This window comes from Poeciliopsis prolifica, unplaced genomic scaffold (genome assembly GCF_027474105.1).
Source record: "Poeciliopsis prolifica strain line A6 unplaced genomic scaffold, Auburn_PproV2 SCAFFOLD010, whole genome shotgun sequence".
Classification (NCBI taxonomy): domain Eukaryota; kingdom Metazoa; phylum Chordata; class Actinopteri; order Cyprinodontiformes; family Poeciliidae; genus Poeciliopsis; species Poeciliopsis prolifica.
This window is the reverse complement of record NW_026562385.1, coordinates 2,056,151-2,200,329: the sequence shown is the minus strand read 5'-3', so window position 1 is coordinate 2,200,329 and position 144,179 is coordinate 2,056,151. Positions and strand designations below refer to the sequence as shown.

The 144,179-nt window shown below is 38.7% G+C and overlaps 3 protein-coding genes across 7 annotated transcripts; all 3 read right to left on the bottom strand.

Moving 5' to 3' along the window:
* Positions 1-13,685: 13,685 nt before the first annotated feature.
* LOC129363219 (transmembrane protein 235) lies at positions 13,686-30,296 on the bottom strand. The gene is made up of 4 exons (XM_055035182.1): positions 28,283-30,296; positions 27,411-27,488; positions 25,816-25,953; positions 13,686-16,032 (listed from the first exon to the last, which is right to left on the bottom strand). The coding sequence occupies exons 1-4, from the start codon at positions 28,452-28,454 to the stop codon at positions 15,788-15,790; spliced, it is 633 nt and encodes a 210-aa protein (XP_054891157.1). The 5' UTR covers positions 28,455-30,296; the 3' UTR covers positions 13,686-15,787.
* Positions 30,297-40,512: 10,216 nt separating this feature from the next.
* fscn2a (fascin actin-bundling protein 2a, retinal) lies at positions 40,513-48,653 on the bottom strand. The gene is made up of 5 exons (XM_055036246.1): positions 47,607-48,653; positions 44,292-44,448; positions 43,944-44,065; positions 43,666-43,833; positions 40,513-42,427 (listed from the first exon to the last, which is right to left on the bottom strand). The coding sequence occupies exons 1-5, from the start codon at positions 48,427-48,429 to the stop codon at positions 42,222-42,224; spliced, it is 1,476 nt and encodes a 491-aa protein (XP_054892221.1). The 5' UTR covers positions 48,430-48,653; the 3' UTR covers positions 40,513-42,221.
* Positions 48,654-67,738: 19,085 nt separating this feature from the next.
* LOC129363332 (BAH and coiled-coil domain-containing protein 1) lies at positions 67,739-139,925 on the bottom strand. Of its 5 annotated transcripts, none has more exons than XM_055035366.1 (29): positions 139,701-139,925; positions 136,478-136,805; positions 102,883-103,065; positions 95,841-95,963; positions 93,472-95,751; positions 92,973-93,084; positions 92,676-92,875; positions 92,290-92,451; positions 90,449-90,702; positions 90,018-90,363; positions 87,795-88,727; positions 86,040-86,209; positions 85,559-85,695; positions 85,262-85,375; positions 81,709-81,826; positions 81,169-81,403; positions 80,869-81,060; positions 79,808-79,981; positions 79,365-79,645; positions 79,057-79,137; positions 77,813-77,939; positions 77,349-77,463; positions 76,850-76,925; positions 74,418-74,526; positions 74,229-74,342; positions 72,926-73,087; positions 70,971-72,211; positions 70,626-70,862; positions 67,739-70,516 (listed from the first exon to the last, which is right to left on the bottom strand). In XM_055035366.1, the coding sequence occupies exons 2-29, from the start codon at positions 136,647-136,649 to the stop codon at positions 70,307-70,309; spliced, it is 8,658 nt and encodes a 2,885-aa protein (XP_054891341.1). In that variant the 5' UTR covers positions 136,650-136,805; positions 139,701-139,925; the 3' UTR covers positions 67,739-70,306. The 5 variants fall into 5 exon arrangements, with proteins under 5 accessions (XP_054891341.1, XP_054891343.1, XP_054891344.1 ...); XM_055035368.1 differs by having other exon boundaries at positions 81,169-81,400; XM_055035369.1 differs by having other exon boundaries at positions 92,290-92,448.
* Positions 139,926-144,179: the final 4,254 nt, after the last annotated feature.

Below are 144,179 nucleotides of genomic sequence, written 5' to 3'. Positions count from 1 at the left end.
TTGAATGTTATTCAACTGGTAGCGCCTTCTCAATGGCACATCTCTTCAAATTGAGACCAACTTGCCCATTACAGATCTTCCTGTGCTTTTCATAACCTGTTGGTAGTTTCTTGTGAATCATCCATGTTCGTTGTGGTGAAATTTAACCTGGAATTTCTTCTGTAACACAACAAGAATGATTGGCTTAACTGTTTCCTCTTTCTTAGTAAAAAGCTTTTCTGGTGTTTCACAGCAATGTGCGTGTCCGCACTCGACAAGACCAACAGATGGTGAAGTTGCTAATCATAAACTTTATCTGATACGGCCTCTGTGGTAATGTGTGCTTTGTGTAATTAGTGAGAAAAATGAAATATGAGTCAGAAGAGGATGGATCTGCAATGTGTGAAAATCCTGTGGCCATTTAAAACTTTTTGATGATAATCTCAAATTTTTTTTCCCTGTAAATTTGAAGTGTGGCTGGACTGATTTTGTCCCAATTAGAGCTTTTTCTCCCAGTAACCTCTTGTGTAACTGACAAAGAAAATGTTAATGGAGGTGAGACTGTGTTAAAGTGCAGGAGTGGACTGGATTGTAGAAGAAAAAGAATAAGAAAAGCTGAGAGGAAATGTTGGCTTCATGAATGGAAAAAGGCAATGGAAAAAAAGGATAAATATGTATTTTCAAGGCACCTGGCTTTAACATGAAGGCATGACGTTCAGCGGAATTAAATTTGTGGCTACCTCATCAAACCCACTCCAAGCTGCAGGATGTTTTCATTGAAATATTACAAAAAGAGTGAGATAGAAGAGAGAAAGCGACTGTAACAGAACGGTCTGGTGTGTAGCGACAGGAGAGTTGGCAGAGCTCCATCACTGACCTAATGTTGGTTCTTCCCATCTTGGCTTGGCTTTGGCGTCATCTCTGTAGCGGAAGCAGTTTGCTTAGATTTATAATCTTGTTGAACCGTGCAGAGATGACCTTACTCACTTCGCTTGACGCCACAAGTAAACCAGATTAGAATGCTAAATGAAGCATAGAAGTGCCAGTGAATACCTTCTGCACATGGCCTTTGAGCCAAAGTGATAGTGGTAGATCTGATTTGGTACTCAACAAAGACAGTAGTGAATAGTTAATGTCAGAGTAGATAGGAATAATGCAGCTGCCTTTGTTTGCTTACTCTGGCTGAATCACAGCAGCTTTATAAAGGAGAAATCTGTCCAGCCTGTCCATAACAAAGGCACCACTGGGTTCCTTTTTACTCTGCCATGAAATGATGAGATACAAATCTAATCCAAATTTCTAAGCATTTTGTTGTCTCACCGATTTCAGACACTTTTAACCCTGGTTAAAAGTGTGATATAGAAACCTGGGATTAGTTTGTATTCTTATACTGAAGTTGCGATTTTTACTGATATTAGCTTTAAAACTGAGCCAGTCCTTTTTATGTTAGCATTTACTTTGCACCAGTCATGTGTCACCTATGCATAGACATAGTTAAATTGAGTAGAATTGAGTAGAAAGGTGTGGTTAAGCAGTTAACACATCCCCAAATCCTTTGTGAGATTTGCATTGTGAATTGTGACTCATTAAGTGTATGAAAAGGCTCTAGTTGGCCCACATCCATTACAAGTAAGCCTTGATATTCTGATCCTCCTCTGCGCAAAGACTGAGGACAGTTTAGAGAACATTTTCCTTACACCAACGTTTTGGTGCAAGCTGCAATGTGTGAAAGCCTAAAAGTGTGCAAAAGTACAACAATTTCAGATCTAATACATAAATGGCAATTTTTTTTCTTGACTTGCTCCCAAATGAAAGGGGGAAATACTTACAGCTATTTGCACAAGGATTTCTGGTCAAGCAGCAAGAAGTGTTTACATAACTTTAAAAGAAAGAGACTTTCTCCCCAGCTGTGGCATGTGACCTGACTGTAAGGGAACATAATAGCAGGAAACTATTCCAAAACACATGCCCTGCTTGGCCTTACTGGAAGGGCTGTGCTGTTTGAGTATCCTCACGACATGACAGTCGACATTTTATACCAGTCCGACTAGAGCAATAATACATTCCTTTCCAACACTGTGCAGCGCGTATGATTGTATCCAAATATTTTGATGATTGCTTGTTTCTGTTGTTTTTTTTTTTTTTCAAAATCTTCAACTCTTCAATGGAATCTAATTGTTTTAATCAGTTGAGTTTTAAAAATGCAAAACTGTTTAGTTTATGTTTTAGATATTTACCATAATGGGGTCACCTTTTGCAAAGTAATGCAAAGTGTGTGCGTTTTTTTTTTGTTTTTTTTTTTAACATCTGCAGCCAGAAATAAAATGGACCTAGATTGTAAATGGTAAAATGCTGACACCTAGTGGCCATTGAGATTGAGCAATTAAGAAATTCTGAGGTGGGACGGGAAAGGTCTGCTTGGAGACACTCTGACCTGGTGTATGATTAATGCTCTCCTAGTTACAAGAATCATTGAATCTGTGGTGAAGAAAAAGCTGTCCCTCATTCATAACAAGGGAGTCACGCAGGAAACATTCAAGGTACTTGTTTTAATATTTCAAATGAGACTACTACATTCACTTGGCGAGTCTAAAAGCGAAAGCTTTTTTAAAATCATGTTAAGTTTTTTGGAGTCTTTTATGTTTTATTATGTCATTATTTTATATGGGATTCATTGTGGATTAAATATAATGCATGGTGTCACAATAAAAACATTCAGTAAGATTAATCCAATTGTGATAGGAAGCTTAGCAAAGACTAACAATGAAATCAGTCTAAAGCTTCCATAAAAAACTGGGGAAATGAATGTGTTCAAGCTGTCACATCATCAAAAATGTGTCGTTCAAGTTGGCATGTCGCTTGAACTCTGTAATAATTTAGCCTGTCTCAGCGCATTGTTGCTGTGGTGGTAACACCTGTGAGTTTATTGTTCCAATTCACACTTTCCACTAGTCCTCACTTTTCTACAAACACCTCTTTTTTGAAAGGGTTTTTGTCTGTTTGAAAAAAACAAAACAGAAAAGACAGAAAAAATCCTGTTGTTTGAGCAAGTAAATAAGCTAATGGTACTATGCTAGAAAATGTATGAACCAAAATATCTTATTCATTCCTCTGGAGCAGGAAAACAAGTGAGCAGCTGCCGGACAGAATGTCTTTGGGTGTGAGAGAAACTGCAAAATCAATGACTGTGTAGCTTGTTTTGAATGGACATGTTCTCAGTCAATTGCCTGCCACAAGCATTTACTCTCGCAGGTCACTTCATTAGGTACATATTTCAATTGCTTGTTAATACAAGCAGCCAATCACTTGGCAGCTCTGTGCATGTAAACATTGAGACTTGGTGAAGACAACATGCTGAAATTCAGACACGGCATCAGAATACGACAGGGAGATTTGTGTGACTTTGAACTAGACACGGTTGTTGCTGGAAGATAGGCTGCTCTGAGAATTTTACAAACTGCTGACCTTACACAACCATCTCAGTCTCACAGATAATGGCCTGACAGAGAGAAACTATCTCGTGAGCTGCAGTTGTGTGGAGGGAAATAAATTGCTGATGTCGGAGGAGAGCGGGCAGACTGGTGTGAGACTGTACTCAAAAAACCACTTGTTTCAACCAATATATGCAGAATTTTATTTCTATAGAACTTCCAAGGGTTTTATTTTATTTCACTATCGAGTTCAAAGAGGGATTCTTCTACGTTTGGAAAGAATAAATATAGAAGATGAAGAGAGTGGATTTACAAACATAAATATTCATCTTAAAAATATACACAATCACTTGCAGTGTTTCAATCTCTTGTTGCAATGCGATGCACAAATATTCTCTTATCTACAAAAATATGAAATAATTACAGTCATGTTCAAAACGTATTTTCGTCAGCTGATAAGAGAAATGTAATTAACAAAAATAGTTTTTTCTGTTGGCTTTGTTTGAACAAGAATGTAATATGTGTGGGCAGAAAATGTTTAGTGAACAAAGACATCTTAAAGGAGAATAACAATAAACTAAAAATGGATTTTTTTTTTAACTTTGCAATAACATTTATTTATCTGAGAACAAAAGCGGAAAAAAAACCCTGAAAAAAATACTTACCTTTCAAACAAAAAGTTTCTAACATTTTAATCAACATACTGCTAATTGACATCTGAATTGACTTTTACTGGTTGTTGTTGCTTTTATCAAAGAAAACTTTTACACTTGAAAGAAATGTGCATATTATAAAATTCACAACTCTCTTCACTCACATTTAAAGCAGTACAAAAGCCTTAGATCATGTTTTTGTTACAGAAACTTGGTCATCCAATGATAGCATTTTTTTAACCACTATTCTCCAGTAATATGATGACAAGTTTTTGTCTTGTCGCCTTCCTCACAACTCTCCTCACTGCCTTTTTGTCATAAGCCACTTGTTTTTAAATTTTGCTCTGACTGTAGTATGGACAATTTTCTTCTACAGTGTCCTGAATTCATGCATTGGGAAGAACTTGTTCAGACTCCCACAAGGGAAAGATGCACACCATGACTTTTTACATTTTGCCAGTTACAGCTACAGAAAGTGCCCTCTGTTAGCAATTCTGGACGGGGGTGCATTCAATGTCACGTTAATTGTCTGTGGTCTGAGCAGCATAATAGTCTTTGAGAAAAACAGTAAACAATAATTAATTTTAAATATACTTAAAATGTTTACGTAGCTGTGATGAACAGCGGCATTAATTGCTTTGACAGCATTTATTCTTGGAGTTGCTGTGAATAATTCCACCCACCGCAGGCTGTCCAGAATGAAATGATCTTGCCTCGATATCTTTATGTACATTATGGCAGAAAATTGCAAGAAAAACAAAAAGATTCAGGTGATATTAAATTCGATTAGATGTTATGCATGTCATGGTTTATTAGGTTAGCCTGTGCCTGGAACGAATAACTGCAACCACATCTGTTGCAGCTGCACTGCATGATATTTCAAGCAATCACTGAAAAAAGGCTCTTTTTTCTCACACATAATTTACCTCATGCCCTCTACATAATTTGTTGCCTTCGTTTACCCTTATTAACCTCATGGAGATTGTGTTCACCAGCTATTCAATCATATGACGGAAGGACTGCACTGATGAGATAAGAATATGTTTTACTTCCATAGGAACAATACATCTTTGTAGGCCTGAAGCAAAACAAATAAATAAATAAGTCAGCGAGGCAAGATTTATTACAGCAAGTAAAGGATGGGAGAGCTGTGAAGAAAAGAAAAAAAAAATTCTCTGTTCATCCGTGTCCTTTTTCTTATCTTTTTCTTAAGGCCAGAATGTGCAGGACTGCTTTCCTCCTTTGTGATGAACAGATATTGCATGTTTTATCGATGAGAGTTGGACAAATTATGTGAGAGATATGGGTGTTGTTATTTATACGGTTTTATAATAATTGTCTGAATGCTAGGAACAACTGCCTGAATATGGAGATGTAGTCTTCCATATATTCACACTTCCATGGATCTGCGTATGTTAACAGATATGCTGACAATCTTGTCCAGCAAATTAGAAAATGTGTTTGATGATGCTTGCTAATTTGAATAAAAGTACCTTTTAAAATGACAGTAAAACAACTATTAAATATATTTTTACAACATCGACAGTATTTAAAATGCTTGTTAATAGTCTGATGTAATATTCCAATCTTAAATGTCATGCTTCCATAAGCTGTAAGAAGAAAATCATAAATAACAAAAGTAAAAGCTTAAAGACATCATTCTGAGTGAAGTGAATCTATGTACTGTTTCAATTTACTGATTGGGAGTGTCTGTATTGCATGCTGACAAAGCGACTCATGTATTCAGGTTTGCTCTTTTTAGATTTATTATTCTATATTTATATATCATACAGCATGACATACATGATTTGAACTCAAATAGAGTGAGGCTCATCAAATCCTGACGTTGAGAGCCAATGTCCTGCAACTTTTATATCTGTCCCTGGTCCAACACACCTGAATGAAATGACTGAATTACTTCTTCAGTGCGCAGTCTAGTTCACCAGAGTCCTTTGTTTGATTCATTATCTGATTCAGGTGTGTTGAATCACAGACACATCTAAAAGTTTGAGGCCCTCAAAAGGACTGGATTGGACAACCCCTAGTCTGCAAAAACAATAGTTTTCCATAGAGCTGCAAAAACAGCAATCAATATTGAAAACATTTACAGCATAATCATAATACATTTATTACTAGTTTTAATGTATATCCACTGATGGTACAGACCATGCTACCTTTTTGTCAATCTGTTGTTTACATACTAGCACATGTGCAAAATTATGATGTGAGCTGGGTAATTAATCAGGCTACCAGCTTAGGTAGCCTTCCCGGACTTGAGCACTTAACAGATATTGTGCCTTGTCAGGTGAAGGTTTAAGATAAAAATGTCCACAATTAAAGTGAAGAATGGTATTTTTTAGGTTTCCCTACTATAATTTTGAGCTATCACTGAACTTCTCTTCCTTGAAAGCCTTGGAATACTTGCAAATATTTCACTATGCTGATCTTCTTTCAGCCAGCTGACCAGAGGACACAGCAACAAGTGGGGAGCTGGCATTACTCAGCTACACAATGCTCCATACAGGCAAAAGGAATTTGAGTCACCTCCAGCATTGTCTCAAGCATTTCATTTATATCAGAGAAAATGTGACTTACAATTTAAGGGTTGAAAGATCACTCAATTAAAGATTCAGTGTCACATTTTCATTTCAGACCTAATAAAAATGAATATATTACTACTCCTTATTCACAGAATTAAAAGAAACAAGATTACTTCTGGCAGTACAAAAGAACAGGAGTGACAAAAGAACAGACTGCTAGAGAAAACAATCATCCACAACATCATAAGTTCATTAATATTACAACAAAGAAGAACATTTTTTTCCCAACCCAATCACAAATAACTCCACTGATCGACAGCACAAAACATTCACAAAACTCAAACATGCTGCAATGTAAAGCTTGTTCACATTGTGAACAGGAAACTCGTTTTTGGCTGCTTGTGTACAATAATGTCAATGTTCAATTTCTTTTATCTCAGCCGTCCATTTACTGTACAAAAGAAAATTAAGAGGCCAAAAAACAGAATGTAAAAGGCAAGAATAAAGAAATGTTTTATACGAAAGGATTTAAAGGAATACGTGAATCGAAGTCTAACAAAATCTCAGTTGGAAATGAAAAAGTATTACTTTAGAAGACAAATGTTTATTTCGTGTTCTTTCAGCTTGATGAATATCCTTGGACAGAAATCACTCTGTTCTCGTTCATTTATTTCAGAGTGATGTATTGAAAGATATTGAGGGTGTTGGGAACTCATTCAAACCGTACACCACCGTACAAAAGTATTCGCTGGCTTTTGATGACTGCTGTTCAATACCTTTGGTCTAAAGCACTGTCTGGGTGTATTTTCTGTATTTCTGTACTTATAGACGTGCCAGTTATTTTTTACTTAAAGGGTTATTTTTAGGATTGGCCTGGATGTAACTCAATCCATCTTGACTTCAACTCTGACTGGTATGGATGTCCCTCATGAGGAGGAATACACCCAGCACAAATTGGGATCTGGGTGATCTAGCATATTAATTTAATATATCCATTGACTACAAACTACACATAGGTCTCTTATCTTTTTTACAAGAACATCTTTGTTCTTGTCCATCTTCTATAAAATCCAGACATATGGAGGACATAAATATTACTTTCCCCCATAATTTCTCAACTTCTCTGTAGATCTCAGTGGCTCCTCCAGAGCAACAATGCCCCTCTGCACTGCTTTTCCATTTGCTACACTTCTTGTATAGTTTGTTTGATGGCCATGCCATGGCTGGTCTGCAGATGAGTCATACTTAATCTATTTCGGATGATGGATTGAACAGTCCACAGTAATGTCTGTGAATGTGATATGGATCATGACCTAACATGCTTTGAGCATCTCTTTTTTTCCTTTCTTGGTCACCAGTTCATAAACTCATTAAGAAAAAAACACAGACTTACAGAGAAACGTCTACTCTTCCAGTAAATTAAACAGGTGTTGACTCTCTTTACCAGCTCTGTGACTTCTAAATTTATTTATCGCAGATTTCATTTTAGGTTGTGAGATTAATGTAGACTCAATAGACACGTCACTGTTTTAATTGTAAAAAAAAAAAAAAAAGTAAAACCACTTTGAATCATTTCCATTTTGTTTCACAGTTAAGCACCATACTGTTTGGATTATGTACATAATATCCCAGCAAAATACATTGAAATGTGTTGTAAGATGGAAACTTTTTGGGTAGGAACACTTTTGCAAGGTACTGAGGTACTGAGGAATAATATGAACAAATACTTTACAAATTCATCACAAGATTAACTGCTAATGTACACATTGAGGAACTAGATTATGCCAGACATGATTGCAGGCAATAGACCTTTTTCACGCTTCCGGGTTTGAAAGCGGATGTGGGGTTGGACAACTTTCGGTGGCTATAGCGTTAGCATTGAAAGGCTAGGAAAATGGCTCAGTCTCGGCGCAGTTGTTTTTGTTCAGTCCCTTGTTGTTCATGTGGGGCAAGAAAACAGCCTTATCTGTCATAGCATGCGTTCCCGACGGACCCGAACCAACGGAGGCAGTGGATCCAGGCGATCCGAAGAGATGAAGGTCCGGACTTTTGCATAAAGACGGGGAGCACTTTCGTATGTAGCCGCCACTTCACACCGGAGGATTTTGTGAGCGGATCCACCACCAGCAGCCTTAAAAAGTGGAGCTGTTCCTTCCCTGTTTGCCTGGAATAACTTCACTGCACCGGCAATGAGAGAGTCTGCTTTCGAGAGGGCTAAGAAACGGCAGTTTGTCCTCTCTGAGAAAGCTAGCCAGGCTGAAGATGCTACTGTGGACCATGACTACACGGCACATCCACCCGCAGGTAAAAGATAGTATATTGTATATATTTTCCATGTAAGAGAATCTCAGTGAAATATAACTGTTGCTATAATAATAATAATAATAATATTATGATCACATCACATAATGAAATTATGAGGTTATGTATATTGTGGAGAGATTAAGACAATGACTGTATATATACGTGCTCCGACTCACAACATGTATTGATCTTCACAGAAGTAACGTTTCAAATATATATTTAAAATTTATTGCTGACCGTATGTTTTGATAATTTATTTTGTGGTTTTACAGGTGCACTTGATGAAGCTCTGGATTATATTAAGGAGTTGGAGGCCAGACTTCTGGGAGTTCATTGCACCCTCTGCATCACGCCTGGTGTACTGGACCAGAGCACAGAAACTTGGAGAGGAAGCATGTGCTGAAGCCAGCCCTGCCCGCTGCATGCCTCTGATTGATGAGTTCCTGATGTACTCATTCAGGTAGCAGTGGGCATGAAGGAGCAGCTCATTGCTGACATGTTTCAAGTCAGCATAGCTACTGTCAGCCGAGTGACCATCACCTGGGCCAACTACCTCTTCATTGTGTTCTCTTCCATCAACCTGTGGATTAGTCGTGAGAAGGTAAAAGCCAGTATGCCTCAGAAATTTCTGAAGTTCTCTCCAAATGTCCGTGTCATCTTGGACTGCACAGAAGTTGCTCTGGAAACACCATCATCCCTCATCTTACCGTCTGAAACGTTCTCTGCCTACAAGAACCACACCACTCTGAAAGGGCTGATTGGAGTTGCTCCCTGAAACATTTATTTCAGCGTTGTACACCGACTGCATCTCCAACAAAGATCACTTGTATCTTTTCACACGTTTGTTGGTGGATGAATTAGCCGCTGCGATTTCCTCCGCATCAGCGAAAGAAAGGACTGGCAAATTAAGTAAGGGCGATGAAAAGGACCGGAGGAGGAGAGCCATTTTCAGAGTACTTGAATTACAGTCACCAAAACAGGAAGTGCCGCAGCCCTATCAGATACAGCTTCCGGTTGCTGTGACAAAGGTCTATTGGGTCCTAATTATAAGGAAAATAAATAGTAGTTTTGTTAATTCAAGCTTCTAAGTGCATTTAATAAAACATGTGAATATTAACTGAAGAGTTCTGTTTAAAAAGACTGTTATTTTTACCTCAGCCTCAAGTTTTAGATGGGGAAAAAATGCATTTTTGTAAAGTCCCTAGATCATGTCCAGTGTTAACATGTTGGTAATTTTCCTCCTGTTTTGTAATTTACCAATAGAAAGTGCATTTGTCATGCGGGGGAAATAATGAAAATGAGATTTGTGGCATCTTAGTTTTCTGAGTGATGCAATTACCATTAGTGCTCAAGGATCGAGGCACAAGTCTAATTAACTTTTCAAGTGATTCCTGGGAAAGAGAAACACAACTCATTCACTTCCCCCAGGGGCCATGTCCCTCCTTGGTTTATGAGACCACTCAATCCTGAGGTCTTCCAGCTCTGCACACTCCTCACTGGCAGCACCGGAACGAAGCACTGTAATGTGGAGCAGGTGTCAATTTTTCTTTAAGTCAACCTAGAAGAAGGTTGTTCGAAGTAAACGAGGAGACAAACTTATGTGACAACATGATTTAAAAAAGAGCAGAATATGTAAGTGAAATACGTTTTAGGTATTCAGCCCATTTTCCAATAAAAATGCAATTTAATTTGAGGTTTGAACTATTTAGGGGTATGTCAATATACTGCCGCAGCTCATAATATAATATAATAGAAAAGTTAAATTATTTCTGTCATTAAGTCCATGATGTGAAACTCATATTCTATTCACTAGACTTCTTGCACAAAGGGGAATACATTTCAAGTGGTTTGCTCTGTTCCTTTTAAAGAATATGGCCTACAGCTGAATTCAGTTTGACCGGAAATGATAAATTACGAAAGCACCATTGTTAATTCAGAAATCTGTAGTAAAATATAATATGATATGACTATAATTGTAAAAGATGTTACAGCCACCCTACAGAGAGATGGGGAAAACTGTCTGTTTGATGGTTGTCAATGGCAGTGAGTGTAGGTCACAAAAAAACATTTTTAAAGACGTGACTCTGAACAGAATACCGCATGTTTTTAGGAAAGGTTTGTGGAATTAAAAAAAGCATGGATAAAAAGGGCAAACAGGCAGCAGGGACAACTGCAGCCTACAGAAGATTGTAAAGCAAAGCTCATTTCTGACCACGAGTTGCCAATTTTGCACTTCAGTGTTACAGTACTTATTGATAAATTAGACCTGATAAGGTATTAAGTGCATATACTTTCAAACATGTTGATACAAATTCAAAAAGGCTGGCATTTAAGAATAAAAAAAAACAATTTTTATTGTTTATTCAGATAATTCTAATTATCTGAAAAACTGATTTTTATGTTTTTATCACTTGAGAAATATAATTAACAACATTAATATAAAGTGCTTGATTTATATCACTCTGTTTATGATGAATGTGGATGTTCTATTAGTTTCACTCTTTTGAGTTGAATTATTTAAATAAATTAAGGTTTTGATAATTAAGCATAAAAACTCAACTTTCTCTGCAGGAAGGTTTCTGTAGCCCATCTCACAGCAGCCTCTTTATAGTGTTTCTTTCCTAATCTTAGTCTAGTTTGAGAGTTTTGCTCTTTCTACTCGTAACATCTGTCTCAACGTTGCATTAATCTATTTTACATTAAGCGGGAGAGACTGTTGTCCTTTAGGGCAGTGCTGGGCTCACTTTCGAAAACCCCGGTGCCTTGTTCATTAAGATGATCAACAACAGAGAAAAAGCAACATCTGGTGGCTATGACTTGAGGTGCAGCACGTTCATTTTCTAGAGTACAGGAAATCTATTACATCTATTTGATTCATGTTTAATGGCTCCTACGAGCGTTTGAAGAACTTTTTTCATGTCAAATTGAGGGTTCTTTGAGATACAGACTCCAAGAGTTCAATTAACTTTATGAGCTCTCTTACTGAGTGTAAGAATAAAGAATTAGAGCATTTTGGGGTATTGAACACAACAGCCACTTTACTTTCTTTTTGTTGATTACAAGGACAGCTGGAGGGCATTGAACATCACAAGTGACTGATTTATAAATGCTCTTATAGACGTTATATTTGAGTTTTGTGGATTCTGATCAGGGAAATTGGTTTTCGAGGAACCAAAATAAATTCTTAAAATGAGGCTAGAGGTTGTCTGAGTCAAATTTATTGCGCTCCTTCAAAGAGAGAGGCATACACTGCAGACTGATGGTTCAGAGCCAACTTGTACCCGGGCAGATTGAATTACTATGTTTCATAAAAGTTTAATGGGATTTCAGCAGGTCTAATTTATAAAGGTGGTCTGTGAGAGTAAGCCGCTATGCTGAGGTCCATTTTTATCACCCTCTTCTCTTGGCACAATTTGAGAAGTGATTACCAACTCAGAAGCTGGGTGACACAAATAGCTGAGTGGACACAATGTCTCGCAGTTTGGGCTTTGCTTAACTCACAGAACTTCATTAATTTGTGCTGCACATCAGATTGAAGCAAACAAATATTTTGATTGTATCACTTTTCTTTCTACCATGCTTATTCAACATATTTGGATTTTGAAAGTATTGTTTCATTACATATCTGACATACAACAGATCTTTTCACTAATTCAGTCATCTATGATGGCAATTCAACATTTTGTTTTTACGCTCAGCTTTCCATTTGCTCTCCTTCCCAGGTGTAACTCATCTCCTCATTTGCCATATCTGCTTCCTTCCAGAGCTGCATTCGTTTACCAATTACGTGTTTTGTAATTCCCACTTCCTCCCGTGTATGTTAACCTCCCCAGTGTCAGTATTCTCTACTGGCTCCTCCATTGAACCTTTTGTTTCCATGTCCTCATCAATGCTGAGATAGTCCTTCCTCCTGACCCTGGTTGGTTGTTTCTAACCGGGAGCAGGGTATTTCTGCAGTTAGCAGTAGAACCACAGGGAGGAGGTAGAGAAAATAATTTTTTTCCAGTTACTATCTGTCTTATTCTACACTGTCAGAACATAGTGACAGCTTTAGCAAATATATACAGAAAATATCTGTTGTATATTTTAATAAAAGTTAGAAACTACAGCTTTACTTAACCTCTTTTTGCATAGAAGAGCTCCAGTTCAATTATAAATCTGTCAACACAGTGTAGAGGTTAGGAGTATTATTGTCATCTTGATAAAAATGTATATCTGCCATAATTTATGTGCCTCAGTAAATCAACATATCTGCTCTTCTTTCTAAACTGTTGAAAACTTATAAAAACATGGTTTTATTCTTCAGATGAAATAAACTTTTTTTGGTGAAGGATTGACTCATTTGGTTTTGATAATCAGTGACACTGGATAGGACAAAATGTTAAAAGGTTAACAGGGTTGGAAAGCGTTTTCAGGACACCGTGTTACTGAGCCTAAAAATTTAACAAATCCATCTCAGGACATATTTTTAAAAAATAATTGTGAATGTATATTCACAATTATTTGTGGATTGCTTTGCTTCTGTTTTTGTTTACTCCATTTCCCTCTGTTAATTTCAAGCATTTTTAGAGAAAAGCTATATTTCCTCATGTGACAGCTCTGTATGCTTATTAAAAGCATGAGTGTTGTTCCACATTGCATTATAAAATTTTAATGATCTCAAAATAAAGGGTGGAGAAAATTGTCCCAGTGCTATCATCCAGCTGATGCACATTTTTAGCTTTAACAGCAAATGACCAACATAAGTCAAAAATATTCAACTTTTGCATCATCCAATACTATTTTAAATGGGTTTTATTGATAGAGCTTACAGGCAACAGTGCTGAAAGATACTAATAAGACATCACCAAATTCTCCCTGGGCTGGCAGCAGCAATTCTTCGCACACAGCAATATCTTTGCTTTTAGACTCCCAGTGTGCTTCATTGACATTCACAGGCTAACATTCAGACGTTGAATCTATCCAAAACAAAACAGACACGTGAGTGTAATCATTGTTGCCTAAGAACAACTCATTGTAACCAGAATGCAGAGCAAGGATAAAGTGCAAAAATCAGACAATGCCAGGGCGCTTCAGATCATCTTAAAGAGTCACATGTGATGCCAATCTTTTGTAATAAACAGATGGAATGATATTTCAAATTATTTATTTACTGAAACTCACAAAAAGGGTTGAGATTTATGCACAAGCACTAATATTACACAGTTCGTGCTGAGTACTGTACAGTTAGCAGCACTCTTTTTTTACTTGCTAATTTTTATTGCTAGGAGAAATAACATTAGCCTACTGGACAACTGACAGACATATAGCACATGCATAAGTTTTGTTCCACTAAAAAAAAGCATCTTCATCAGAATACTTGTTGCATCCTCTACTTTGTTTTCAAATTTATTTGATCTACTGGAAGCCAAGCCGTATAGGTTTATAACGGCAAGGAGTAACTATGCTTATTGGCTTCAACAGTGAATCATTTTAGCATTTTAGAAGACGTTTCAAATGTGATCTCCAGGCTTCTGATAGTACATGTAAAAGCAATGTCGCAGTTGTTCTGTTAGCAAACATCTGAGACGATATAACTTCACACCCAGTAAGGGTCTCATATTCGAGGTGATGGCTTACTCCAGCAGAGTCAGCAATGTTTTCACTCCAATAAAATACACTACAGCACCACTGCAGTCCATATATAAGCAGAAAAACATGGTAGAGGAAACAACCCCTCTGCATACATCAAAATAGAAAAAAAAAAGCAATTCAGCCAAACTGCTCAGCCTGCTTTCATATTACAGGGCTCAAACTTAAAGAAAGACAGCAGCAATTCATAAAGAGAAAACACCACAGGCAAACAAATGTAATTCCCTTACATACTTCTTCTCTTTCTGCTTTTTGCACTTAAGATGCTGCAGATTGTACATTTGACAAAAATGACCTGAAGAAATACAAAATGCTGTCTTCAAATGATGTTTTCATTAATTGGCGGGGGGAGGGTTAACTACTCATGTCATTCTTGCCCAATGTGAGAAAATAGTTGTTACATTTGTTAAGTTATTAATTCATTGCTATTTTCCAGACTGGCTTAGTTTATTTTTAGTTGTTTTTATACTTTTTTAAATTTTATTTTCTATGTTTCCCTAGTGTCAGATTTTCAGAATCAAAATTTGACAAGGTGAAATGGGCAAACAGTTATCGTAAAACTCAAAGCAATTTAAAGGGTTACGAAGCCGTTTCTAAGGCTTTGGGGCTTTTAAACTACAGTGAAGCTGATTATCCACAATTGGGAGAAAAAATGAAACAGCAACAAATCTTCCAAGGAGTGGTAGATTTGAACAAATGGGAAAAATAATGCTACTCTGCAATAATTAGGTGGATAGGTTGTCTTTTCTATTTTACACTGCGATTTATAACATTACTTTAGTCAAAGTCAGTTGACAGAAGGAAAATACAAGTGGCCAAGAAAAGTAATTTAATGCCAACTTATTTGTGCATCTGCTAGAGCCAGCTTGTGCTACATCTTCTGGTTGACCTCCTGAAACTTATATAACGCTTTAGAAAAAAACAACACTTAGTGGCAGCAAGCTTGAAAGCTACAGCATAGATACATTCAAGAACCAATATCCATCAATTCACTTGAACTTCTTCTTGTTTTTATAAACACAACAATGTTAAGCAGAGTCAGTATAGACACAATTTAGTTTTGAAAAGATGAAAGGAGTTCAATAATGTGATTTAATGTCAGCTTCTGTGTGTCTAAGAAAGTTACCTTCAGTTTATTCTGTGGTTTTTGGCTCTTGGTGTTTTGGTCTCTTACAAGCTGGCAAGCTATTAAGAAACAAAACAACTACAGCCAAAAAACTGCCCTAAAAAATATGAGTATATAGTTTCACTACAACATAGCTATAGCAACACCAGAATCATAATGCCCTTTTATTTGAGTTATTCTGGCAGCCAGCAACAGCAGCAGACCTGTTGCTACTTCCAGGCTGTAGGAGAGCCATGCCAGGGCTAACGACCAGCCAAAGGAGATGTGCACAAAGACGAGATTTTCAGGGGGAACAATCCGTCGGAACTCCTCCATGGCCTGGTTAGAGTATTTGATGTAGATACTGACCCCTGATAGCGTGAAAATACCTGTTAACATGCAAGACACAAAAGAAAAAAAAAAAAGCTACATTAAAAAAAAAAAATCACATCCATTTTTTAACACATTGCTTTGTTCCAGGAACAAAGAACTGCATGCGCCCTACTGATGTGGACAAAATTGTCTGGACAGACCATTCTTATGCTTCATCACTGGACACCGTAATCACAGTGATTTATTATATAAAACTGTCCATGCATCAATTTTCAATAGCCAATTTAGATGGAGTGCAGGCGATTTTAGCAGATAGGAGGTGAGAGCACACCGGTCCATCAAACAGCACAACACAGAGACAGAAGCTCACGTTCATGCCTGCGGGCCAATTAATCCCTCTGTAGATGTAGAAAAATGATTTTTGTCTTTACTCAAAGAAAAAATATAGAACAAATTGTTCTTTCATCACAGCTGTCAAGCAATTATAACAAAACAAAAATAACTATTTTTGTATTTCTGTACATGTTAACATTGTGTCCTGTGTTACCATAATACATTTTCTGACAAGGTTTCAAAGATAACAACCTTTATGTAGGCATTAAACCTACCTCTCACTAAACCTGCATTTCTAAATTAAAACAGTTTTTTTATTGATCCAATATTCTCATCTTAAATGGCATGTTTTCATTATCATAGTTAGCATTAATAAAAACGTTGAACAGGCAACATCTCATAGAATTAAGCTTCTGAGACAAAAAAAATTATATTTATAATGTTTTTTTAGTTTACTTTTTGGATATGGCTGTTACTTTTGGGAAAGATCCAAAATGACTGGGGTAATGTGCCAAACAAAAAGAAAGAGGTAGAGGAATGGATTCAAATGTGTTCCTGTCAACTGACCCTTTCTCAAGACCAGCAGGTGGCTTAATTTCCTTATCTTCTAAATATGTTTCAAACTGTGCTAAGACTCTGCACAGATGCTAAAAATGCAGTTAAAATAAAATAAGTAAATAATATATATATATAAAAAAAAAAAAAAAAAAAAAAATTCCCTTCTCACCCACCGCGGGTGGTTCTTATCCTCTGAGCTCGGGTCCTCTACCAGAGGCCTGGGAGCTTGAGGGTCCTGCGCAGTATCTTGGCTGTGCCAAGGACTGCACATTTCTGGACTGAGATGTCTGATGTTGTTCCTGGGATCTGTTGTAGCCACTGCTCCAGTTTGGGGGTTACTGCCCCGAGGGCCCCGATGACCACAGGCACCACTGTGGTCTTCACCTTCCAGGCCCTCTCCAGTTCTTCCCTGAGGCCCTGGTATTTCTCTAGTTTCTCGTGCTCCTTTTTCCTGATGTTGCAATCACTTGGTATTGCTACATCTACCACAACGGCTTTCCTCTGATGTTTATCCACTACGACAATGTCTGGTTGGTTCGCCATTACCATTTTGTCTGTCTGGATCTGGAAGTCCCACAGGATCTTAGCTCTGGTGTTCTCCACCACCTTTGGGGGTGTTTCCCACTTTGATCTTGGGGTTTCCAGTCCATATTCTGCACAGATGTTTTCTGTACACTATGCCTGCCACTTGGTTTGTCGCTCCATGTACGCTTTCCCTGCCAGTATCTTGCACCCTGCTGTGATGTGCTGGACTGTCTCAGGGGCCTCCTTGCACAACCTACACCTTGGGTCTTGTCTGGTGTGGTAGATCTGGGCCTCTATTGCTCTGGTGTTTAGGGCCTGTTCCTGGGCTGCCAGGATGAGGGCCTCTGTGCTGTCCTTGAGTCCAGCTTTTTCCAGCCATTGGTAGGATTTACTGATATCAGCCACTTGGGTTATTTGCTGGTGGTACATCCCATGTAGGGGTTTGTCCTCCCATGATGGTATCTCTGGCACCTCAACCTCCGTTCCCTGTTGTCTGAGACATTCACTGAGCACATTGTCTGTTGAGGCTTTGTCCCTGATGTATTTATGGATCTTAGTTGTTTCGTCCTGGACAGTGGTTCTCACACTCACTAGTCCTCTGCCTCCTTCCTTGCGGCTCGTGTACAGTCTCAGGGTGCTGGATTTGGGATGGAACCCTCCATGCATTATTAGTAGCTTTCTGGTCTTAATATCTGTGGCTTTTATCTCCTCCTTTGGCCAGCTAATTATTCCAGCAGGGTATCTGATTACTGGCAAGGCATAGCTGTTTATCGCACGGATTTTGTTCTTGCCATTGAGCTGGCTTCTCAGGACTTGCCTTATTCGTTGGAGGTATTTAGCTGTGGCTCCTTTCCTTGTGACCTCATCGAGGTTGCCATTTGCTTGTGGTATACCTAGGTACTTGTAACTGTCCTCTATGTCTGCTATTGTTCCTTGTGGGAGTGAGACTCCTTCTGTGTGGATGACCTTCCCCCTCTTTGTGACCAGCCGACCACATTTCTCTAGTCCGAATGACATCCCAATGTCAGTGCTGTAGATCCTGGTGGTGTGGATCAGTGAGTCGATGTCTCGCTCACACTTGGCGTACAGCTTGATGTCATCCATGTAGAGTAGGTGACTGATATTGGCCCCATTTTTGAGTCTGTATCCGTAGCCAGTCTTGTTGATAACTTGGCTGAGGGGGTTCAGGCCTATGCAGAACAGTAGCGGGGACAGAGCATCTCCTTGGTATATGCCACATTTGATGGACACTTGTGCAAGTGGTTTGCAGTTGGCTTCAAGGGTGGTTTTCCACAGCTTCATCGAGTTTGCAATGAAGGCTCAGAGTCCTGTTGATGTTATACATCTCTAAGCATTCAATGATCCAAGTATGCGGCATTGAGTCATAGGCTTTCTTGTAATCAATCCAAGCCATGCACAGGTTGGTGTGTCGGGTTTTGCAGTCTCGGGCAACTGTGCGGTCTACGAGGAGTTGGTGTTTGGCTCCTCTGCTATTTACACCGATACCCTTCTGTGCCGTGCTCATGTGTTTATCCATGTGTTTGCTTATCTTGGCCGCTATGATGCCTGACATGAGCTTCCAGGTTGTGGAGAGGCAGGTTATTGGTCGGTAGTTTGGGTGGGATTGGACCCTTTGATGGATCCTTCTGGATTAGGATTGTCCGCCCTTCAGTTAACCATTCAGGGTGAGTCCCACTTTGTAGCAGCTGGTTCATTTGGGCTGCCATTCGCTCATGGAGAGCAGTGAGTTTCTTTAGCCAGTAGGCATGGATCATGTTAGGCCCTGGTGCTGTCCAGTTTTTCATATCTGAGACTCTTTCTTGAACATCTGTCACAGTGATGGTTACTGGGGCTTGCTCAGGGAGGTTGCTGTGGTCCTCTCGTAGAGAGATCAGCCACTGTGCATTGCTGTTGTGGGACGCCTCCCTTTCCCATATGCCTTTCCAGTATTGTTCAGTCTCCAGCGTTGGTGGGTCTGCTCTGTTGTTATTACCCTGCCATTGAGAGTACACCTTAGCTGGTTGAGTGGAGAACAGCCGGTTAATCCTTCTGGATTCATTCTCCCTTGTGTATCTCTTTAGGCGGCTGGACAAGGCTTGGAGCCTCTGTTTGGCAGTCTCGAGTGCTTCAGGTATGGCATCTGCCTGTACTTTCTGGGTACTGGTCTTTTCATTGCACCCTTGTGGAGCTCTGACAGTTGGCTCACTTCCCTCCTTGTTACCTTGATTTTAGCCCTAACCGTCTTTTCCATGGTGGGTATTGGGTCTCATGGTTGCTCTTATAGCCAAGTATCTCAAGGATCACTGATGCTGAGTTGTAGATCAGCTCATTGGTTTCTGTTATGGTGTTGGTAGGGATCGTTCTCAATGCTGCATTCACATTCTCAATGAGACTTTCAGATGGTACTTCACTCAGCCGTTGTAATTGGCGCCGGGGAGGCCTGGTTGTCATTTGGGTCATGATTCTCTCTCTCAGGTCAGCAGCTGTCTCGTTCAGCTCTGTTTCGCTCATTGGGGCCGTGTATCCCCTCACTGGGTGGGGACTTGTAGTTAAGTCCCCACAGTCCTGACATCCGGGTTCCTCCCTTTTGCCGTAGCATTTGTGTTGTATCTCGTCAATCTCAAGTTGTGATAGCAGTTGCCGTTTGCGGATGTTGGAACACTGAGCTACTAGTTGTTTAGCGCTTAGTGTTGACTGGGGATGTCGAAGTAACCATTCCTTCCCCAGTCTTTGCATGTAACCTCTCTCACTAGGGTTACTTGAGTAGTAGCATTCCAACAGATCCACATTTTCATCTCTCGCCCATTTCCGTCTTGTTCCAGTAGCCCATTTGTCATCAAGGTGCTCTGGTTCCCCAACACCTGACGCAGACCTTGTTTGGCCGGGCGACGTCTGAGCCGGCATGTTATGCAACTTAGTATCTCTCATGGTATGAGGTAGGCAGTAGCTTGAAGGGTCTTGCCTAAGGACCCAGACTGGATTCGAACCCTGCCCTCTCGGGTGATATACTGATGCCTTATGTATTGAGCTATCCAGTCAGATATATATATATATATATATATATATATATATATATATATATATATATATATATATATATATATATTATAATATATATATATATATATATATATATATATATATATATATATATATATATAGAAGCCTAGGTGCTATGCAGGTATTCACCAAGTAAGACATTTCAAATTGAGTGGATCATAAAAATACATTAACATTGAAGTACTTTCCTGAAAGAGCGAGCTACCTTCTCACACAATTTTTAGAGAATATTGTTTTTTGTGTGTGAAAAAATCTGTCTGCTTTTGAAATGTCATTCAAAAGCAAAGAAAGACATATTGTCATTTCAAAATACTAAGACGTCTCAGTCTCACATAGTAGAAATGAAAAATAAAAGAAACAAGCACGGAGTTCTCTGCCCCTTTCCAACTTGAACATGCTGTCTATGTGTTTGCAGGTGTGCATTTCTGGAGATTTGAAGCATGTTCAACAGAGCACAACCCTCTGCATCTAAAAGTAGTTTTGAGACCTCTGACAGGTGCTAATAGATCTGTTTTTTTATGGGTCGATGAGGTCAGCAAGCGGGAAAAATTCACAACCACACAGAATAGGCATTGTGTTTCAGCATTGGTCAGGTCCAACTATCAATGACTTGCAAAAATATTCACTTAAGCTTAATACCATTTAAGCTTTTTCACATTTTTGTCACATTTCATAATATAAAATCTTAGAATATACTAAGATTTCTTTGCATGGCCATTTTCCAGGCATGCCAAAGAAAACTCTTTTCACAGCATGATGAGAAGGACTCATGGTTTTGTAATGAAATACCACAATGTTAAATTATAAAGGTGTTTTTTTTTGTACAGAAAGTAAAACAAAAAACATTTAGTTTGTGCCCAATGGGGCTTGTGACAAGATGTAAACAAGGCTTCTGATGGCTTTCTTTTAATGCTTGGCTTCTTGACTTCCTACTATAAACACCACTTTTGACAAGACAACAAATGTGACAAAAACTAGTCCTTTAACACTAACTCCCACCTGAGCTGCTGATCTCTGCAGCTCCCCCGAAGTGATTAATGATCCCCTTCTCAGCCTGTTTAGGTGGAGATTTATGTCGAGTTTGCATTTATAGAAAAGAATAGAAATATTTTATTGTCCCAGAGTCTGGAAGAATTTGTTAAGGACTTGTGATATTATTTTATAAACTAAGCCTGCTTTAAATGTTTAAAGCAATGTTACCCTTGCTGTGGCATCTTCCCTGGACAGCTGTATTTTTATTGCATTTTCTGATTATTTAAGAATATGCAGTGCACAAAAAGCAAAAACTTTTTGTTTTTAAATCTTTTTTAAAATTTAAATTTGTGTGATAATAAAAAAATAGTACATCTCTTTAGAAATGCCTATTTATGACTTTAATTTTGTTTGAAGAGGCTGAATGAACAGTTTACCATGCTTAGTAATTACCTAGTGGCTCTGGGTACAAAACTAATTAGCTACTAACTGTAAAACAAGAGCAAACCTGTTGGAAAATTAACACCTTAAGAGAGGTTCTGCTAGATATAAAGTAAAATTGTAAGACAATGCAGGCTTTCAATTTTTTTGAAAATCAGAAATCACTTCCTAATTATTCTCAAGTAAAATTTTACTTCAGCTTTGTAAAAATTACCTAGCTTTGTCAAAAACAATAAATGTCAGTGGAAATTTAAACTATACTGAAGTTGTGCTGTTTTTTTAAACCAATTATAGATTTTTTTTTTATTTTGTCACAAAAACCCAAGATGCTCATCTTCTGAAAAATTAGAACTAGCAAAGAAAAAAATGTGAATGGTATGTATACATAATGCTTATGTTGCTTAGAACAGGTAATTTCAGATAAGATGTTTTGACAAAGAGTAAACAACACAACACACACACACACACACACACACACACGCAAATCTTCACGGTGTGATGGAACATTGGCCACTGCAATTACAGAACAGCAGAGCAGATTTTGTGAATTTATTCCCCAGTCATATGCAAATTATCCCAGTATGCTGCTTCCAAAAATATAATCTGATCATTGACTCCACAGAAGGGAGCAGTGCTGTAAAGCTGCCCATTGAATCGCATGTGGATGTTCAATAATGTATCACGAATCATTTGTTTTTTTTCTTTTCTTTCCTTTCTCTCTTTGTCTGGGCTTCTTTGCCTTGTGTTTTGCAATGGATGGAGGAATTGTCTCGGTTGACAGTTACCCCAGAGGTGAGCTGGACAGAAAACCATTCTTAAATGTCCAGAGCAAAACATCTAAAGTATTCAGCCATTAAATGAGCAATTCCATCTAACCTTTCGGAGGGCATGTTGGGAGAAAACACTCTGCTTCCACCATCTTGAGCTGTATTTACTCTTGGCAATTCATATTAATATTCAAATTCACAACTGCTTGTTTTTTTGTTTTTTTTTCGCTCACAGTGTAGTAAAATCTACATGCAGTGACACAACAGTGAGATCAAATGAAGAGGGGAAGAAACATTTATAATTGAAGTTAAAACAACAAATGTGTAAAAGGGCACAATCCAAAGATATTACAGCACTACTCTGCACTAATTAAACAATTTATTATACCAGTTTGCACTGTGCGTAGATTGCACTATACAGCACAGGAAAAAATAAATAAATAAAAGTCTGTTCTTTCACATCTCATGGTCACTGATGCCTCTCTAAAATCTAGATATTTTCCAGTGTATGATGGCATTGCTAAAAGAGGGATCACACATGACACAAACCCCCCAAGTATCAGATGCCAAAATATCAAAACACAATAATGCATTTAAAAAGGACTGATGAGAGAGATGGAAAGCCCAAAAACCCATTACCTCACTCTTTACTTTTGTGTGTGTTTACTCTGGTTTTGAAGGTGGAAGAGCACAGCATTAGCAGATCTTTTAATGTGGACAGAACATGACTAAGACTCTGAATTTTAGCAGCGTGTGCAGTCATAATAAAACCTAATAATGTTTTATACACAATGGGGGTAAAGAATCCTGAGAAATACGTACTGGTTTGCTCAAGGTCCTTCGATGCGTTCATCTCTTTCCTTTTCTTTTCAGACAGTGGCTGCTTTTTCACACGCCTGTACTTCACGATTTGGACATGTCTCTGCAGTTTGGACACAATTCGCACATCTCTCTGTGCAGTGTCCTGGGTGGACACTTGGAACTTAGACTCAATCTGTTTGTACCCTAATATCATATTTATTCCAATTGTTATAGGCTGTTGTATATTATGGTAGATATATTATTGTAGATAGAATCTAATCAGAAAGGTTAATGGAGAGATGTCATGCTGCACTCTCAAAAACTGGTAGAATAAGTGTCCTAACTGTCTAAAAATACATTTCTTTTCAGAGAAATGTTTTAAAGATGCTTCTGTTATGTTTGGCTTGTGTTGAGAAGGACCCAAAGTGAACACACACAGACCAGGATTGTGTCAAAAGAAGGATCCAGCAGTGAGAAAAAGAAACCAAGGAGCTCAAATACTGTGGAGATGTGATTTTTTTTCATATAAACTAGGTAAGTGAAATCAGCAGAATGAATGGCAGCTGAGTGGGGAGCAAGTGTAAGGAGCTGAGAGATTGGACTAATAAGATCACTGAAACTGGAAATACTACTAGCAGACTAATAAATACTATAGAAGCAGAGATTAATATTGAAAATACAGAAATAACTCAAAATGCAAGATCCAAGTTATAAAACTTAAACAAAAGCAAATCAAAAAGTCCACATGATCGTGATAGCTTTAATTTGTCATTTAAGTGATACCATAACAAAAAAAGGCATTAACGAACTCTACATTTCAATTTGAACATAATTACTATAAAGGGGATAATAATGTGATGCCTAATATTAAATAGACATTTTCGGCCAGGGGAGGAGAGTGTGTGGATGGATGTAGGCTCTTTTACTCCACAACAATCTTTTCTGAGATTTCACACAGCTTCATTGTGAACTATTACTCTGAAAGTGCTGTCATCAACACAGTCAATTAAGTTGTTATCCATGCTGAGGTGGTTTGGTGGTAGTGGGTGTTTAAGGAAATGGTCAACATCAAGAAGGAACATCTTACTGTCCTCTTCGGTTATACCCACCTATTTCCAAAAATAAGACAAAATTGATTCTTATTCAACTTTTGCATTAATTTTAGGAGCAGGCAAGTAATTTTATGACACATTTTCACACACATAAAGAGGCTTTGAATCAGGTCCACTTGGTCAGGAAGACACATCCACATTTGTAAGACAAGTTCTGAGGAACCACACTTTCTAGAAATTACTCACAATAATCTCAGTAGTTCTCTCAACAAGAAAAAGACAATTGAACAATAATATGTTATGAATGAAATAGAAAAAAAAATGGAGTGAGTACTTGTAACAGGTAGCATAAATTAATTGTTGGTGAGTTCTGAGGTATAAACACCCGTTACTAAATATAATAATAAAATATAATAAAATGCTTATGGGACACAGTATTTGAAATAAAAATAAAAAATAGGAAATACAAAGCTATAGCCAATAGGTTAATGCACTGTGTGCATACATTTCTCTAAGTTATAGAGGTTTTTGAGCTTCAAAGTAATTGGAAACAAAGCAGTTCATGAATTTTCATTGCAATTTTGGCATCTGTACTTCCACATTTACATTGTGGTTTCCAGTTAAGACAGACACACCGCTGACATATTCTTTCCACTTCAGAAATGTAATTGTCAGCTAAACTCAATGTGCAAATGCACCAAGAAATGTCTCAGTTTTGCAAAACTACCCATGTTTTACACTTCTCATGACACTACATCATCTTAACTTGAAAGTTTAGAGAAAATTGCATACTCGCAAAATCTGTCGCTGGACTCAAACCAGAGTTTTGTTTTGCTCATTAAATTCTTATTTTCCTTTTAATAATTCTTCATCATCACCCACTGAAATAACACTTTGGACAAAAACAAACACGTCACAATGAGATACGATTTCTTTTTTGTGCAAATTGTCCATGTTTTTTATAGAAACACTTGCCCTCAAACTACTTTAACACGTACCACCCAACCACAATAAAATATTTTTTTTTATTTTTATGGCAGTTATTCCATTCCACTCTACTTTTGTGGGATGGGAAGTATACTTCCCATCCCACAAAATCTGAAAGTAGTGGTTTTACTCAGAGATGAATCAGATCCAAGAGCAGCTGAAACTGAATTTTTGAGGTTTCCTCTCACACGTCTTTGTGTTGTGTTGTACATACATCACAACACTGCACATTTGTTGTTCAGGAGCAGGCAAGTAATTGTTTTGTTTTGATTATAACCTTCATGCAAAGCACAGATTCTGATTTCAAGCACAGAAATACATCAAAACATGCAAATGAACTTACTGCAGAGGAGAACATAGGAAGCCGATGCAGCCAGCAGCCTGGGACTGCAGGCCAATGAGCTGACCAGTCCGAAGATCCATCCAAACACGAGCAGTACCAGGCTGAGAGGTAGCAAGATGACCACTACTTTGTGCAAGCCTGCAAAAACGCACATTTTGTGATTTTGTAGAGGGTCTGAACTACAGCTGTGTATTTCACTCTAATGCTGTGTGCAATCATGTGGAAAAGCTTCCAAGATTTCCAAATTGATTTTAGCTATCTGGGGAGCCTTTGGGTCTTTTATTTCTACTGTCAGTAGAGGATAATCAACTTGCAGACATGACGAAGGTACCCCCTTTCTCAGCAAGTGATTTAACTCTATTTCTTGCGAGGTTGTAAGCAAGGGCTCTTTGAAACCCCCATGGACGCTGATCTAATCTGAGGCCTCTGTGAAGCATTGTTCCTCCACAGAATGTCCAAGTAGGCTTATTGTTAGTTTGGCGAACATACGGTTCCAGGGTCATCTCAGCAAGAAAATAATTAAAGTAGTATTAATCTAAACTAAAGAGGAATCATTAAACAGAAAGTAATGCAGTTCTGAGATAAACTTTTAAAAATGGATTATAGCTAACTAAAACCAAAAATTCTGCTTATTATAAGGTTGGACTATTACTAGACTAAGAAACACAAATGTTATGTGTCCTCACAAGCATTGGGCAGAATGCCGAATATTTTTGATCAGAAAACAGTGACTGATCAGTGCCAAAAGGTTGCTGCTTTGGAAGCTGCAGGGACATGGAAGGCCATTAACTAATGGAAAATTAATTGAAAAAAAAAGTATAAAGAGAAACAAGACTACAAGCAACAGAGATAACCACATCATGACCTACAACCATGTTTTTATTGCCCCAAGTTTTGAACCATGAAGCATCCTAGGTAGACTAAAGAGAAAAAGTACTGGACTGTGACAATATGGTCCATTTCATGTGGAAATGAAGCTCGCTTAGTCTGCAGGCAGAAAATAGAGGCACATAATCCATATTACTTGAGATATGTGACAACTGCACACTGGGAAGCTAATTAATCTGCAGGTGCTGTTCCAATGTGCTTTAGTGAGTCCAAGGTCAGCATGGTCATCTATCTAGATATTTTAGACCCCTTCATGTTTCCTGCTGCTGACAAGCTTTATGGAGAGGTTGAGTTCATTTTCCAGCAAGACTTAGCGCCTACTCAAGCTGTCAAGTGCACTAATAATTACTTTACTACACATGGAATCACTGTGCTCACCTGAAACAAACCTCTTAGAGAATCTACCACATACAGTTACCACATGTAGTTATTCATGCACAAAGAAGCACTGAGTGGATATGTTTTACATACTTTCAGTATGTCAATATTTTTGCATTAAAACTAATTTTTTCTCGCTCTTACATAAAATTACAATTTGCTGAAAAAACCTCCATTTGTGAGCCACAAGCATCAAAATTAACATGGATATTTGACTGAATAACGTTAGCAGAAATTAATTAGCTTTTTGATTATATTGCACCCAGGTGTGACAGCCACTTGAATTCTATTAAACTCTTTTGTCAGTTGTTTAAAAAAAGGACACTCACCGAGAAGGTGCCTTTCAGTCTCTGACAGGCTGGACATATTTGCTGTAAAAGAGGGGATGACTGAACTCCTATTTGCACCTGAAAATGTCAGGGGAAAGGTTACAAATGACAGACTTTGCAGACGTCACAAAATAAATAAAGAAATAAATAAAACATTTTCAAAAGCAAAGAATCTGCCTTCCATCTCCTTTTTAAAATGCTCCAGTGTGCATGTTGTGCACTGAGAATTCCTCTCACTGGATGTTCAGTTATTGATCGGATGAAGGCTGCATGTTGTTGCATTACTTCACAATTATTGTGGATGCAACCAACAACCAAATAAACACACGAAGGATCTCAAGCTGTGCAGACTAAGAACACAACACTTAACAGCAATCACAATATAACCTTAACAAGCTCTTTTGTGCACACATATATTTGCGCATGAGATGTTCATTAGTACTCACATTATTTAAAAAAAAAATTCATTTAAATTCAGTCAGTATGAAGATTTACTTCGGCCAGATAAAAAAAAACTCACTATGGTGATCTGAGATTCATGTCAGGTTGCTTCAGCACCTGGGTTCTACACAACCAGCGGATGAGGGTTTAATCGGGAGCTGATGATGATTAGAGCAATAATGCAGCATCAGCACTCAAATAAGCAAATTGCATATAAAGAGTATTCAATGCATTCATGCATTGGCATTGTTTTAGAAAAATTATTTTCTTGAATAGAAAGGCTGAATCTCAAATAATTAACTACCCGAGTTTGCGCCTGAAATTTCAAATTGTAGAACTAAGTTGCAATAACTTAGTAGATTTAACATATGAATGATACAGAAGCAGATGCATTTACGATTTATTAGTAAGTGAATATGAAATCCCCAAACCTTCAATGATTCTCCACAATCCAGAGTGTGAACTCAGGTCATTTGGCCCCGTGTGGTTGGATTTATTTACATCGATAATGTACCAGTAATCAGTTCCGATGGCCACAGCAAGGAATGCGAAGCTGAGTAAACCAGTAAAGCCAGCCGAGAGCACAACCAGTCCGTACTTCATTGTCTCTCAGAACAGAGACCGCTTAATTTTTATGCATCTGAGGAGACGCTCCGAGAAATGCGCAGCGTAAAAGCTCTCCAGCTGGATCCATCCTGCAAGGTGATGTGTCCGCTCTAAGATCCAGTTGCGAATGAAAAGGAAATTTAAAAGAAAAGAAAGGAAGAAAAGTAAAAAGAAAGAAACAACAAAATATTCCACCGGTTATATCCACCTTATGAATGTTAAAGAAAAAGGAAAAAGCATTTATGTCATCTAAATGAGAGCAGCCTTGTTTTTTCTGTCATCCCTCATCACTGCGAGGCGGCGACTGCTGTTTGATTTCTGTGGCGCTCCTGGATTAATCCATATTATCAAGTTAAGTGAGTACAAAGCTAAGCTTCTGGTCCGTAATTTCAAAGTAAAACGCCTCTCAGGAAACAGTTGTGATTGTTCTTTTAAGAAAATAAAACACACACACCTGTCACTGACCGCAGTAGAGTAGTTCCTGTCCAAATTTACCAGCTTGGAGCTTTGAGGTCAGTGTTTGTTTGTGTTTTTGTTTTGTTTTTCACATGGCGGCATAAGAGAATGAAACAAAAAGGAAGGGGAATATTTAAATCTTTTAATAATAAGTGAGCCAAGGAGTCAAAGAGTCGATTGCGGCTCTGTGGTGTAGCAGTTGTAAACTGTGATTCTATCTCAATATGGCTGACGCTGAAAGTGTGAAACCTTTATTTTTAATTAATTGTTAAAAGAAAAGCATGGGTGTAAAAAGAGAAACTAATCCAACGGCGAGTTAGTTATGATCTGTAGCAGTAAATATCACAATAGGAAAAATTCAGACGATAAGCCTCCACTTTTTTCCCACGCTTTGAACCATGCGGTTTGTAGCCCGGTGCTGCTTTTCTGTGGGATTTTTCTTCAACCACCAGGAGCCTCTTTAGCAGGAAGCGAATCACAGGACGTCAAAATTGGAAAGTAAAGAAGAAAGTACTGAGTTTTATTTAGCACAAGCACATGCAGGCGGCAGGCACATAGGAGAAATTTCTTCACACTCATACCCCTTCACTATGGAAACCACACAAAGAAGTTCATATGATGCCACTTTTAAGTTGATGGCTATCAATCTGGCAGCACAGGAGGGAAATAGAGCCACTGCACTGAAAGCTCGGCGTGAACAAATCCATGGTTTGATTTTGGAGACGGAGGGAAAACCGAGAGTGGAGGAGAGACCAGCGGCTTATAGCTCGGTGCGACTTACATAAAATAGTTGACTAAAAAAATATTTTGGTTTGGTTGACATATTCTAGATGCATTCCAAAGACAGATAAAAACAAATATCAAGCAGCATCATAAGCATTCATCGTAAAGAACTTAAAAAGAAAACCAATATGTAATCTGCAACAATGTATTCACTTTTTCTTTCTGCAACCGATCCCACATCAATTTTGTCTGATAGTCCCGCAGCGTGTTTTCTTACACAGCTCTGTGAATTTGTTTTCCAGTGAACGACCCACAATTTGGGAGCAGCAGATGTTGAGGAGCCTCAGTTTCCTGCTCTCCAGCTGTGTTGAGAGGACGGTTGAACCACACTAAGCTGTCAGACAGCAACACTCTGAATGGTAGCTAAGTAGAAATGGTCCACAATGAGCACACTGGTTCCAAAGGATCAAAGTCTCCCTGAGTAGAGCCTACGTTGTCGTTTGCGCAGATAAAATACGCTCCTAGATATTTAAGTATCTTCAGTACAGGGATCACAACAGCGGCCAGGACCAGTTCTACAGAGATATTAGCACCTGTAGGCACATATCTAGAATTGACCATGGACTACTGTACAACATCTCAACATCGGGTTGATGTAATCCCCAACATATTTTATTAAAATGGGTTGAATTTTTTAATAATCAATAATTAATAAAAGACTGCACCATACCATTAAGCATTTACTTTGAAATAATTGAATAGTTAATGGGGTGTTGTAATTTCTTCAGTGCACAGTAGATTAAACTTAACACACAGAAGAGAGTAAATGATTGGGAAAAAATGTGGGATAATGTACGTGTTCAAAAAACTTGACACTTATTCCAAAAATTATGTTAAACCAAGACAGAAACTGTTCAGAGATGCTTTCATCTCTGAATAGCAGCAACAGTGGTTGTTGCTGCTGTGTCACACAGCAACACTGTGTCAGGGGTATTGCAAGCAATGACCAATTTGCAGAATTGTGTCACATACAATTCTCCCGTTGATGACATCACTGACGGCATCGGCTGTGACATCACAGAATCTCCCTTTGCTGGTGGAGTGACATCATTCCACCACCAATTATCCTACTCTTTATTCTTGTTTACATTCAAAACAAGAATAATTCATGATTCATTGTTTTTATCCCGTATATCAGGAACATCCGACTCATTTCCATTAAGGGGCCAGATAGAAAACGAGAGTGGGAAAGAAAATGTATCATAAATAGACGTAAACAACGGTTGTAATGTTCTGGTATTGTTGTGGCTTGTTTATTGTTGTCATAGCAACCGCCTACCAAGATGGCTGCCAGGTAAAACAAAGAATGCTGTAATCTATATTTCCAGTGTGTTTTCTGGTTTGGTCACATGATCTGCAGACTGACAGACAGACTTTTAAGAAAACTTTCAATGGCGGCTAAAGCAGCAGGTCAATAGTGGTGGAACCAAAACCAGCTCTGTCTCAACTGTTTGCTGAAAGAACATGGAAGATGGTGAGGAATGTTTTAATAGAGAGCCTCCATCCTCATGTTTCATCAGTTTGAACCTGTGGGCTGATTAAGGCCTTATTGTTCCTCTGGTCACTAAGAACATCAATTAGACGTCATTTATTGACAGTACAATTATTATTCTTAACCAGATTAAAAGCATTTATCTGTGGAATGCTAAGTGTATGTATTGCTTGGTGCACATATTGTTGATATAGTTCAGGGATTCAAGGGTTTTTATTGTCATACCACCACTGGCCACCAGGGGCTCCCCAACGTGCCCCAGCCCCAGGCCAGGGTGGCTCCAGGGTGGGACCTCATGTACGGAGAGAACAACCCCTGTTTCCAACGGTCGTATCATCATAAGGGATCTTTGGGCTGCACTTGGTCTGGTCCCTCACCTAGAACCCGTCTGCACTGGGCAGCAGAACTCCTGGGATCACTGGGACACGCAAACCCCCCACCACGATAAGGTGGCAGCCCATGGAGGGGGTGTGTGTGTGTGCGTGTGTGTGTGTTTGGGTGTTAAGTAAGTTTCTTTTTGGGGGCGATTTGCAGCGACCAACTGACCTGACCTGCATGTTTTAGGAGATGTAGGGGGAACCGGAGCGCCCGGGGAAAACCCACGCAAACACGGGGAGACCATGCAAACTCCACACAGAGGGTCTCTGTGAAGACACAGCGCTAACCGCTGCGCCACCGTGCTGCCCACGTTTTTTCAATTGGGTGGGAAGGCTTGGTTATGCTTGTAAGGGTGTGTGTGCGTGTTAAGTAATCTGTTAATTTTGTGGGAGAGAGAGAAAAAAAGTTGATTTTTTTTTTGGGTCCATTTGTGAGATAAAGTCAATGTTTCAGTTTTTTAGGGTCTAATTAAGTTTTTTAGGCTCAAATTAAGTTTTTTAGGCTCCTCCCAAATATTTGGAAATTGGGAGGAGAGAGAAGGAAAAGACATGCAGCAGATTCCCCAGGACTGGGAATCAAACGCAGGTTGACAAACAAAACCTTTCAGTCACGTCCTAAATGAAACCTAAATTTGACAAGATTAGCAATAAAACACAGTAAAATGTGTTGGGAGTTTCTTTTTGGGGGCGATTTGCAGCGACCAACTGACCTGACCTGCATGTTTTAGGAGATGGGGGGAACCGGAGCGCCCGGGGAAAACCCACGCAAACACGGGGAGACCATGCAAACTCCACACAGAGGGTCTCTGTGAAGACGCAGTGCTAACCGCTGCGCCACCGTGCTGCCCACGTTTTTTCAATTTGGTGGGGAAGGGATCGAATTTGGGGAAAAAACGTAACTGCTGTAAACGTCCTGTTGTCGGAGCATCGCATGGCGCCCCTAACGCAGACGCTACAACCTTCCTGCGTCTGATTCCAGTCCTCAGTCTCTCTTGCATGTCTTGCTCCTTCTCTAATTGCCTTCACTCTTTTTTTTGTTTTACTTTTTCAGTCGCAGAGTGTTACGAATTTTTTTCCAAATTGAAAATTTTGACTTTTTCTTCTCACCCTCCTGCATGGTGTCAGTGTGTGGATGGTCCAACTCTTCCATGCCAGATTCGCCAGGGATCTCCTCCGTGGATTCTTGGTCGGTGGAACAAGGTCCTCCAGAAAGCGCCTCCTCCGAAGAATCCTCTTGGCTGGAAACTTGGACCAGGTCGAGTTGAATTAGAGAACTTACCTCCTTCTCTTGGGGACCATCCTTCTGTTGTCTGAGCAGGTCAGAAATGACTTGGAAAGAGCCAGACAAATCCAGGCTGGCTCTCTCCAAGTCATTTTGCAGACAAGTCACCTGCTGTTGGTACTGCTCCGTTAGTTGTATCAAATCAGTGATGTCTGTCTTGTATCTACAGTGGAGCTCTTTGTACCTACCGTCAGCCGTCTGCAACTCATCCTGGGAGCTGCTGACCTTCTCCTGCAGGATCTTAACCTCTTGCCTGGTCTTTTCAAGGAGGACGGCGTTCTCGGCTTCGATGGCGTGGAGCATCGCCTCGTCCTCCTCGGATTTCTGTTGATGACTTTCTCTCTCCTGATTGATCTGCTGCTGCAGTTTTCTAACTTGCTGTTTTAGGGCACAAAACGTTCTTTCCTGGAGTAGCTGCTCTCTGTTAGAAAGGGCTATTGTCTGTTGCTTTATCCTCTGCCGGTACGACTCATTCTGCTGCTGCAGATGGATGATGTCCGTCTCGTACCGGCAGAGGAGCTCTTTGTACCTACTGTCAGCCTTCTGCAAGTCATCCTGGGAGCTGCTGACCTTCTCCTGCAGGATGTTCATCTCTTGCCTGGTCTCTTCCAGGAGGACGGCATTCTCGGCTCTGATGTTATGGAGAATGGCCAGGTCCTCCTCTGACTTCTCTTGATGACTTTTCCTCTCCGCTGTGATTTGCTGCTGCAGTTTTGCAACTTGCTGTTGCAGGGAAGAAAAGTTTTTTTCCCGCAGAAGTTTTCCTTTCTTCTCTCTGTTAGAAAGAGTGGTTTCCTTTTGCTCCGTCCTCTGACGGAACGACTCAATCTGCTGCTGAAAATAGATGATGTCCGTCTCATATCTGCGTTTCAGCTCCTCAAATGAATAGAAAACCTGGTCAAGTTCATTTAGGATCTGTTTCTCCCTCTTTCGCATGATGTTGATGTTTCTTGACAGGTTTTCGATGATCTCTTCCTTCTCTGCTTTCAGGTTTTTGATTCCCTCTTCATAATCCTTCTGTGTTTGGGCCTCCAGCCTCACCAGAGCTACTTCAGCTTCGTACTTGGAGCTCAGCTCCTCGTACGAAGTCTGAAGTGCCTCCATTTCTTCCTGGAGGCCCTTACTCTTCTCTCTCTCTCGCTCCAGCTCTGCCTCCAGGTGGGCCACTCGCTGGTGGTCTTCGTACCTTCCAGCTCTCTCCATCTCCTGGAGGGAGCTCAGCCTTCCGATCTCCCCGTGGGAGGCATTGGGCTGCACAGGAGGGAACCCGCCTTGCTGGTTCTGCTGGGCTTCCCTTCTCCCGTGGGGTCCAATCAGTTCAAAGTTGAATCTTGGTGAACGATGAGACATTTTTTCTCCTAATGCTTTCGCTAAAATCGTCGTTTGGAAAACTTCCTTAAAGAGCTTTGCGAGCGTCTGAACAAGTCAGGGGTATTGCAAGCAATGACCAATTTGCAGAATTGTGTCACATACAATTCTCCCGTTGATGACATCACTGACGGCATCGGCTGTGACATCACAGAATCTCCCTTTGCTGGTGGAGTGACATCATTCCACCACCAATTATCCTACTCTTTATTCTTGTTTACATTCAAAACAAGAATAATTCATGATTCATTGTTTTTATCCCGTATATCAGGAACATCCGACTCATTTCCATTAAGGGGCCAGATAGAAAACGAGAGTGGGAAAGAAAATGTATCATAAATAGACGTAAACAACGGTTGTAATGTTCTGGTATTGTTGTGGCTTGTTTATTGTTGTCATAGCAACCGCCTACCAAGATGGCTGCCAGGTAAAACAAAGAATGCTGTAATCTATATTTCCAGTGTGTTTTCTGGTTTGGTCACATGATCTGCAGACTGACAGACAGACTTTTAAGAAAACTTTCAATGGCGGCTAAAGCAGCAGGCCAATAGTGGTGGAACCAAAACCAGCTCTGTCTCAACTGTTTGCTGAAAGAACATGGAAGATGGTGAGGAATGTTTTAATAGAGAGCCTCCATCCTCATGTTTCATCAGTTTGAACCTGTGGGCTGATTAAGGCCTTACTGTTCCTCTGGTCACTAAGAACATCAATTAGACGTCATTTATTGACAGTACAATTATTATTCTTAACCAGATTAAAAGCATTTATCTGTGGAATGCTAAGTGTATGTATTGCTTGGTGCACATATTGTTGATATAGTTCAGGGATTCAAGGGTTTTTATTGCCATACCACCACTGGCCACCAGGGGCTCCCCAACGTGCCCCAGTTTCCTATTTTTCTAAGGAATAGAGTTGCAAGACACGGGCCTGTTCTTCCTAGGAATCATCCAACCCTGTCTAATATCTCTCCAAAACTTGTAGGAGGTTCAGCTATGGTATGAAACAGAAAATTCCTCTTTGGTTTCAGAACAAAATCCTCCACAATGAAGCATGCGGGTGGCAGCGTCATCTTCAGGGATGACCTCAGATCCAACTGGGTTTATGTCAAGGTTGACTAATTTTCAAACAGATCCAATTGTTTGAAAATTGGATTTCTCTGTTTTCACCTAAAGCCTTCAGTTGTCATCTAGAAATTTGGAAAAGAAGGGAATTCATTTTGAGCTTCACAACATACTTTCAAATCAACAAGAGAATTGGTTAATAGAAGTAAAATTCAAATTCTTAAATGGACTAGCCTGAACTCATACCTAAATGTGAGCGTCCAATTGATGTAAAACAGAAAAGAAAAGCCTTGAAAAGTGGAGTGGAAATATATTACCAAGCCAACAACATGTATTCCATAAACACAAATTAAATCATAGATGAGTATTAATTAGCCAAAGGGTGTGGATATGAGCCACTAGGTCATTGCTCCTTAACCTTGTAGCTCAATAGCTACCATTTTTCCATTGCAGTTAAGTCTTCCTACTAAACAACAGGATGAACAAAACAGATCTACAAAAACATAACCTGGTGTTCATGTCAACAATACTCTCCATGTTTTCACACATCAAAGATAACATCAATATCTTGAAGTTGTCTTCAGGTCACCAAAGGTCAGTCAGTCCGGCTCATGTGGAGACATTTACAAGTTTCTCTTGTTTAAAATGGTCTGCTTTGTTGCACAGGGATGGTGAGTGAAAGGCAATTTTCAACCCTGTTACAAATTTTGATTTAGTCTGAGCTTTGGCGAACACTCTCCAGAACATTTTGAGTTCATTCTTTTGTAGCCTTGTGGCCTTATAGCTGTGGATGTTGCCTTAGTCTCGCAGGAAATAAATCTTTAACTAAGTTCTCCTGCATTCTGCAGAAAACTGTTCTCTCTTTTGTTTCTTTTATGCATTCGCTAGAAAAATAAACATATATCTTACAAGGTTCTTTTTTGTACACGTCATCCTGGAACCAGAGTGTCCTCATACATGCACGTTTTGTAGACAAAAGGTCACTAATAAATGAAGTAAATGTTTTAGGAAATAGATGTGAATAATTATGGAACACATAGGAAACAACAAGAGTCTTCATTACAAAGCATGCTGCTATCATTCCCAGATTTGGATTAGTATTGCTCCACTTACAAAGCTGAGTTTTTCCTCCTCAAGAAGATATGGTCAAATCCAGCTGTCAAAATAAATTATTTAGTAAAGTCCTAGGGAAGGATTTTTAGTTAGACTGTCTATAATGATAAGTTTGCAAAGAAAATGTCTTTGACTTTAAAAGAAAATGTTCTTTGACAGAGGAAAGAATATTGATGTAATCCCCAACTGTTTTACTGGCATTTCTCATTATTGTTCCCTTGACTCTCTTGACTCTTGGCTGCTTAGAAATTTTTCATCCATTCACACCTTCTTTTGCAAGTTTTATTTAGTGCTTTGACTTAGCCATACTGCTAGGTTTCTTCTCTCTGACAAGTTGTTTTCTGTACTTGTTGTCATTCTTAGTGTGTTTTAACCTGTTAAAATAACATAAAACAATGCTCAGTTTCACCCAGCCTCATGATTGCCTCATATTATTCTGCAACACATTTGTATGATGCAGGCTTTAGAGTTGAATCAATAACCTTTAATCAGATAGAAAAAAAAATATCAGAATTTTGAAAACAAGAGTCTTGGATAGTTCAGTTCAGTTTTAAATGGAGTAATTTTACATTCTTGTTTGCTGTCATAGTGATTAAAACAACATGACAGCATATTATTGCAATTGGATAAAACTAACATTATGCAGGGATATGTTGTTTTCTTGCAACATGTTCAATGTAGGGTTTGTCCATTGGCTTTTTTAAATAAAAGTAATTACAAGACTTAGCAAATCCTATAATTAAATATTGGCAAAATTGCCACTCTGTTCTGAATTTGTAGACGGAACTGCCAACAGATGATTTTTTTTGTAGCTCAGTAATTTATCCTTAACAGGTGTCTTTTCATATCTTTAAATATCCTGTATTTGATAAGGGATTCTTTGCATACCTTAAAGGATGAAAAGAATGCTCAGCCTTCTGAATCCCTCAGAAAGCTTTTTGATTTTCTTTTAACAATGTTGTTCAATAGGAAAGAGAACAAGAGAGTTTTTTTTTAAACATTTGCTTCAATCATTTCCATCAGATTTGGACTCTCTGATTCTAATTAGATTGATTTGAGAGATTGAGAAATTATGATGTTATCATGCTATGTCAGATAATCAGAGGGAGGTACAAAACAGTTTAGTGTTGCATTAAAACAAAATCAACTTGATTTTGTGAAATCATGTGTGAAAGTGAATGCTGCTATTTATTTATTTATTTATTGTTACTGACCATGACATGTTATTTCTATATTTAAAAGGCTTTGTGCTCATCAAAACTGTTGAACGTGGAGTCTTGTAATAGGGATCTATTTTTTGATGCTATTAAAGAATGAATTTAAAATAATAATGATAATAACAATCCCAATTGTGGCTATCTCACTAGACAACACAGTAAATTGAAATAGTGCTCTTTAATACAAGCAGGGATCCCGATTATGAAACATTTTTTGTTACAAAACCTTTAAAGAAACACACACATCATTTTCTTCTCATATGCATTTAATTTAATGTACTGCACATTATCTGCAACTGTAATATGGGATGTTTTTTGACAGAGGCAGATTTTGCAGAAATGATTAACGCTCAGTTCATTTGTTAAAAATCAGGCATGTTTCCAAGCTTTGTGATTTTACTGCACATGTAACCGAAACATGCAGGGGTTTTAGGTTTATTTTATTTTGAACCTGTAAATATTATCTGAGTTTGAAAACTGTGATTTGTTTGAAACACTTTGAAGCATAAGAAATGTTTGCAGTACACGTAAAGATTTTTCTTGTGGCATCAAAACAAATCTCCAGTGTTCCTTCAATGTGCATAAAAGTTGATATCTGTGTATAAGAGTTTATATTGACATAATAGCACTTTGTAGCCAAAACACTTTACTTTTGTCTCATTTGTCTAAAGAACATTTTATAGTCCATTGTTCCAGATTTAACCAAGTCTTGAGGTTTAATCAGATGCAGTTTTGGAATCAGACATCTGGGTAATCCTTCCCAACAAGCTATACTTATCAAATGTTGTTTTCTCTTTTATTTTTTGACATTGTTTGACAAAATTGGAAACTAAACATTGGCTGGAAAACTTTCAAAATGGTTGAGCTGATTGAATTAATTTGTTAAACACCAATCATATTTTAGATACCATTTAAGCACGTGTTAAATAAATTATATGTGAGTTTGTTAAAAATCTCTTCCAATCACAGAACATATTGTTGGAAACTGTGCAGGATTTGGATCCTTATTAATGCAAGTAAGACATGATATTCATGTTTCTTTTTATGAGACTAATACAAACACCAACTTAATGTGAAAGCAATGATTGAAATTGTTGGCCTCACATTTAAATCAAGAGTAACTTAGTAGAAAGAGACTTTAATGATTGATTTAATGACTGTGAGGTCAAAAGAGAAGCACGAATCATCAGCCTTCCACCATCTCGCTTGACTTTTGATATGAGGATTTTGCAAAATGTTAGGCATTTGTTTTCATAAAACATTGATCTGGCTATTATGACAAAACATTCTTTCTGAAAAATGCAATATCCTCGAAGCAACTCTTATAAAAAAGTTATTTACATTCAAAATGTTTTGTTTTATTTATTTATTTTTTTTGTGATTGCAATAAGCTGATATTTTTTATGTCAAAAATAGACATAAGTCTTTTGAAATAGCAGATCTTATCACTTCCAATCAAATAACATACAATTGAAATCACTCGCCTTCTCATAACTCAACACACAAATAAAAGCCTTAAGATTTTTTTTGGTCAAATAACATAAATATCACCTTGGCTTTAAAGCAGTGATGAAATGAAGCTGGGTTTTTTTCCCAGCCAAACAAAGCATCATATTCAGGGTGTTGTCTGTCAACTCTTTGGAGATTTACATTGTTTACTTTTCACAATTAAGCTTAAAGGTTCACTAACCTTTAATTAGAATCTATTGTCAACACATTTTAATTTCTGGTTGTAATTTACCAGCAATATCATTTAATTTTCAGCTTATTGTTATCATTTCCAAAAGATTTTATCTTTCTATTCAGTCTTAATCATGCATCAGCACATACACAATAATATACTCAGAAGAAGTAAAGAAATCTTTCTGTTTGTTTTCCACAGTTCACAAGTTTTGCTGAAGAAGCTTTGCAAATAGACATCAAAACAACGCTGAACAGAATATATCAACTTTGTAATCAATTGATTTTCAGTCATTTCGGATTAATTTAATGTCTAGTAATCTATATGTATTCAGAGTAAGGAAGTTTTTGAAAAGATGGAAGAGCCCCGTGGTTCACCAAGAGACTCATGCAAAAGCAGATAACAAAAATGACCTGTTATTTGTTCCTGATAACAGAAGTACATTTTTCTCCGTCTGCTGTGTTTTTGCTACACTGGAAATCAATATGCCTGCCTATTTTCTTTCACTGGCTCTGTCTCAGATTGTCTGGCTGCGAGAGAAGAGATTTTGTTTACCACTCAAAATTCCCAGCTTAGAATTAGAACTTGCTTTCTTATTCATTGAATCCCAGTGATGTTAAACTTTGCTTTTGCTCTCTTGAGCTAAAACACTGATTGTGACTTGAATGTTTATTCTTTTTTTATGTTCTGGGTCCATTGAAAGTGAGGTTATGCTATAAATACCCTTTGCTATTCACTTAAGATTTCTTGTTTTGGTCTTTTTAGTTAATTTGTGTGTATCTTATGGTCATTTTGAACTGACAAAAGGAGGAAAGAAGAATAATTATTATATTCGCATTGATTTTTTTGCATAGCACACAAATAACAAACACAAATGTTTGTGTTTGCAATGTAACAAAATTGAAATAATTTAGGAGCCATTAATGTCCCTAAATTGTTTCAGTCTTTCACAAGGCCCTGAATCCAGAATGCAACTTTTGTCTCTTGTTTGAGTATATTATTTTGGCAAAATAATACTTTTAATGTTACTTGTCCATGCCAACACTGCCTTCTTTGAGAAGTTCTTAAACTTCTCAAAGAGCTCTGGCATATCCATCATTTGAAATCATCTTATTTTTTCAGCATGAAAGGAGATTAATGTTTTATCATAAAGTGAATCTTACCAAGCTAGTGGTCCAACCTTGTTGATCAACCTTTTCTCTGATTAAGTTTAACAAGTCTCACATTTATTTTCCAAGTTTTATTGTCAACAACATTTTGAAAAGTATATCATAAAACAAAGACAGTAAACAGCAAGTACCCATGGACATATTGAATGCTTTCTAATATAAGACAAGAAGTTTCCTGCAGAGCTAATACAAGTTGTATGATTAACCAACCAATCCAGAGTTTACTACCATAAATTGTTTATTAATTGCAAATTACACACATATAAAACACTGTGAACTCATTATTACTCAGGAGAAAACTGTCAAACATTTTTGCACAGCTTCAGGTTGTCCTGTTGTTTCACATTGAATTCTAGTTTGTAACTCTTGCAATGTGTTTAGCACTCAGTATAATGAGCTCAGTTCTTTCTAAGTTGGAACACAAGGCCTTTTCTGACATGGGTCAACAGGAAGCTATTTATCATGTATTCAAAGGGAGTGTTTGTTTGAAGAGCTGCTGAGAAGATAAGAATGATTGATATTATTTGGATGCTCTTGACTTGGACACCCCTAAACTCCATCAACATGGTTTTCAACCATCTTTAAAGATACATGAAGCAGAGTTTTGAAACTCATTGTGCTTCTGGGCAAACAGAGTGATATGCTTTCAAACTGGCATCTAAAATGTCAAATTAAAAAATTTTCCTTTCCTTTAAAATTTCCTTTTGTGATGCTTTTCTAAGTGTTTTTGCAGTGTTTTCTAAAAATAAAAAGAATCTGCCATCACAGACCATTATTTGTAACTACACTACATAAGACGAGTGTATTGTGGATTAAGGCCGAACACCAGAGAAGCACTTTCTGAGTTCTCAAAAGGGCAAAAAAATGCTCCTCTTTGTGGTTTCTTATTTGTTCCTGCTGTGTCTATGTGATATTTCTTGACCTTTATGTTGTTTCCTCAAACATGCGGTACATTATTCTTGAAACATATTAATGTGTAGATTTATTACACTCAGCACTGTCAGAGTCCTCTGAGAAATATCTTTCATCTCTGCTTCATCCACTTTTTATTAGTCTTTTATGTAAGCTATAAATGAGCCATTAAGACAAATCACAGTACCATTGATGCATCCCTTTGCTGCTTCTTAGAACAAATATGCTACCTAAAAGTCTAGCTCTTTACATAAATAAAAAAAGTTACATCAGTTTTGGTTAACACTAATCAAAATTGTTCCCTCTCTGCTTTGGATTTGGTCTTTACTTTCTGATACCCTTTAAAATAACCATTGTTTCTAGATAGTGGAAGGACTTTTGCTTAGTTTTTACATTCATTTGTCTGCATTCGGAACAGTTTGATGAGAAATGTTAAATTTTCAACTTCTGGATGGGTTTTTATGCCTGAAAAATCATTCAACATAAAATGCTCGTACTTTTATCTGTATATGAAATAAATGTGCACAGAAATAAGAATTGGGACATTTACTCATCTAAACTTTGGTTATCAAATTATACATGTCAACAAAGCATGTTTCATTTGATGTTGGCATTTGTAGTCCTCTCAAGATTAAAGCATTTAAAATTCTCAAGAAAAAAAAGACCCACAGAGCTTTTCTAATGCATTCACCTCTTTCCAATTACAAAAAACAAAAAGAAAAACATCAAAACATGGGATTGTACCTAGTATGAAAATAGGCAAGTTATGATGTCAGTCCACGTCATTTGACTTGGTAAAAGTGGGTCTTGCACCTGAAACACGGGTCCTGTGTGAGGACCTGTTGTGAATAGATCAGTATTCCCAGAGAGAAGATGCATCAACAGATGCACCGTCACACATGAGCGTGCCTCCCTGGTCCCCACGAAGGTACTTGCCATTGGAGCCCTTGATGGCAACTCGTCCGTGTTCTGGAAACTCAAGAAAAAAGTCCTCTGCCTTTTCTCCATCTGAACAGACCAGGCCACTGCTTGAGACATACCAGAACTTTCCATTCACGCCTATATGAAGAATAACAAAAAAATTTGTCAGGTTATAAAAAATAAAATATAAAAAAACTGCAGAAAACTGATGGAGAAGAGTTCAGTCTCAGAGTCATCTGACCAAGTTTCAGTTAACTTATTAGCTGCTTCACATTAGGTGGTGGCAAAATGTGTCTTTTATTGCACATGACCACAAGGAGAGATTGCTAATTAAGAGCTCCTAAATGCTTTGATAATATTTTAAATTACATTACAATGGGGGGAAAATCATCAGTTGCATTTATTTTGTAGGATTTTCTTAAGGGCACCAATAAATAATTTGATTGATTCATAGTCACATTATGTCATTTACTGTCTTGGCATCTTAAGCATAACACATGGCAGAAGTCCTCATATTCAGGCCATGAGGTCTTGTGTAGAAGTAGAAAAAGAAAGAGAAGAGGAAGAAGAAGAATGACGTCTAAGTCTGTAAGGCAACTATGTTAAAAGTTTTGGAAAGTACAGTCAAGAATATTCACAGTTATGAGTTATTTGAATGGATTGTCAGAATGTTTTTTGATTGACTAACGGACATAATTTTCTTCACAAAGTGTGCTGCTGAACAAGGTGTAGGACTTTTGGATTGATCTTCATTTGGACACAGCAAATGGGCCTAAACATATGTATTCAAACATTGTGGGAGAAGAGTTATCATTTGATATTGTTTTATTCCTACAGAATCTGGGCACCTTAGTATATTAACAATTCCCCAACAAAAGGTAACCAAGACTTAAGTGTGAGAGAATATCACAGACAGCTGAAACTTTGCTTAAGCTGGGTCAAATAGCAGAAAAATTATGCAAAGCACAGCAACAAATCTATAACAGATGGATCGAAAATGCAAGGGAATTAATGACCCAATCAAAATCCAGACCTCAGCCCAAATGAAAGGCTGTGGTGGGACTTTCAAAATGTTGAACAGAAGAAAATACAAACAAACCCCTACAAAATAAAGACAAATAAAGAACAGTGGAAAAAATATATATTTTAATGATGTAAGCTTCTGATTAGCTCATAAGAAATATGATCATCAATCAATTGTCTAATAATATTAGTTATTCCATGCTATGCATTGGTGTATTGACTGTATTACTGGCAAAAATAATCACAAGATGTACAGTGAAGTTTTTTTTTTAAATCTTGAAGCTGTTGTTGCTTTGTACCAATGCTGTAAGAGTTTATTAAGAAGAAAATTTGTGTGATATGAAAACACTGACTTTTAATGTGATAGGCGCCATTGTCGAACAGCAACGAGAAGATGTCGTAGACCGATCGATTCGCATCAAAGGTGTTGGAGTTTTTGTGGTGACACACAAAGCCGTTCTCCCCGTGAAGGATCAGCATTGGGCGGTTGATGAGTTTCATCAGAAGTAATTCATCATCACCTGTAATGAACGATATATTTTGTTCATCTGGTGAGACTTCGCTGCTTGTTGGCGGGCATTTCAGACAAACACAATGTGAAAATTCAAATAAATAGCCTAAAAGCACTTACCCACTGTATCGCTGACTGCTGAGAGCTGCCCATTTTTCTTTGTGCACACGTACTTTCCATTACTCGCCTTGAGTGCTACCCTGTGTCCTCGCCACTCAATGTCAAACATTGTGTTGACCTCTCTGGAAGGAAAAAAGATGGATAAGTGAGATTGACAAAAAAAAAACCATCTAAGTTAAGGGTTAAATTAAATCGTGAAATAGATAACCTAAGGAAATATTTGCGTATACCAAGAACTTTGTACAAACTGAGTTAGTATGTACTTGAGCTACAGGTGTTTTTAACTATTCCCAAGTAGTTAAAAACTTATTAGAAAGCTTCCTTTTCAATGGTTTAATATCTACTCACATCTCTGTGGCAGTAGACTGGATCTCTCCATGAGTCACTAGAGTCCAGTAGGACCCTCCATTGGTCCTGAACATTGGCTTTTTGCTCTCCTTATCTATCTCCATCTGGAAAGTCTCCATGTCGGTTTCTACATCCTGATTGGCTGAAATACTCACTCCTGGCAACAAAGAAGAAGATACCCATGATAATTTAACATTTTTTCTAGGATAGGATTTTTAACTACAGCATCATCCTGGATGTCTTTTGCATCTCATCCGAAATTCCAGTAAAGGTAAGAGCACATAGAAACCACATTCAAAACGGCAAGATTGTTTCATCATTTCAGCTCATAAAGATATATTATTACGCTGACTCAGTAAATGTTTTGAGCAGATGGGGTTCACATTTTCTATATTCTTAAACATTTAAGTCATGGCAGCACAAATTAAATTATGATTACCCAAATATTAGAAAATCTTTTAATTGGCCTTGCAAGAACTAGCAAACTGTCATATGTACTCCATATATATGTTCTGTGCCCTAATAAAATTTTCAATCAAATTTAAATTAAATGGTTGAACTGTGAAACAAGAAAATGCATAAAGTATCTCAGGTATACAAGACCATTCCCAAGTGCTTGGAAGGAAATATGAGCGACAGAATTGTGGCACAGTAGCCAAATGCTTTTACAAATTAGATTTTCTTGTGAGGTCAATTTTATTCAATTTGAGAACTAATCCAATAATATAAGAATTGTTGCATTCAAAGTTCCTAATATGGAGGTTAGGAACTTTGAATGCAAAGTTTCTAACTTTGCCATCAAAGTTAGGCCAAATGTAAAGTTAGGGCAAAAAGGATATTTGAACAGCATTTTAGTGGGATCCTTTTCATGAACAGGGACAGAAATTCAGGTCAAATATAATGTGAAGATATTTTGTTTTGTTATATTTGAATTTTAAGATATTTTGTCTTGTTATATTCAGATTTTATCCCTTTTTAGGATGTTTGTGAATAACTTTTAGTGAAATTGTCAAATAATTTACAGTGTGGAATGTGGATATGGATATATCCATTTGTAGAGTGCTTGCATCCTCCACTTTTTACCATCCATGTTTTTTTTTCCATCAACAACTGGGACATCCAGGTTTTTCTAGTTTACATGGAAAGTATCCCTGAATTTCAGTAAAATGTCAATCCCCCTTTTTTTGTATGTTGACTTTCCGTAGACGTCTGCATTTTCAGTAATCTATAATTTTTTTGTGGAGTTTGGTGACATCTAGTGGCTCAAATGACTAAATTTGAGCCACTGAGTTCAAATTGCCAAATTTGAATTTCATCTTAAATATTTGGACATTACAGGCTCATTCTAGTATGAGGTAACTAGCATAATTGTATACTGTGTGACATAGTGCTTAACATTATACAAAAGCATAAAGTGTTGCACACTATAAGTATGAAGTGCTCGTGTCTGTGTGATGGAAGAGCTCATAAGTAATAATCTTGTTTGTGTTATAATAGAAAAGATAGATGATGTTAATTTTGGAAAGAGGATTTTTTTGTGGCCTTGTTTTGATCTTTGGATGTTTTTACCTTTTATACACAACCATAAAAACAAAAAATTATAAATATTTGTTTTAATTTCAAATTGTAAATTCATTAGGAACAAATGACTTGTAACCAATTGCACGCCACCTTTGTCATAATTTCTGAAGTGTGGCACATCAGCAAATTTTATGTCAAATAAATCAAATTCACACCTATCTTTCCACTCAGTTAGTCCCCAATTTTTTTCACACACCAGTGCTTCCCTTGCAGTCAGCCTAGTGTTGCCTACCTAATCGACATGTACAAACTCTGGCTGCTGGGGTGTGTCAGGTCTTGTGAATGCACAGACACATAGCCTGTAATTGAACTGTGTTGGCTGTAGTATAAATTAGGTGCCACAAAAATATCCTTCAACCTTTCTCTTAATCCCGTTAGAACACTAATCCCCTTCAGTCAGCCCTCCACCCCTTCCTGTTCAGTTGCATGCTGTAATTCCCTGAGTGGCAAAATGCAAATCTGCACTGGAGAGCCCAGTAAGCAGCTTTCAGTGCCTAGTTCCTTACAAAACACGACACTACCAAAAGACCAAACACTTCAGTTCAAAACTGAGTTTTTTTTTTTACTTTGTTTAATAAAGTTGGCTAAATTGTTTCCTTGTTAGTTTTTTTTCCTCTTTATTATTCATAAGCATAATAATGTCTGCACAAGAAGGTTAGTGTAGTCTATTCCATTCGGAGCACATGCATTGTTGGGCACCTTTACAAATCCAAACGTGAAGCTGTTTTTTATAATATTCATAGAGGCTGATGCTTTCAAAGGCTCCAATTAAAGAAAATACAGTTGTTGCTTTTTAAAAAACTTAAAATAATGAATAAATAAGATGATGTAGGCTTGAAACCCAAGCAATTGACATAGCATGTATATCTAGTGTGTCTGTAACCACCTTTTTAATGCATTTGCAATCTTTTGATTAATTCTTTCAAGAAATTTACATTCAGTGACTTCAGACGACATGTGCGAACTGAACTGAACTGATAGCAAAGAACCAAGTGACTACAAGGCTCAGAACCCATTGCTAGTAACTGACACCCCTGTTGCTTAGATCAGTCTTGGAGTCATTTGCACACCAGTTAATCTTCCTGGGACACGCAGTGAAAATGACAAAGCCCATTACCACAGTGACCTCAACAATATGGCTACCAACACTCTGGATCCAACATGTACAAAATGCCATGTTAGCTTTTGTTAGCAAGCAAATTAACCCGTTTTGATGTTTTGATTGCTGCAACTACAAATATCAACTAACCATAAAACTATACTGACTTGAACTTGTTTAGTACATGGGTCAACAAACTCTTTAAAATCTAATGTTCAACTAACAGAAAATCAGAAAACCCAGAGCATAACACACTGAGAACAGTTGATATCATTTCTCTTTTAGCATAACTTTTATTTAAAATTTAAGGACTTCAAAACACAGTTAATAGATTTTTTTAATTGCACAACGGCTGCTGGTATTAGACCAACAGTAGTATGCCATTTTGAAAAAAATCACCATGATGATAATTATGATTACTATTAATTAAATTAGCTGCTAACTTTTATTCCAATTTTTTTAAGTCGACCTATTCATTGTCAGGGTTGTTCTTTCAATACTTTCTAAATACTTGAACAGTTGAAAAAAAAATTAATTAAGCAGAATTCAAATTCTTGTGCTGCTGTTTTTATATTAAACTTAGTTATGATTGAAAAAAAGCAACTGCTTTCATTCAATCAAAAGAAGTTGATTACCTTGCTTGACTGAAACAAATCTTTTATTGGCAGCTTGGAAGACTACTTGTGGATGACTTTCCTCCAAATCGAAGAGCTCATCTTTTCCGGGTTTGGAGCATCTGCCAGAGCGCAGGGTTCCTGTGGGGCCCACTGGGGCAAGATATTTCCCGTCGCAGTCCTTAAAGGCCAACTTCCCGGACTTCAGCTCCAGCGTGAAGCTGGTTGTGTTGGAGTTTTCCTTCACTAGTTTCCCATCATTGCTGAGAAAGCGACTGTCGCAGGTCTTCAGACTGTACTTTCCATCCAGGTATACCAAGGTGACCAGAGAGTCCACTCCCCAGGGAATGTTGCTGTCTACTGAGATTTCTCCATCGGAAGAAGACAGGTGGGCATAACGCTTTCGTGCCACACTGAGAAGGCTCGCCTGTGGGTGTAAAGCTAGATGAACAGCCCATAGCTCTTGTTCCCCAATGGCTTGGGCAAAGCAGGACAGATAGTCTGCCGATCCTCCAAAGTAACGCTGATAAGGTTCTGATTGCAGTGCCCAACGACCATCAGACTGGGGCACTATAACGAAACGACACTCAGGGTCTGGCTTCTCTGCCCCACATATGATCTTTCCAGCTTTATCAGAAGCAAGGTAGCGTCCTAAGTGGCTTCGGAGGAACACAACTTGCCCATCTTGCTCATCCTGTTCTAAAGTCCATATTTGTTTCTTCTTCAGGCTGATGCCTGAGGCATTCACCTTGAAACCGAAGGCCTCAGCGGTCAGGTAGCGGTTCTCGTAGTTAATCAGACCAAACTGCAGCTTTAGAGCCTTGTTAATCCCGTTGGTGGGCATGCTTGAACAGGCCACACGTTAAAACTGCAAGCACGGAGGTTTAAAACAAACAAGGGAACTGTCGACAAATGAAAGTAGACATGAGATTGAAAATCAAAATGTTTGATTTCTTCCTTCTTTGGTTTCTCAGGGTGTGCAGTAATTCCACTTATCTCCTTTTGCCAACTTCTTTCTTCTCAAATCACTTTCTCTGTTTTTCCCTGAGCGTGTGCCCAGGTACTTGCTCTCAGTTCCTTAATGAGTTAGGATTAAAATCAACAGGACACGGCACCTCAATCCAACAAGCTGCTGACGTCACATTCCAGTGCACCAACCAAAGCCCTCCTGTCTCACTCTCCTTCGCTAGATGTCTCTTCGCTATGGAAACAGTACAGCTTCCTCAATCCCAACTTGTACATCTTTCTCCTTTTGTCACCTCTTTTGTTTTTCCTTCTACTCCTCCCCCTTCTTTTCGATGTCTGACATTCATTGTTCAGCTGGTATTCAGTTAGGTCTCACGCATAGTGAGGTCATCATCCTAGCGGCCAGGCTATCCAGGATAATCCTCTCTTTGATCTGGTAGTGCACCGCAGTCTTAATGGAGAACATCTCCGAAATAAAGGTGCTTTTTCTTGGACCCTACATGCGTTTCATCTTTCAAGAGATCTTAACATACATTTAACTTTCTATGAGGAAAATGCTAATGTTATAAACACTTTTAGTTCTGCATCACTATGCTTTGATCTGTGTCTAAGGGCTGTTTCTGGGATAAAACTTGTATCCCTAATGTAGCTCTTTTATATAGAACTGACATTATTTGTAAATGGATGACTGATCAAGATACATCTAAAAGCTATATTAAAGTTCTTATACCAGGATTTTCCAGTTTACCAGTCCACAGAAACTCTCGGAAGGAGCGTGACATTTGCTTCACGTTCTTGGACATATTTAAATCAAAGGTGAAGTCTGTGAGCTTAGCCAAAGATTTGAATAGAACAAATTTGAATGTGCATTAATTTGCATTTTCTTCACTTTCATTTTCTTTTATTCTTACAATTCTTCTTTCTAATCTGTCTAAACCATAGCATTTTATTCCTATAGTTGGGTAATAAAGGAAGATGCAACTCTAAGGCCCCACTATGACCTTTGTCACACCACACGCCATGATCAAGCCTCGTAAGAGCATTACTGTCTTCTTTTACAGCTTCCTAAAGATGGTGAAGCTAAAGCCCAGGAGAAGTGTATACTGCAAATACAAGTTAGATAAATGAGGCAGGATTCACCCTGCAAGAATTCTGGATTATTTAAACATTTGTTTCAGGTCCATTGCTGACACTTCAGAAATAGAATGTAGAAAATTATATTATTGTTCAATAATTTAAGGAATTTATATTGAAAGAGTCAGATAATTGTAGATAATTTAGGCCTATACTCTTAGTGATTGTGCATTTGGAAGATATATTTTTGCATCAGCTTTAGCTTTCTGGCTGATGTCCGAATGTTGCTTTAATAGTCTGATGTAGCAGGGTTTCCTCATGACATCATATTTTTTGAAGCTTTACTAGTCCCATCTACAACAAGATGTCTCTTAAATAAAGGTGCATTTTACATTTTATAGTGGGACAGGTGCTCCTAGGCTTGCAAGCTTCCCCTTTTGCTCATCTAAAAGTGAAAATCAATATACTAAACACTTTGATATTAATCCCATAGGACATCTCTCATAAAGTCAAGGTCTTTATCTTCAAGTGCAATTGCAAGCTGTGTCCTGCTGTTTTATGTTGTTTTTGGAGTAATAAAGATATAACGTCTTGCACACTGGAGAAGAAGCTTTCATCTCTTTGCAGACCTTGTTTTCCTGTGGATAAGAGCGCTCTCTTAGTTCCAGCCAGAATCTTTACAAGGTCATTTGTTTTGTTAATGGTAGTTGAAACGTTCATTCTTCTCTCACAACAGGTTCAGTATTTGATGCAGATGTTCACGACCCTTGTTAAAGTTTACTCATTTTAAAACAAGAAAAATGGTCTGATTATTCTGAAAAAAGTATTAAATTAACAGGTAAAATCACTGAATAAAAACGCAGCACAAAAATAAAATAAATCAAATAAGCAATGTGATGTAAAATAGCTTGCAACTGCAGAACCTCTGTTGTGTCAAAACACTTTTCATTGCAGCTCTACAGAAAGCTGCCAGTTGGGAATGATTTTTGCATGGACAATTCATCCTAGTTCAGCTGAAGAGACCACAGCTCTTTTCCGTGATAGAAACATAAATGAGATTTTACATTTTAGTCAGAACCCAGAGAATATTACAAAAAGACTTCAAATGCCGATTTTAGGAGCTTAAAAACAGTAAGTACCAGATTGATTTTTGTCTGTAGTTCAGGAGGATCTATATTCATATATATATTAAAACAAGTTACAGTATGTAGAAAGTCAATCACTAATCTGAAGAAGACTACAATCAATGGTCTATTCTGCTGATAATGCATGGAAACCATGTACAGCTAAATATTATCGGCATAAAAGTGACAAGAAATGTTATTTAGAGATTGAATAATGTATTGAAGTGAGCACGTAAATAGCAAATAATAATGGACAGAGAACTGACCACTGTGGAACCCCACAAGATACAGAGGCAAGTATTACAGCCAGGGCGGATATAGGCTATCATCCTCCATGCTGTGGTCTGTTAAACTAGCATATATTTATGATGGCCAAAAAGAATAGCTGTCAGAAAGCCTCACCGAAATGTATTGTTACAGCAATAATTGTGGGAGACAGTGAATTGACAGGAGACGTTAAGAATATCAACCTTTGAACACAAGACTTGTTAAGACTCTTCCCTAGGAAGACCAATGTAACTATTGAAAATATATTTATACGTACTTTGAGTTGTTTTTAAAATTAAATAAAGTATGATAGGTGAATACAGTTTTTCAGCGATGTGTTTAAAACACCAAAAACCAACAGACCTTGACGCAGAAATCAAAATCCTACCTTACACAGTTCTGATTGTTGGTGTGTCAGGTTTGGGAAGTTACAAAAACTGCTCGACACAGCTGAGTGATTCCACAGCTTTCCAGCTTTCGGAGTACACCGTCTCAGTTGCTACTCAAGCATCAACTGAGCACCTCACTTGAAGTTTACTGACAGCTTTCCTCGGGAGACTTAAAATCCCTCTGTAATTGCTAGGCTCTTCCACCTTGACCAAGAGGCTTTAAAGCATCAAAAAATGGATTAGAAAAACACAACAACAACAGAACTAAGCTAACAACAATAACAAAACAGTCAACATTGCAGCAACTTTGGACTTCCTATGTAACCTTGTCATAATGTTTTCAGTGTGAAAAAACTCATACCGTTATTCTGAGGTTGTTTTCTTTAGTTTCCCTAACCCTGACCCTACCCTATGGTTAAAAAATTGTAGTTTTCAGAAATAATCTGTTGTTTACAGTCTGTCCCCAATCATACATTCTCCTTAAATTAGATTTTTTTTTCCTCAGAGGGATAATTCGAGGCTATTTCAGTTAAATATTTTAACAAAAAATACTTCATCATCTGAACACACAGCATTCTTTCAGGAAACACATTTATTTTGATTTGTATTATCTTTACTTCTGTCCTTACAGTTACCTATCAACTGTATAAACACATACTTAGACTTCTATGCTGCCTTTCAGCAAGAAAAAAATAAATAAAATGTCTGAGCTGAAAATTGTTATTTAAAATAAGTGTGTTCTGTTAGCCTGATTCTGCTAAACTAAAACACATTGTCGAAATTCTCCAGTAAATTAAAAAAAGATAAAAACAATAAATTCATAATTACAGCACACATAGAAGTGGTTCTGTGTTTTCATCCTCTGCTCACAGGGTGGCAGCATTGTTTTTTCCAAAGTATTTCAAGTAAATTGAAAAAATTCAGAAGCAAAATTCAGAAATGACAGCTGTTCTCTCAATGATGTTTGTTTTCAGAATATAAAGAAAAAAAAACCTGCACAGACTCCATCTGTCTACTGAAATGGTCCTTTGTTTAATCACTAACAGGAACATGTATTGAAAGTCATAAACAAAATCTAAATAAATGACACAAAAACTAAACTCACTAAAATTGGTACTTTTTTACTTTTGATTTAAATGTATTCATTTTGAAGCAAACATAAAAGAATATTTTTTGTCAATTTGCAAGTTATACACATCGAATGGATGTTGTTTAAATGTATTCTTGGCCAGCAGAGGACAGCATTGTCTGTAAATTTCAAATAGCCTTTTCGTAAACGTTGTGTGTTTAGTTTTGGGTTTGTTGCGCAGAAAAAAGGGATCAAACAAAAAAAAAATAGAATTTGTTACATTTAATTCATCTCACCTTCATTGTGCCAAGTTATAGTAGAGGTTTTGTAAATCCACTTTTTTATTTTTTGTTATCCTTTTTCCAAATACACTTAATGATTTATATCCAATTTCAGTTCAGAATCACTTAGATGGTGACAGTACAGCATAGTTACATTGAGATTCGGATTAAATACAGTGCAATTCAACTCTTAATGCAATTGTAATAATACAGTAGCATAAACACATAAACATTAAATAAATAAAAAATAAAAAATTAAATAATAAAAATGAAATAAAGAAACATATATATATATATATATAATATATATATATATATATATATATATATATATATGCCATTTAAATATAATTGTAAATGTAATTGTAATAACAATTACATCGTTATTTTTCAAATGCTTGCATTACTTTCTTCCTTTAGTTACATTCTTTGGTAAATAGTGATTGGCATGCAAATTGGCTTACACAAACACATGTGGAGCTCGTTACACACAGGTACACACTAGCTCCTTGAAACAGATCAAACTGTAAACTCAGATCCACTCATACATGACTTAAACATAGATTAATGTTTCTGGCATGTTTATCTAATTTATTACTGTCTCAGACCTTTTTAGATAAGACCATTTTTCAGATTGGTATCCATTAGCACCTATAAGCTCCATCTCCCTGCCTCTGCTATAGCTAAAGGACCAGCACTTACTCTGTTTAGGTTTCATCAAAAAGCCCTTTCATCAAGTAGTCAAGGATTGTGTTGTGGCACATTGCGTATAGCCATCTTAAAAAATCTGAGATGACATTTTTCTGTTTCACATTTTGTAGTTTTTTTTTTTCTCCAAATATTTTTAGCATAAACCACTCACTTCTGTCCTTGAAGCAGATGTGTGTTCATAAAACCAGAATAGCAGTCAGTTCAAGTCCGACCTACACAAGGTACAGGAACCCAAAAATGTCCTTTCTGTGCTCTCCTCTCCTCCCAGCGGACCTTTCAGCTGCCCCCTCTAAAACCAGCAGAGGAAAACGAACAAACTATGAGACAACCAGTAAAAAGTAGAATATAAAATGACTTGCTTGGCTGTGATTCTCCTTCCTCAGCAGCTTGCTGCTCACTGACCCCATCAAACCAGCTGTTCATTCATCTACAGTACGAACACCCCCAAAGGCAGCTAAAGACAAACCCTGGTGAATTTTCTTGGAGGCAGCCTAGTCTCTACCCAGAAGTGTTTGGTTTATAGTGCCTGCAAAATTATTAATTCCCCTATTTCCTTTTTTTTCTTCCTTTTTTTTAGGTTTTACTTGAACAACCAGACCAAAGAACACCGATGAGCTTGACAAAGAGATCATAAAGTTGTGGAGAAGTTTAAAGCAGGATTAAATTGCAAAAGAGTAACCCATGCTTTGAACAAAGCATTGATCAGTCCATTATCTGAAAAAGGACAGATTAAAACAGTACTGCAAACCTCCAAAATGAATTGTCATCTACATAATTGCACGAGATTATAACTCAGAAAAACACTCAAGAGGCCGAAGCCAACCCAGGAGCTGTATGGATCTACTTGTCAAGTGAGAGAATCATTTTGACAGAACAACTAGAAGAAGCAGATGGCACGAAGCTGGATCTGACGTTTCAAAAATAAACTTCTGGTTAAAATGAAACCATCTGAAGTTTGCAGTTTCCCACAAGTCATGTAGGGATGCATAGCAAACAAGTGGAAGAAGGCACTCGAGTTAGATGAAATAAAAACCCCACATCATGTGATGTGGGGTTCATTTTATTTCTTATTCATATATATATTTTAAATTGTTTAGAAACAATGTGTTTTATACTCTTCCACAGACTGAATTACCTCCTCTACGTGTCATCAAGTTTTATAGGCCTTATAATGAAGCATTCATTTGCTTCAGGTGTTTTGGAATAGGCATGCATCTTAAAGTTACCAGACAGAAGCCTAAAGGACTGGAGCTGCAAGTCCCTTGATTATATAATAACAAAAAAAAAAAAAAAAAACACAATGAAATGCATTGATGTCGCTATAATTTGTAAAATGTGAAAAAAAGGGTGTGAGCACTTCTGTAAGGGCCCATACAGCATCATAATTGGGATTTTCAATAAGTCCGATTTGAGAATTCACATATTAGTGCATCACCTCTAAATTTCCAGCTTTTTAAGCGTTGGTTGTATTTCCACGTTTGTTTTAAAGAGTGACCTAAACTTGCCTCGGAGGAGCAGACACAGAAGGCTGCTCATGCGGCAGGAGACAGTGGTGTAACTCAACTCGAGGTTATTGCTGTCAGTGCAATACATTATCGACAAAGAGATGCTGTCTTTCAGGTGAAGCATCCTGTAAATAGGCAAGCAGTAAAAACGGCTGAGTTTCTTATTGATGAAGCTGCAGACTAGAGAATGGAGCTCAGCTGCACAAGCTGGCCTCTTGCTATGAGGTAGACATGGTAAGCTTTGAGGGACAGGAGTTCTCACATCAATGTCATTCTTGGTTCACCGACCCTGACATCAGGTTTAATATGTGGCCTCAGCTGCTGCCATCCTGACAATTCAATGTGTCTTTCATTTAAAGAGAACGATCATGTGATTTAAAGTGGCATGTAAGAAATGCACTTGCTCTGTGAGGGAGCTGCATTCAAAACTCCCATGTTCTTTGTTTATTCCTCGGAGTACACGCACATGCATGCATGGTCATTTTTGTGCAAGCCCTTGTCTTTTACCGACATATAGATCTGCTCTGTCAGAGGTTCATATGCAAAGCATTGTCTTTCCAAAGAGCCAGACTTACATCAAGCTCCTAATTTCTCCCCTCTGAATTTGTTCTGCATTCCCACACACAAAGACAGTAAAACATGGCACTCTGAAAATAAGGGAGAAAATACTTTTAGCTGGAAAAAAATGAATCTATGGTACACAGTGCTGACTCAAAGGCTTTAGATAGCCCAAGGTTCTTTTAGAGGGTCAAACGAGCATGTTTGTTTAGTGTCCCAGCCTTTTCTAAAAGGGGACTGTTTGTGTGCTGTAGCCAAAGGCAGAAGAGAAGACAATGCCAAAACAGTTCAGACACAGAATTACAGTGATTCTAACTATTTTGTGGACTTAAACCTAGTTTCTAATATGATATTTCTGAATGTCAAATGAAAAACATGGTAAAGGTCAAAGGTACCTGTTAAAGAAGACAACTTTGGAAGTGTTTAGCATGCTGAATTTATTAAGATTGAAGTTGTGTTATATTTTGTGACATCACAACCACAAAAATGATTACATTTTATTACCTTATATAATGGATATTTGTTTTCTTTCTTGAAGGGAATCTTTAGTATTATTACTGCCTCTTACATTTGTTTTCTTTCTGTTTGCTTGCCCCATTTTGAGCTAATTTCTCTGCCCATCGCCTTCTCCCGACTGAAAAAGAACATCATGCTGCCGCCAATATGCTTTTGACTAAGGTTAAAAAGTTCAGTTTTGCTCTGCTCCACATCTTCTTCTGCATGTATGTGATGTCATGTATGGGTTGTGGCAAACTGTAGACATGACTTCTGCTGAGTTTTATATTTTTATATAACACTATATATCTATATTTATATATATAACTATTATATCTATGTATATAAATCAAAAGTTGATATTTTATATATATATATATATATACATCTGTATATATAATCATATATACAGAAATGAAATTACAACTTCATTTCTGTTTTTCATTTTTCAGATTTTTTATCACTGAAAAATGTTAAAACCATCTATTTTTCTGAATGGAACACAATAATGTTTGAGGCTGTAAAGTAACAAAATGTGAAGAATCTCAAATGGGGGAATTATTTTGGGAATCCACTGTATATTCAGCTCTTGTTTTTTTTTATTTTTCTCAAGCTCTAAGCGCTGGCTTTGAGTTCACTTTCAGTACACGGAGATTTGCCATTTGTCCTGACACACACACTTACACACAAACACCATTTCCTCAAACAGACTTTTGTAGCTTGTCTGACAAATTGAGCACATTTGTTCACGAGAGAAATTTTCATTGAGCAACTGGGTCTTTTCTGTGTCTCCGGTTGTTTCTCATTGAGAGGTTCCCTCCCCTCCTTCTCGGTCTGTGGGTAGATTGTTTACAGCAGGAAGTGTCTGGCATCCTCTCACTTGGCATTGGGAGACACTGACTTGGCTGGCTCTGGTAGCCCAACATCATTCACAGTTCCCAGCGCCCGCTTCAGTGTGTAATTCATGTGCTTTTGGGAGACATCCTTACCGGAACAGAAAGCGCTTCTGCTGATTATTCCGTCTGTTTTTGATTACATCCTGGACGGCCTCTGAGAACTAGTGGACAATTTAGCCATCATTCCTAGATGGGTTAATGGGGCCCAGGTTGTAAGGTTTGTGCTGGGGTTCAAAACTGTTGATTGGCACAGATTTTCAGTTGTGGCAGCAATGATTACTGCTCAGGAACATTTGTTGCTTTTCTCCCATGTGTGAACATGATACTATGGTGACAATGCATATTTAAAGGTTTGGTACTGAGTCAGCATTGGGAAAGGAAAAATTAATTAGCTTTGATCCAAGCTAGATTGCAAATATTTATTAAATCTTTTGATTTCACCCTCCCACCGTGATAAAAATGTGGGAAATTTGAAGTGATGAACTACAATAAAAAAGAGTAAATTCATTAGAATAAATCATGATGACAATGACATCAACATCCATCAAGAACATTTCATCATAGCAACTATATGATAGAATTGGACAACATTTTGCACAAATATTTGACTTCAGTTGAGGGGCTACAGCAATCAAGACTGATTTCAGACTTTTCTTTAAGCACTACCACATCGATACATTTGTATCGATGTGGTAGTGCTAAATGAAAACAATCAAAATGTGGGTTTATTTGTTTTGGTTTCAATGATCCCTTTAACTGTAGCACCATAATAAGACCTAAATATCAACAAACTGAGCAGTTTCATTTAAAAACCTTATTTATTAATAATTGAGGAGCTTAAGATGAGATACTGCCAACTCCAGCATAGTGATTTGTTTGCAATAGTATAGGATTTGAAAATATAATTAAGGAATACCTTGGTCTCCATCTTTTACGCATATGTGAAAAAGATATCAGGCTTTACTTAAAAGACAATTTGTTAGCAAGGGATTGAATAATTATTTCCACGCACTGCAGCTTAGAGTTGAATCTTGTCGATTCAAATTGACCTTTTGTTCTAACCCCAAACAACCCATAAATAACTTATGACAGCATTTTATCATATTTCTTAACAACAGATTACAAACCAAATATTTTCTGTATATACACTGTGTGTGTGTACTGTGTGCTATGTTTCTCTTCGATACTTTGAATTTTATTGCATATTAAAATTGACACATTTTATTTTGATTGCATACACCGATCCATTAGATGATACTGAAAGAGACATTTCAACAAAATGTGTTTCAGTTTGGTTTAAAATATAGTTAAGTAGCATATTACTGTAGCAACATCTAAACATATGCACCCAACAGTTGTATTTTCATCAAAGTATCATTATTCGAATAAAATAAATCTCTATGGATCCTGGTTCTTTTTTGGCAGATTCGTTGGATGTTTAATTCATCATCGCATGACTCTTTGGCCAGGAGACTGCCCATTGTTTGTAGACCTGCAATGTCAAACACTCTAGAAAAAGAGGATATCATCGTCTTCAATGTGCAAACAGAATTTGTACCATTTGACCTCTGAGATGGATGCTGTATTGTCTCAGTAGTGCAAGCTTGTGCATAAATACACCAACTGCTCCAAGCTGAAGTGCTAGGTCTGCTGGGGCTGTTTGTTTTAGGCAATCTTCTATTTCCTTGAGCATGCATCGCCTGCCAGCAATCAGCACAATTGTATCTGGATGTTTTATGTGTTTTTTTTTTTTTTTTAGATTTTATGTAGACTGTTGAGAAGTCATACCAGTATTGACAAAACTAACCCATTGTTTTATTTGAAGTCTGCAGCAGAAATAAGCTGCCATTGCTTTATCAAGAACCGCTTAGATGTCCTAGTTGTTATCTAAAAGAAATGTATTTTCTTATACTAGTACATTAGAGAGCATGTAACTTTCCCAGAGGGCAGCTACCTGATCCGGTTACATCATCTACTGCACATCAATGTCTGGCTTTGTAGTCATTAAGCTTTCTCTTCACCACAGTAAATCACACAGTGTCGACAACAGCTGCCCTGATCATCTATTAAAACTTCTATAATGTTCTGAGTGAAGAGAGTGGGGCCTGTAAGCTGACACTGTCTTAAAGACCCCGAGTTAAAACCAGTGAGTCTCTGATCTGGTTCATATGGAATCACACCATAAGTAGAGCTGATGAAGGGGAGAGTTGACAAAAAAGCTTTGTAATGAAAGAAACCTGCTTAAAAGCTCATAATAAAGGAGATGAGACTGATATTGGCCATACCATAATTGCATTTCTGTCTTAAGTCCACATCATATGTAAAGCCCTCAAGAGTGGAACTAATTTAGTTAGTCTTTAAACTTGAATCAACTCAAAGTATGAGAAATAGAAACAGATTATATGTTTTTATTATCATGCATGGTTTTGTTGCTTCTTCTTATTTTACCACTGTAATGTAATAATTTTCGTTTTTTTATTATGTTTTTGTTGTTTTTTAATCTTGTAAAGCACTTAACTGCCTTGTTGCTGAAATGCGCTATATGTTTGACTTGACTTGTGGTTTCAATTAATCTTGGTTAATCAAAACTCACAGAAAGATTTCTTTATAAACTAAGCACTTTCCTGCATTTATGAATGTCTAGAATCATATCAACATGCAGCACTGCACTCAGATTTCTGACTCTGGCTGCCATATGAACCTCAGCTGACTGCTCTCTAATAGCAGGGTGTTGACTGGTTTCAGACTGACTTGCTGTTTGGTCCAGATCAGATTCAGACTTCAGCCTTTGAAAATACCACCTTTAAACCATGGTCATGTTTGCAATTGCTTGCTGTTTATAAGGCCAATAACTATTTGACAGAAACAAGTAGGAGGAGGAACTAACCAAAAATAGGTTTTCTTTATCACTGTGTAGGGTAGATTTATAGAATGGATTAAATGATGAGTTTAAAAATTGACAAATATAAGCTATCTTAAAAAACAGTTTTCACAAGCAGCTTATTGGGAAATATGTTGCATAGAATGGGTGTCTCAAAGACCAAAAATGCTATAAAAAATGTATAATTAATTGCATATTTAAGAATAAGAAAATGAGATTTAAATGTCATACACTGTGGAAAAAATGTAAGCTCATCTGGTATTAAAAGATTTAAATGCTTGTATGATTTAAATTATAAGTGTGAGAGGGACAGGAAATCAGTAGTCGGTAGACATTGCATCTTCTACCTGCTCCTATTCCAACAGATACTGTAAAATTGCAAGTCAATTTTCTTTCTTGCTTTTACTTTTTGTTTGTTTGAAAAAATAAAATAAAATAAAAGAATTGAAATGAAATTTCTGGTCATTAAATTGTGCAAAGTCTTAAATCTATTGAAAAGCTATATGGGAGCATTGTTTTTTCCAATGTTATTGAAACAAAAGGAAGATTATGTAGATGAAGGGTATATGGGTTTAATAAACAGCAGGTAAAATATTAATTCTTTTTTTTTAAATCATAAACTATCCATTTAATTCTCTAGGCACAAAGGAGACAAATATATTTTAGCAGGGGTATTCACCACTCCTGCATTAATTTTGACTTTAAAACCATGGAAATCAATTGCAGTACTAACTCACTGAGCTACTGTCAGTCTGTGCAGTGGCACCCACTCAGGAGGCCTTTCTCCAAAGAGACACAAACTGGACACAAGGCTACCTTGAGGTGAATTCTCTGTGGGACTCTGCCAGTTGAATTGGTCCTTTTAGATTTTCATTTTTTCTACCGTCTACGTCCTTCTTTTTGTCTTGTTCTATCACTTTCTCCCCCACCGTTTGGCTGTTGGATGCTGTGCCCGACTTTTCTATCTCTTTCTTTGGTCTGCTCACTCTCTGCGTCTCCCCCACTGACAGGTTCCACAGTGAACATTCAACAGAAAATATAAGGTAAAATTGGGCCTCTATAACATCTGTCACAGTCAATTCAGGGGACAGACGGTGATTTGCCCCCACTAAGGCTGCAGAGATGTTTGTCAGCTGATCTCATAGTGTGATCCATGCATGCTGTTCTCCATCTTTTCTTTTCTTTCACATTGGAAATGCATTTTTTTCCCTGTATTTCACCTCTGTAAAATCACAGAAACTATAAATGGACTTGTCTCTCTTTCTCACATCACAAGGTACGTTTTGTACTTTGAGTTTGTCTTAAAATTAGCACATCAACCCCCACTGGATTTGTCTGCAGGAAAACGAGAGATGTCTCCAAAACATCTGATCAAAGCCTTGTTTAGTTGCCCAGGGCCTTCAACTCATGTTGATAAGATGTCCACGTGCCAGTCATGGAGCTTATGACTGCGTGGTATCTGAGCAGAGTGCATATTTTTAAAGCGTAAGATATAACTGAGGAGGAGAGAAAAGCAGAACTCCTGGGAGGGACTCAGATGTGTTTAAGGACTCTGCAAAGCGGCAAAGGGGCCTGGCAGCACGACAAAATATAAACTAGAATTACTAGCATTTACAGAGTATGGACAAATAAATGCATGCTCTGTTTCTAATCCATATCCGAAGCAAACTCTCTCCACTCATGCCAACATACATGCAGAAATTGTTTTTTTTCTTTTGTGTCTGGCTGTTTATATATTTAAAGCAGATGTTTTCTGCATGTGCTTGCAGCAGCTTAAAGTGTTGCACAAATGAGCCTTTGTGATGCAGAAAGGTCATGAGGAAGCAGTAGTGTATCATGTTCTCAGAGCATGTGCATCCCAGGTCAGAGACGGATTTCTTCTCTCTTTTTTCAGTCACTTTTTTTAATTTGTCAGCAGCAAAAAGATTGCAGTTTTTTCTGTTCGCTATCACATTTTTCCAAGAGAGGAAAACAAGTTCAAAGTTTTGATCATTGTTCATAATCATACGTTTAGATAGATCAACTGGACTGAATCACAGTCAATTGAAATGGGCTGTTTTAGAAAATAGTAAATAATAAAAACAAATTATTGAGATTTGGGCATCTTTGTGCTCATTTATGTCTATAAATCATGACCCAAGCTATATAAAATGGGAAGGAAGTAAATTATGTTATAACATAGAGTGAAAATTGGTTCAAACTGACCTAGACACTTATCAGTTGTTGTTTCTGTTAATTTAAACATATTTCACAATATTTTGAAATAATAAAGTTTGTTGAATTATTGAAAAAGATTATGGTGATAATTATGGTGATAAATATTGTGATTTTTATTTATTTATTTTTTTAGCTCAAACCCCAAAAGCAAACATGGAATGGAAATATTTCCAAGTCACATGAGGACATTAATAACTATAATATCAAATCGTATCATCATTATAATAATCAAATGCATTCAAAGTTATTACTGAGCACAGTTATATAGTGGGGTTTAGTACATTTTTCAAAGCAGGCAATTGTTTCTTGTTTGTTGTTGTGGCTTTGATACTGCAGCATGTAGTGACAGATTCACTTTCAAAAAGATATGTATTTTTAATACATCTTATTGTTAGTTTAATCATTATCACAGTGTCAAGATAAAACACTAATTCCATACTGCTTATCCCAACTTGATCATCAAAAACCACATAAATTAAAGGTCTTGGGAATTTATGTCTTTCTTCTGAAATAAAAATATATAAATAAATGAATATCTATATCTATATCTATATATATATATCTATATATATATATATATCTATATATATATATATATATCTATATATATAGATATATATAGATCTATCTATCTATCTATCTATCTATCTATCTATCTATCTATCTATCTATCTATCTATCTATCTATATCTATATCTATATCTATATCTATCTATCTATCTATCTATCTATCTATCTATCTATCTATATATCTATCTATCTATCTATCTATCTATATCTATCTATCTATCTATCTATCTATCTATCTATCTATCTATCTATCTATCTATCTATCTATCTATCTATCTATATATATATATACACAATCCAGCACACACACATTTTCTCACTTGCATTTTATTACTCATATACATGCATTTGAACATTGCTGCATTGACTGAGACAGGCTTGTTTTCCACAAGCTGGAGGCAGCAGCTATTGTGTTGTGATGAATGGACTGTCTCCTGTCCCTGTAGCCAGAGGGATCCACAGCTCTCCAAAGGGAGCCTGCAGATGCTTGGTGGCCTCTGTCCTAGGTTTCCTGTCTCCTGATTCAGCACCAGCTGTGCACACCAGCAGAAAAAAAAAAAAAAAAAAAACTTGTGAAAGGTAAAACAAAATGTATATAATTCACAAGAGGCTTCAGAGGTTAGTGTGACCTCAGATAGACAATAGTGTTCACTTTAACTGACAGCAATCAGGAAAAGTATTGAAGAGGAAGGAAAACCGCAAATTATATAATTCTGGAACAGGATAGCGTTCTCTTGATCATCTGGATATGATTTTTGCTTATTTAAGCTTGAATGAATCCCATGCAGAGCCAGCTGATCAAAAGCTGAGCTTGGCAAATTTGCTGTGTGGTTTGAGGACAATCTCTGACAATTTCTATGGCTGACTCTACCCAGGAGCCACTCTGGCAACTGAAAGAGGCTGGGCTTTATGGCAACAATGGCAGGCGTACCAGGGGAGCCACGGCAGCGACCGCGGTGGGCTGTCAGAGAGCTGTGTGGCAGCACTGCTCGGCTGAAGCTGTTGCTCCCTCCATAATGGAACAGCTGTTTGGGGCATGGTGCGCCAGGGTGCTGGAGCACAGAGTAAACAGAGGAGAAGAGCAGTGTAAACAGAGTGAGAAGGGGGAGGGAGGACTGGATCTCTGCTACCATGAGCGGGTTAAACACCCCAGAGAACTAAATGGAGGGGTTGTCAACATAGAAATGCACAAACACCACTACATAGCAGCTTTGGGAAGAAACGAGGGGTGGAGGGGTGCATTGTGAAACAACCATTACTCCAACCACGGTTCACATGCAAATAAATGTTTTTTTTTTCTTTCTGACTGGTTACTGAATTACAAGTTTATATCTCATGGAGCTGTAATTATCTTTTATGTAATTTTATTTTGTAATCTTAAATTACTTAGGATTGCAGCTCTTTTAATTATATTGAAGACCAAAATTTTTTTAATTATTCACTTTAATGCTGCTTACAAGATAAGGAATGCGCCAACTGTCCTGTTATTACAGATACTGACAGATGCAGGAGTGACTTTTACTACGCTTGGAAAAAATACTGTCTGGAAAAATACTGTCTGGAAATGTGGTTAACAACACAAAATATTTGAATTTAATATTGTTACATACATTCTACAGTCTTAAACAGGCTCCCCAAAATCTAAACTTGTATGTGCAAAAACTTGCATAGTTTTATTAAATTCTGCATATTTTTTTTCTTTCACAGAACTTTACAAAAGAAAAAAGAAAGACTGGAAAAGTTAAAATCTTTAAAATGTGAAAAACTGAAAACTACCTCAAACAAAGTTGAAACATACGTTTTATATTCTTGTTCTACCTTACGAGTTTGCTGATTCCCTTCTCCTGGTCCTAACTGTCTTGATTTATCCATGGAAATATCAGGTTCATCACTGACAGAAACATTCTCTAAAAAAATTTATTAATTAAAAAAAGCCCACTAACTTCAATCCTGAAAGAAATCGTGATCACATGAATATGAGTTGTTAATTATATTGTTGTTGTCATTTCAAGAAGCTGGCAACATCACAGAGTTTGTACATGACATATGTAATGAGGAGCAACCGTAATCCTGTGTATTACAGAGAAAAGCTTATTTAGCATAGCTGATTCAGAATCTGCACAAGCCTGTTACAACAGAGACATGAATCAAGCACGGCACATCTCGGCAGAAGCCACTGCATCAACAATGTGCTGCCTGTATAGCAGTGTGCAAAAGTTTGAATCCACACCTAATTTACAGACATTCAAAGTGCTTCTCATAATTAGTTCTTTAGGTTTCTGCAAATGTAACTACATTTTTGTGGTTTCTCTTTGCTTTCCTTGCATACATAGTACATAAAAATAGTGCCAGTGGGAAAAAAATACAATTCTGACTTTATTCTGAGAAATCTTTTTTTTTCCATAGAATTCGGATTTTGATGATAAATTCAGAAGTCAGATTTTTTTCTCAGAACCCATAACATTCTGAATCTGAATTTTTGTTGTGTTGTGTTTTTTTTTTCCAGTGACTAATCATTTTTTTGTGTATGTACACTCTATAATTATTTCCTTCTTTTTACTTTGAAAAGTGGGTCAAACTCAGTCAAATTGGATGGAAAACATTTGTGAACATAAACATTTAGATTTTGCCCCATATTTGATTCCACTGTGCTTTGGAGGTTGAACCTTCCCCACAGTCTTTGGTCTTTTGGAATGCTAACAAGTTTTCTTAAAGAAAAGTCCCATTAGCCTTATCCATCTAGAGTCTAGACCATCAGACCATCACTTTCTAACTAAAGAAAAACATTTCCACAACATGATGCTGCTGCCACCATTTCCGTCTAAAACATGAACATTTTAAGTTAATGTGCAGTGCCAATTTTCTTTCACACATTTTTTTTAAATTAGGGCACACATTTCAATTTTGCTCTCATCTGACCAGAACATCTTCACCTTCTTGCTTCTCTTTGACCGTGGCATGGCACAGAATTTCAATTTACAAAAGGACAGATTTGTAAAGTACTGAATTGTGGGCTTTTGCAGCTCCTGAGGAGTTACTCTGGGCAATTCTATAGAGTATGAATAATTTTTCAAGGAACTCTAGACCTGAAATGTTACTGGTGACAAACGGCAACTAAAATGATTATAGGAAGTCATCAGAAGATGGAGGTTTTGTACAATGGACTTGATAGTGTATTTCAATTAAATACACTTATCTTACAAATACGCAGCAGTGTTGCATAATTTATTTCCACTTAAAGATTTGTTCATTTGCGCATTCAAACTATTATCTTCTCTGGCATCAAAACGTCCACAAAAAGGCTTCACTTCACATCACACAAGAATAATTTGAATTACCTTCTTCGTTTAAAGATGCATTATAAGTGGACCTTTTCAACAGCAACACATGCTTAAAATAGATGATAAGAGCATAAGTGGCCTTTAAAAAGAGGCAGTGTGTGCCTTTGTTCTGCTCTCTTCTCTTAGCACCTTGTTAAGACCCAAGACCTCACCTCAACCCTTCTGCTCCTCACTCTCAGACTCACAGACCCCAACACACACAGGACTGCCAGTCCCTTTCTTAACCCACTCACATTCTGGGGCCAGACAGGGTCAAGCAAAGGGTGAGACATTTATGAGGTGTAGATATTTGTGCAGGAAAGCTTTTCTCCTGTTGACACCGAGGAACACAATCTGGATGCTGACCAAGCTGAACCAGACAGGCAGTGAAACGAGAAGCAAGGAGGCATGTCTGTCAAGTGATATGTAATATACCCTTCATTCCCTATTTCAAAAAGCACTCCAAATGAGTACAGTCTAAATGTAATCACTTGGTGACCTTATCCTCCTCACTGTTTGTATTATCAGAATTACCTGATTAGATTCCTGATGAATATTATGTTTACTGAGTAAAAGGTAATGAACCAGAACTATTTCAAAACACATTAACCTTAACACTCAGACACCTTAACCTTTTCCTCAACTCAAACACTGTGCAGAGTGCCTCTTACCCTCGTGCTGCTGATCCAGGAAAGGCCGCGCCTCGGACACGGGGCAGTGGCCACAGTCAACACAAAAGGTTGTGGTGGTAAACAGACCTGTTTGTGTTCACTGGGCCACTGCTGGAGATGAGTGATGTGCCCATTAGCCCCTGCATATGTGGGCATAGGGGGGCAAGGTGGTGGTGGTGCTCTGGCTGCATGCAGGACAAAGAAGACCCCTGGGTTTGGAGAGAAAGGTCAATGACCCGTATTGTCTCCATGCCTCCAGGCATAGCCAGTAGATATTTTACTGATTTAGGTTAGAGACATTGGCTTTGTCAAAGCTGATGAGCATGTATGCAAACGGACAGATGCTGCAGGTTATGGCTTGTGTGGGTGGCTAGAGGAATATACCTGCAGCTCCAGGCTGTGAAAGGAGAAGGTCACACGTTGCTGAAGGCAGCTTGTGCTCTAATAAAAAAAAGTAGGCCAAAAGAATAGTTTAATTTGAGGAAAAAAAGGTATTTTGAATAATGCAGTATGACTTACTTTCCACTAGAAACTATTTTAGCAATTTGAATTGACATAACAATTCCACACTGAAATTCCATGAAGCATTTGGTTTGATAAAAAAAAATTAAAAAATACTCTATTATTTATACATAATGAGAAAAATAAGTTTCTTGCATTTTCTATAAAAATGCTGCACATATTTATAAATGCCACATTTGCAAATGAAACAATGTTTCACCAATTAAATAATCTCCTTCAACTGTCAAATCAAGACTCCATATTTCTTTAGGCCTATTGTATGATATTCTTTCACCTCTACTGCTTTATTACTAAATGCATAACTTTTTTGAGATAATAGTTCTCGAGGTTGGATATGGTGCTGCAACAAAACTGTCTCCATTGACAGTGGACTACAGAACTCACATTGTGCCTTGCATTTTTTTATACCTCTTACACTTTCAGTTTGTCAGGTCACAAATGCAAACATCATTGTACTAACGTATTTGTAGGATTTTCTGTGAAAAGACAACACAAAATACTTAATGGAGGTCATGAAGAAGGGATGTGAGTGTATAAAAATGTTTTGCAAATTATTTGAAAAGTATCATGTACTTTTGCATGGCATTTTCACCAGTACTCCTAAATGAAATGAATCGTAGCAAAGACCACATAATTACCACTTGTATTTAATAAGAAATAATACTACAATCTTAATAATGCCCAAATATATATTACTCTGTGTAGGTCTACCAAATGTAATCCCAATAAAACAAACATTAAAGATTGAGAAAATGTGAAAACATTTCTAGGGTTGTGAATACTTTTGTAAGACACTAAATGATTTCATTGATTCTCAAAGGCTTAAATAAAACCATCAGAATCAATAAGAAAAACAATTTGGCAGTAAGTAGACCTTTTGTAAAATAAAAAAAAACTTGCCATTTACACAGGCTCTTTAAAATTGTTGTGTGAATTGTTTGATTATATTTTCTTACATATAAAGAAAATCATTATTGCAAAGTTTTACCCAGATAAACCCTAGCATCCAAATATTTCACTCCGTTTTAATTGCAATTTATGACCATTGCTTTCTGCTCGAATAACTTCAATGCACAACAAACAGTAAGATTACTGTTGCATTTTTTTTCCCAGATTCTTTTTGTTACTAGATCGCTTAATCAACAAAGTTTTAAAAACAGCAGGGGCAAATTTGACAGAACAAAACTGGTTTTAACCACAATGTGGTGAAGGAAAATGACAGCAGTGATAGCAAAACAGATTTACTACGAATAAAGCAAAATAAAAAGAAAGGGAAAAAAGGCATGTACAATTAATAGATTGTTTTGTGGATTAGACGAATCCAGTGTTGCTTTATTTGTTTTCACTAGATGGCCTCTATAGGACCAGAATGCAAATGCGACAGCACACAAAAACAAAGAAAAAAAAAACAACAACAAAAAAAAAACAAAGAAAAACAAATTACATTCTCATAAAGCTCTCTTGGCATGGACAAACAGCAAACTGACAATAAATAAAATGTTGGCAAACAAAATAAAACTTTCAACAACAACAACAAAAAATACTCAAGCTTGCATATCAGACAAGACAAAAATAGAAAAAAATGTACTTGGCACAAATTAAATAAACTTTTCAGATTGAGTGAACCTATTTCGTCCATTGCTTTGTGAATCTGATTGTCGTTCACAGTTAGCAGTGAGATTGTGTATGGACTGCACAAAATAGACATAGATGGCGATGAGAATAAAATAATTAATTTAAAATTGTCAACATCTATCTTTGCCAGTACATTGACCTTCATTGTCACATCCCTAGAAGAGGCCTTTTTATGCATATTTTTGCACTGAAAAAATCTGCAGGTACATGTGAAACAAACCATTGTCACAATGCAGATTCAATATTTATGCACACAGTGGAGGACAAGTGCTCTTAAAAATTACCAGTGATTTCTGATCTGAATTTTGCACAAGTGCTTCAGTAAAAGAATTTAAATAAAGGAAATAAAATTTCTAAAGACACTTTGGTATTTTTGTAGGCCATGATGTGCTAGTCTATGCTATGAGGAGTGCAACACTCAAACGCATTTTCATTGAAAGACCCAGTTTTTTTTCGTTTGTTTTGTTTATTTATTTGTGTGGACATGATTATAGTGATGCTAGGACACTTATCGCACACAAACATAGTCTCATAATGGTACACTCATTTTTGACCCGTGACAGCAGTCCGATGGGATCTGCCTTGTGATAATGATCCATGATACATAAATTAAAAAGAAAAAGACATTAAAAAAAAAGAAAAAAAAAATTTGTAAAAATGAAGTGACACTTGAAAGAAAACACTTTTTTTTAACAGGGCGATTACTTTCTTTGAGAAAGTGAGTCTTCTCCTGTTACAGATTAAATCCTTCTGCCTCCGTCTGTGCTCTCTTTTTCTTGGGTCTCTCTCAGCAGGGCATACGCAGTGCAACACTAATCTCTCCAATCTCGACTCCCCAAAGCAAAGGGAAAAAGAAATAACACAATACAATGTAGTCTACACCCATATAAAAATAAATCAATTGCAAACATGGAAAGATACATTTCATATATACAATAAACTCCTATATAAAATAGCTTTTATGTACATATAGACAAGAGACAACAATACATTAACTGATCTGTACAATGTATACCTGAACAGTTAAGACAGGCGAGAGGTACTGAAGTGTATGGCTTGATTGGGGAAGATTTCAAAATATTTACAGACATTTTTAACTTTACACTCTTTTGCCTTTACATGTTTTCATCTTCTCTGGAATGAAAAGGCATGAAGACGCTCCATGTGCCTTAAGATTTTCTTCCAATGACTCAGACAAGGCCAGCCTTTTGAAACGTAGTCAACAGTGACGATTTGGACCTTGTTTTAATTTGCACAATCCAGTGCAATCATAGCTCTCTTTCTAAAACAATGGATAAGAGCCAGAAGTAGAAGTCTTAAAACCAGTATTCAGTCAAGAAAGACCGCTTTTAAAAAAATAGATTCATTTTGGAATTGAAACACCACTTGTTCAAGTTTCTGATCCCCAGGAAGACCCAGAATTTTATAAACGCCAGAATGCTCCAGTGTGTAATCGCAGACAGCCCTGCTTTGGTGACTGATGTTCAGTTAGTGGACCTTTCAGACTCACCCATGGCATCGTTTTCTATTCACAAGCCTTACTCCTAAGAAGTCCTTCAGTAGTGTCAATTCAGCACATGATAGAAACCCCCTCTACAGTGACCAGCTGACCGGTGGTGGGGTCATATGTCCCAGCCAGGTAGTACAGGTCTGGATAGCTACTGTTTGGCTTCTGATTCCGAGTCAGACACTCGTAGTCCTCCCTGCTTACAACCCGGCACTTATGAGAGATTGTCTGGACATCGTTCTCGTCCTCGTGACACGACTGGTAAAGGGCGTACTACATAGGAAACACAGACACAGCATGGTGATGTTTATTAAGAATTTCAATTTCACTAGTATTTTTATTTTTGTTTGACAAAAGTAAGTCTTATAGAGTTGCAACATACCTTGCCATCACGATGTCTCTTGCCTAGTTTGGTCTCCTCAGGGTGGTAAAACCATTTGACTTTGACAACCATTCTTGAGGTCCAGGATTCCCAGAAATTCTCGATTTGACCCACATATGGGAGATTAGGACGTCCAGCCGAGAGGAAAACGGCACAATCACCAACTCTGACAGTATCTCTTCCTCTGACAATAGCCTTGTAGAAAAGCTTTCGGGCTTTGCCCTTTAATCCTCGTCTCTGTGGAAAATTAGGAAATGGTTTGATTGCATTATACGTCTTTCCCTCACGTATTTTCTACAAAGCAAGCTTGGTGAATGTCGTAAAAATGTGAACAACTGTTCTCACCTGTGTAGGGTTTCCGGCCCACCTCCACATCTGCCGGCCAGCCAGGAATGCAGATACCTTGGGTCTCGGAATAAATGAAGTGTCATCTGGTAGCATCCGTGGTTTTTTCATGCATTCCTTTGCCGGTTTAGAGACTGCAGCCATACATTCCTTCCTCTTTAAGGGCTTGCTGTTGGACAACTGCTCTGATGGGCCTCCTTTGGCACTGGAAACAGCAACAGCTTTGGCGACAAAGGAATGCTGCCGAGATCTTGAAGAAGTTGAGGGTTCCGCAGATGGGAGCAGTCCCTGGTGAGAGGACAGGCAACTTTGGAGCATCAGTGCCGAACTATCCTCATCATCTGAGCTGTAGGATGAATCGTTGTCTGATGAACACAAGCTAGAACTGGAAAGGGAGCCTGAAGAGGAAGAACTTGAAGAACCAGAAGAGGAGGAGGAGACAGAGAGGCGAGAAAGAAAACGACCAGGCATCCTGAGTCCTCCTGTGGCTGCAGCCAGTGCAGCCCGCCTCCTCTCTTCCTCTTCCTCTTCATCATCCAGGTCAGAATAGGAAGGGTGGCACTCTCTGTGAGAACTGAAGCCCATATCACCATATTTCTCCTGCCGCAGAGAAGGAGAGGGCTTTCTATGTGGAGTGATTCCTTTTAGGAGGAGTTCCACTCTAGAGGCACCACCTTTCTTGTTGTCTTTGACCAGCAGGACTGGGTGAGAGTATGCCTCAGTTTTAGGCATACTGCTCACACTGGAATATTCGCTTTGCAGCAGCAGTGCCTTGCTGTTCTTGGTCTTGGGAGATGTCACTCCTTCATGGTCCAATTTGATAAGAAATTCCTGTCCAGACTTTCTGCTCCTTGGTGCAACCATGTCATCTTGCCTACGCTTCTCATTGTACATGCCAGTCCTGGAAACCATAGATAAACCGGGTCCTGCCCCTGCAGACTGAGAACAGAAGGAGGAATAGCCGTTTGCAATGCTTCTGAAAGAGTCCACCTCAAAGGAGCTGCTGCTGAAAAGGCCTTTGGTTGGTTGGGAGATCAGAGACTGCGTTTGAGGAGAGGAAAACAAGGCATCCTCCTTTCCTCTCAAGGCCTTCCTAGGTGTCCCGTTAAACTGAAACAGACTGTCAGCAGGTCTCTTCCGGGTGTTACCCAGTGAACTCCAACCCAGGAAAGCTGGAGGATTTTTGTTGGCATTTTCTGCTTGTTGCTGTTTTTGTTTCTTCCCTGAGCCTTTTGGTCTCCCTAGAATAAACAACAAAATGTTACCTACATTGTGTTTAAGCAAAATATTGCAAATTACAACACTGCTGCATACACTTTTTTATAGTTTTTAGGGATAATAACTTAACTAATTCAGCAGAAACTTTACACAGGGTGGCTTGTATATGGATGACAATATGTAATAGATGTGTAATAGATGACAATTTTAATGGAAATGTTGCAAACTGTAAATTGTTCCAGAGAACTGAAATAATACAAAACATTTCACCTGGGATTGTTTATGATTTGCTTTTTTTTTTTAACTTGTAGCATCAATTTGGACAAATAATTCTGCTGGCGATTAACTGGACTTTATGTGAATACATATGTAGAAGAGGACAGCAATACCCCACTGCTATTGCTGTGTGATGTTCACAAGAAATTTTCAGATAGTTTTTAATTTTAAGAACAGTTGTGCAAAATTTGACAGCAGATCCACTGTGTTGACTTTCTGCACAGTTGATTACACACAACTTATTTTGCTTAATGCTGCTCAGTTTGCTTTGATTCCGTGTCACCTTTGGTTAATCATCACAAGTACTTCCAATCCCACATTTACAAGTGTGTTGCTAAAACCAGTCATTGAATAGAAGCTTAAAGCAACATGACTTATGAGTCTATCAGCAATAAAAAGGACTTTGGCTTCACTTTGCAGCAGTTGAATAACATCTTTTTCTATTCAGAATTAAATCTTACCAGGTCTTCTTTTGATAACAGTTAAATTTTGGGTGTTTGACAGAGAATTGGTGGAGCTTAGTCTCTCAGAAGGTCTGTCACTGATTGGGGCCTGCTCCAGACTGGAACTTCTCTTGGCTGACGTTCCACCTGGTGTCAGCAGAGCAGGAGAAGACTCCCCACCTTAATAAGGGATTGTAAAAAAAAAAAAAAAATGAAAAAAAGTAAGAATTTAATGAAAAAATATAGAAAATTACATGCATTGCAAATGTAATTATGGTGAAATTTTTTGTTTTAAAAATTGTGTACGTAATTCAAAATAAAGGGCGTGATTAAACTTTCACAACCTTTTCCATTTTGGTATTATTTTTAGTAAACAGTGACAGTGGAATCTGTGATATGTGATTTTATTTGAATTCAATAAAGAGACCTCATATACAAAAGGTGCGCAGTCACAACAAAACTCAACAAGAAGCATTTTCCATCCAAATCTTCTGATGTATCAATAGTGAAAAGAAACCTTATATTGTTTTTCTACAATAAACAATAAATCAACCACACACACATTGCTAAAAATACAATACAAAAGGGTAAATGTGTTAACGGCAGCAAAAAAGATATGTTATATAAGTAATTTAAGAAGTTATGTGTGATGGGCAAACGCAATTAAGCAACCGGTTGAGGTGACCATGCATGATTATTTATTCTTGCGTACACACAGTCACACATACATTAACACAGACGCATATTAACGTGCCAGGTGCATATCCAGCCTGTGACACATTCTTTTTTGCTGATTAAAATGCAGCTTTCTACACTACCTTTGTTTATATTAATAGACAGAGGCATAAAGTCTGACATACCTCAGCCTTGCCTTTTTGTTGGCACACTTCCACATTGATTTATAATAACAGTGTGTAAGTGTTGTAAAGAAGTGACAGATAAAGCACAAATTGTGTATGTAAGTATAACTACTTGTGAAGTCTTTCTATGCACCTCTCATTTATACACATTGAACTCGCATTATAAGGTCTTCTTCTCTCTATATGTAACAAGCTCTCATCACATGTATTGGGTATATCTGTGAGTCAAGTCAGATATTTATTTCCTAGCCTGAATGTTTTATTCCATACGTATTGAATTTATTTGTGTGTATGACCTTTCTGAAGTTAATCCTACACCATTATTCAGAGGGAAATCCAAACAGATTTTTATGCATGAAGCCCCACATAGTTTATTTATTTAAAAATAGCACTAGAAAGGGTGCTCTTTCTTTTTTTAATGATAACTGTAGGAGCATTAATTACAAAACAAGACTACCCACATTGGATCTGATATCCTGGAGGAAGAAGTCGGATGTTTGGGAGAGAAATCTTCCCCCGATCTCCATCATCAAACTCGACCATCACTCCTGGCTTCCCCTCATCAACTGAACCGCCTGCAAGAGACAAAAGTGCTATTTTGCTGCTAAATAACTATTCACATTTAGTTGAACATGTATTTATTGTCTCACCTCTGCAAACGTAACCCGGGTACAGACACCGTGAGCGTTCGCTCCAGTAAGCACACACCCTAGTTCCATCACTTAGCACAGCTTCAGACTCTGGTCGTATATCCAAGACCTTGAAAGCAGACCAAAAGCATAATTAAGATTCATTACAGATTGCAGACAACGTCCTCTAACAAAGATGTGAATGCATACACACACTCACACATACAAACAGTGTGAAAGCAATGGGGCATTGTGAATGGACAGCCACTGTGCCACATTTCCAAGCGGTCCTTATCTCATGCCAACGTGCCAGTCAGAGCTGAAAGGAGCGGAAGCCATGATGCAGTAAATCCTGACTTGCTGAGTAATACTAAAGAGGGTCTGAATAGAGGGGTTGTGATTGCAGGTTGCCAGATCCTCCCTCCAACAATGCAGCCAGTCTCAGCATCCGCCGCTCACTGGGGGCCCTTTCAGGTCGCTTTCATTTACTGTTGCCATGGTGAGGGACCTTTTGACTGATGAGGTGTGGATGTTAGAGTGTGTATAGGGGGCAGAGGGTGGTATGGGGATCAGTAAAAATTGCGGTATTGGTGTCAAAGTCAAATAAATGGCTTTTGGACACATTTAAAGTGGAAGTATGCCGTAATTAGAAGCAGCTGTTCTGTGGTGAGTGTTTAGATAAGAGAACGGATACCAGAGATGCTAAGTTCTAAAATCACAGGAGAGTTAAAAGTGTAAGAAAAAAAAAACACTTTGATCCACTAAGCTCCAGTAAGCACACTTACTGGAGTCCATTGTCCAGTTGAAGCCTGGAATTGTTTAACTAAAACTGGAAATTTTGATTTTGCACCCATTAAAAACAGTAATAAAAAATAAATAAATGTAATGCCAAAAAAGAAAAAAAGCCTTAACATGCAGGTATATTATAACTCATATGTTATAACTAGAATGCTACAATTTATACAAATATAATTTTAAGTACTATAAAAAAAACAGATACAGTGATGTGATGGTAGAAGACGTGTACATGCAGTTTTAGTCTGCATGTACTTAGCCTGCATGTGTACTACTGTGGTTACTGCTCTTTAAAAGGCTCTGAGCAAATAATCCAAAAAAAAAAAAAACATCGTAGAACTGATGAGAATCTGAGGAATTATTATCTAAGTCTCTGTGGAATTTCTAGCTACAGCAGACAAGAGTAAAATTATGTCTTAATGATTGCTTCAAACTACATTTTTAGAAAACCAGAGAGCCCAAACACACTTCTAATGAAATAATGAAAATAAGATCAAAGAAACATGAAAATTTTCCATAAGTTTAAGTTGAAGTAGAAACTTACTGGTGTCATTTATCAAAATTATATTTAAAGAAATAAAAATAATGGAAAACAGGTAGATAACACAAATGTCTGTCCTGGTAAAAACCAATAATAATGATGGTACTTTATTGCACATGTCTTGGACAACCTAAATAAATGGCTTTTGGACTGCAAATAAGCAGTTAGTTCTAATAAAGTCTTTACTTATTTTAGCTCTTCTACACATTATGCTTATAAGAAAATATGTAATACACAAAGATAAAAATACTCTTGATTACTCAAGGCAACTGAAAGCAAGTTTTATTTCCTAAAGAAAAACAATGAAAAAAAACAATGATGTTTTACTTTTTAAATAAAATATAAATATAATAATTTGAACATTCAGTAACATGAACACAATTGATTAAATAATGAAACAGAGGAAATGTTTTTCCTTCTTTTTTGACAGAAAAAGAAAAAAAAAATTGTTTCCCTGTAATTCGCTGTAAAAAAAAAAACAATTATGATCACTCCTGCACAGCTAATGTGACCTTTAAGCAGTTTCCTGTATTCTGATTACAAAAAAAAAAAAAAAGACACTAGGCAGTTTAAACCCTACCCTACATATTGACGTTCCTCCTGTTTGGATATTCTATTGCATAGCACCCCTTGACCCATTTGGAAATGCTGAAAATCTACCACCTGGAGATATGGTCATTGCTTGTTTTGACCAAATGCAAGAGACCACCATTGTCTCATTAAACATTAGTCCTTGCAATAATAAACACAAATTTGCACTGTAAACTCCATTTGCATTAAAACTGGTCCAAAAGGCAAGCTCGTGTATTTAAGAAGATTTAATGTTAACAATGTCTCGCATGTCAACTTGAAAACAAGGATATACCCAGGTGTTGTGGGGGATTATCCCACCCACAGCTTGGTTTAACGGACATTCACAGTCATTCACACATAAAACTACAAATCCTGTCCATCTGTCCGTGTCCAGTTTATACGGCTTCAGTGACTCACAGAGAGAGGAGGAGGAAAGCAAAGAGACTAGTACTGCTACAAAAAGGTTACCATTGTTCAAGAAAAATTAACACAAATGACAGGAGATTATTGTTTTTTGTGTTCTTGTGCAGTGAGGTAAACTTACAGCTTCCTTTAGCAACTGCTCCAGTGAATAGATTCTTGGTCGGTTTCCCCTTTCACCGTCGATAACAATGCTAAAGCTAAATGAAAAAGAGCACGGCAGAGAGAGAAAAATAGACATGGTTATTTTCAGAGGCTTGTATTATGTTTGCCTGGCTCCCATGTCATATGTTACTCCCACTCTGCTGTTGTTATAGCATTTCTTTGCTGCCTGAGCCAAAGGAGTGATATTGATATTTAGAGCTTAGTATGAGATACTTTTTTTTTTTTTTGCAAGGAAGAAAAACACACAGATGGGGATAAAAAAATAAACTAAAAATACTGCTTGTCCTCTCATGCAAAACTAGTGTTTTGTGCCTGGTCTTAAGAACATTTGTCTACATGAATGACATTTGAAATGATTTTTTTGTGTGAGTGTGTTTAACTGGAGCAATTTGTCAAAGTTATGAGAAAAATTGGCATTTTATTAACTTTTTGAAAGAGACACTTAATTTTCTACTTACATATCTGGAATCTCCAGAGTGTGAACCCTAGCAGCGTACAGAAGCTCATCCTCCTTGGAGATCAGCACCTTCAGTCCATCACATAAGTGTTCTTTGGTCAGGATGCAGTTAGGAACTGTACAGGAAAGAGCAAATTGAAAAACTTAATCTTTTAAATGTCAACAAAATATACAACTTCTAAAACTTTGATTCAAGATACAACTGAAACCAGATATTCGCCTGTGGTGTATAAAATGTCACGTTGACTCTTTTTCCCTCTCAATAACTGAAACTACGTCAAATAAGACCTTCCAAACGTACTTCAGTTTGGTAAAATACATCATTGGGAAATCAAAATATCATCGTAACTGACCTAAGACAGGAGACAAGTAGCCAGATAATGAGGGAAAGGAGTTATCTGTCTTTTTTTACAGTGTATGTAAATATCTGGTTTCATCTATATGTTTTTTTTTAAGTCTTCTAACTTTTCAGGTTTCTCTTGGTTGAAAGACCATGGTCCTCCTCCTCTTCTGAGAAGCTGCTGCCGTCTATCTGAAAGCCCTCGTCAGCCACGAAACTTTCCAGAAGTCGACTTACAGCTCGTCCCTTTGACTGAAAAGATACAACAAAAAATAATCAAAGAAAAAATAATATTCAATTTTATTATCATTATTATTATTACCTTTAATTCAAGATGAATCAATGGGAATTGTAATCTCTTTAAAAAATTATTTTGCAAAAGAATAGCAACCAAGATTGGCAGCAGTCCACACAGTTTGCAAAACACTCTCAAGAAAAGAGAAAAAATAACACCACCATAACTATGAGAATAAAAGGATTCCTCAATTTAAACATTTACAGGCAAATGATTCCTTCTCAAACTCTTTAAGAGGAGTCTTAAAAACATTAAGTGACAACAGCACTTTTACGTTAATGTTTCTCTGTACCTGGTCCAAGAAGATAGAGCATAAGACTGAAAAGATTTATTTTCAGGTTCAGTTCGGATTTTATACTTCAAAATTAAAAGTAAGTTCTCCCAATGAAGAGAACATCCTCCGGTGGCTTAATTTTTTAAAATAGCAGATCACCAACTAAGACAACAGAAATCCAAATATGCCCTTATAAATAAAAATATGCCAGGGATGAATTTCATGTGTAGCCAAGATCATCCATCCAACCCGGTCATGTAATGTGCAATGATGTCTAAAACCTTTTGAACCTGTCAGAAATCTGTAAGTTTCTTTATGAACAACATCCAGCAAATGAAAACATTTAATAGAAGCGTACATGTTTAAAATGTCACCGTAGTCTAGTACAGAAATGGAAGTAGAATCAATCATTTGTTTTCTAACTTCAAAAGATAAACCAGGTTTAATCCTGAAATTTTCCCTTTTACCACAACAGGTCATCCTCCTTCATCTATTCCCACATTTCCCCCTCTCCACATGTCTAATCCTCTTTTCTAACGGTATAGCCCAGTTATTCAACATATGCTCTACAAAGAATCATCAACAAAAAATCCTAAGAATTTATAGTGTGAAAATGTTTTAACCTTCAAACTTTCAGCTGTAGTAATTACTAGAAAATGGTTACTTTCTGGAAGGCACCTAAGATTCATCTGCATTAAAACAAGCTTCAAGCTCTAAGTCGTACAATAAACTATATCAAAATGTTGAAATGAAGTTTGCATTTTGATGCTTCTATTCAGTGGATTAAATATGAATGTTACCTGCTGGTCCATGCTTTTTTGTCCTCTGCTTCCATCATCATTCTGCATAGAAGATGCTCCGACTGACCAGCAGCTTCTCCGCTGATGAAATCAGTATGAAAACAGACATTAATATTTTGTTCAATGATTCCTGGCATATACTTCCCTAAATGAAGACTATCTTGCTGTTCTTTTAAGATATTAGATTTAAGTGCTTACTAAAACTCTTTGGTAGGGGGTAACTGCGTCAAGGTTGGCTAAATGTTGTGCATGGAAATGACTATTGCTCCTGAATCTCCATTTGATGAGAAAAAGTCTAGTTCTCATACCTTACTGATTGCTCCCCTCAACATTGTGCTCTTGCGTGTCGCCCTCTTCAGCCTCTCACTGGTTGATGGGAAGGTGGCCATTCCAAAGGTCTTCCTGTAGCGGTTGCCTCTCGTCCCGAGGCTCCCCCACCTGGATTCCTTTGACCTGGGTCCACATGTTCTCCTACCTCCTTCAGGCCGCTGGTGTTGGAGGTTTTTCACAGCGGGGCCAATCCCCAACCTATTCTTGGGTTTCTTCTTTATTTTGACCTCACTCTCCGCTACTGATAGAACCTGGGACCCTGCATTGTTCAATTAGAGAGACATTCAGTCCAAACTCACAACAAATTGTAAAGAGCACTCAAACACTCATTCCAGTAAGGATATTGAGAAATTGTGTTGACTAATAAAGTTGTGATTGATAAAGATCAAGGCATGTGATGCGGTATCACATGAAGACTCACCATACAGCTCTTGCCTCTGTTTTTTGTTCCTGGCCTTCTGATTGGCTTCCAGTTTCACAATAGATGAAGGACTGGGGCCCATCATGGATGAGCCTGAAGTGATGTCTCTTCTTGATTGACTTCTGAAATCTTGACCTTCATCTGTCTCATAACTTCCCTCCTCTTCTTCATCTTCTAATGGATAAAGCATAGATCGTGCCAGTTTATTTTAAATGTACGTCTTAATAAACTCATTCATTTCAATTATAACAACAAATATTTCTCCTTGCTGCACTTTGTTTCACAGTACTCCATTAGGTCTTTAATACAGAGTTTAATAAGTTACAGAGATGATATATGAAGTGCTTCAGTGGTATTTCCTGGTGTGAACCTACATGTGTGTGTGTCTGTGTGTGGGGGTGTGTGTGTGTGTGCGCGTGTGCGGGTGTGTGTGTGTGTGTGTGTTTTTATCCTGACAGCTCTTTGACCCAGTCTGCAAGTCTCCAGGCTGTCAAAATCTCTCACAGCCAAGTATCCACAGCTGTGGTGGCACATCTAACCCAGAGCAGGCAACAAGGCCAGTCATAGAGGTGTTAGATATCCACAAACACTCCAGGCTGTTGCAACATTCATCAGCACTTTTTTTTGCACGGTCCATGATTGGTTTTAAAGTAATTTACAAACAGAAAAAATGAGTTCTGGTCTTTGAGATTCATTGTGTGGAGTACACTAAACACTCCCACTGGTCGATACGCCAGTAGGATTTTTTGTTTTTGTGCTTTCACTATAAAAGCGTATCATGCACTTCGCGCACTGCAGAATTTATTTACTCTTTAATGATTTGCTTTTGTTGCATCATATAATAAAACTATCAACAAGAGGTACAACGGATGCAGCGTTAGAGTTAGTTAATCTCTAACTAAAACTTGCAAAACATTAAATTTATGGGTAGAAATAAATTAAGCAAGTGAAGTTAGCTTGTCTGAGGATAGGCTTCAGATTACAGGACTAAATAGAGAGAAGATGTGTTGTAGTGAACTCTAAAGAAAAAGTTTAAAAGAATATACCAAACAGGTTCTCACCTTGGTCAGAGGAGTCACTCTCAGCAGAGGAGCTTTCCTCCTCCTTTGCTGCTTCCTGCCTCTGACCACGTAGAACCTTTGATCTGGCCTGGTGAAAATAGGAGGAACCTTGTGCCTGCGTGGATCCTTTCTTGCTTCCATGCCGCGCCTGTCCTAACCAGCTTTCTTGGGTAGTACTGTCCACACTAGCTCCTGTGCAGTTCGCAAAAAACAACCCAAAGAAGAATATTGACATTGTCGGCAAACAACAATGTGCCAGCAGGTAAAAAGGCCACAGGTACAATTAACTAAAGTAGGTACCTGTATCACTTTGTCCTCCCGACTCTCGCCTGGATTCACCTTTGATTCCACCCTGACTCCTTTGTGCATGCTTGAGGTTTAAGCTGCAAGGTGAACCTTCCTTGTCCCTGGAGCCTGTTCCTGAGAGATTCCTTTTAACCGGGGCCTTCTGTTTAAGCTGAGCCACATCACCAGCCAGCTTGGAGCTGAGCACGCTGTGAACACTGCTTTTTCTGCAGCCCTGTGCTTTTATCTGCTACAACAGAGAGACATGAGAGAGACAGAGAAAGCCAGTTACACTCCCGCTTACAGCAGCCACAAAAAGCTTCTGAATGTCAGGGCCCTCATTTGCACATGCACTGAGAGGAAAACAGAACAGCAGAAGCCTCAATGAAATAGACATTAATATGGAGAGCAGCGGATTTGACTCCTGAGGGTAGTATCTAATTAGAAAAAGTGTGCAACAAAGGAATATATCAAATGCAAAGTAACAAAGAGAGTGGCCTTTTTCATTTCTAGCTGCACACAGGACAAAAGGGAGTAGGACAAGAGGACCCTGACCTGTACAGTGCTGATTCGCTCAAAGCCTTGACTGGACAGCCTCTTCTTCCGTCTCTGGGTCTCTCCTCCGCCCCCTCCCAGGTCCTCAGGCGACGAGCTGAGCCCCACCCCCGCTGACCTGCCAGTCAAAACATGAGAGAGACATTTATCAGAGGAGAATGGAGTTAGTTTGAAAGAAAAATAGGACGGTAGGACATTACAGATAAAAACACAGTTTCAGTCACATCTTTGTGGTATCTAATAACAGTGCTCTCTGTGTCTGGTTCACAGAATCACAAAAAAGGACAAGGAGGGCTCAGCGTCTCAGACACTCTTGAAAAACTGGTTCTAATAAGCATTGCTGGAGAGCAACATGGTATAGGAGGCGTTATAGCTTTTAGAGGAAAAGCCTTTAGGACTTTTAGAAACACCATCTCTTAAAAAGCTGATGAAAGTATTTTTTTCTTTTTAAGTAAAATGTATTCAGCAGTACAAGTAGGTTTTTCATAGCACTGAGAAACACAGAGAAGCATCACAACCAAACCTTTAACAATCAGCAATGGGCTGGTAACAGCATTCAAGTAAATTAGTGGTTTTAAAAAGCAATCACTTCAAAACCAATAAAATGTTTTCAGAACCACAAACAACTTTGAACACTTTTTTTTCTCCACAAAATTGCTTCTAATGAGAATAGTAATAAAGGACCAAAACAACAAGAGTTTTGTCTAGAAGCATAAAAGTACAAGCAACACTCCTCCTTCCATCTGTACACTTGTGTCCAGCTGGCTGAAAGAAGGCAACTTATCACTGTTCACTAAAAGAAAAACAATGCCTTTTATTGACCTAAAGTGGATGACTTCATGTCAACAGTCCTTTGGTGGAGCTTTTTTTTGCATTACCACCTATCAACAATTGTGAGCTAACCTCCGAGGAGGAAAGTGGTGTTGTAGGCTTTTCACATTGTTCTGTTGATCGAACAAGTCTGAATTTCCACCAAGTCCAAAAGTTTTTCACATTGCACAGTGATGCTGACTGTAAAGAGGAGATTCTATTGGCCACTGCAGCTCCTAGTTTGTCTGGGTCATGTCACCTACCCTACCCTGTCCTCAGATATCCGTAGGCAGTTGTTGCTGTGGGTAAAGGGTGAACAGAGACCACTTGCCAGGTTAACCTGGAATCGCTGCAAGGAGATTGTCTGCTACTTTTTCCCCTCTCTTAAGAGAGGCGCATTTGCCTGTTGTGAGTTATTCCAGTTGTTAAGCTCAAAACAGTCATAAGATTTAAACTAAAAGTGGACTTATCAATCCTCAGCTGGAAATCTTCAAGTAACATTTCTTAAGCTGCTGACTGCAATATCAGGCTGGTCTTTATTCTAAATTTTTGCTTAACTCTCTATATAAAAGTAGTTCTAAAATACATCATCACACAAGCGCAATATATGATTAGCTATAATAAAGTAAAGGTTTTGAAATGTACCATATATAGCAAATTTTATTTTGTCTTCATATGCATATTGTTTCACATAAAACATGCATTTAAATATGTGGGTGAGCATATTCTGCTGAAATAATGTAATTAGCAAATGCATACATGCACCTGTCCTGTATTGAAACAAAAAAGGAGAGAATTTATGTGTTTGTGTGAGTTGTTTTTTTTTGTGGAAGTGGGTAGTTTGGCAATTGGACTGTCTTCGTTTCCCACTGACGGACTGAGTGACAGAAGTACCAGTGATTTGTGAGCTGTCCCTGTGAGGCAAATCCTGCCATGCCTTGCTCTCTGCTGCTGACAAACACAACATGACACAGTGACTCCCATCTGTAGGGGGGCTTTAGGGATTGAGCATGCAGTGGCTAATAAAAAGAATTGATAGGTGGGGTTCACCAGCAAGCACTGATAATAATAATAATAATAATAATAATAATAATAATAATAATCCAGCCCTTTCCCTCTAAAAGCACTTAGAAATAAAGCAAAAAAAAAAAAAAAAAACATTGAAACTTTGCAGTAAAGCACTCCTACATATATAATTGCACAGATTCATATTCAGCAGAAGGATGCTTGAATTGAGCAAACAAAAGCAAATTAAAACTTCAGGGTTGCCTTGAAAAGAAAAAAGGTTTTGTACAAGTGAGGGATATTCAGAAGTTTACTATATTCTGACCTGTACAAACAGTATTCCTGTCCTCTCTATCTCCCCTGGCCTGTTACCTTTTCATCTTGGTGTCATTGCCACCCGTCATCAGTGTCCCCTATCTGATTACTGTTTGCATAGTGAGGGGGCAAAGGTGCACAGGCGGATCCAAAATGGAAGTGACATTGCAGAGGGTCAGCTGGGAACACTGTGGACTGATGCCCAGAAAGCACAGAGAAAAGGGGGGTAGAAGATGGAGAAAAGAAAATGCCATAAGGTGGCCTGTTGTGTCTTAATTCCATGTAAACCCTAAAGACAAGGCTCATTAAAGGCTGTTTAGAAACCATTCAGAATCGTGGTTTATCAGATCCATGGTGGCCACTATCAAAAACTTATACTGCGCTTACAGAAGAGAATGTGTTTTTTTTATTTTTCTGACATTTCCAATTTTATACGTTAAGCCGTTTGAGAGTTCAAACGGCTTAACATTTGAATTCTCAACGTTAAGCCGGGTCCAAAGGGTCCAAAGGGTCCAAAGGGTCCAAAGGGTCCAAAGGGTCCAAAGCAAAAGGGTTGCTTTGGACCCTTTTGTGCAAAGATGCAAATGCCATGTCATATTCCTGTTGCCACCCTCAAGTTCATACAAGTAAAAAAAAAAAAAGATCCCAAAAGTTGGATGGTGTTCAAAGACCCACAGTAATAAAGTGTTTTCAGTGTTATTATGTGTAGCCTGCCATATCTGACAGTGGCTTTCCTGCATATTCATTCTGTGTCACACCTTCACCTCCAGAGAGTTTGTCTTTATCATTTGACAAAAGCACTCAATTTCAGTAAAAGTCCCAAAAGTGTTCGTCAAACTCCACATATATGTTGGTGATGAGATAGAAAAGGGTTATGGCATCATTAAAGAACCAGTTAAGAAGAACATAGCATTTAATGGATGTTATACATATTTAACTCTTCGCTACTGGTCTCCAAAAATCAGTCTAATGTCCAAAGGCTGTCATGTACGTTTGTTTAGGAAATAGTAGACAGCAAAGAATCATCGATTAGTAGCTTTTAGAAACTCTCATCAACTTAAAAATAACACACAATCTGGTAACCATTAAGTTTGGCACCAGTAGTTCTGCTGACGTGTATCATTTCTTAACATTAGGTAAATATAGTTGAATTAAAGGTTGGATCTTAATTCTTTTTGTGTGTAAGCAAGACAATGTTTCTGCAACTGAAAAACATTTTAAGACACATCAGAGTCAGGCATACCAATAAAGGTAACTTATATGTTGGTGTTTATTCAATCAATAAGAGTTCAAATAAGAAAGGGGGGATTCCTAAATGCTCCCATGTCCTGTTTATGCCAGCGAGGGAGATCTCTGGTTGCTGGTGATTTCATTAAAGCTTTGATTACAGTCGGCAAGCGGAGATGGACTGATTTAAACTTACTTGACTTTCCTTTGGCCCTCATTTGAGGACACAGGACCCGTGGTTAGGGTGGGCTTCCTCTTCCTTGGACGTCCAGGCCCTCGCCTTGCAGGACTTCGAGGTGTTTCCTCCTTCCTGCGTACACAAGAGGATACAAACACATAAGAAGGGAGAGGCACTTGCATTCAAACCATAAGGTGCTATTTGTGAAACTCTAAATATAATCCTCTCTAAAACTGGAAGCATGCTACCTTAAGTTTTATCCAATTTGACTGAGTTTGCTTGAAAAGCTGTGAAGCTTTATGGAAAAAAACTCACTGATGATCATGCTTCCTCTGAAGTTTGGCCAACTCCTTTTGTTTCTCTTTGTAGCGGCGTTGTATATCTGCCAGTTTTACACGCATTTCAAGCTCAGGGCCATCCATTGTTTCCATGCTAACTTTCGCTGGGCATACCTGAAGTACACAGAGTAAAAAAGCAAATATAAGAGATAAAGCTTGGTATTTGTTTTATAACTAATTTTTTTTACAGAGTTAACAAAAAGAGTGTGACAATGCAACCGAATGAATTTCCTTAGATAGGAAACCTTTTAAACAATTTGAATAAATAACTTAATTTCACTGCATTGTTTGATATCTAGGAGAAATTTGGAATATATTTAAATCTGTCTTTTTGACAGATTTCTTCTGAAAAGTGCTTAAAGATGACAGTTGTAATGAATTGACTCTATATAAATAATGTCAATTAAAAACTGACAGAATTTAAATTAATGACCTCCTCTCATCAGATTCAGCCTTACCGGCTCATTACGAGGCGCCCAGCTGAACTTTCTTCGTAAATTGAAGATCCGACGAGCTGAGAAGCTTTGCTGTGGGCCAGTTTTACTGCTCTCCTCTGATTCTTCCTCCAAGGCGCGGGCTGTCGCCAAGGTGGCAAGACTTTGGAGATCAAACATGAGCAGGTCCTCCTCTGTAAGGAAACAAAGGGTGAATGTTTAAGCTTATTCCATTAATAGTCATATTTTTATCGAAATCCGTAATCATGGTGTATCTAGGCATGGTGCATGAAGGCTACCCCTTGCGGTCACTGAGAGAGAAGCAAAGTACACACTGGACAAACAGGTGGGCATAATAAAACTCACTGACAAATGTAACTAAATCCTATTTTTGAACCACAGGAGGAATAGCATAGAGAAAACCAAGGTATGGATGGAGAAAACATGGATGAACCAAGACTGGTACTCTTACTGCAATATTACAGTAGTAACAATACTGCCAAAAAAGCCAAAACAGACTATTTTTTCTTTTCTTTTCTTTATTTTGCGTTTGCATCTCTTTCCTTGAATGTGCCTCTAAACTGACTTAAACTGTCAATGTTCTACCCTGGAAATGATGTTCCTTATTCTGTAATCATGATTCTTTTTTTTTTTTTCTGAGCCCTCATAAGGGAGCAGTTAAACACATTTTATGTTGTGGTTAATACAAAACATTCTTTTGTATTGATTTAAAAAACACAGTGCTTTGAACAGTCATGAGAATGCTTTTAAAGTCTCTTTAAACAATAGGCTTTAATTAGCGAGGCAATGCTCAACGACTTGAAACCATGTACTGCCTTTGTGACTGAAAATAAGACTTTTGATAACACGTGTTTGAGAAGAATGGAAAATAAACTGATGTGCCTCCTTTTTGATTTAACTGTGTGCACGTGTGGAGCAAATGCAAAACCACCTTGCCGGATGGCGAGACAGTGAGATAGCTTCCTCGACTGGACATGAGAGAGGCAGCAAGAAAGGAGATGCACACTCTTTCCTGTGTGCACTGCAGTGCTTTTTCTGCTTACTCTCTTGACGCTTCTGCATCTTTAAAACCAGGTTTTAAGATATAAAAAGTGCTTTTAACATGCAATAGATGAGCAACACAAGGGAAGCATAAAGGGAGCCTCTCTGGAGTCATGTTAAAGAGAACAAAAAGAGAAAAAGGAGGAAGGGTAAGAAGTGTGTTGCTGTTTCTATGTCAATGCCTGTCAATACAACTTGAACTTTTTCACATTCTGTCATGTTTCAGCCACAAACTTCCATTTCTTCTGCTAGCGTTTTATGTACCAGAGCAACAAACAGTAGCAAACGGTGTTGACTAAAAGGAAAATGATGCATGATTTTTAAAGGCATTTATATTCCGTTTGTTTTGCAGCAGCTACAGCTGCAAGTATTTTGCAGTGTTTCTCAACAACCATTGCACATTTAAAGATTTCTTTTTATTTATTTTTTCCCCCCAGAAAGTTCAACCTCACTCAGATTGGATGATTGGATAACTTGGTGTTCAAGTCATGCCACAGACTTACAATTGAATTTAGGTCTGGGCTTTGCCTGGGCCAATCCAACACATGAATGTTTTGATCTAAATTCTTCAAATGTAGCAACAGAAATTAAAAATGTATAATTTTCTTTTGCGTAAAAGTTATAGGCCACACCTATAAAAATTCATTACCATGTGTGATTGTAACAAAATCAAAACAGAAGTACTGAGTGAGTCATGCAAGACCCACTGTCACTCACCAGGGCTTTTTCCACAGATGTGCTTCATCTGCTGCAGCTCCAGATCTGCCAGCTCACTTAGAAGCTCCATGCCCTTGTTGGGGGCGCACTGTGATAGCACAGTTGATGGCGTGCTATTGGCAAACAAGGGAAATGGGGGTACATCTGTGCAAAAAGCAGCAGCAATCAGCAGCTCCAGACTCCAGTAGCAGGGCACATAAGGTTTGCAGGGCACAGCAACAGCTTCTTCGGCATTGCTGCAGGCGGAAGTTGAGGCAGGCGAAGGACACAGAAATTCCACTGCGGCATCTTCTGGGGTCATCTCATTCTCTTGCTCGCTCTCCTTTGCTGCCTCTGGCTGGGGGCATGGCGACTCATAGACAGCAGGGGAAGCGGGGTCAAGCTCTATTATGGCAGGCAGCTCTGACTTCTGCTCTGCATGTAGGTTGACCTTTTGATCATGTAGCACCTGACTCTCCTCACCCACCGCCTCCTCATCGTCTTCCTCCTCTAAAGTAATGACAGTATGTGGCCCACTGGGTTGCTCTGTCACAAGGGGAACTGGGCAGGAAGCCGTCTCACAGACTGAGCTCACAACTGGGGGGCAAGAAAGCACATCTGCCTCAGGTGAACGCAGTTCGTTGCCCCCCTCCTCTTCAGGCACATAGTTGGCTGCTGTAACTGCGGTGACCTCCACCTCCTCCCTCAGTTGTAGGGCTCTCTCATTCATGCTTTCCTCCTCTCCTGGCTCCACTTCCTTGAGTGGGAGTGGCATGACTGGGACCTGGCAGTCTAACTCCTCCCCTAAACTAGCAAGAGACTGGGGAGCGTGCTCTGGAGGTTCTGCTTGGACCGCTTCCAGGTCGGCCGGTTGAGCCAGGCGAACATCTTGCGGGGATGGTCCATTTCTGTATCCCAGAGCAATGGCTGGGTATGTATATCCCGGAGGCAAATCTAAAATCAGACAGAATTATGAATAGAAGGTGCTGAGGACAATTATTGCAAGCTTTTCTTTTTGTGTGCAGAAGTGAGCAACAGCTTAATGAAGATGGTCTTCGCTTTATCTCCCAATGGCGGAAAGGGGCTCAAAGAAATCTGTGTTTAATTCAAAGTCTGCCAAGCCTTTGGTTTATCCACTACACTAAAAATTCCTCTGGCATGCAGTAAACATTAGCCAGACATTATAATGATGAAAAGAGAGTAATGGCTGAGCGAGGTGGGGGACATAGCTGAGGTATTTCTTGGTGATTACCAAGGGAACAATGTCCCAAATGGCTGCCGTCAGCCATTTTCCTGAGTTGTTGAGTCAGTTGGGGGCTTTCCAGAAGAGCCACCCACACATTTTAGCACAACACCAGCTGAAATAAGAGATCACTCAAGAATGCTAATTGCCATTCAGTGTATTTTCAGTGCTTACTCCTTGAAAACTTTTGCTTTGTTAGCAAATTGACTTATTTTATTTTAGATGCGTAGGTGAATCCAATTAAATTTGAATATTCTCTAAAAGTTAATTAATTTTGATATTTAAGTCAAAAGGGGAACTGGGCATATAGGAGAACTTGTAATGTCAAGTATTTATTTGTAGTAATTTTGATATCACCCATCAATCTTGACTACTATCTCAAAGATTCAGGGTAGGTGACTGGCCAATGATGATGTCATTGTCATTAAAGTAGATACTTTTGTCTTGGGTGTGTGTGTAAGTGCTAGACCAACACCAGCAAACAACATGGCTTTTCAAATCACCAACTTTAGAAACTTCACACTTCTCCATTAGCAACCTGGATTCTGCATCTCTGCTTTTCTACTTTAAATTCTGGGACACCAATTTCCAGATGAATATGTACTTGTTTTTTAAAGCAGGACTTTGGATCAATGTGCAACAGTCCAGTCCTTTCTCTCCTCAACTCGGGCAAGACTCTTCAGTAATTGTCTCTGGTTCAGTAGTGGCTTAACGTAAGCAAAGTGGCTCTTGAAGCACTGACTCATGCTTACATCTTGTGAAATAAAACTTCCCAGGCAGTCTTTTGTAATATTCATCTTTTCAAATAAACTGGCTTTTAGGCTTTCATTAGTCATTATCATCTGTATGGACAGAAGTGGATGAAATGACCGTGTTTAATGACCAGTGTAAGATTGAAATCATTTTGAAGGAATAAACTAATGTTCTCTTTTAGATTCACTTGAACCCAAACAGCACTTTGCAGTTGCAGACAATAAAGACTTTTTTTTTCTGTTGCTTACCAGGCTCCAGAGATTCTGGGTAATCTTGAGGGGCCTGTCCTTCGCCTCTCTTATCCTGGGATTCAGGACCCTTTAGCATTTGAGGTGGCACAGGACTGATTGCAGGAGAATGAGGGGTTGCCGCCATGGGGCTGGGTGCTGGGCAGGGTGTAGAAGGAGTGCTTCTGGGATGTTGGCGCAGTGAGGGGGATTGGTAACAAGGGGACAAGTGAGTGGCACAGGCTCCAGGGGGTGAGTTGCTTCTCTGTGGGGGGTTATACGAGTAGTTCTTAGCAGGTTTGGATGGTCTTGGCTCTGTAATCAGTTCTTCCAGTTCATCTGATGGCTCGTCTGGTCTCTTGTGTATCTGCCATATCAAAAAGTTTAGTTTTATACACATATCACGTGTGTCTTTAAAATACGATAAACACACACCAAGACTTAATACCCACCTGTTCATTGTGCGTGGATTGATGCTGCATGGTGAGTGCAGCCCTGTGTTGCTGTTGAGGCTGAGGAGGTAGCTGCAGCTGCTGCGACTGGTGATTCTGGTGCTGATGCTGGAGCTGTTGGTGCTGCTGGAAGGCGTACAGCTCCTGTTGCCGTAGAAACTGAGATCGGGAGTACACAGCAGGATGTTGCATGTGAGAGGGTGGGCCCCGCGCGCTATACACAGGGGGCCACAGCCCTTGCTGCTCGATCACGTCTAATGAGAAAAAGGAAGGAGGAATTCAATGAGGGGACTCTTCGCTACAACAAAAGCCCATGCATGCACACATTCTTTTTTTTCATATCACCATGTATAGCACTGTACAATACATTGCCATGCAGATAACATAATGTACCTGTCAGAAGACAATTAACAAACACCCAAAACCATTAGGGATCATTTAAAAACCATTGTATTCACATTTTATAGAAACATCGATCCTTTCAAAAACAATCTTTTGACTTCACTGCACAGCATCTCCCCAGGCAGCAAAAATCCCACACTCTCCCTCCTCTGTTTAAAACAAAAAGCACTTTCTTACAATCTGCTCTGAGAATTTTGGAATGTAGGAGGAAAGTTTTAACAATGGTAGAATGACACCAGATGATTATTGCTTTTAGGTTGATTAGAGGTCAAGCTCCAGGCTGAAAATAGAACTATGTCCCTTCAGAGAACTCCGAAATGTCCCACCTGCTCAATCAAACCTCAATGAAAAGGGAGATTTCATAAATCCTAATTCCCATGTCTCAAAGTGTACTTCCTCTCATAGAGCAGATGTTGCGCTCAAGAAACAACACAACCTTATTTTCCCTTTCCCTCTCTGTGTGACTTTATTATGCATTTTCTATTAACAGGTTCATCTATTTCTTCTTAATTCCTTCTTTTGTCATACCCCAACAATTAGAGTCAGACTTGAATATGCAAATGTTTCCCTGTAGGGTAGTTTGTGTTGATCCATTTCCTTCTCAGTTGTTAGTCTCGCAGAGCGACGACTGAACTGCAGATTCTAAGACTATGAGCAGGCAGATTAAAGTTGTCTGTCTATTGACTAAATATGTGTATATGGTGGCTTATAAAAGCAATCATCCTGTCACATTTGTTATTTTTCCTCCCCTGAGCATTCAAAATTTATTGTAGTCCACATGATGTGAAAAAAATGTTTCTACTACTTGAATTTTTTTATTTTTATCATATTACAGACAAAAACCTCAATATATCAAAATAGGATTTTATTGTGAAGTGGAAAATTTTGAAAATTTTATATTTAACAAATTAAAATCTAAAACGAGGAGCATTTGTACATCTTCTGAGTGTGTTTATAAATGTTTTCTGGGGTATATTTACCAGTTCACTCAGCAATATATTGAAATGCTTTACCATTCCTCTTTAGCTCTTGGGGCCATGATGGGGGCATTCTGAGACATAAATATAACATGATCCCAACATTCAGTTGCAGTTCTCTATGTTAAATGTTTTTGTCCGGAAGGATGTTGAGTTTCCTTCTAGTCTAAAGTCTTTTGTTGCTTCTAATACGTTTTATTACAAGATCACCACTAATTCACCTAATTTACCATGACCAAACAAACACTGAAAAATACTGGAGTTTATTTGAAAAGACTTTTGAATGTCTACTTCAACATCCAAACAAGTAAGCATTATTTATTCAAGTAAATAATGTTTAATTCAAACAAGTAAGTATTATTTATTCAAGTAAATAATGTTTAATTGAATTACTTTTATACACTTTTTTTTTTTTTTTTTTTTTTTTTTTTTTACATTTGATAGCGTAAAATCATGGCATACCCAAGTGATGTGGCGCTGGATGGGGTGCAGGCTCAGAGGGAAGGACCACTAACTGGGCTGAGGGGTCCTGTGGTAGAGGAAGGACTGGCTGCAGAGGGCCTGGCATGGCTGAAGAAAAACCTGGAGGCAGGTTCTGATGCAAGGGTGTATGGCCTATACCTGCTGTGCAGAAAATATTATAACAGAGATCATAAAACTGATTACCAGTTTCAAAACCCAGAAGAATAAAAAGGAAATTTGAAATAGCTTAATTTAAAAACAAAATGGTAACAAAAAACATGGAGGGAATTTGTTCTTTGCATTTTCAAAACTTGTATTTTAAATTGAAACCATTGCAAACAAGACATGTGTAACAGGAGATTGTTTTTGTGTGTGTGTGTTTTTACCATAAGAATGTCCTGTCATCCAAAGGGATGGACTTCCAGTTCTTGGCATCCAATGATGGTGTGCTGAATGTGCAGCAGGGTCTCCTAACTGACCAGACTGGAGAGATGTCCCACCAGGGACCATCAGATGGGAGGTGAGGTCTCCATGGCAGCTGGTGGAAGGGTGGATCCTTGCAAACTCCACACGTTCCTTATTATCCCTGTCATAAAATACAGGAGCAGAGGAATACAATACATGTTTTTTTGTTGTTTTTTTCTAAGTAAATCTGTGTAGCCTTGGGATTTACATTTGCATACCTGATGTATGCGTCTCTATCTCTATCCAGACAATTGAGACCCATTTGTTCTTCATTTATCCTTTTCCTTTCCTCCTCATTGGGATCCACAGGATACATGGAGCGGGGCAATCCTATGAGACGAACATTGCATATAAGGCACATACTCCCAATATTCTTCTAATTTATTCTACTGATGTAAATAAAAAAGAACTTTCTATTTGTTTGCAAAACCCAATATTTGAGAGTGGATATAGTATGAAAAAATAGGAATTAAATGAATGTTTAGAAAAAAAAAATCAACAGTAAGCAGCAACATTCATCAAAATCTGAGTTCAATTTGCATTTAAAAAGAATCGTGAAAGAGGTGATCAGACATTGCTAAATGACAAAACTAAATAAAAAAATATTTTGACTTCTATTGACCACAACAACTTTTTAAAATTTCGGCCTTCTGAATGTTTTATCCCTGTGTCAACAATTTATTACACTTCCATATGTTGTGCATTGCTCTGTCCTACCTTTCACAGAGTTATGTACTCGTCCCTGCCGGCTGTTGGGGTGACTGTCTCCTGAACGGCATGGCGGCTCCCTTTGTCTCGCGACTGCTACTGCAATTCCCACTGGTGGCTGCCGCACCTCGTTTTCCACATGACCTGCCTCCCCAGTTTCTCTGCTCCTTACACTGTAATCAGGGCGCTCACCATCAGCAGGGCCCTTCCTGGAAGGGAGAGTCTGCTTGTTGCCCTGGAGAGCACAGCTACCCCCTGATGGGCCCGATTTGAGACTCCCCAGCCCCCCAAATGGACTCTTCTGAGAAAGAAGCAATGGTTGTTGCTGGTTGCTGTACTTCAGTAGGCTCTTCATGGCGCTGCTCTCGCCCTGAGTTGGACCTTGGGCGTCCGGCTGCTGTGGCTGTTGCTGACTGAGACTGGGTGCGGGTGGGGGCTGTTGAGGAGGGAGCCCTAATCCTTGCTGTTGTTGTTGCTGTTGCCGTTGTGAGTGTTGTCCACCAGAGCCTCCTAACTCCATGTATGACCTCCTCTGCTCCTCCTCAGGTTGTGACATGTGATGTGGAGGCCTCATTCCCCACGAAGGTACAGGAGGTTGCTGGTGGTGATGTTGCCCACTGTTGTTGTTATAACCATAAGGAGACATGTCCATCTTTCTCTTAAGCTCCTGATTGTTACTCTGGTTCAGCTCAGCTGGAGAAGGAGCATCAGGGCCAGGTCTGCCATGCTGCTGGTGACGAATCCTAGCTACCTTTTGGCCTTCTCTCTGTAATGAACAGCTGCCTCCTGAAGTATGGGCTGCTCCAGCCCCTGCATGTTGTCCCATGTTTTTGTTTCCAAGTGGGGAAGAATTAGGTGGAGGTCCCTGATGGGAACAGTCTCTGTAAGGAGATGAGTTGACAGAATGAGGGACAGAATGCCCCGCCTTTGGTCCTTGAGAAAGCGAAGGTCTGAACACATCCATATCCACTGAACTATTAATACACTCTGCGCTACGTGATCGTACAACTTGGTGCTGTTGTTGAGAATGTGGTGTCTTTTGCTGTTGCTGTTGGGGTTGCGGAGGAAGCTGTGAGGGCTGAACATGTTGATGGTGAGACTGCATCCAGTCTAGAGACTTTTCTGTCTTTCTGTATGGATGCTGTTGCTGCTGTTTTCTCTGCCAGTTACTATGGTGCCCACTGCCACCTTTTTCAATTGCTTTGTCCTTGGTGGTGCTGCCTCCTCCGTTTCCCACACCCTGGCAATCGGGGTTACCAAGCTGAAATGGTCCATTTGATTTGTCCCCTAGATCTGCCACAGATGGTACAAATGTTGGCCCTGTTACTTTAGGCTCCCGTCCTACATTGATTGTCCCTCTGTCTTGTGAGCCAGGGTTGGCCAAAGGAGCAGGTGGGGGTGGACAGAAAAACTCTGGATGGTGGTGGGTATGGTGGGAATGATGTGGGTGGTGTGGATGGCTTGGGTGGAGCTGAAGGCAATGGAATCCCCCTGGATGAGGATGTGAATGGGGGTGAGCATGAGGATGGGGATGACTATGTGCCCCTCCAGCAGCAGAGCCCATGTGTAAGGGTGGAGGTACTGAGTAGGGCAGAGAGTGATGAAGTGGTGCCTGACCTCTTTCCAGACAATCAGAAGGCTGTTCACTGATCCTCATCTCACCACTTACCCCTTCTTTGGTGCAGCGACCATTGACATTGGACCCTATATGCCTGCCCTGGCTGCTCCCCCCATCTACCATAGATCGAAGGCCTGTGCCCTCCCCACCACAGCTTGGCAAGGAGACTTTCGACCCTGTTGTCGTTCCTGGATCTCCATTTGGCATCTTGCCATTATGTAAACAAGCACTAAGGGGCTTGCTCATAGTCTGATGGTGATCTTTAGTGTATTCCATAGTGAGAGATGCTTTATGTCTCTCCAGTGCTCGACTATTGACCTCCTCTAATGGCAGTGGGTGCTGTGGATAGTGAGACTGCTGCTGATGGGTGTGGGAATGGTGGTGATGTGTGGTCTGAGGTGTCTGGTGATTCTGGTGTTGTTGTTGCTGCTGCTGTCGCTCTTTAGCATCTTGTTTTCCACTGGATCTTTCCTTGTCCTTGACAGGTACCACTCCTCTCTCTATTGATCCCTCTTTAAGACCCTTATGTATACCTGCCCCCAAGCCTGGGTCTCTGTCCCTGCTGCAGGACCCCTGAGAGTGTCCTGAACCTGTCCTAGACATTGATGGCAGGCTGTGATTGGCTGAAATGAGTGATGGCTGGGATGGGAGACCCCGCAGGTAAAAGTTTTCTAGAACAGAAAAGAAGGCATGTAAGCAAAGAAGGTTACATTTGATGAATAAGTGTGTTCTCAGCTATCTTCTTATTTGCATGCATTACCTTTTTGTGTGTCATAGAAACGGTGCTGCCCATATAAAACACCACTGTTGGCGTGGTGATCTAAGTGGCTCATTGGAAGGAAAGTGTGGGCCAGACTCCCTGAAAATCGAGGGTATCCTGGACCTACGAGAGACAGGGAAAGAGACAGTTGATAAAGCGACACCCGCTAATGTGATGGAGTAATCCTTCAGGCCCAGTGCAGCTGCTGGTGTTCATACGCAAATAAGTACTGGCTGTGATTCTAATGTTTGCTTTTCCTGCCTGAGTTTAGCATTTAGATAATGAAAGAAAAGCTCTGGGATTGGTGTAATATGACATTTTTCTTTGAGACATACGGCTTATTCTTCATCACACCGTGAGAACCAACAGCAGCACCTGTACTCATCTGAGTGTAGCGATGAGGATGGATTTTAGGCTTGTGTGAACAGAGAGCTCGTTCTCTATAGTAGTAACCTAGTTTAGAGGTAAAAGGATGCTTGGATTTGGGGCTTATAAGCCAGTACGCCTGTGCTCTTTAAATCAAGGCCATCTGTGGCACATTTATACCAATACCACATAAAAACATAATCATTATGAAATAGGACACTGGAGAGCACAAAGGACTTTGAGGGTAGAGAAGAGAGAGGATGTGGACTGAGATGAAAGCCTAGACAAGCATCACTATGACAACACCATTGAGACTGGGTAACTATGGCCTCTTAACACATGAATGCAAATTAAACTACCCTATTTACACAACTGTATAAATAATTTTATACATTCTTATTTTGTAAGACGCTTAAGAAATAAGATCTAAGGAGTGCTAGAAAAATAATGTAGCATGCCTGGCCATTTTCATTTATATTTAAGGTTGGATACATGTACGGTAAGTAAATAATATTTAGAAACCCTAAAATGACAGAGTGAGTGTGCTTTTTCTGGGATTCCTGAGCAATGCCAGTTACCGAACCGTGCACTCATCAATGACATGAATGTCATAATTTGGGAGTTTTTAATTATACATATAAACCATTCATTGCATAGCAAGCAACCAACAATCTTAGTACATTTATGAAATATGAACAGATTGCACAAGTTTGGAATTATTATGGATTTCTATTAATCCAATTAAGATCAAATATATAGACATAGATTGAACTATACACATACAATCCTTTAGAAAAGTTTTACAGTCAAGCATGAGAAGAACGTTCTGTTGTTTAGATGAGTCAAAGTTGTTTATTACAGTAGGGCAATAGATTAATCAGGGGCTACCTCCAAACTCTTCAACTCCCCCTTGATTTAATTGACAGATGGTTGAAACTTGGATACCCTTTTGGGTGTTCCAAAAGGACCCTGAAGCCAAATTAGTATCAGAACTGGGTTTGGCATGGTATAGATAAAACAGGGTGGCATTAAGCTTCTGGAATGGCCCAACTTCCACTCTATGAAAAATATATATTAAAGTCTAACCTATCGTCCATAGATGGAAACTAACTAATTTCAACCAAGTTAATGAATTGATTTATTTGTTCTAGTCGGAAATATACCATAAGATTAGTGCACACAAGAAGGCACATTAATTCTTCCAACATAACTTTCCAACATAAAGAAAATATGGACAATGAGAAAAAGGAACAAAGTGCAATTTTTGTAAATTAAATAAAAGACAAACATACAACTTCTTTCAGGAAAGCAGTAATGCACTTCATATGGCCTTGTCCCTATCTGATAGTATATATATTTTTTTCCTTTTAAATTCATCCCTGGCGTTGAGTCTCTTCTTTCTTGACACAGGAACAATGCAGCTGGAGCTGAGAGCTGGCTCAGGAGAGGCAGGAGTGTTGTGGTGGGCTTAATGACCTTGCCTCATTGCAGCCCCTGCTTCTTCCAATCTTAATTAATGAAATGCACAGAGAGGGTAAACAGCATGGCAATAACACAGGAGGTGTGGCTTTCTGTGCAGGGTAACAGGGCGATAATTGCATACTCTTGTTTTTTCTTAAATTTTTCCTCTGTTTCACAGCCTTTTCTACCTCAAACACTCTTCCTATCCCCACTTTGTCCTTTTTTTATTGTGATGATTAATAAGCATCCAGATTTATGCCAATTCACCAACTGAGGTGGGGGAAGAGGGATCCTTTGTTTAAGCAAGACATTTTTCTCTGATTTTCAAGGGGGAGAAAAGCAGAGCGCAGTTCGTCAGTCTTTATCCAAGCTGGGAGAGCGCCTTTTTTCTCCAGCAGCATGTTGTTTGTGAGCGTGACGATTGACAGCGTAATCCCTTTTCACAGTGTGGTCTGGCTGTGCCCGATAATGCCAGCCTGCTCAGTTTCAACGTACCCTCCGATGGGACAACACGGGGGAGACTGCTGGGCATGGCGGAGCCCATTCAGCCATTAATCTCTGCTGCTGCTCCAGCAGGTGACTTGAGAAAGGTCTTAGTGCAGTCTGCTGACTGCACAGCAGCCAGGCTCTCTCCACATACACAGGGACGCACAGAGACATGTCAGCATCAGCAAGGAAATGACGGAGGAGGGCTAACAGTGCATGCCTTTAATTCTGAGGGAGGAGCAGCGGCAAAAGACAGAGTGCACAAAGTTGAATTTCTTTTCTGAATATCCAACAGGTATTTGTTAAACAACAGAAAACAAAAAGAGAGGAAGAATCTGGATGGAAAACAAAGAAAAAAGTTAGTTCTCCTCAGCCCAATCAATTATTTATGAAGCTTATCTAAACTAAATAACAAATAAATGAATTAATATAAAATTTATACAGCTTGTATAAGGGTGCCAGAATGTTAAGTTCTATTCACAATTTTTCTACATAATATATATATATATATATATATATATATATATATATATATATATATATATATATATATATATATATATATATTTATACACACACACACACACACATATATATATATATATATATATATATATATATATATATATATATATATATATATATATATATATATATATATATATATATATAATAAATCCGAGGTTTCCTAGGATTTTACTTTCACATTCAAATATTACTTTTAAAACTGACAATCTTCAACATTTTTCGAACCATCACTATCCGATATGATATTGTTCACCAAACGCACATGGCTACAAAAATTCATAGCTAGGTAAATTGATGGACAGTGCAGGGCAAATGAAGACCAAGAGAAGAGGAGGAGCAGCCCAAGTTGCCTGTCAGGGCCGCTAATTGAGAAAAAAATGACAGAACCATCAAGGCACAGAAGGGGTGGAGAAGAGCAGAGGAGGCGAGAGATACTTGGCGGAGGAGGGGCAGTACTGTGATGTATCTCCTCAGGTTTGACTAATTGAAAGGAAGGGATGCAGACTGGCAAGAGAGAGAAAGACAGCATGAAAGAAGCAGACATGTGCTTGGGAGAGCTGGGTGGTTGAAGGGTGCATGGAGGGGTGGGAGGAGGGTGGGTAGTGGTGTTTAAATCCTTTTACAGGAAAACCAACAGGAAGGACCCACAGAAGGAAAAGAAGGACAACTGAAGATAGGCTTGGAAAGGCGTATCAAACAAGAATGGATTAGACAAGCAGTATGCAGGCAATCGATGTATTCATGTATATCTATGAGTGTAGACTGAGTTATGAGAGAGATTCTTTTTGGCACAAGGTGAATCAGATGAACAACATCCAGTTGGCCTCAAGCCTATATCAAACATATTTTCTTTTTTTTTTTTTTTCACTCAGCTAAAAAGCTGAGTGAAAAAAGTCCTGCGAATTAACATGACTTTTCAGACAAAGGCCTGATACATAAAAAACAAATGAAGTACCCATTATAATAGTCTCTATAGGTTTATACAAGATAGTACCTCCCCACGAGTTTTCACAAACAGACACAGGTTAAATCAGTAAAGGAATAGCAGAAAGTTTAATTTTGTATTTTGTCCAATATTCTTTAGAAATATGTCTTGCAAAGTTTAACAAAAGCCTTAAAGCTGGGTTTCTCAAAATAGTTGTTGCAAAAAACATCTAGTTACAAACATATTAAAACAATTTTGTGAAACGCAAGAAACATAAAAACTGCTTCTGATAAGGAGTGAATTTGTAGTAATCTAAAATAGCTAAAATCCCACAAAGGCATATCACAAGTGCATGTAATGAGAAATAAAATATTTTGCATTTTTAAAAGAAAATTGCTCTGTTTAGACCTCAGACATTTTTCTTTTGCTTCTGAATGTTAAAATCAGAATTTACACGATGATGAAATTCTTACGAGACTGCTAAAGATATTGAAGAGGTCTCAAGAGAACGTCAAATCAGCCATTCCACTGTCTTGAAAATAGCTTACATTTGTACTAATTGATATGTGGAACGATTTGTATGTGAAAGAAGCATCTTAAAGTCGCATATCTGAAAGGGAAGAGTGAGGAATGTTGATTGGAGGATCAGCATAAAATCTTGATTTTACAAAATGTTGATGTTTGTTTGAACATAATGTTTTTTTTACTTCACTGGACATGAGGTTCCAGACCAAACAGAGTGATTTATTCAAACTAACCTGAGACAAAATATAAACTTAGCAAGATACGACAGTTTCCTCAGACTCAAGGCAGCTCTTCAGAAATAAATGGTGTGAAATATTGTTACATCACAGAATTAATGGTAAATGACACCATGTGCATATTTAAGAGATCCCATCAGCTTTGACCAAACATCAACATCTAACAGTTTGAGAGTAAGAACACATTGATCTGTTTTGATTACTGTGGGCTTTGCATGTCTAGTGAGATTTGACATTTCCATTTTTTTTCTTTTACCAAAACAAAACTTGGAGAAGTATTTCTGTAGACCCTAAATTGATGGATACCAGATACCAGCAAGGTAAGGAAGACGGGAGAAGCATTAATGTGAGAAAGTGAGGGGAAAAAAAATAGTTATTTTGTTTAAATAATGTATATTTCTGGTTTAAGTTGTCTATACCTTAAACATTATGAATTGTAAACGAGTAGCTGACTTTAAATTTCAACTGCTACATTTGAATTTGCATGTAAGTAGTCTGTTTAAAAAGACACTTGGAGACAAGGAAAAAAATATCTGCGGAATATCTCAGAGCATACAAGTGAGACACTAATGCGGCGACACATGCAGAAGTCAGAGCTTGCTCTGCTGCTGGCAGGGGGCTGCTGACACCCAGAGAGAAGAGGCGAGAGTCTGGGTAATTGTGCCGCTCATTTTGATGACTTGCTTTTTATGCAAAACAGGAAAAAGACAATGTGCAATTATGTCGAGGAGGGAACAGCTGAATGTGGTTGATGAACAGTCTGGATTCAATCATGCTCTTAGTGCGTTATATGCAATTAAACTGCAATAGAGATAATGGCCTCCATTGCCAACTGAGTAATAATCCCAGTCATAATCACCTCCATTACTTTTATTAGGGTTGGCATTGCCATCATCACTCCTAATATTATTTTTCTTTTCCACAAAAGAAAGTGCTTGACGACGAAACCTTAAGAGCGTAAGGTAAGACAAACAGAGAGCCTTCAGAAAATGAACCTGGAGGGAGAATATATTGGAGCGAGCCGATGTTGAAGTTTATTTTTCAGCTGAGGTTTTCCCCATGAATTGGAGCAACTGTTAATTGACTGATCCAATAATAACTTGGTTGAAAGAAGCATTCGGTGGCTCAACATTGTCTATGGGTTCGAGGAATAAAGTCTGAAGCTCAGAAGACACCATAGTCTTTTGTAGTTGTACCTTAAGCATTTATTGATGGTGGTACAATAACTCTTTGTTCAGTTTAAAGAGTTCTTGTAGTTTTTTCTGTTGTTGATCTACTTCTAAAACACTTTTATGTCTTTGAAGAGTTGTTGTGTTGATGCGTGAAACATCTGCTCATACAGAGATTATTTGTCAGCAGGATTACTCAGAATGATTTTTATGACGGAAACTGTGTTAATGTAAAAAGTCCATCTCCTCACCAGATGTACAAAACCAGGCAAAATGATTTTCTCTAAAATTCACTCACACACCACAAACTTCCACATTACAACCCCAAACTTCAATGTGTTTCACTCGATTTTATGTGACAGACTAACATAAAGAAGTACATGTGGTTTTCAAGCATTTATTTTACAAATAAAAGGTATCTGAAAGGTTTAGTCGTCATTTGTTTTTTGTCAATTTTTTTTCTATTCTTTTTTGCTCTTACATAAAACCAACAGTTGCCAAAATACATATAATCAGCAAATAAGGTCAGCCTGTATGAAATGAGATGAGGTAAAAATTGAACTGCAAAGTCCAAATGCAAAGCACAGTATGTGGTGGAAAACTAACACCACACGTCATATCAAGCATGCCATTGCCACACGGTGATGACTGATTTATGTTGAGGAGATGATTTTGTTAAGGGGGGGCAGGGATGCTGCTAAGGCTACACTTTTCAGATCTTTAGTTGAATATGCCTTTGTTTATATTTCCTCTCTTACTCTAGGTGTAACTATTCGAAAACAAACAAATTTTCAATGTCATCCTTCTCTGACTTCCTGATGAAACTAACATGGAGGGTTTTAAACCTACAGTGTGTACTTATTTTGGGTGTCTGAGCGCCTGTTTGTGCAGTTAGGATGTTGCAATGCTGAGTGTTGGGTGGGAACGCCCCTTTGTTAAGCTGCAATTGAGGCACTGGCAGAAAGCTTTGCAATCACTGCAACTTTTTATTGGCCCAGGTTTCCATGTGCTGCTTCGCGCAGCCTGGGGCGACATTCTTGCTGACATGAATTGAATACCGCAAGATTCCTTTGCTGAACTATTGACCCTGCATCCTTATCCAGACAACTGAACCACAGCGCTCTGTTCTTTTTTCTATTTTTGGTGCAAAACTGTCATTAGACTACTGCAAATTTTAGCAGAAGCCTTATACAAATACTCAGAATAGGAAATGTCAGGACAACAAGGTACCAGCCAAACCTGTGTCTTCAGAACTGCCAAGATACAAGTATCACCTTTTACTGACGATGTGATGAAGTGATGGAATAACTACATGAGCGTGTATATGCTGGTGTTATGTGAGGTACCTTCATGAGAATGGGGAAACCAGATTTGTGAGGCGCTGGAGTGGGGTCCGCCTCGGAAGGATGGCGAAGAGGGGGAGGAGGGCGGCCTGGAAGGGTGAGGCGGGTGAGAAGGCGGGGAACCCAAACTACTGGCCAGGAAGGTCCCCATGAAAGAGGCCGACGAGTTGCCCATCAATCCACTGCCTGCATCATGGATGGGACAAAAGGGGGAGAAAGAAAGTGAAGATTAGATTTAGAGGAGTGGACTGTTGCCATGATTTTGACCAAACTTTCTCGGAAATACCCGAACCCTATCTAGTTGTATTCTCACTGTTTAACTTGAATTATTAAGCCTTGGAGAGGATGAGAGATTGTGTGTTCATGTATTTGCGTGTGTGTGTGAGCGAGAAAGAGTGTGAGACTCTCCTCCCCTTCGCTGTCAGCGGAGTCCTCTCCCCTCACAGCACCTCTCCCCATGGGCAGACAGAGGTCTCATCTCACAGCTGAGTACACACTTTCTCAGGCTCTCTCCCTTTCGCTCTCACACACTTTTGCTCCTGCTCCCCAGCGTCCCTTTCTCAATTTCTCTCCCTCTCTCCATTATCTTGCTCTCTCCATCTCTCACTTTCATGCCCTCAATCTCTTTTATTGCTTTGCTCCATTTCACCTCCGCTCTCTCTTTTCTGTCTTTCACTCTTGCATCTCTCAGCATGACAATAAAAGTTCTATGTTTCACTCTTTTTCAGTTCCATTTTTGGTTCTCCCTCTTCCTTCCTCTTTTTTTTTGTCACAACAGTCTTTTCCACTACTCCTTTTCCTATTCCGATGAGCAGAAATACACTATGTACACTATGAGCCTTTTCCAATTCCTATCGTCTCTTCATTCACTTCCTCTGTCACGATTTCTTTCTGACTCATAATGTTGCTTCGCTTTGTTCTTCTCAATAATAATGGCACCAGCAGAGCAATCTGTCCCTGGCTGGCTGAACCTTGTGTTTAACAAGACTATGATGAGTAATTGACCATTTGTAGCAACACCCATGTGACTGGGGGCTGATTGTCTATTATGCATTGCTGGGCAAGCTGGTGAAAACACACTGATTAACCACTTCTTAAATTGCATTCCCATTACGCGCCCGCCAGTGCACTTGAGTGAGAGGCCTGGGAGCCCAGTTCTTTACACATTCATTTCCCCCAAGTGACACAAGCATGAGGTCTCATGCATATGTATGAAGTTGCCAGTAAGAGACCTTACTTGTGCACGCACACACACGCGCATACATGCAAAGTTATAAAAATATATACATAGGGTAAAGAAATGCTATGAAAGATAGTCATTTTTGTCCTAGGATGGTTGATCTTGCAACATGTGTTACGTGACCTGATTTTCTTCCACCTTTAATCAATCCAAACAGGATTCAGGCCCCTCCGCTGACTGTGAGAACAAAATGTCTGGAAGTTTTAATCTGGCAAGCAAGGAATGAGCACCTCCTCAAGGCAGACAGAAGGCCTGAATTCACCAGTTTGCTCAATGCACCAACAGCAAACAGGCGTATGGCTAAAAGGTCAAAACAAAAGGGTTAAAAGAAGAGGTCATACACATCTATTGTAGGTGAGAATACAAATTTTTAATAATCTGAGCCACATTTTCTACCATATCATAAGAAAAGTGGAAGTTCTACAAGAGATCCAAATTTCCCAACTTCGACTTAAAAAAAATAAATAAATAAACTTCCATAAAATTAGCCTTTCATGTTATTTCATAAATGTAGTTTTTTTTTTTTATTTTGTAAAAGACCTATAAAGGTGGATAATATTGAACTGGAGAAAACTGGTTTTCAAAAGTTTTATAAATTTTATATTGAGCCTCCTTCACTCTGATGCCACTAAATAAAGTTTGCATGAATTCAATGTAATTTAAATGCTGTATAAAAATGATTTTTTTTGTATGATACATTATTAAATTAATAACTTCATGAAGTTTAGAAGATACAGCAACTCCAAAACCAATCAACAAAATATTTACTCACCTGCTTTAAAATGCTAAGATGGAGTGATAGAATGGTCGAGTCTATAGCAGGACTTAAAAATATATATTCACAAATACTCTCCATTCAATCTGGCCAAGTTTGAGCTGTTGAAGAATGGGCAAAAGTTCTTGCATACAGATGTGGAAAGATAGGAGAGGCATGGCCCAAAAGAGCAAAACCCCAAGAAGCGTATTGCAGTTTTATTGTTGCATAATGAGAAATGAAACAATTCAAAGTGTGTAAATAAGGTTGCAAGCATATGATGCTGCTTTTGTGAAGATAAATAAACTGAGATGTAAAAATAACTCAATTAAGCTGCTAACAGATCTACAATTGCAATAAACCAAAAGAACACCATCATTCCTTCAACTACTTAGAGAATGTAACATGTAGAACTGAAGAAGAGGATTCTTCAGTTGTAAGAACATTGTGTGTGTTAATGCAACGCATTGTAAACTACCACAAAAGCCATTGTTCTTCTCCTTCTGCTCTCTGCTGCCACCTCATATCACCCTGTCTCCATGGAGGGCTCCTGGCACAACTCTCCAAACTACAGGGCAAAGCGGGTCGGGAGGTGGGATTATGGCCAGCGTGCTCACCAGGCACGCATCCAGCTTCCGTCATCCAGGCACCTAGGGCTCGTATGTGCCGCCGCGTTTCACACAGCACACACTCGTCCCTTTTGCCTGTTGCCCCCAGGAACCCCAGCTTTCCTCATCGCTTCCAGCTCACATAGATCAGCTAATCCTCCTGCATTATTAAAAGCTTTTCCTCAGAGAGAGGGAGACAAAGAGAGAGAAAGAGAGAGAGAGCGAGAGAGACAGAGAGAGACTATGAAGGTGACAGAATGAACGAAGCCTCTCGAAACCATCTGAGAGGAGAGTTGCTGCTGTTAAGAGAGAAGAAGAGTAAAGGAGAAAGATGAGATGAGAAAAGAGGATGCCAAGGAAGTAGATTTTAAAGGACTAAGCTAGATTTAAGGCCGATTTAAAATGATATTGAGGCAGGGGGCCAGGGGGGTTTAGGAGGGATGCCTAAGGCCCTCCTCACAACTATTACATCAGACTTTCATATCTATTCCAGAGAGGATAAAAATAAGTTTTCCAATATCAGCTGCTAAAGAAAATATGGCTTCATAACATACTGACCTTTACATCAGGTTACTGGCTTGCTGACTCAGCAGTAATGAACATATCCAATAGTTTGTCATTTCATTTTGTTTTATTAAAAGAAACAATAGTGCAATATAATGCCATATTTTACTCGATACATCCCGATAAAGTGGAAGTACCAGGGGTAAGAAAGCAAATTTCTGGAGGACTTTGATTTTTGGATACTAATCTAAGTGCAAAACAAAGTTACTACAAGCATTGAATTCCCCTCTAATTATAGAAAATCTATCAGTACTACTTACAATGAAGTTACTTGCTCTTTAAATATATTTTCCTTTTCTTTCAATGTAGTTGTGCAGGTCCTTAAAAAAAATCAACTCATGTGGATCCTAACTGGCGCCGGTCTCTAATGGAAATAAAGATTAATCCTATTATAAAGTAAGAAAATGAATTACAAATGAATTGTGGAATCAGAGCTTTCTTCTTTTAAGTCTAAAACATCTAATAAATGCCTGCTCTTATTAACATCTTGTACAAAGGTTGAAATGTGAAAGCAAAAAAAAAAAAAAAAAGGGTCTAACATATACCAGAGCGGCTCTTGAACTGGAGGTGTTAACTAGTTTTCAACGTAGGTTGAAAGATGACACCGGAACTAAACTAAACAACTGTGCACATGAGGTAACGTGGGCCAAGGCAAAGGCCCCTGAGGATGGAAAGGAGCGAGCAGCAGGCTGGGAGGCGGAGCAAACGAATGAAGGCCCAGTTGTCATGGGAACAAAAGAGAAACAGCGCTCAAGGCAAGTACGCTTTACAACAAGCGATGGACTGATGCACTCAGTCAGCCTGCTGCTCAGCAACAACAGCCTTCACAGCCTACCTTGAAGCCCCAGAACTTGTATTCAAATACACACACAAGGCAGACTAGAAATCCTTTTGGAGCACACACACACACACACACACACACACACACACACACACACACACACACACACACACACACGCGCGCGCGCACGCAGACACACCTCACTGAGAAATTTTATCTGGTTTTAATTGTTTGGATCCTGGGAGGGAGGTCCCACCTCTTTGTACTTTTTGGGTAACAAATCTGGTCTGTTAGCAAACCTGCTGATTAATATTACTCAAGGTTGTGCTGTTGCTTGGCATCCTAACAAGGTGTTGCACAAGAATAGAATGTGAGCAGATTTACGTGGGTCAAGAAGTAATCTGGGAAATGAAAACGGTGGAGAAGACAATAAGCACCCACCCATACCATGTTGTCCTTCTGAATGCTGGACACACACCAACATTTTCTCCTTAGGAAATGCACACTCATTCACACACTGCCCATGATTATTTCCCAGTGCATCACATTTCCTTCTCTGCTTTTGATAAATGAACCCAGGAAGTCTTTGGTTCTCAGTCTTGGTTTCAGACAGCTGCCTAAAGGGACGGATAGACGTGTCGTCTAGACAAGGACACTCGACAGACAATGAGAGGTGAGAGTGACGGTGACGAGATAAGGGAGACAAAGAGAAAATTGCAGGTGTGACTGCATAAACCTGCTCTCCACCGCTCAGTGATCAGGGAGCGCCACAGAAAATGGGCCAGAAGAAGCAGACCACACACAAGAAGGCGAAGTGTGTGAAGAAGGCAGTCACTGTGGTGTGAAAGTTGAGTTTTTTATAATTCCAGCAAACATTCTCTACCTGTGTGATTTTGGAGTGACTCTCATAAGCGTATACAGTTAGCCTTGTAAAGCAATAGATGCATGCACGAGTTCAAAGCACAGAATAAAAAGAAAAATAGAAGGAAAGTGTGCAGTGTGCGCCAAAAGGTCATTAAGATCTTAATGACCTTTGGCTTCAGTCGAAGGTTGCAAATGTAAAAAATAATATTATGGTAATAATAAAAAAATAAAAATAAAAACAATGATTAAAAAAATCTGAAAAATCCCATCAGGAAAACAAGACTTGCTTTCAAATAAATCAGATTTTTATAGAATTAATGGTAAGTGAGTACTCAAGAAGAATGAATGCAAAATTTACAGCATTCACATTTTTTCAACCAAGTTATTACACCTATAGTTCAATGTAAATTTTATAAATTAGGATAAATGCAACATTTTATACATATATATGTATAATTTCTCATTCTCCTACTTATTTGATATTACACAAACCTTGTATTTCAACAGGGGTGTGCACACGTTTGAGAGCCACTGTTTATGTAAAAGAAAATAATTACAACAAAATAATCACTAGTGGCTCAGTTAATTGTGGCATGTATTCTTGGGACAACTCCAAAACAAACTCACTCTCAAAAAAAGTGAAATTAATATTGACTTACCAAGTAAAAACATACTGAGCGGGATGCCTGTTGGTACAAAAATTTGACTTCCACTTTCTTTCCTACCAGACTTTCCTAACGAGCAAATTCCAAGTTCTGTCCAGGAATTTAGATGTCCATGAAAAATCAAGACAGACTTTCCACACCAGCGTTCACTCCGAAATACATAACTGTTTTGGTTTTTTTTACTTTTAAAACCTGGACTGGAGTGAGGGAATGTACACACCAGCAGCTCCAGCCAGACTGCATATGCTATCCCAAAGGGCCGCTGACTAACCCAGCGCCTACTTCCTCACAATAAAACCCAGTAGGAATTCGAAATGGCTACTAAAGTGGGGGGGATTTCCTTTAAACAGTCAAAGCCATATTGAAAGCATTTGTGCAACTGGTAGCCAAATTCCTTCTCAGAAACAATTGTTGCAAATATATTTTTTTTTCCTTTTTGTTCTAGAGGGAGTTGATGGTAACATCTATCTAGTGAGAAGCTGGGCTGATCAAGAAGTATACTGAAGCAAGAGCGAAAAAGAGAGAGCAATCAGGCAGTCCAGCGCTGGAGCCGTGCCCAGTGCAGGGGTGGGGGAAAGTGCCAGCAGCGCACGCCTCCGACACTCTCCACACTGCGTGCCTGTGGAGTGAGCTTAGTGGATGTGGTCAGCGCGGGGGTGGGAGAAGTGGAAAGCGAGAAGCAGTTGGAAGTATGGGTGGATAGATGCATGGAGGAAGAGAGTGAGAAGGACTTTTTTGACACAGGGCAACATCCAGAGGGGGACAGAAGGAGGACAAGAGCGGAGAGTTTAGAGCAGATAAGTGTGAGAGCAACTGTGAGAAAGTTCCAATGTGAAAGAGCATGTGGGAACTGCTGAGCATATGCAAGCATCTGTGTGCGCGATTGTGAGTCCATATGGCAGCCGTCTTGTTGAAGTTGACAGCCTGTGTTTGCAAAGTGGGGCTGGTGGTCAGCCACTTGTTCACTATCAGAACGATGACAGGGTAAAGACAGTGAAAGCAGACTAGAAATCCTTTTGGAGCAGTACAAAGCAAATAGAATTTATTTGGAGAGGTCATATGATTTATCTGCAAACTTTGAACAAGTGTTTACACGACATGCAAGAGGACATGACTGGGATTAGAGGTTCTTATCCTAAATAAATCAACCCAAATGGCTTACTGTAATTTGGCAGGAATTCTGAAAATAACAGTGAGTGAACTCAGGCCTGAACAGAAATACAAAGAAATGTTTCTTCTGGGATATATTTTGAGGTAACATCAAAGCAATTCACTGTATTTTGCACTGTCAAAATATTTCCAGCACTTAGACTCCACAAAAGCCGTCATCTTGCAACAACACTGCTCTCACTCTATGTGTACAGGTGCTTAAAGTTATTTACAAAATCATTAATGCTCATTGACCTTTTTCACATTTTGTCACGGTACATCATTGGGTTTTGCCTGACACGCCAACACAACCAACTATGTAAATGTTAAGTAAAAAGAAAAAATATAGAGGGATTTATTTTTTTTTTTACAAGTGAATATCTGAAGAGTTTGACCAACATTTATACAATCTCTGACTCAATAAATTACAGAATCCCACTTTGCTGCAAGCACAATCTCACGTATTTCTGTCTTCCAAAATTTAGTGAAAGTCTCAATTACATTTAGATTTAGACTTTGACTTGGCCATTCTAACCTTTGAATCATCTTTGATCCAAATATGGCATCTCAAACTGCAGTCCTCAAGGCATGATGCCTTGAACTTTAAAATGAATCCTTGGTGCAAGAAACCTGAATAAAATGTGTATCCAATTTCTAAAGAAGTCTTTTTATGACCCAAATATTGGCTCAGATGTACTGAATTAGAAACACATCTAGATGTGCTTGAGGGACATTTCGTTTGAGACTCCTGATTTGAACATTTTCTTGAACTTCTCACTATACTGCTTTGTTATGTCATGCTAAAAGATTAACCTCTGGCCAATTTAAAAACATTTGCAGCACATTTTCTAACAGGATTGCAGTGTTTGTATATCCAACCATCTCTCACAAGCTTCCATGCCTGCTCTAGCTAATTATCGAACCATAATTCAGCTTCCAACATAAGAGATTGCTGTATGTACAGGGTGCATCTAAGCCGAATGTTTAATTTTTATCTGACTGTCATACCTTTTCCAACTTGACTGTGTCATCAAGATGACTGTTCATCAACAATGACTTTCTACTTCCACAAAAAGTCTGATCTGGAACCAATAGCTGTCATCTTGTCAGATTCTCCCACATGAGCTATAGATTCCTGTAGCTCCTCCAGAGGTCGCATGTTTCTCTGATTACTTATCTCAAAGTATGTTGTATTAATATGTGTTATGACTCCTGCAGGAACTTTGTGATTAGGATCCTGACACTGATCCTGACACTGATCCTGACACTGATTGAAAAACTTGGGACACTTCAGCACCTAGTAAATCTTCAGTTATTTAAACCATTACTGTAAACTAACTTATCTTTTCTCCCCTCCATAGTTATCCTGCTGCTTTTGCTTTCTGGATTATTCTGATTGTAAATTACAAAACTTTCACATTAGAAACTTTGATTTTAAATAGAGCTTGAGTTGAACATATTTATAGGAATTTTAGAGCAGGTTATCTCCCTTTTTGCTGTGGCCTTTGAGCCAGATCAGAACATAATGTAATAGGATGATATACTGAATATTACCTCATGACATCCTGTCACCCCTTTTGACTCTCCCTGCTAAAGAAAAGCATTTTCAAACGAGAATCCCACTACTATGTGTCACTGTGACTTATAGTTTATTCAGGGTAACATGTAATATTAGCTTTTTTTTCCATTTCCAGAGATTGAACAGTCATATAAACAAAGGCCAGCATAGAATTTATGTCGGTCTATCAAACAAAATTCCCAAAACATTTTCTGGTCCCTACAAAATGTGTATTAGTTCAGGGAGTCAGAATAAATTTGGAGAAAACTGTCACTAATCTTTTCAGTGTATACTTGACCTCGGTGTTACAACAATTATCATTCATAAAGTAATTTTTCACAGAGTTTTATTGCCGTTCAAAGGGTTCACCACCACCAATCTTGATGAGGAGCGGATGGGGAGTGGCCGGCGAGCAAGTGAAAGCAATGTCTGGAAGAGTTCCAGCTGAAGAGATATTTTATTGGTACATTAAATAAAGAGGACATGCAGCACATTTGCAGCTTTACAGAGGAGCAGGCTAGAGAGAGTGTGCCATTTAAGAGTAAAAAATATTTCTGACTGTCGTGATAAGAGCTGAGTGATGAGAGAGAGCGTGGATTTTAGAAGGACCTGGTAGAAATAAAGTTTAAGAACTACAGTAAAAATAAATATAAAGCAGCAGCATCAGATGGCACATTAACTGGGCTTAGCAAAAGGTTTGGACTCTCTTAGGTGTGCTGGCTATGATTCATGTTGAAATGCAGATGTTTGCCGAGTCACTGGGACAAATCTGAGAAGAGCGGTGAATTCCAGACCGGGGCGCCAAAGGTGGGAGGACAGATTTGAAACAGCAGCAAGTCGAGGACAACAATCTGGACAACCAAGATTCCAAACTCAACACCCTCCCGTAACACCCACCAGTGAAATCATCCACGTTTCTGATTCCCACAAAACAGACTTAACGGCACACACAGTGGAAAATAATGTTACAACACGCAGTAGGCAAACTGCTCCTTAAATTTTCAAGATGTATTAGGAAGGAAATTACAGGCTGCTCCAATCTAGTTTATTTTTTCATTGCAATGTGATTTTTCTCTGCAAGTGCCTCAATGTTTCCTTTAGCATTCTACTAAACCAGTAGGGTTATTTGTCTTTTAGTTAAACGTTTCTTTTAGACTTGGCACAAAAAGAGACATGATTTTGTGGATAGGTTACAGAGTTTTAACAAGCATGCTTGCTATCTGACCCTTTGTAACATAAAATTAATTTAGGGCAACATTTCGAGTCCCACCTCTGCATTTTCACGGCAAGGTGAAAATGCAGAGTTTCAAGGTGATTCAGTGCAAACGTTTATCCACATGTGCACGTTATCTTACCCATTTAGCTGTCTCTTACTCACACCCCATCTCTCGTTTTTCAACCCTTCTCTTTTACACACACTTAAACTTATGAGCAAACACAGATGCGCGCGCACAGCAAAGCGCCCAAACACAAAAAAGAGCCGCCCACAGCTGCGTCAGGCCATCGCTCTAACAATCCAATCTGTTTTCTTTCCCATGATGTTTCCCATTGGCACAGGGAGGAGAAAATCAGATTTACTCCCCCACAGGGCCCATGCAGTTCCACTGATATGGAAAATGATTTCAGCGCTGCTTGAGCCCATAAACATTATTTTGGTCTCTCTCCCCTCCCCGTTAATGACACATTTCTTCCCAGCATTGTGGAGCTCACAGAGGAAGGGGTGAGTGTAAGAGGGGGAGAGGGAGAAGGAGGAGGCGGAAGGGGAGATGAATCCTCCAGGGTCTCACATACAACAGGGGAGTCCTTCACCTCTCAGACTGCATCCTGGCTGTTCTCACTCCCACCTCTTTCACATACATGAACACACAGGCAAGAACACAAACTGCTAATCAACCACTTCGGAGTTTTTAAGAGCCGGCTATTGGGAAACAAACTGAATCAAAGAGATATTTCTCACCTCTCTGTATGCAGTATTTTTTTCACGTTATCATGTTGCAGCCGCAAGGTGTGCGTGCATATGTATTCAGCACCCATGAGTCGATACATTTTTTGCTGAAATCACAGCAGCAAGTCTTTTGGGTTTTGTCGCCAGCAGCTTTTCTGATATTGAGACCTGACGTTTTGCCGCTTCTTTTCAAAATAGCTCAAGATCAATCACTTTGGATCATGGTGATATCAGTTTTATGTGTTGCCAGAAATTATACATTGAGCTAAGTTAAGACTTTGACAGGGCCATTCTAAAACATAAAAACTATTTTGATCTAAACTCCTCCATTGTAGATATGCATGTTTGGTTTGGCATGGCTGCAAATCTGCACCCAAGTCTCCAGTATTTTGTAGCCTGTAGTAGGGTTTCCTAAACCTCAGCTCAAAAAAAGAAAAAAGAAAAACTTTCCCACAGCATGATGCTGTCACCACTATGTGAATAAATACTTATTTTTTCATTTCACAATTATGAGCTACTTTGGGTTGACGACAAATTCAATAAAATATATGCAACTACAGCGACAAAATATATTAGCTATATCATCATCGCCTTATCGTTTTGTGCCATATTTATATAGCAAATGATTGGTTAGAAAAAAAGTAATTATTGACCAACTTACTCCAAATGTCAGAAATTCAAATGTTGCACTGATTCAGCTAGTAGGATTGACAGTAAATTCTGCTCGACACAAAAAGACATAGGTTAATCAATAACATCCCACATTGACTGATTTTCTAATACAGATGGTGAAATGTGAAATTGTTCAAAGGACGGAAATACCTTTGTGAGGGTCTGTATGTGGATGTCAGCCTAAATCTAAACACATTTGGTTTAAAGCAGCCCCACTACAATCCTTTCCTCCCGCCTTCATATATTTCTTCATTGAAAGCCCCAGTCTTGCTGCGCCGGTTCTCCTCTTTAGCAAAATATATAAAATGTATGAGCTCCAAAGAGTTTCTGCTGGAGGCATATTGTCAGAAATGGGAGTATGATCCAGCCTCAAGATTTAAAAGCAAGCCATTGTTCTGAGTATGCTGAGATAAAATGGCCCAATAACACGGTTCTAAACCTCTCATTTGGCGTCTAATAAAATCCATCTGCAGGGCTAAAAACGAAAAGGCAAACAGAAAATAGACACGGTGTCTCTGACTAAAAGGTCATTTTTTGATGATTTCCTCATCGCCATAATTGCAAACTCTAAAGCTGGATTCTCACAATCAGCGAGTTTCGCTGGAATCAACCAATGAATCTGGTTTATTTTACAGATGATGACTGGTCTGTCTGAAACTGCACGGCTCATATTTAAGGCTCCAACCATAGATGGGTGACTAAGGGTAGGTTGCGTGCCAGCGAGGTCACGGACAGATTTGCCTGGTGAACGGAAAAAAAAGGCAGATTAAAACAAGTACTCAGCATTATACTCTCTAATTAGTCCCCTGTTAACTTTTGAACTTAATTGCTTAATTGAGATGTGGTTAGACTGGGCAGGTTTCCCCTCCCTGAGGGGGACCATACGGCTCCAGTTTTTCAGCCCTGCACTGCCTGGCACAGTAGGTGGCTGTTTCTCTCTCTCTTTCTGCTTCTTTGTCTTCTAAAGCATCCCACCACTCTAGCAACGAGGCACGGCGATGCGGCGCAGGAGGCAGTAAAACTGTGTTTTGTGAGTGTGTTTTGGCAGTGATTGTATCACATATGCTGGTGCCACATCAAAGCAGAGTTTTGACTACCCGGTCCTGGGTGGTCTAAACCTCTTTTCTTTCGACCAGCACAAGTAAGGTAGATAGGCTTTGGGGGGGGAGCGGAATGGTGTTTGGATGTGGGTGGATGTTGCCTCACCACAGGCGAGTGCTTTCTGCAGAACTCAGAAGTCAGTTTGCTTTGGAGGAGGCATAAACTGCATGGAGAAGAAGAATAAAAGTGTGCCGCAATGCATACACGGATAAACACGCACGCACACACACGCAACCTCACAGCCGTCACATTAGTTGAGTCTCCGCATCCACTCGGGTTGATGTATAATGATACGCAGAACAGCACATAAATCTGCAAGCAGTTCAAGTCATTGGAGCAGATTTTGCCTGCTGTCTTTTCCTTTTTCACTTTCATCCTCGTGTCTCCTTCTGCTCCTTTGAGCCCCATCACTCATTCCCCTTCTCAGTTTTCCCTTTCCGTCCTCACACCCTCTCCATCACTCTGCCTCTTTCTCCTAGTGCTCAGCTCCATATTTCTGTTCTCCCTCATCACCTCGCTCTCTTCTCTTTCTTGGTGTCGTTCAAATACTTCAGAATGAAAACACTTCATATTTTGGGGGCCTTTTTAAAAAAATAAATAAATAAAAGATGCACGCTCCCTTCCTTTCACTTGTCCCTCCAGCATGCTGTTTCCTTACTCTTGTTTGTCTGGGAGTGCAATGAATGTCTTATTTTATGGATAGTAATAAGTTCATCCTCCCTATATTAGATAAATCAACACTGCAGCACTCAACAGGCAAACCATGACTTGTCAGAATGTCATGTTCCCCATTTGTCCTCCCATCCTCTGCCTTTCTCTTTAATCTGCAGCCCGGCGCCTCCTTTAGGTCATGCGGAGCAGTGCTGGACATCAAGGCCTTGCCTCACTGCTGTCCTCTGAGTTCTCTTGGAGCAGCTTGTAATATGATAAACTCCTGGAGTTGCGTGCTCGAGAAACAGAAGGCAGCTCCCTGCTCTGGCTTCTCTCTGTCTGATGTAGTCTGTCAGAGCCACAGAGGCAGAACAGCGCAGATAACAAGTCGGGAGCCGCCAGGCCAGCAAGTCCAAGGTCTTTTTGCGACCATGAGTGTAATTTGCTGTGAGGTTCACAAGGGGAACAAAGGAGAAATGTTTAATTCTTGTAACGCTGGTCAAAACGAATGCAAGGCGTTTTTGCTCTGATAACCTGTACAGACGAAGCACCTGGGAAGCCAAGGCCAAGCATTACACAGTATTACCTTGTAAAGAACACACAGTACAGTGCCTGTTCCAACCAAAAACTTCTGCGTTCTTGATAGAGGACTTGGGTAACAAACCAGTATAAAGTACTGTCTAATTATGAACTGGAGAAAACATAATCATGGTTTGAAATAAGTTTCAGAGGATAATCTGAGGAATCTGGTCAACATTTGTATTCAAGTCCCTTTGCTCGGACATCATTAAATAAAATTCAGTGCATCAGTTACCTAAACAGTAACTACAGTATGTGTGTAAGTTAATCTGAGTGTCAACACAGCTGTGAAGGCCTTAAGAGTTTGTAAAAAAAAAAAAAGAAAAACAAACATCAGAGGACAAACAGGGTCACAAAGACCAGGGAGAACAGAAAACGGGTCAGCGATGCAACTTAAAGCAGGTCAAGGTTATAAAAGAATATCGCACAGACATCGACCCAATGGAGAGTAATAAATGCACAAGCAGCCAAGAAATCAATCAGATCTCTAGAGGAGCTGCAGAGAACAACAGCTCAGGTGGAAGAGTATGTTGACCAGACAACATTTGGTCATGCACTCTACAAAATGTGGCCTTTATTGAAGAACAGCAATAAAAATAAAGACATCAATAAAAAAAATTTAAAAAGCTATAAGATGTCTGATTTCTCTGATTTGTAGTTTTTCCACCCGCTCTGTAATTGACAAGCCAGACATGTGGAAGAAGGTAGTGCAGTCAGATGAGACCGCAGTTAAAACTTTGAGCAATGTGGAAAATACTGTGTACAGAAAACCACTGATCGTCAGCCAAAATACACCAGTCCCACAGTTAAGATATAGTGGTGGCAAAATCATGTTGTGGGGAGGCTTTAATTAAGAAGAAAACAGGGGGTTAGGCAGTGTTGATGGGCTAAATACAAGGTAATATTGAAGGAAAGATTTCAGAGGCTGTAAACGACCTGAAAGTGATGTGGAGGTTTTACTTTCCACCAGAAAAACAACCCTAAACATACAGCAAGAGGTGCAGTTAAGATGTTTAGATCGAAGGTGATTTTATTACGTATCTGTTCACTGGGACTTAACACTAATGCAACATAGACTTGGCAGATTTTGTTAGTAAAAACATAAAAAACAATCATTTTCCTTCCACTTCACAAATATGCACAATTTGCATTCGTCCACTACACACAAATTCCACATTAAATACACTATGGTTTGTGGTTTAAAAAAAAAAATCTTGAAAATGTATACTTTTACAAAGATCTACATAAATATGTTTGCCTCTCCCTGGTGTTTTATGGCACAAATTCTCAAAGTGAAACTGACTCTACTTCTGGACTCAAACAAATAGCTGCTTCCCTTCTGCCTGTGGTAACTCATCTTCCCAAATGTATACAAGTTTACCTCAATTGTACATTAAGAAGATTTATGAATCACTCCTGACAAACCAGGATTTAAAGCTGAGGAATGCCTTCCGATTACAGACGCTGGTCTTCCATGGAATGCTCCCCCGACATCTGTAGCCATATTTCCAGGCAGGGATGAGCAAAATTGGAAACATTTCCTGCAATCTATAGAGATGACAGCTGGTCATCTTTATGAAAAGTAAAACATTTTGAAGAAACAAAGAAGCAGTGGTTGTCTCTCTCCTTCTAAGAGTTAGAAGGAAAGAGAAAGAGTATTTCATCACCAGTTGCTCATTAAATCTTGTTTGCTTGACACTAATACAGACTTTATTAACTTTCTCTACAATTGTGTTACATCACCTGGATGCCTCCTCCTCACCCTTCACTCATTTTAAACCTAGTATAAACTGAAGGGTTTAAACCACAACCTCAAAAAAGCGATTATGGTGCGAAGTTATTAAAACCTGGCTCTGTTTTGAAGGCATGAAACCCTGCTGCAAGCGGGGAATGCATCCTGGTGAGTTTGCAAGTATAAAACAGCAAGCGGAAGAATTAAGCAGCATTTGAATTTAATGCTTCTAATTTCACGTTTTTGTCAAATGACATATAAACAGAATGAGCAATATTTCAGTGAACAAAAACAAACCTCACTGTACTTCAAAAGTTGCTGCAATTACAAAGATAAGATTAATGTTCATTTTATTTCAGATTTAACTGAGAAATTCTGTAAATGAGAGCAGCTTGGTTGATAATTAAGAAGTAAAAAATGCTTGAGGACTAATATTTTGCATCAAAAAAACTGCATCTGAAAACTGTATTTATAATGAAAACATTGAATATAACAGAACAAATATTTTGAAATTGAATACAAATTTTTAAATTACAGCTGAACAACATAATGAAAATTATAATCGCAATTAACCTGCATTTTCCATACTGTTTTTCCTTACATCACAATGGACCCATCATTTTCTAGGATTTTTATCATTTCAACCTGAAGACTAAACTTGTACATCTGTTGCATGTTGGTCCAAATGGTCCTCTGCAATTGTGATATTAAAAAGATCAATATTTCAATGACAATAGCACACATTTTGCAGTTTCAAATTATCAAAATATAATTAATGTGAGAGAAGATGAAATGAAGCCGACGCAAGTAAGACTGGCAAACCCGACATCACAATATCAGGAATGACATCAATTTCTGAATTGAGCCCTGAGCACAAAATTTTTCTTTTCTTTTTTTTTAACTTGATTTTACAATTAATGAACAAGAACAACTTGGGAAAAGCAAAATTACTTCACAATGTTTACAGGGTAATCTTTTTAACGTTTGCGAAGTAAAAGCTAGAACTTGTCCTTGATAAGTGTGAACTTATATGTGTTTGCCTCCTCCCCTAGCTAGCCATTTGGAAATGACGGAGCACTTGCAGGGACATGAGGATTGCACCATTTGATCAAATTTAACAGATGTGCTGCAGCTGCTCATTTGATCTGTCTTTGCATATCCTCAAAAAGGAGCACAAGCACAAAGACTCAAAAATACCACACACATGCACACATAGTAAAATTAAAGCTATATATTTTCCTAATGGCAATGCTCAGTAGCATCAGAGAAGGTCTGAAATAATAACTCAAAATCCCATTGTAACTATTTAACTGTCTTTAAGCTGTTTACTTATTCTTTTTCATGGATGTGAGCTTTAATTTTGCACCAAGTGGCACACATGCTTTATGTCAGGCAGAGAGAGTATACCGATATCATATATGTTAAACAATTCAGAGATTCTGTGAAATGAAACAGAACAAATATAGGCAGAGCAGATAAACCTCAGTTAGGAGACTGCATATTCACAGGAGAGCAACAGCTTTCAACAGGTTATCACACGCCAGAGACAGAGCCAAGCTCAGTCTTAGAGCTGGCAGAGACCATAATAGAGAGAAAAGAGAGGGAGGCAAAGGAGGACGGGGACGGGCAGGGGAAGGAGACTAAAGAAGAGTTATTAAGGTGATGTGAGGCAATGAGGGGAAGAAGCTCCACTGAAATGTTTTGACACAGAAAAAAGCAAATGTGACACAGGTACTTAAACACGTGTTTAAAAGCAGGCCAGTGACATCTCTCTCTCCGTGTGTGTCTTGTGTCTCTTTGGGCTTGCTTTGACACACACACACACACACACACACACAAAGTGGTAATTGACGCTCCAGCCTAAGCTGCTCATCCATTACGGCTTTGATGGAATAACTTTCCTTCAGGCCGTAAGGTTGGCCTAACTTATTTTTCACTCGATTGCACTGCTGTTTCATGGATCTACAGCCATCTTTAATGCGTTGTCCTCGGACACACTGCATTAGCAGCAGTGGCGTCAACTCGTGCCGCCAAAGCGTTCCCTATCAGCTGTGGTGTGCTAGAATCGGTTTGTGTGTAATTTTGCGACTCTTACTGTATTTGCTCTGGCACAGTGTTCTATTGTGGCGCTTGGCTCAGATAAGAGAGAAGTTATGTCAACAGTGGGTGCTGTGAAGGAGCCGCCTGGTCGTGTTGACATTCTCCAACACTGCTTATTTACTCTGACCACTGAGTTCGGCCGTCATTGAGGCTTTATTCACTGATGGGCAGGGGACTCTGAGAGTGGAGCCTCCTGCTGGATCAGACTGGTTATTGTCGGGTGAGAAAAGGAAAGAAGTGGCATTCCAAAAATTCTGAGTTTCAAGCTTTTTCTCACACCACACACACTCACGCATACACACAGAATCTCATTGCGTCAGGCAGCATGAGTTTGCATATTGACTTGTGCTGAGCAGTGCTATCAGTACAGTAAAGAGCCAGTGGAGCAATCTATTTATAATTAGGGTTGGAAGAGGGGGGCTAAGTTGACTTCTTTGAGAAAGACCTTGATTTTGAGAGAGATCTTTATTTCTATCAGCCAATCCCATAATCATGGCATCCAGGTCCTCCTTATGTATTTTATGCACCTTGCAAAAGTATTCCTATCCTATTTTATTATATGTTATCATGTTGAAACCAACAACAGTGAATATTACTGGGATTATATATGGTAGAGAAACACAAAAATAATGCAAAATTGTCAATCTACCTCCTCAAATTATTTTAGTCCAAAGTAAATTGCAACCAGAAGCTTTCAGATTTTATTTAAAGATAACTGAGTAAAGGAGGCTAAAAGCAAAAGCACAATGATAGATCAGCTTAAAGTACATCATCTGTTTTTAGCTCAAGATGAAAATATTGTCACAACATATTTTGTAGCCCCACAACACATTTTTCAAAATGTGTTTAAAAATGTTATTTTTCTTTCAGTTTGTAATCATGCACTATTTTGTGGTCTATCTTATTAATAAAATAAAATACTCTAAAATTTATAGTGGCACCACAACAAAATTTTAAAAGTTTTTGGAATATGGGTAGTTCTTAAAGAAATTGTATTTTCCTTTTTTCTTAGTTTTTCCTCCAGTCCAATCCTCTTCTCCTCACACATCTTTCCTCCCCTACTTTCACATACGGGTGAAACTTCAACTGCTCCAGCATTATCCTCAGCAAACCAGAAAAAGGCAGATTTATAGCTTCCACCTGAGTGAGGAAGGTGCGACATGAAACTGAAACACTTATCCACTAATATTTCACATGCATACAAATACACAGAAAGAGAGAGACACTTCAGATTAAATCTGACCTCAGTATGAACTCAGTACAAAAATGTGATGGCTGGAAGGTATTTGATCCAAACCTGATTAACAAGTTTTGTTCTGACCAGAAATATCTGCATAATTAAACAATGCTGAAATAATGGAGTTACAAGGGGTTTCAAATATTTAGAAGTATTGGGTATTTGCCACGGAATGACACACATTCTTACCACCAACAAAGTGATGTATGAATATTGACTAAAACGTAGCCACAAAAATAAGTATTTTATTCCCTATGGCTCGAAACATATGGACATAAATGATTTTATTTCTTCCTTTCTGTTAGGAATCATCTCAACATTTGGTGCAAGAGCAAACGTAGAAAAAAAATGAAGGATAAGTTAGGGAAAAGAAATGAAAAGTGACAAATGGGAGATTTCCTACACAAGCCCATAAATCAAGAGGAACATGCAGGGCAGTCTGAGGCCTCACTTACAAAGCCAAACTCCTTTTTTTTCCTAACAGCCAAAGCTAACCACCTTCCTCCTATTACATGCACACAAACACCAACATGAACATGTGTGTTCTGCCCTCATATTTGCACAGCACAGTCCCCCCAGATGTTGTGTGCTGCAATGGCATCTCTAAAGCTCTCCATTTTCCCTGGCTCCTACACAGCAGCCGGGCTTAATGGCACAGAAGCTGGTCTCATAAAATCACATACAGTTAAGACAGCGCAGGCTTCAAAAGTAAGCATGGAACAAACAGGCATGCATAAGTAAATCCTGTTCCTTTGCCCACATAAAAGCACACACCCTTTGCAGAGGACAGAGTAGTGCAGCTATTTCTACAGGTAAGTAGGACAGGGAGATCTGGAGAAAGTGGTCCATAAAGAATTTGGTAATCCCTAAAGAAGAGCAGAATCCAAAGTGAACAGTTTGCTTTGAAGTATTTCCTCAAAAATAACAGCATGGCCGACAGGAGAAACTGTCAGCAGGTAATATTCTTATTGTTTGACAAAAATGTATAGGCGCTCTATGGAAAGCTGAGTTGTTCTACTGTAGGGCTGTAGAGCTAAAATGGTTGACTTAGAGCTAGAGAAACATGAGCTGCTGTTCACAACAGACCCAGAGACCAGTGGACTGATGAAGATCCAAAAGGACTTAGGATCTGCTTTCATTCTGAATGTTCACCATCTGCTTGGAGGAAAAGAGAGCCCACAGAGTAGTAGAAAACTCTGTCAAGTGACAGATGAGACAGTGCAGCAGAAGTGTGTGCGGGTGTGTTTTATGTGTGTACTGATGCATACAGTGTTTCAGTATTGATCCTCAAAGCAGCTCCACTTTCTGAAAGAAGATCTGTCTAATGGGAAAACACACATTTACCCATACACACTCAAAACCAAACACAGAGTAGTTAAAATACTAAAAAAAAAAAAGCCAATATCATAATTATTTTCTTAATCTTTCAGGCGCCAGCAGACTCAACCACCTATTCCAGGCAGCTGCATAGTTTACTTATGTGAAAATCAGATTATCCATCCAGTTTCCATCATTACATAGTTCTACTCATGCAATGTCCAGTAACCAAGGATGACCAATCCTCTCATCATACCTCTCTGCTTTGTCACATATTCGCCTGCGAGGTCTGGACTTTCCACGTCACCAAAATAACTCAAAAACATGCTGTTTTGTTTCCTAACAGCCATAAAATGAAACATGATGTCAGCAATTGATATAACAGCCAAACTACCAAACCAAAACCAAAAGCCGTCCAGTATCATTCTCACTTATACACAGTCTAATTACATTTAAATTATGTCTAAATAATAAAAAAAAAAGTATGCTATTTTTTATTAACATACAATAATTATAACTAATTAACTAATCTCGGTTTTTATGTCATTAGGTCATAGGTGACTTGTACACTAGCATCAATGAAGCTAGCTATATTAGCACTAGTCAATTGCGTTAGATGATAGTACAATATTAAAGTATCCCACAAACAGCAACAGTATTGCGTTGAACAGTCATTAAAAGCTGCTATTAATTTGATGTTGGTTACAATTGTGTCACATTACTGTGCTTCCTCTTTCTCTTCTTTTACTGCCACTGGTGTTGTGTAAAAACATTTCGTCAACATTGATGCTGTAAGTGAAAGTAATTTCTGCTCCACAAAAACTCTACAATGTATCGCTTTATCTACCAATGGGTAATTATGTTTCACATAGCCTGTTAATTTGTTTTGACAAATAATGGCCTTAATATGTCCTTATTGACAGACTTTCTATTTCTTACTATGGATGAGTTGTGTTTATTTCAGTCAGGGTGTAAGCAAAAGCAGCTTTTAAGGACAACACCAGGAAGGCTAAACGGAGTACAACCAAGCTGCTCTGTTTTTTTTATTCCCTTTGAGCTTGCGACTTGTGTTATAAAACAAGCTTTATTTGGAAATGTTGAGATCCTTTGGAAATCTGAGAGTTAAGGTAATAACTCTACTTTCACTAGGGGGGAAAAAAAGACTTGATTTTGTAATGCTAAATGCATTAACTGCTAAAATTAGATGATGCTTGCAAAATGTAATGTTTGATGTCAAAATAATATAAAATAATGTATATACACCAGAAACTGCTCTGTCAGACACAAAACATGTTATCACATCTTCTCTTAATCTCAATAATTAATGACCAATTATAATCTCAAAGCTAGAAAACTGTTTTGAATATTTATATTTTCTTAAAATAAACTTGTTAAAGTGAAATCTAAATAGGCTAATATCAGTATTGGCAGACAAAACCTAAGGAGCAGAAATTGGAAATCTGCCACCAAATTCTCACTGTTGTAAGAGTTTCTTCTTCTTGATATTGGAAAATTTAATTGTCCAAACTTTCTGTTCACAAGACAAAAGAAAACCTCAGGAAGACAAAAATGAGTCAGCATGCTTATACGAACAAGGATGATGTCATCAGCACAGGTGTTTTGTTTTGTTCATGCTTATGTTAACAAGAATGAACTAAGCAAAGTAATCATAAATTTACTTGTTTGGTAAACTGAATGTTTTTATTGTATTATTTCTCCAGCAATACAGTTTTCCTCAAACACACCAAATGTGTAACTTTAAAACACCTTGAAGTACATGTAAGAACGAAGGTGTTAGTGGACCCTGACTAACCTACTAAGCAATCAGCAAAGAAAAATAACAAAATTCCAGGAAATTCCTGTCAATGATTTCTCTGACCTTCTGACTGCTGGTGAAACTGCAAGGATGTCTGTACTACAGCCCAAACAAAAACAGAAAATATATTTGTGCCGCTTTCCGTATTTCGGCATTTTGATAAGATGTGTATAAAAAGAAAATACCCAAGTAATGCTATTGGAAATTTCTTGATGACACTAGATTAATTGCTTCTGTTTGTTATTATTTGAATTGCAGTCAAAGACATACCCGCCTTGTTGTATCTGAAGCAGGTGGATTTACAACTCCAACAGACGAGTACAGCAGTTGAGACAAGATGGACGGCTGCAATGCAAATGCCCAGAGATGAGGTAGAATTAGGCACCTGCATCATCCCACTCCATCCCCGCACCCCGCTCCCCCACATGCTGCCCTCTCATCTGCCTACCACTCTGTTTCCTCCCTCGTTTCTTTCATACAATCTCTCCACCACACAGCTCCTTTGATTGCCGTTTCCCGTGGGCATGCATGCTCACACACACACATCCAAAAACAAATACAACACATGCATGCATAAAATCTCAAACGCATCCCTTCCCCACTGCTCGGAGACAGTTGCGCCAGCTGAGTTTTGATTTGGGAAGAAAAGTTGCCTCTACAACAAATAATGACAGCCACTCGAGGAACAGGTGGCGCACCATTATCACACGAAAACACATACACACACAGTATGAGGGAAATGCTAAACTTTAAAAATAAAACACGCAAAAAAGAACTCTTTAAAGCAAGTTTAATCACATATCCACACAGGCAACCACCCACACATAGCCAACACGAGCACACAAGTGTGTTCACACACCCTCCCATTATGCTGTATAACCAAAAGGCATTCAGCCATTTCAGCAGCGTTCTGAGAGGCAGCCAAGTAAGAGGTCTGTCAGTGCATTAGCCAGCATGTAATCATAGTCCAACCTCACTGCAATTAGAACTGGTTCTAATTCTTCACTGGAAGCACTGCCTTGTCCCACCGCTAAGAGTTTACTTTACTCCAACAGCTGACAGACCCAACCCTGCCTCCCCTGACATGGCTTTTTAAACTCGCACACACTCAAGCACCCACGGACGAGCTTGCTCGCAAACACATCCACAGCTGTGGCTTGTCTGTCACCACGGGAGATCAAAATGGATCCTGGTAATAGTCCCCCAGCCGTGTCCCACTTGTGCCACATCAACCCTGTGAGTGTGGACCACAATTCACTTCTTAAACTATGGTGCTTTGCAAAAACTCTCTTACTCCTGGAAGTTTTCCACATTTTTACTATGTCCACAAATGGAAACTTCCAACAGATTTGCAAAGTTTTTTTGTGATTGTGAAGTGGAAGGAGAATAGCATGGTTTTTTTAAATGATATTTACATATAAACATTTGTTTGTAATGCATTTGTGCTAACAACTGTAAGTATCCCATTTTATGTTTTGTTCTAATGTTTTAAATTGGAATTAAGCATGGACTTTGACAAGGCTATTGAAGAAAATGATAAGACTTACAATTTCCTGTATTTACCTTTATGTCCAACTTGGACCAGAGTCCCTGCTGTGCTGAAGAAATCCCCATCCCAACAATGTTTACCTGATTGTTTTGTTGCATTTTCAAGATGGCCCTAAAAATTTTATTTTGGTCTTATCTGAACAAATCCCCTCATTCTGCCGGTTTGTTGCAAATCTATAAACTCTGACGCAAGATTTCTGTCAAATAGGCCAAAATTAATATTTGTTCTGTGAACAAATTCTCCCACTTGAGCAAGGACTCTCTGTATCTCTGTGGCTTCTTCTCTAAATATCACATAGAATTCAGAAAAATCCCTATTAAGTTTATGGAGGCACAAAATGGGGCAAAATTTCAAGGCTTAAGAGAACTTTATTGGCAAGGAATTGTAAATGTTTCACAAACATGACAAAGACCAACAACCTCAAATCATAAAACAATTACAAAATACTTAAAAGCCCGAAAGCTGCTGGAAGTTCCTCGCAGAAAGAGCCAGGTGCGAGGGGCCCAGGTGGAAAGAAAGAGCTGCATTGGGAAATTATCTAATGAAGACTGAGGAAGAGGAAATGCTCCCAATACTGATGGTATTGCTATTAGCCTGTGAGCGTGAGGACTTGGGTGTCACTTCAAAGCATTCCCCACTATTAATCAGAAGCTATCCAGCCCTCCAGAATAGGCCCTGCTGGCTCTGCTGCTAAACACCCCTCTTAACATCAACACAATGGAGCTATCATCATGCCCGTTACACTATGCCTTGGCCAGACAGCACACCTTTATCTCGGCATTTACATTACAACCTCACAGCCAATTAATTTACCTGCCACGTCTCAGGCTTAAGCACGTGGAGTTGGCAGTGGCAAGGTAGTGTATATTTCAGTTGTGCGCTGTTTTTTGTGTTAAAAAGGGAATGGGGGAAGGGGAGTCCACCTGGCTCAGGTTGCACCCATCAGGCTGTGGGTTTGGCCTTGGGGGATCTTTATGAAAGCACCTGCAAGAAGCTGCAACCACAACACCACCAGCCCAATCCCGTCCTGAGCTGGCTCTCACCTGCCATCCCCAGGCCATGGCTTAGTATACCTCCCATCCCCCGTCCCCTTAGTGTTTCCCCTCCAGGCAGCCTTGGCAGACAACAGCCACTCAGCGACTCAGCTGGATATCAGCAACCAAGATTGAGGATTAACTTCCACACTGGCACTGTCTCTTTAGTGCTAGATACATTAGATACAATGCTAATCCGTAACTTCTACTCTTTTCTCTTTTGCTTATGGCTGCTGCGAGGGACAGTACTTTCTGTCACTGGAAGCAAAGTAAGAGCCCACAGGGCAGAGGTGAAGTATTCCTTTTCTTTTAATCAGGGTAGTTGCCTATTGGCTCTCTAATAAAAAAAAGTGTCATCTTGTAAATCTGCACATTCATATACAAAGATGAGAGGGTTTACAACACAAGCTGCTTTCCCCCTCTAAGTGTCCTCTTGTACTGTACTGAAAGACTGCAGACTTTAGCGGTGCTGAAGGGATGAGATAACCGCTCACTGTTGTGAGAAAGGGCTGTCAAAGCTTTGTTTTTTTTCTCCTGTTTCTTTTTTTTTCTCATTCTCTCTAAAGGATATAAAAAAAGCTGTAGCGGCAGTTGCAGAAATAGTCCTGTTTCTATAATTAGATGTAAACAGATGAACCAGACTCTCAAGCTTTCTCTGTCCCACTGGCCCCATGGCCTCCTGGGAGGCAAGATGTGTGAGTCTGTGTGACGTGCTTGTGCAGAGTACAAGTGCGCGTGTGTGTGTGTGTATGCGCGTGTGTGTGCATCTTTTCTGTTTGAGATGCACCAGTAAGTGTATAACAGCATGTGACAGTGTGCATCTAGTCTTGATGTCGCTTTGCACTGTCTGTCTGTCAGTCTGGTTGCATGTCTGTGATTTTTCTCCATCTTCACCACATACGCACGCGCACACACACACACACACACACACACACACACACACACACACACACACACACACACACACACACACACACACACACACACACACACACACACACACACACACACACAAAAGAGTCTATCCCATCCCCCACCCTCGCTTCTTCCTCCCATCCCCCTGTAGGTCACTGGATGGGCACAGCAAGACGAGCTAATATGAGCTAATATGCATGAACCAACAGCAGACAAACACACATCTGTTGCAGCAGAGCCAGTTGTTTGCCCCACATCTCATGCTGTATTACAGAGAGGATGCAGTGTAGCCTAGTGGTCATAACAGGCAAAGAGGTCCTTTGCCTATTATGACAAAGGAAAGAGAAATGCAAATTGGTGCTAAAAGTTATCATTGAAGAACCCTTTTTTCTGACATGTAGCTTCAGTAAAAATAAAGTATCTTCTTTCTTAATTCTAGACTAGAATTTTAGCTTTTTTAAAATTTTTCTAGAGTTAATATTTACCAGGTTTAAAGTAGTTTTAATCCATCATCTTAAACCATGACTACATTTCTGACAACATGGGACAGGGTAAAAGAAAATGTGGACTTAACTGGAGGTTAAAGATAAGGGTGATCAAAACATATCTTTGTTAATAAAAGTTAAAGAACCTGAAGAAATCTGTGAGACTGTCAAGTTTCCTTTCGATTGACATCCAGGCATCTGGCTCGATGATTTCAAGGCACTTATTAGACTGGAATTCCTGATGTTAATCATCTCTATCTGGAATAACAGCCTGCCACATCCTTATGAAGTATGATGCATCTTGATTTGATGGCAAATCTTTGTACATTTCCAGCAGTACTTTCCAAGGTTCCCATGACAATGCAATTATGCAATTATCAATCCAATTTTAAAATTATCCTCTGTACACATTTTCTACATTTTCCTGTTATATGGATCCTCTAATTCAGACCTCAAGGGCTGGTGTCCTGCAGGTTCAACTCAAATGCTGAGGTTATTAGCAGGACTCAGGAAAATTTGATTCAGCTATTTGATCGAGGTGCTTGAAACAACGTCTAAAAATTGCACGACACTGAGACATTAATTTGAGGTACCTTGTCATAATGACCTTGTTTCTATTTTAAAATATTAACGAAACTCTGTTTCACAGCAAATGTGATATCACATTTGCTTCTAATACAAATAACTAAGTGTTTGGAGCACCAAGGCCAGAAAAAAAATACTCTGAATGCCTCAGGATTCTGTGAAGGTTTTCTTTTTCAAACAAAATTCTGCACAATAATAAAAATTCAAGCTTGCAACAATGATGCACACAAAAATTTTCTCAGAAAGTAAAATAAAAATATTTTGTTCAGAAAATACTTGCATTTGTTTGAGGTGCATTTCTTGTTCATTTTAATAGCATATTTCAACTTCAGCAGAGACAAACTCAGCCGTTGGAGGGTTTAACCGTGCACCTGTCCCCGCCTCACAACCAACCACAGGGTGCCTCAGCTGTGGAAAAGGAGGCTGGACATCTGGAAAAACATAACACACACACACGCACGCAGTCTCACTCACCCACAAACACTGCCACACATATATTCATCCACAAACAACACTAACACTGACCACAAATCAAGTGACAAAAATGAAGCCATTGTCCCCTTTTTACTTCTTCTTTTCATTGAGCATTCACATTAACAAAATTGGGGAAAAAAAGTAATCTGGATTTTATGCATGAGCCGTTAATGATGTCTAACAGCTGTCACATGCAATACAGCAAAGCACTGAGGTGGGCCTGGGGCGGCTTGAGGAGAAGCCGCCTGATGTTGGGAGAGGGTCAGAGAAGGAGGAATAAAGGCACACCGGAGGAAGGAGAAAAAGCAAACTAATGTGGTTGATTTGGGGTAAATGAATCTGTCTATAAGTTATTCAGTCAGAGGAAGTGAAATAAAACTACTGGATTCCTAATTCAGCTTCTCGCTTCCTTATATTTAGTTCATAATAGATGAGAGGGCTTTGAAATCCAACGCTCTGAAACCCAATAAAGAAAGGTATTTTCATACTCTCACCTGTAGATCTTCTTTGTGTTGGAGCCGTGTGCACGCCCTGCGCTTGAGGCGAGGGTTGTGTGGCACTGTGCCACATGGTGTAAGTTTGGGGAGGAAGCAGTTTGAAGAGCAAGTATCTGTTGTAACATGGCTGCTGAAATTCACTCTGAGAGACAGCTCTCTAACAGTTGGAAAAGTTTTCCTGATGACCCGAGAATTTTCTGAAACAGCAGAATACATTTTTGATTTGATTTATAAATATACTAGAATGGAAAGAAAAAACTATGTACTGAAAAAAATGTCCATGGCTTTATGGATCCTTGAGTATACTGAAAACATTTTACTCTTGTAAATAAAATTATTCACAATTATGTCAAGGGCTAAACCTCTCAACAATACCTGACTGGCCTTGCCAAACGTTTGCAGGAGTGTGGTGTCATGGGAAAGGGGACAGATGGTACCGGCAGCAGCAGCTCCAGGCAAGGTGCTACTTTAGCCAGGTATACGATGCCAAGCAACAGTGGACTCCAGGCGGTCTCCAGTGACTGCTTTCCCTGAGCTATGTCATCTCACAAAGATCCACAAGAGTCTAACAACAGGCCATGGAGGAGACCAAGTTAAACCTATGTACTGTCATAGCACCTTCTCCAGTTCATCTCACCAACTTGCCTTTTGAGAACATCCACAAATCTTTAGAAAGACTAAATTGGAACACGTTTTAGTAAATGTTGGTGTTAGGAAACTACATAAATATGTTGGACAAGGAAAAAAGTGATGACATCCTAAATGTGGTATATGGCTAAGAGTTAGTCAGATATGAGGTAATCATTTTAAATAACAGATTGCTGCAAGCTTTTAATACTACTTTAACCACACACAGTCCAAATTCCTTCAGGTTCACACATGACATTATGTCCTTTTGGCACATGCACCCAGGGAAACCTAGATCAATGTTCTCCAGGTTCCCAATTCCCCAAATGATATAAAAACAATACTTTAGTGTCCTGTCATTGCAGTTTTTTACATTGGGTTATAATTCTGAAAGGAGTAATGTTTTGGTTTCAAGGTTTTGGTTGGGCTTATGCATGAGAGCATGACAGCAAAGAATTTAGGAACCTGAAAAGGAATGAGACTGGCAGGGCCTGAGAATGATACAGTGGTATAATAAATGCAATAAATGTCTGCTCTTTTGAAAGTTTGAAGACAGCTATGTTTGCAGATGTTTTCTCATTGTTGTGAAGTAATAATGACTGACAAAACTTTGCACGGTTTTGTCAGTTGAAGTTGTAGGATGAAGGTTAGAGTTGGAGACTTGGAGAAGCATTTGATAGTGCACATGGGTGAATGGGACAGTATTTTCAGTGCTTGGTATGGCAAAGAAAGTTCTTCGTCATTTAAGTCCATTTAATGAAAGTCGATGACCAACATTACTTTAAATAGTAAAACAATTGTGACTCAGCAGAGAAATAAGCAACAACTAACCTAACGTTCTTTCTGAGGACAGTTAAACCATTTGGCCACTTTCTTTAGGCAAAAAGGAAGTCTCTGATCTGGAAAAAACATGCAAGCTCTTGAAAACAGAGGTCACAGTTAATTAGCAAGTAAACCCAAGTGTGGTTCACTTACAATGGAAGCACAAATAGACAGTCAAATAAAGAGAGAGATTGTAAGTGAACTAAATGGTGAAAATGACACATGATTTATTGACACATAGGTGATCTAAAAACTTATAAATTGTTGTAATTCCTCGCTCTGAGTTTGTGCAACACCAGCATGTCATACTCTCTTTTTCTTGTCCATTTTTATCTCTTCTGCTGCATTCTTGCCTTGTATACAGAAAAACAAGTCTGGATAAGTCACTGACTGGCATGCTGCTCATACTGGGCAGCTTCTTGTGATAAAAGCCAAAATGAGCAGTTGATGTAACAACATGCTATTGTCCAGACAGTTTGGTCCACCTTCAAAAATAATGCCATGAAAATGGATCAAATCAAAATGAAAGTATGACATTTTTTCGCCATTTCTCTCCTGTTTGCAGCAAGTTCCCAAGACTGCACTGATCTGAAAGAAACTCTTAAGGTCCATTAATATAGTATTGTATCCCACTGATATGAAACTTCTCAATTTGAGTTGCTAAAATCATCTTTAATTAAATCCAATGGATAGTCTTTCACTTCTCTGAGGAGATCTTTCCCTTCCTTCTCCAAACTCATAAGACATTTTGTCTATTACAGGTAAGATAATTTCTACTGATATCTACTTCACAGAACCTCACTTAAAAAAATCTGAGCTATGCCTTTGAACAGCACAGCCCAGGATCCTCAAGGACATAAGGTGGATATAGGCTATGGCACAATCTTTTAAGTGCTCACAAAACATGAGCACCAAGGCCTTGAAAAGGAAACCTCCCTTTCCTTGAACAACTGTTAACCACTCACTGAGGTTTGCTAACTCTACCAAAGACACCTATGTTTGTCTTTGAAGGGTCTCCTCAACAATCACAGACCCATGGGATAGTCCTGCAATGAGATGTTCAATAAAACTCTCTGTAAAGTTATTTATTCCTCTTCAGGGGGCAAAAAAGGGCAAAGGAAGACAAGACGGCTAACATTTGAAAGGAGGGGAGGAGGGGTCGGTCTAAGATATCCAGCTAGGACATAAAAACCAAGGGAATGACAGGGACATCCTACCAGTAAACAATAAAGGGGGTGGAAGGGACTGTTTTTTATCTTTAACAGCAGCTGTAAAACACACACCAAGCTGGGGTCTGCAACAATGGCCTAGAGGCAGAGAAGGGTAGCTAAAACAGAAGTGGCAGGAAGACCACTGCTTCCCAGACACGAGGGTCTTCCTGCTAGAAAGAAAGGAGACTGAAAAATTGGAGGGGAAGAGACTGGGAGGACAGCTTATGGAAAGAGGGAAGGACAGATGTAAAGGAAGGGGAGGCCGACCGAGGAAGATGACACAAATATGACCTTTGATTATATGGGGTGTTTAGAGCAGAGCCCTGAACCCCCACGCTGCTTTCACACAGCCACACCTCAGCCAGAGTGGCCTGATCAGAACAATATGGCTGAAAGATGAACCCGCAGCCATAAATGCCAGCAGTGGAAGACGGCCCCACTGTGTCTCTGCGCACTGACACTACCTAACATCTGAATCCAGGGTTCACAGCCAAAGACAAGTCTGTCTCCAACTTTTGCGCTGGAGCCAATGGAAGATAAAATTTCTTTTTCAAAGACCTTGTAAAGGAACAGGCCAAATTAAACAGCATTAGATGCATTTAAAGGTTTTACTGTTTCAGGGAGTACACAAAGAGAGGAGCCGCTCCAATGTCACATTCCCAGAACACAGTGCAAGTGTAAACTATAAATCGACCACCTGGCGTGCGTTACAAATGACCGACTTGTAGTAGGTGAAGATGGACAGAGGCAAATGGGAGCTGACAGAATCTCCATCGGCTCTAAGCAACACGGTTCAGCGAGTAAGAAGGTGGAACTGCATGCCGGCGCCCGCTGTAGCCTAATTACCACCAAACTTACAAGTCTGCGCAACAGAAAAAAAAAATTGAATATTTTCTCCCATACTATGTTTAAAATTCTGCAACCCTGCTGGGAACGATGCCAAGGGAGAGTGTTGCAGCTGCCGTCACTCTTTTCAACAGCAAAAGGTGTCGGAAGCGCTCGCGATAAATACCTTTGCAAAGTCAGATGAGGCCTTTCATGAAGCCACATCAGAAACCTGCCTCTCAGTGCATTTTTACATCAACCCTGAAATATTCATTCTCTTTGTAAAGTATTCATGTGAACTAGTGTGCAAGTTAGTCCCCAGGGGGAGAAAGTGCAGAGAAACTGAACACACTCAGCAAATACCATGCATGGTTTGTGTTGTTATGTTGCTTGCACACAGGTCACTCAATGGAACACTAATGACCTGGCCCATCAAGATGAACAGCTCTCTATCAGTTTATATTCTAAAACTCTGGACTTGCTCATATTAATTAAGAAGAAATGCGTAAAAAAAAAATCCCATTAAGTAGATAAAATACAATAGACAGGCTCCAATAAAAAAGACATCTCTATGTTCATTTAATATTATTACTTGAGATGTGACTTGTACTTTGATTAAGACATTTAGATAATTAGTAATTCCTTCACTTTTTGTTGTATTCTAAATGTTCTGAATGGTGATTGGAGGGTCAAATACTAATAGATCAGATTTTTTTTTTTCCTATTTAAGTCATGTACCCCAACTAAGAATTCAAAATTGTTGGTCCAGATACATACATTAACAAGAGCATGTGCTCTGCCATTTCCGTTTTCTGTTAGATTCAAAACTACGGTCTCTATAAAAGAACCTGCAGCACGTCTTCTTTTTTCCTTTTTTTTTATTTTGTGACCCAAAGAATAAAAAGTCTGATTCGGTCAAAATTGGAACTGGCAGGTCAGTCCTTAAAGAAAATTGGAAATCGATATTGGAAAGGAAAAGCATAATTGGTGTATCTCTAATTACTCTTAAATAAATAAATAAATAAATACCTCCGAGAAAAAAAAATTCAGCTTTGAGTTTAAATTACTTCAGTGTAATAAAGAGAACCAGTTTCACAAAAATGCTCTTATTGTCCATTGAAAACGTGAACTTACAAACGAGAACAGTCTGTTTCAACATAAGATGCCTATTGTTTCAGTGCATCACCTGAAAAATGAAAATCATGAATAATTTCAAATTAGGCTTCATCCCTCATCCACCCATTTGCATTATGACATGCTTGACATTTTCATATAATATTAAAACAATAAATCAAATACTGCAAATCAGCTGAATGTAGTAGCAAAAATAATTTTCATAAAACCCATTACAAGTTTTGAAATCATGTGAAATTATGTCAGGCTTTATGTAAGTTAATTTAATCAAAAGCAGAAAATGTACAGAATTAAATCATATTTATGTGCAGGATAACAGGGCCGCTTTTCAGACCCTCCCCATGTGTTGATGACGAAACAAGGAGAACAATAAAGCACCTCTGCTGCTCATTGAACAGTGATGACATTTGGAGGATAGGTCTGCATGTTGACGTTGTTCAATAGGCACACAACGTCTGATTGGTGTAAGCACCTGCACCGCGCAACCAGCGCTAGCCGTCATGTTTCCAATGAAACATCTGCATGCAGGAGAAAAAAAAAAGGTGCACAAATGCAGCAGGCTCTCCGTGGATACATGAGCAATGCCAAAAGCAAACATGTGTGGTGAGAGATGAATGGTGAACAGCACCCATTAATTCTCCTGAATGACTAATTATGCTTCTTGTTTATCTGGATTTATTTATTTTTTAGAATTAACTCACAACCTTCACAAACATTTGATTTGAAAAAAAAAATGTCTTTAGTCAGCCTGCCACAACACTGTGCAGTGGAGCAAGATATAAAAGGATGTGAAATAAGAAATAAATAAACTGATGTCTAAAATGTTTGGAAATATGAGACAAAATACATATAGGAGGTTCATGGTGTTCTTATCCAACTGAACCAGCTAAATAAATATTTAATTTTGTACAGTTACAGCTGTTAAAATTACTTGTAAGTGGCTAAATATGTTTAAGAATTTCTTTTTCTAGAGCTGACAACCACTCAGATGCATCATAAGCGTCTTTTTATAGGCTTCATTAGCATATTATCACAGAACAGCATTTTAGAAGCGAAAATGTTTGATGCACTAAATGCCTGCTTTGACATAAACACCATCTACCTCCAAAGTAAAAGCAATTATCACATCTGCAAAATGTTCGTTTTTCATATAATTTTGTGTATTTTTCATAATAATGTCAAGCTTAAATAAATCTAATGACTAAGATGTGTCAATTGTGGCCCTGAAGTGTTAAAAAATTAATTGAAGCTATAAATATATAGATTTGTTAATGTCTGCCTCGTTGGAGCTTTGCGTGTGTAGTTCCTTTTCTTATGTTTTTTTTCCTAATAAATCTGCAGTGTGCAGTCTAAGAAGTGCATTTTGACTCTTCTTTTCGTGCTCCTCTGTTTGTAAACGTGCTCATTTGGGTTCAGATGATACCTAAATCACTTGTTAAACCTGATGCATGCACTGTGAACACATTTGCACCCAGACACTTCAAAGCCCGATGCAGAATGGGATTTTTCCCAAGGCATTGCTTGTATTCCTTTAACACCCCCATTAGCTTGCATTGTAGAGTATGAAGACCTTTCCACCCGAGCGTTATACCTTTAATGTTTGACCTACAGAGGTTTTGGTTAAGCGATGGCGCTGGGGTGACATCTATGCATTTTACGTGAAGTGACAGATTCTCCTGAATGCATGCGATATAGAGAAAACCAGTGTACATATGGTGTGTCTAAAAACCAGACCAGGATATTTTCTTTTCTTTTTTTAATTGCATGGCATTTTAAAATCGAATCACTATTTGTTTAGCAAAGCTGCCTTCATTATCTTTTGGGACAAGCTGATTCGGGTGTAGATTTAGATTATTAAAAACAAACGTCCAATTAGGAGCTTAATGCAAAATTTTATTTTATTATATTGTTAGTTTATGTTCGAGTTGTTAATTTCTGACGAAAGTTACTCGCGAGAGGCAAAATCTAACAGCTATGTTTTCTTTATGATTTGCACGACACCACACAATGCCCATATCACATACACTGAGGTCGCATTTGAAACAACAGAAACCCCCCCATCAAGAGCAGAGAATAATGTCAAAACCTCCGTGGATATTCCACTGACCTGAGTGGGGAGCCATCGGTATGTGTGACGGGTAGTACTTCCCCGGTGGGAAATGACCGGCGTGCTGCACGGAGCTGTGGCCCGAGGGAGCGATCCGAGAGGCGGCTCGGTGCACCAGGGCGCCCCGCTCCGAAAGGAGGTGGGCCGGAGCAGCAAAATCCCGTCCTTCCATTCCGCGGGAATGTTTAATAATCCGAAATCCGGACGGGGAAGGTCAGTGAAATCGGATGCAAACCCATAAAATAATCCTTTCCCTCCGTTGTCTATGTGTTGCATTCGGTCGATCGCAGGCTTCTCCAGCCAAAAGCGCAGCTCCCGATCATCTTTTCTGTCAGGACAGAGAAATTCAAAGCGACTGTCACAATCAGGGAAAATTAAAAACTCAAGCACGATGCAACACTCTTACGTTCCCCTCTCCTTTTATATTTTAAAAAAGGCTCATTGCCTATATGATAAAATGATTATTTATTTCATTAAAATCTTTCCACTCGTCTTTGCATTAAAGCTTTTGCGAAAAAAAAAAAGCACTACCAGTTCGAGTGAAATCTCCTTGGCAAAGTAGCTACAATGCATGCAGGCTCCTAGCGAGGCGTCACTGCAGGCTCAGCTTCAGCTCTATTGATCAGCCTGGGATGCATGGGCCGATATGGCGAAGTACACACACACACACACACATGCACACACACACACACACAAGCGCGCGCACGTGCACACACAAGCACAACAAGCAGATTTTGTAATCTTAAAATCATTATATTCTGCACCATCTTTTCAGATAATCAATCCAAATGACATGTCTGCAAAATCACTCCAAAACAATAACAATATCGATATACAATATCCATTTTTTTTATTACTATTATTTTTTTTTTTATAAACTATGATTTGCAAAAAATTAAAAAAAAACTAATAGAGGATTGTGTTTTAAGAGAGGGAAGTTATTGTTTTTCCATTTGGGTTAAAATGATGGTACTCAGTCTACATCCCGAGGTAAACAACGCTGCCTTCTTTCTCCTACTCCTTCCATTGTCTCGACTTGATGCAGACGATCTTTCCTGCTTCTGTTATCTCCAATCCCACACTGTGTCCACATTTTACTGCAAATTGATTTTAATTGACATGAATGGAAAGGAAAAAAAATGAATATTTTCCTATTTAATTTAATAAAACAATTTTTATCAAATCTGTTGGATTGGAAAAGACTACAAAAAATAATTTCCATACACTGTTTCAACTGAATGGATATTGACGCCTAAATGAACATGAACAGAGTTCCTAAGGTTCAAGGACATGTCACAAAGCAAGACAAATATTTTTTATGAAAAAACATCCCTGCTATACATTTGGTAAGATATGCAGCAGCTCCTAAAAGGCATGCTCTGCATGTGAGTGTGTGTGTGTGTGTGTGTGTGTGTGTGTGTGTGTGTGTGTGGTGTGTGTGTGTGTGTGTGTGTGTGTGTGTGTGTGTGTGTGTGTTTGCATACACGCACATGTGCACACCCACCCTTGCGTTTGTGTGTACCTGCGTGCGTGGGCACGTGCATGTGTGTGAGTGTATGTGAATAACTGCACTCTTACTGTCTTTATCTGACTTGACCTATTTCAGGCCAGGTAATCAAATTGAGTAGTAAATACATTACAGTGACATCCTCTGACACAAAACAAAAAAAAAAGGCATTATTTGGTCTAAATTGGAAAACCGTCTTCATAAAATGACAATAAAATATGTTTTGCTGTTAAAGATGGGAATCAGACATGTCATTCCCTCAGAGAACATTGCCAGTAATTAAAAAAATAAAGCACACCATCAGAAGATAGACCTGGGTTGTATTACCCAAATTATTAGAAATATAAACAAGTTGTTTTGTTTTGTTTTTTGCCATGGTGTCAGTTTGAGGTCCCATCGGGCTACTTCTTCAGAAAAAAAAAAATTCTCTTCCAATAAATTTAATTCTAAAAAAAAAAAAACATTTATAGCATTTGTGAATGACCAAGAATATTGTTGTTATATTGACCATTTCATTTCAGCTCTATCATTACACCATATCTCCAGGTGCAGTTCACAATTCAGAGCTAATGCAACAATAAAATCGCTCAAAATGCAAGGGGAGGAAAAATCCCGTCTCAGCTGAGAGGTTCCTGTGTTAATTTGTGTGCATGCAAGTGATTTCACAAGGTGAGACGTTCCCCCCCCCCAAAAAAAAAGGCCACGCTGCAGCATTTAGGTCGTCGGTTTGTGGTCTGGAAGGGGGAATCCAAGGTGAATGGCCGCCCGTCAGGGAGGACTGCCTTTGTCTTCACACTGAGAAAGCTCTTTGCAGTCGGCCATTACCTCCCCCCTTTCGCCATGCTGTTCCTTCCACCCTGGATCCCCCGGTAATGAGCAAGAAATAAAAATAGTTAACGCGTTTACGAGAATTATGAGCAGCTCCAGCTTTATGTGGTTCAAAATCGAAATTTATCAGTGTTTCGGTTTGGTCCGGGGTTTTTTGTGTGTGTGTGTGTTTTTTTTTTTTTTTCAAACGTGACGACACGGCTTCGCTTACCAAATAAATAAATGTTTCGTTTTTATTTCTAAAATAAAAATAATAATAATAAAAGCGTGGATTTTTTTTGACGACTGTCAGCTGCATTTACAGATTCGCCGCATGTGCAAAACAAATGATGACTTATGGGTCTGGTCTTGAGAAAACAAGCCGAGCAGCCGCGCGCAGGCTGGCCGGCACAGAGTGCTCCTCAGCCGGTCGCGTTCGGGCATGCATTCCGCTCTCCTCCCCGGTAAAACCCAGCTTCTCGGAATTTGTAACAAGCTGTCACAATTTACGAACAACACAATTTAGGAAAATTTACAAATACACGATATAAATTCAAAAATCCTTCTCACAGACGTTTTATTTATTATTATTTATTCATCCCTAAAATATAGATGAGTAAATGCGTAGGTGAAAATGTCTGAGAAAATGGAAGGTAATTACAGAAACTGCATCATGCAATAATAATAATAAATGTAATAATAAATTAATGGCTATCCCAGAGGATGGACACGTCCTGCTTTGTTATTTGGAAAATTGTAACAATGTGCTGTGTGTAATGCACAGCATGTCACATCCAGAAAATTTGGACGAAACACAGCCTCAGTCATCTCGTAGCGAGGAGCCAGGCCCTAAACTGTTTTATTAAATTAAAATAAAAGAAATATCAAGTATATAAAATTACTACTTACTGGTGTGTTAAATCCTTGCATAACAATAAATTCTAAAATCACAAAACTCTGGGACAGAAGGTGCAAGTGCGACGCCCATTTAAAAATCAGAATCTGAGATTAGTGAGGCTAGAGTGGAATATCTCCATCTGAGGCTGTGCAGTAGTCTGCTGCTTCAGTCTGTGAAAGCAGAGGCCAGTGGGACTGGGGCTTCCGGCCTGGCTGGATTGCGGCTCGGATCTCCAAGCAGCGGTTTCTCTCCCGATGCAACTGCGCACCTCGGCGTCTCTGGGGCAGGGTAAACACGCCCTCCCATTGGTTGGATAAGTGCATGTTAATGGATTCGTGCCGCCCGCCCGCAGATTCGGCAGCCTGCGATTGGCCCGCAGCGAAAGCCAATGCCGTGCTGACTGACGATGGCAAACTGAGTGAAAAGCGCCAGATTTAAAGCGCCTTAATGGTGAGACTGTTCACAATGGGGCTCAGTGCATCAGACCACAACCTAAAATGAACTGTGAGGTCAAGCAGAGGCAGGGAGGGAAGGGGACAGGAAGGGGGAGTTGGATGAATGAGGTCAAAACACAGATTAGATATATTTTTGGATGTTTATTTTACAAAGAAAAATCTTGCAGTAGAAAGAAAAAAAATATTTGTTATGAAAATCTTGAATCTAATCAATATTCTGTCATTTGGAATCAACTTGTGCATTTAACATAAATAGAAAATGGGCGACCGCAAATTCAAAAGGGATCTCCATAAACCTGCCCAAGGCAGAAGAAGCAAGCTAAGCTAGAGAACCCAGAGCAGCAGCGGGCCTCCTTTTCTCACAGAACTTAGGTCTCAGAACTTTATATTTGTTGCGCTTATCAAGAATGAGTCTATTTTTAAATCTTAAAAATATTTTTAAAAATTATATATTTAAGATTAGGATTTTAAGATGGGTCTTAAGGATTTAAAAAAAAATCGATGATCACAATCATAGAGGAAAATCATCAAGTTGCAAATAAATGTGAATAAATTTACTGACAGTTTGCTTGCAAGCACAACCAAACAAACAAATCACTCCTTCCTCACGCTAACAAAACCTGGTTTTAAGTTGTACATCCAACATGACTGCAAGACCAAAATAGTAATTCAGAGAAATAAAATGCCCGCGTAGTTTATTTGCTTCTATTTATTTAAAGATTAATGTGACTAATAGACTCAAGCAAAACTGATTCTGTGATGTGGCCAATTTAAATGTTGGTTTACTGGTAAACCATAAAACTTGGGTGCTGTCCACAAAGGAACATTTTGTTGGTTTCAAAATCACCCACATCCACATGGAATCGTTTCCAGGTATGTTTTTAACCACCCTGAATCACAGAGAATATCCCAAAACTTTATTTTTACTCACTCAGATGTGTAAATAGCACTAATCATGGACTATGGGGCAAGCATATAAAGCCTTAGTTTATTGGTAAACACAAGAGAACGCATCAGCCTTCTTGTTTCAGCCAAATTGTTCAACATACAGAGTATTTCCTGACGTTGAATAATGAGGTTCAGCAGCAGCTGCAGCACAACCATGAAAATGTAATCCGCTATTGTTGTTGTTTTGTATGACACATATGATGTGTCTGGGGTTATAGGTCAGGTTAAATATCGGGCTAATATGTCAGAGTTTTCACAAAAGATTTATTTTCTCTGTCCAGATCAAACTTTTACTCTGGGACCTATTGAAACATAAAAAAATAAAACCAACATTTAGGGTTCCCTAAATCATTGTAACCTGGTGAAGTGAGGCACAGATGGATAAAAACAATCCCATTTCAGAAAAAAATTTTGCCATATGGATGGGGCATGAGTCTACTGAATGCACAACATAAATGTCCATCCACCCCATATTTGGTTGGACATAAAATTAATAAAAAGCATTTCTAACTAAAAAAAAAGTCCTTTTCTTTCAAGTCAAATAATTGTGCCACCCTCTGACACAGTGGCACCCAAGGCATAGAGCCATACCCATATCAAAAACTTCTTTGCTTTCTGAGCCAGCTGTATTTTGTTGCCAATCAAAATAATTATAGAGCAATAGAGATAATGACAATCATTAAAATAAAATGAAAATGTTACCTCCATCCTACTTAATTTTACAGTCTAAATCATAGCCTTTATATTCTTTGGTACAGCATGATCTTTTAGTAAAATCCTTTTAATGGTGGCATTTTGGCTACCTTGTGGCTTCAATTTTTGGACATGCATATGCTATTTTATAAACATTCAAAGTTGTATGATGCATTTATTGATATAATTGCTTCACAATACAATCTTGTTTGCACAAATAGTACTCTCCATAATCCCCTTTATTTCTCTTCCAAGCAATCAGACTTTATAGTAATATTTTAAAGTGGATGTTTAGGCATTTTCCCATTTACAGGTCATAACATTTTGCTTAAGTTTGATCTGGAGTTTTTTGGGGTTCACTAGAGATAAATGCTGGGGCATATGCCCCAATAAAATAGGTCTGGCAACACTTATGGAAATATTCCAAGATTGCGAGGAGGCTCTGTGGCCACTCCTGACTTGGATAAATCAAGCTTTATCTCTTTGCATAAAATGTATGCATATTGTGCAATTTTAAATAAATATATTGCTTAAGTGAAGAAGAAGAATAAAAAGAAGAAGAAGAAAAAATATATATTTCAGCCATTCTAGTAAATTGAGAGTTAGAGACGTTTCAAAATGTTGTTTTTTCATATGCTCAGCCACTGGGGGATTTTTGACAAATACTTTCTAAACTAATCTGTTTAAAGTCTGCGGTGAATCATTCAGACAAGACAGCAAACCCAATATCTCTCGATATGTTATTACCATGGACTTTGGTTATTGCTCCTAATGTTTACAAATGAATCCCCGACTTTTGTATGTGGTGATCTGATTGGCTGGCATGGTGCCAGAGCATTGTCAGTCATAGATTGTAAACAAGACTGTGATTGGCTGTTAGCCAGTCCGCATTGGGCTGTCCGGGGAGGGGAAAAAAAGCAATAACTGGCCCCACAGTTTCAAGGCGTCCCTGGTTAGATGATGAAAGGGGATAAAATGGGACAGTTTCAAGGCGCCCTATAGGCGGACCCACATTGGCCCTGAAGCCATATGAGTCAAGCGTGAATCAAAGGGAATGCTGCATAGAGGGAGAATTTTTAGGTTGCATATTTAAAATAATCCAGGCTATAGTTTAAGCGTAAAGGTGGACCCAGCAACGCTTTTATCTCTGTTCATATTTGTTTGAAAAAAAAAAAAGAAAAGAAAAAAAAGAGTTAAAGCGAAGCAATTCAGGGCAAAAGGAGGCTTCACCGCGAGGGCGCTGGGAGAGAAAACAACTCCGTCCGTGGATCGCCCTGCTTTAATGGAGAAAATCTGCATGGAGTCTTTTCACCGTGTTAAAATGGGTCTGCGTGATTTTTTGTCGTTGTTTGCTCGGTGCGGTAAAAATGAAAAACAGCGTAATTTGTTAAAAGTCAGACTTTTTTTTTCCTCGTGCAGTTAATCGGATGATGGCGTTGCATGCTGTTTGTAATAATAGTCGCGGTTTGGCTGTTTGTCCGCAGTTTCGGGGGGGAACACTAAAGTAAATGCAGTACTATTTTGAAATGTAAGTTTTGATCTATTTCTTATTTTGATTGTGAATGACTTGATTGCTAAAATTATGAGGGTTTTAATGTGTTTGAAAAAAAAAACTACATTATTGCATTTTGTTTTGGTTTCTGTGAATCACATACTGAATCACAAAATTAAAAAAGCAGCCAAAATATGTCAATTATATAGTTTAATTGTATGAATAAAAACTGGGATTCCATTATTTGCTTGAAAAAACTCAAAAGATGAAGTGAATAAATGCAGGACAGGATCATCATCATTTCATTTCTGAAATGTAGTAGTATTATTTATGTATTTAATTATTTATACCATTCATATACTTCATTTGTTATTCACAGAACAACAAATTTTTATATATTCAGATATAAAATTGTAAAGCCTGGATATATATATTTTTATGATCAAGATCCCCTCTACTCAAATGTTGATTGATGTTTTTTTTTTTTTTTTTTATGTATTTGGAAGGTGCTGGAATTTTTTTATCTGTCCATGAGCTCTTGTCAAATGAGTGAATGAGTGGATCCAGTGCAGAATATTCAAAGGAGGTGGTTAGCTGCACATTTAGGAGCACACAATGATGCCTATGCTTGCATGCACACCCACACGCAGCAGACTTGGTGATAATTAATACGAAGTGAGTGATTTCTTAAGAAAAAGACCAGTTTTATGACAAGAATTGTCCTTGATCAATGAAGCGTTGATGACTGACAGTCCCTGCCTCCCACCCACATCTACCCACGGATAAAGGGGACTTGGATGTTTAGGTACAGACAAATTCATTGTCCCTGATTTCAAAGTATAAAATTACCTATAAGCTATTGGAGTACAATAAAAACTGTTTATTATATGTAACTGTTGACT

Excerpts from the sequence above, each read along its gene's own strand:
- LOC129363219 (XM_055035182.1), bottom strand. The coding sequence starts at position 28,454 with ATGAAGTACGGACTGGTTGTGCTCTCGGCTGGCTTTACTGGTTTACTC. Across the intron at positions 27,489-28,282 it reads ATTGTGGAGAATCATTGAAG|GTGCAAATAGGAGTTCAGTC; the intron begins GTTTGGGGATTT and ends TGACATTTTCAG. Across the intron at positions 25,954-27,410 it reads GACTGAAAGGCACCTTCTCG|GCTTGCACAAAGTAGTGGTC; the intron begins GTGAGTGTCCTT and ends GCGTTTTTGCAG.
- LOC129363332 (XM_055035366.1), bottom strand. The coding sequence starts at position 136,649 with ATGGAAGGACGGGATTTTGCTGCTCCGGCCCACCTCCTTTCGGAGCGG. Across the intron at positions 86,210-87,794 it reads CATCTGTGGAAAAAGCCCTG|AGGAGGACCTGCTCATGTTT; the intron begins GTGAGTGACAGT and ends GTTTCCTTACAG. Across the intron at positions 77,940-79,056 it reads AAAAAAGCATGGACCAGCAG|TCAAAGGGACGAGCTGTAAG; the intron begins GTAACATTCATA and ends GTATCTTTTCAG.
- fscn2a (XM_055036246.1), bottom strand. The coding sequence starts at position 48,429 with ATGCCCACCAACGGGATTAACAAGGCTCTAAAGCTGCAGTTTGGTCTG. Across the intron at positions 43,834-43,943 it reads AGCAGTCAGCGATACAGTGG|GTGATGATGAATTACTTCTG; the intron begins GTAAGTGCTTTT and ends CGTTCATTACAG. Across the intron at positions 42,428-43,665 it reads TGGCGCCTATCACATTAAAA|GCGTGAATGGAAAGTTCTGG; the intron begins GTCAGTGTTTTC and ends TTCTTCATATAG.